Source organism: Cheilinus undulatus, linkage group 4 (assembly GCF_018320785.1).
Source record: "Cheilinus undulatus linkage group 4, ASM1832078v1, whole genome shotgun sequence".
Taxonomy (NCBI): Eukaryota; Metazoa; Chordata; class Actinopteri; order Labriformes; family Labridae; genus Cheilinus; species Cheilinus undulatus.
The window spans coordinates 45534504-45659902 of NC_054868.1; the positions used below are offsets into that span (position 1 = coordinate 45534504).

The 125399-nt window shown below is 39.7% G+C and overlaps 2 protein-coding genes across 2 annotated transcripts; both read left to right on the top strand.

Moving 5' to 3' along the window:
- Window positions 1-6449: 6449 nt before the first annotated feature.
- On the top strand, window positions 6450-109559 carry myo15ab (myosin XVAb). Its single transcript, XM_041784119.1, has 74 exons — window positions 6450-8327; window positions 8991-11225; window positions 11314-11433; window positions 11551-11868; window positions 12021-12218; window positions 12298-12530; window positions 14328-14721; window positions 14962-15044; window positions 15558-15621; window positions 15731-15840; window positions 17148-17222; window positions 20373-20463; window positions 20594-20599; window positions 20680-20783; window positions 24122-24185; window positions 26320-26433; window positions 30396-30557; window positions 30700-30813; window positions 30919-30977; window positions 31306-31429; window positions 31519-31614; window positions 33107-33238; window positions 33855-33980; window positions 37931-38008; window positions 38377-38528; window positions 39195-39240; window positions 39353-39477; window positions 44351-44468; window positions 44581-44756; window positions 45514-45598; window positions 45722-45754; window positions 45874-45955; window positions 48153-48283; window positions 48483-48578; window positions 49242-49370; window positions 49485-49591; window positions 49759-49937; window positions 54460-54532; window positions 54681-54872; window positions 57244-57317; window positions 57503-57576; window positions 65447-65555; window positions 68281-68349; window positions 68451-68515; window positions 68592-68996; window positions 71663-71744; window positions 71903-71998; window positions 72138-72198; window positions 72530-72623; window positions 75570-75687; window positions 84723-84838; window positions 84936-84995; window positions 85140-85215; window positions 85330-85445; window positions 85543-85661; window positions 89000-89141; window positions 90723-90834; window positions 90921-90995; window positions 93762-93967; window positions 94068-94186; window positions 96714-96783; window positions 96886-96958; window positions 98130-98203; window positions 98304-98386; window positions 98504-98634; window positions 98723-98817; window positions 100264-100341; window positions 100434-100530; window positions 103636-103796; window positions 103882-104015; window positions 105103-105236; window positions 108503-108636; window positions 108786-108926; window positions 109023-109559. Exons 1-74 carry the CDS (start codon window positions 6450-6452, stop codon window positions 109122-109124), a joined length of 12597 nt encoding a protein of 4198 aa, XP_041640053.1. The 3' UTR covers window positions 109125-109559.
- Window positions 109560-112503: 2944 nt separating this feature from the next.
- On the top strand, window positions 112504-121412 carry alkbh5 (alkB homolog 5, RNA demethylase). The gene is made up of 4 exons (XM_041786293.1): window positions 112504-113869; window positions 113959-114039; window positions 114131-114250; window positions 120636-121412. Exons 1-4 carry the CDS (start codon window positions 113157-113159, stop codon window positions 120787-120789), a joined length of 1068 nt encoding a protein of 355 aa, XP_041642227.1. The 5' UTR covers window positions 112504-113156; the 3' UTR covers window positions 120790-121412.
- The last annotated feature ends 3987 nt before the right edge of the window (window positions 121413-125399 follow it).

Below are 125399 nucleotides of genomic sequence, written 5' to 3' on the forward strand. Positions count from 1 at the left end.
TCAGTCCGCATTCACACACTGATGACAAAGGTTGCTATGGAGAGTTGGCCATCAGTATTAGCATCCGTACACATTTAGATGAAACCAACTTAGCAGTGGGAGAAAACTGGGGTTAAGTGTCTTGTCAAAGGACACATCGACATGTGACTGTAAGAGTTGGGGACTGAACTTGTGATACAGAATTCCAAATGCATGACAGACTCTTCTTACTGAGCCACAGTTGCCCGACTGGGTGGATACCTTACTGGACACCTTCTAAGATTACCTGCATGCATAAATCTTAACTTACTCTTTTTTGTCATAATAATGAGGAAATTCAGTTGTCTTCTCAAGATTCTGACTCAAGATAACAGCAGGTTTTTCTGTGGTAAAGACTTAATTCTGATCATTTTTTTTGTTGTTAGCAGATATCACCGTTTAAGAAAATGTTATGTTGTTAAGATAACAATGTAAATGTATCATGACCTTAAAAAAATAACCAGAAATTAAATTTAATTACAGGAAAACTGAGAAAAATGAATTGCATGGATGTGTCTGTTTAGTATGAGTCTATCAAATTTTAAATAATTAATACCCTCTACATTGCACCTTGGGTTAAAAAGGAGATCAACCTTGATTTTTTTTATTGCATAAGAATAGTTTAATTTCATAAAGCAGTGTTTAAACCACCTATAATTAGTTACTTCGGTTAAATGTCACAGACTTGAATAAGTGTCCTGGTTTAGGTTGGAAAACAAGCTGTCAGGCTGGAGACTGACCCCGACATTGGCTGCCAGCTGCAGGATGTCAACACTAAATGAAGCCTGTTGACCTGAAACACAGCAGATTTGCCTATTGGTGGAGGTCTATGTATACCACTGTTTTAGGAACAGTGCTAAAAATAGCCCATTTATGGCCAAGGGCTCATTTCTCCTTAAGAACAGTCAGGTCTTGCATCGTGGCTCTCCGTGGTAGTCTCAATATCAAAGTCAAAACCTGTTTGGAAACGTGCGGCCAGCAGCCGGTCATGTGGGGGAGACGGCAAGGTCGTCTGGGTTATGGAGTGAATCCAGTGGAGATGCAGCAGTTTGTGACTCTGTGCTGTTTGTTTGCTGTCAGCCGGGTCCATCTGGCGGGCAACACAAGGATTGCTCAAGTGGAGACGCTCACTGTAAGTATTCTTGTTGTAGCGCTCACCTTCATCTGTTATGCTCCATTTACCCCTTGAGCCATGACACACTTTCTCACTGTGTTCAGTCCGGATGAGAGGAAATGTTTTATATCCTTAACCCTATAGACAAATACGACAGACAAGACTTAGGTGTTTGCTTGGCAGCTTTGACCCAAGGGAATTGTGATTGGGGCTGTGTTTTTAAAGCGAGTGTTAATATTTGTTGAAGTCATGACAGCGAATAAAACCTTACAACCAAATCTCCAACGGAATATGACTAAAGTGGAAGTTGCAGCAAAAGTAATTCTTCTTCTATTGACTGTTAATGTTAACAGACATTTAAAAGGACATTGCAAATGTCTTATAAATATTAAAAAAATCAACTAAATTATCCAGGAGATTTCTGAGAAATAGGCCTGCTTTAATGCCGTAAACTGCGTTAAAGTAAAATAAACATATACAACAATCATCAATAGTGTACTATCGAAATCAAAGTCACCACATAGAGCACTCATGAATTTTCAAAATCTGTCAACTGTAAGCCGAAAGTGCGCTTCTGTGGTTAAATATTTGTAAGCAGGAGAACCTAACCTTACTATAGAAAAAGCTAGTCTTGCTAGCTAGCAGCTAGCTGTGTCTCTGAGGTTAATGATACATGACAGAAGCTAATTTTGTGTTACAACGATAAAGTCAAAACAACTTACGGTATTGACGTAGCCATCTTGTTTAACGTACTTCTTGTTGTAGCCTTAGGCAAAACAGCAACACTAGCATCTTATTGTGAAAATTGTCATTTTAGAATCTGACCACGTCAAAAGTTGAACCTTGTTTATCACATTTCAGGGACTGACAAAATACAATAAGTAACTAAAAGATTATACGTGGTAACGTCTTTTATTTTGGTCCTACACGTCAGTTGGACTTTGTCAGACAAGCTACCAATCAAATCGCAGGTAGCTAATTGTTGGAGAATACGTCACCAAACGTCATCACGTAAAATTAAATATGGAGATTTATATTTTTTAACTTTTTAGTATAGTCCAGAGTTCTGTTAACTGTTTAAACTGCGCGTATATCACACATTTAATTAATAAATATTCTCATTACATTTCTGGGTGGAATGGACTCGAGGGAACACAGCTAGCTAGCCTGCTTTCGCCGCCATTGCTACCGAAAAGCAACTTCTTCCATGCAACGGTCATTGAATTATGGCCAGACAGCGCCGTAAGGAATACAGCCAGGATAAACAAAAAAGGCTAAACATTAACGCTACTATGGAAATTACTCTAATATCCCATTTGTTTTCAAAGCATGTTTATTTACCACAACTTTAGTCCATTGTGTATCCCCGTGTACTGTGTATCCAACACTGCCCACCCGCGGTGCTTATCACTTCTCACCGTAGTGTGTGGAACTCAAGCCCACGGCGAGTCACCAAAGAATAGCGGTCGTTAAATATTCATCCTCCGTTCCCGGTGGCACACTTTTCCCTCTCCCCTGACCAGCCCCTGCTGTCCTGAGCCCCGCTGGAGAAGACGAAGGAGCAACCGACGTAAACCGTGCGCGCTGTTAAAGATTAAGAAAATGTAAAGTGAGTTAAGTTTACTATAAGCTGTTTAATATTCTTTATTTTTCAATGTGACTGATAAGAGGATGGAGAAACGTGACTACGGAACCCCAGTGACGTGAGCAACTCCCATGTTTTGGTGTGCAGGAGGAGAGGTAAGTTTTTAGTGATGTATTCACCCCTCCTCTTCCATCTCTTGCAGTCCTCACTTAAACGGTTCAGTGGTCTGTTTGCCTGCACACTTTAGCTGATCTATCTCTCTCTTGCAAGATGAATGTATGTCCTAGAGCCAGACTACCAGATATATTTCACCCTACTTGTTGTAAAGCTATGTAAAACCCTGAAAACCCTCGCAGCAGATAAGGCAATGGCTTTGTGCTGTGCAATCTTCACACTTGCTACAGGCATGTACAGTCACCTGATAGAACTAACTCCTAACTTTGAGGACTGCTGCAGGTGTAATACTGGTCCACTAGATAGCAGCAAATTGCTGTGTGTGTGTATGTGTGTGTAAAGTGACAAAGATGGTCTACTGCTCCCCCTCAGGGCTTGAATGATTCTGATGAGCCTCATCAAGTCCACCTCTGTCATAAGTCTACTTGTCTCTCCTGGGCGTGAATCCCAGTCCCTCTGTGTTCTACAAATTCTATCAAAAGATGGAGGACCACCTGCCAGCAGCGATTGCTTTGGGAAGAGGGAGAGAGTGGCTGCAACTCGAGAGCTTTTCACGTTTGATAGGGTCTTTTCATTCTGCATCAAAGGCAGATGTACAAGTAGAGACAAAACCACGGGAAATCCTGGAAAATACACTCTTTCATCACTCTTTCCTTCTTTTTAAAGCCCCCACTCAAAATCACACTGTAACTCTGCCCAAGCACACATGCACACACATACACTACATGTGCTCTCAGCTGCATGGTAATGATCAGATAGACTTACGCACCAAGACCAAAAGATCAGGATCTGGCAACCCAACACCTACACCCTGTAACGGGACAGATCTGGCAATCCGACCCCTTCCTTCTGGAAGAGGAATAATTTGGTTGATGGCACTAATAATCACTGCCCTGTTACCGATCCTTCACTGGCAACGTGTTAGTGTATTTTAGGGAGTCAGTGCTCTGTTATTGATACTCAGAGCACTGACGTCACATAACTAACAGGTGGGTGTTCCTCTTCCCTCTGCTTCTTTTTCTGCTGTTACGTATGTGGATGTGGGTTGCTGGCTGCCTGCATTGCTCATGCTGATGCTGTTTAAAAATAATCTTTGAATGATGCATCACCTTTTTTGCTCATACATACATGACAGTACATGTTACTCCGGAAAAAAATAGGATGAGACACTGTAAAGGTGAGTTTGTAACTTCTTGAATGTTTAAGTGTTTTTTAACAATGATCCATGCAGAAATTAAGGGTGGATAACTCATGGACATACTAGAATTGATGACATCTTTCTGCCAGTCAGGCTTATCCTTTGCATCTTATGTCCCTCTCGCCCTCTTTCTTCCTCTCCCTCTCCCTCTCTCTCTCTCTCTCTTTCTACCTTTTGTATTATTTATGCCCCGCCCCCTCAGCCGCCCAGAGCTCTCGAGTTTCACCTGTAGAGCCAGATGACAAATTAAGACTCCTTCTACGACTTGCCACAAGGGACTCCTCAAATGCACGCAAACACATACACATATATGCTAAACACATGCAAACACACACACTTCCACACAAACAGGCAACTCATCTGCCCTTCTCTCTTTCCCCCTCACACACACAAACACTTACTCCCACATACACTGGCTGTCACACACTCTGAGGAGGGCAGTGAGGACAGAGTGCTGTGTTGAGTGAGGGAATGTGTTGTAGTGAGCAACAGAGGAAGGAGTAGGTCAAAGGAAGAAGCTGAGTAGACTTTATCCTGGAGTTTTTTACCTTTTTTTCCTAACCTGCAGAAGAAGAGGCCTCCTACAAGGACACTACACATTGGAAGACTGCAGAGATTCTGGCACTTGCCACACTTGCTCTTCTGTCCTTTTTGATATTGGATGAGGAGGTGACTATACTGGAAACCTTTCTTGAAGAATGGGTGTGACGACAATGCTACAAGAGTTTGTGTTTTTACTACAACTGTACAAGATGAAACATTGAGAGGATAGAGCTTGTGCTGGATTAACTGCATGTTTTGTTTGTGTGTTTTTTAAGTATTGTGTGCACTTTTAAAGAATGCCTTAAGGATCATACTTTGTTGAATTTAGTAAAACCAACACAGTGAAAATATCTTTTGTAAGAGTTAGCAGTAAAGCTAAGCTTTTTACAAGTCAGTGCTGCATACACAAGCTTATAGATAATGTCTAGAGCTCTGACACATTTAAACCTTTTACTTTAGGCCTTCGGTAAAGCTTGACATGATAAGCAGAGTTGCCAGTCTCTTTATAGAGCTTATAAAACTCTAACAATAAATAGTGAGATGGGACTTAAGGGGGATGCAGCTTAGGAACTTTTGGTAGAGGTTAGAGTTTCTGACAAAGGGTTGGAAGGAGTCTGAGATCTAAATCCATGCTTAAGCTTTGGATATCCAGTTAAACAAGATTTCAGTTTAGGTTATAACAGAGTTACAGCTTCCATTGCCAAGTTATTTCAAGCAAGTATATAGGGCAGATTCAGTGCATCATTTGTAAGAGTTGTTACCTGCTTATTAGAAACTTTACTTACTTCCAAGCTGTTTAAATTTATATAAGTATTTGTACATATGCATATATGTGTATTTTTGTGTCTTTGTGTTTGGAATAAATGTTCTCTGGTAATTGTATTTGCTTGTCTGGACAGGTGCCTTCATGGGGACCAGACTCGGGCACTTTAGAACTGCTTTGGCAAGGTGGACCTGTCCCCACACAGATACTGATCCTGCAACTAGTGCCAGCATAAAGTTGACCAGGCATATATAAACCAAGGAAACTTTAAGAGGTCAGACTCCTTGTCTTACTTTATAATCTTATAAAACATGCCCTATTTCTATGAGATCAACTTAGATTACTCCTAAAAAAATCTTTTTTCCAAAAGTATAATACATTTGTGTGTTTGAACGTTTACAGCTTCGTGTAAGGAAGGGAGGGCATGGTGTACTCCTAGCCATACCTCAAAATGCCTGGCAAGAAAGACACCAAGAAGGACACAAAGAAGGGGGGAAAACCTGAACCTGAGAAAAAGAAAGAGGACGAAAAGAAAGGGAAGGATGACAAAAAAGGAGGAAAAGAAGACAAGAAAGGTGGAAAAGATGACAAGAAAGGTGGAAAAGATGACAAGAAAGGGGGGAAGGATGATAAGAAAGGAGGGAAGAAGGGGAAAGAGGAGCCACCCAAGGGGAAAGGAAAAGACAAAGGAAAAGGTAAGAAAGTGGAGTCTGAGGAGGAAGAGGAGGAACTTCTCAGTGATGAAGAGGAGGAAGAAGAGTTCAGTGAAGAGGAAGAGGATGAGGAAGACTCAGAGGATGCGGGTAGAAGGAAGGGTCGAGGGGGCAAAGGGGATAAGGGAAAGAAAGGGGGGAAGTCAAGACGTGGAGAATACTCAGATGAGGAGGAAGACGAAGAAGAGTATGATGAGGAGTATGATGATTATGACAAAGCTAAAAAGAAAGGCCACCATAAAGGAGGAAAATCTGATGCTGATGCAAAGAAGAAAGGTAGAAAGAAGGAGGAAGTACCTCAGCTTCCAGTTAAAGAAATTCCAAGGAAAGGTCTGAAGAACATGTCCAGGATGTTCATGAAATTTTCTGGCTTCAAGAGGCGAAGAAACAGCAGGAAGAAGCTGAAAAGTACATCTCGTTTGTTTCTTGGCTTGGGGAAGAGGAAGTTCCGGCTTGCAAAGAAGAAACGCCGCAAGTCCATGTTGAAGAACACCTCTCGATTTATGATGAGGTTCAAGGCCAGCAAAAAGAGAAAAAAGGAGAAAGAGGCTAAAGAGAGGGCAGCAAATAGTGGGAAAAAGCCAACCTACATGCTACTACGGATTGGGGGTATAGGAGATGAGAAGAAGGGGGGCTTCTTTAAAGGCTTATTCAAAAAAAAGGATGGTGATGAGCCTGCTGATGGCTTCAAGAACAGAAGTGCATTGTTGGGTAAGGTCGCAGCAGCAACTAACTGGCTGACCAAACGTTTTCTGTCCACAAAAATGCATGGAAATGGAGGACGCCATGGGTGGGGTGGACGTAGGGCTCATACCAGGCGTGCAAGCTCTAGAGGTCATCACCACGGCTACTATAACAATGGCTATGAGGATGAAGAGGATGCTTATGGGTATGATCAGGGTCATTCATCCCGTCAGAAAGGTTATGGAGGCTACATTGATGCCTATGGCGGCTATGTAGACGAGGCAAGTGCTGCTTATGGAGGCCAGGCTCAGTATGGTTATGACAATGGAGCAGGGGGTGCGGACTATCAAGACTTGGGTTACTATGAAGAAGAGGGCCTTTATGATCCAAATTCTGAATATTATGAAGGTGGTCTTTACAATGAGGGCATGGGAGACTACTATGACCCATACTCACAGGCCCAAGGATACTATAACAACCAGGAAGCAGATTACTATGGTTATCAGCATCAACAAGCCATGTATGGTGATGAGAGTCTGGACTACTATGCACTGATGGGTGAGGGGCATATGTACGCAGGAGAAGTAGATGGTTTCCTTGACCCTCAAGCTCAGGGTTACTATGATACAACAGGTCAAGGGCTATACTATGACGGACAAGGAGGCTACTTTGACAGTGGACAGGCAGGATATTATGACAACCCTTATGCAGCAACTATGGGAATGCAAGATGGATTTCCACAAGATTTTCAGCTTAGGTATAGTGATACTGGCATGCCTTACCAAGACTTCAGTTCTCAACAGGCCATTGGTATGCCACAAGCAGGCCAGCAGGTTGCTGGATTTGTAGGGCAAGGGATGGATCAGGTACAGGGCATGTATGGGGACCAGTTTGCAGACCAGTTGGATCAATTTGGAGACGATACTGGTGGAGTTCAGGGAGGGGAGATGACATTTAGAGTTCCAAGACCTCAAGTGCGCCTATTTGGGAAAGAGCGTTTAGATGTGCCCTTACCCCCTCCACCTACTTTGCCACCTGATCCAGAATTTGAGAACATGTCTGAAATCCAGTATGAAGACCAGATTCCTCTTGCACCTGGGGATATGATGTCAATGCAGCAACAGATGGGAATGCCACCACAACAACAAATAATGATGTCTCCTCAAGAACAAATGATGATGGCCTCTCAACAACAAATGGTGTTGCCCCCACATGAACAAATGATGATGCCCCCACAGATGTCCCCACAGCAGCAGATGATGCCCCCACAACAGCAAATGATGCCCCCACAGCAGCAGATGATGTCACCACAGCAGCAAATGATTTTACAACAAGAACAGAGTATGTCCCCCCAAATGATGCCACAGCAGACTCTGTTCCCACAGCAACAAATGATGCTACCACAGCAGCAAATAATGCCTCAACCTATAATGTCACCACAACAACAGGCTATATCACCACCAATGATGTCACCACAAGAGCAGATGATGATGGCACAGCAGCAGGCGGTGTCTCCGCAAATGATTTCACCACAGGTAATTCTAGCTCTGCTGTGTCATTGAATTTGCATGACCTTACACTTGAGTACTAGAGGGTCAGAGAAGGGCAACTTTTAACCACAGTAATGTTGTAATGTTAGATTAGCATCCTAAAATGCTGAAAATAATGAATCCCCCTTTACTCTAGAGATCACAAATCTCCCTCCCCTCCAAGCAATCAGCTCAAGTTACACAGCATATAGTTCCTGTAATTGTTGATTCATTAAGGATTTATTATAACAATGGTGGCTTCCATTTTAGTCTCATTTGTTTATTTTTGGCATGAAAATTAGTAACAGCATTACAGATTTAATATTTGGTTCATTTTATTGACATTTTCCAGTACAGGGTTCCCAATTTCTTTTCAAATTACCATACAAATGAAATTGATTTAATTCATGTAATATGGGGGTATACATTGATGTGGCTTAAACAGTGACAGATATTGATCAGTGTTAAATGTATCAGTGTCAGCGTAATATATTGGACTGGACATGAAATTCTCCAGCAGGGTTGCCAATTAACAGAATTTATCTACATTAAGCTTGAAAGAGTACACTAGTTTGAAAAACAGTTGTTTTTATCCAGCATTAATAGCATCCAAATATGTAGCACCTTTCCTTTACAGTTAGTTACTTGTATTTGTGTTCTTTCTAGCAGCAAATGATGACGGACCCAATGATGATGTCACAACAACAGGGCTATAGTCCAGTACAGATTCCTACTCCAACTGCAATGATTATAAAGCAAGCAGGTATGTCCCCCCTTGCAGGACGACGTATGCAACCTTCTCCAGCTCCGTCTCGCCGCTCTGTTATGCTGGCCTCCCCACAGATGCAGCGGCATCCTTCTGCCGTTGCTTCCCCTTTGCCCTCTCCAATGCTTGCACAGAGACGTATCCCCTCCCCACAACCATCCATGAGAAGTGGGTTCATTAGTCCCCAAAGACCCCCTTCTGTCATGTCAAGACGAATCTCACCTCATCCTTCCCCAGTGGCCTCACCCCTTGCTCATCCTAGAATGCAACCTCAAAGATCGCCTTCTCCACTTGCCAGAAGACCCTCACCTCCTCACTCACCCCGTGCCTCCATGATCCGGCGGAGTCCTCCCCCCTCACCAAGGGCATCAATGAGACAGCGTTCTCCACCACCCCTCTCACCCCGTGCATCAATGAGGAGACAAAGTCCACCACCCTCTCCCACTCCAGCCCGTAGCCCATTTGGAGTTAGAAGGATGCCAGGGGCAACATCCCCTCCCCTCTCCCCTGGTCATGCATCTCCCCCTCTTTCTCCACGGCTCAGTCGGAGACCTTCTCCCTCTCCTTCCCAAACTCGTCGCAGTGTATCACCTGCAGGGCCCCCAGGTTCACCTACTCTCTCTCGACGCTCTACTCGATTGCTTAGGGACCCTACACCATTGGCCCGGCCTAGGATGGGGGGAAATGTACCCTTAGGTACTGTCAGACCCTCACCTATGGGTCTACGTGGACGACCTGTTCCCCCACCAACCCAGAATGTGCGTCCATTTCGTACCTCCTCAGTTCGGAGCAATAGATCTTCTGTTCTCACCATAGACTCCTCCCTCCTCTCCTCTCCTTTTCACTCCCCACATATGGTCCACCGTGCTCCTCTGGGTAGAAGAGAATCTGGCCGGTTTCCTCCTCGTCCTGTGGCTCGAGGTCGCCCCTTAATGGCACGGCAGTCTATAAGAAGTATGCCCCCTGCCTCTCCACAGCCCTCCCTGAAACACATGGCACATCCTGCATCCCCACGCTTCTCTCCTCGACTTTCTCGTCGATCCTCCCCCCTCCTGTCACCTCGAGCTGCTCATTCACCTGTTTATGCCCCAGAAGCATATGCGCCTGACCAATTCGCAGATCCTTACATGGACCAGGCACAGCAGTTCATTGCTCCCTCTTCTCCAGTGTTATCTGGTGCTTTGCAAAACCAGGCTATTCGACAGGCCTCTTATGTTTCTCCTCTTGGCCCACAGCCAGCCCAAGTTGCAGGCATGGGTGGCGAATACATAGACCCCTATGTTTCTGCATCACCAACGCTTTCTGGTGCAATGCAAAACCAAGCTATTCGAGATGCTTCATATGTTTCTCCACTGCAGAGGCCAGTGTCGCCTTATGGACAACCAATGGCCCCTTCATCTCCCATGTTGTCTGAAGCTCTTCAGAATCAAGCTTTACAAGATGCATCTTATGTTTCTCCTTTTCAAAGACCAATGTCCCCTTATGAACAGCCAATGGCCCCTTCTTCCCCAATGTTGTCTGGAGCTTTACAAAACCAGGCTGTGAGAGATGCCTCCTATGTGTCTCCCTTTTCAAGGCCTCAGTCACCATATGCAGCGTCTGTGCCTTCATCCCCAATGCCCTCTGGAGCCATGAGACATAGTGAGACCCTAAGAGGGGTATCTTCATATCAGACTCCAATGCTTCGTTCCCCATATGGACCAACCATTGTTGGCCCATATGATTATATCTCTGAACCTGCCCCGGCCCCACTGCTTCATGATGCACTACAGAATCGGTCTGGATTGCAAAATGTCTCATATTTAAGATCACCATTGATGGGACGTCGTAACCCATACGCACCTGCTGGACCTGAGCTTCATCATGCTCTTCAGCAGAACCCAAACCTTCGCCATGCATCTTACCAGACACCTATGCAACTCAGAAGGTCCCCATATGGACCCCAGCCACCCTCCTCACCGATGTTAGGAAGGGCTCTGCAAAACCCACAGTTGATGCAGGCATCTTACCGGCTGCCAGATGGAACTCTGATGTCACCATATCCACAGACACCTTCCTCCCCATTGCTTGGTCAAGCATTGCAAAACCAACAAGTTCGTGGAGCCTCTTACACCTTGCCTGATGGATCAGTTATTCGGGTAAATACTCAATGACCATTCAAAAATATATGGAACAGTGTTTTTTTGTAACAGTTGTATTATCCCCTTAACACCCCAACCTACTCAGGACCCCCGTGTGCCCCAGAAGCCTATGTCTCCAAACCTTTCTAAAGCTCTACAAAACCAGGATCTCAGGAATGCCACATACACCCTCCCTGATGGCACTATTGTAGACCCCAGGCAGCAAGTAAACAAATAATCTTCCTTTACCTTCCTTTTTGTCCCATTTACTTTTTTGATTATTTTTTATGTTTTAGCCAGTGATTTATGTATTTATTTTGCTTGGCTGTCTCTTCTTATCAAGCAACCCATCTCTCCAAACCTGGCCAAGGCTTTGGACAACAAAGCGCTACGCGAAGCCTCCTATTCTCTGCCCGATGGCACCATTGTAATAGACCCTAAGAAACCAAAGTCTCCAAACCTTGCAGCAGCTCTTCAAAACCCTTACCTGAAGAGTGCATCTTACACACTCCCAGATGGCACTATCATCATCGATCCACGGAAACCTGTCTCTCCTAGCCTTACTAGCGCCCTTCAAAACTCTGCTCTCCGCAATGCATCTTTCATACTACCAGAGGGGGTTCAAGATCCAAATACACCAATCTCACCAAACCTTGCCAAGGTAAGATATGGATTCAGATTTCTGCTGATTTGGTTTTTGCAATATAGCATTGTCTTACTTTGCAAATTCTTGCCAGTTAAATGTACCACTTGAATTGACTTTTTAAACCTCTCAGGCTGACCTGAACACAGATGAGCAATTTTTTTCCTCAGGCTCTCAATAATCCAGCCTTGAAAGGAGCTTCATACACGCTCCCAGATGGAACTATTATAGTAGACCCAAGGAAGCCAAAATCCCCAACCTTGACTGCTGCCCTGCAGAATCCCTATCTGAAAGGTGTCTCTTATACGTTGCCTGATGGAACCATCATCATCGATCCACGAAAACCAACCATCCCTGACCTGTCTAAAGCAAGTACCTTTTAGATTTACCTCAGTTTTACTCAGCTCTTCATACGGTCGATTGATAACCTGTTGTCTTGGTCTTTAGGCTCTTGCAAATCAGAACCTTCGTAACGCAACATACCACCTACCTGATGGGACCCTAGTTATCCCTGGCCAGAAACCTAGTCTTGCCTCTGCCTTGAGGCAAAACAAAGGGATGCGGTCTGCAAATCTCTTTCATCTGTCAGATGATTCTGTACTTTCGGGTGTCCCCAAACCTTCCACTCCAAACATCACCCGTGCACTGAAGAATGAGGACCTCCAGGGTGCCCATTACAGGTAGGAGACTACTCTATAAATGGAAACTAGGGCAGGGAATGACCTTATAGGCTTGTCCAGGTGTAGCACAGAATTACCTCTCAAGAAATCAAGCTGCAAGCCAGGCATTAACATTTCACCAATGGAGAATGAAACAATAGCCTCTTCTGACCAGAAAGTTCCATCAACTAAGGAAACAAAGGAACTAAACCTTGAAAGCAGAATAGTAACTAAACTAAACTCTGCTTTTGAATATCAATTATTTTTTTACCTTCTTCAAGGATGCCGAGGATAAGCAAATTAGGCTGGTGATGGGTCCTAAAGCAGGTGTTTAAATCAGTGACTGATACATAAGGACAGCACAATCTTCCTTTTGATTGTAACAAGACTGATGTTGCATGTTTGTTTTGTTGTTATTCAAAGCCCTTTGTCAGGATTGTCACAGTGAGCTACCCTGCTGTTAAAGCTGTTGTTAACCTCCACCAAGGAGGTTATGTTATTGGCAGGGTTTGTTAGTTTGTTTGTTAGCAACATAACTCAAAACGTCATGGATGGATTTTCATGAAATTTTCAGGAAATGTCACAAATGGCATAAGGAAGAACTGATTAGGTTTTGAGACTGATCCGGATCACCATCTGGATCCAGGAATTTCTAAAGAATTCTTTACTATTGGGAGATAGGGCTGATGGCGGAGGTCTGTGCTCTCTGAATACTTTTGTAGTTTAATTATGAGACTAATTTTATTTGGAAGTGCAAGGTCCTCTGATTAATTTTAGAATCTTGTCTTTTATGTCTTTTTACTTACTTTGTCTGATTCGGACTGTCACAATAAGATTTAGAGGGGAATTTGAGTACATGATAGACTTGTTGATCTAAAAAAAATGTTTTTATATTAGGGATGCATGATATTATTTGCATGATATCGGTATCAGCAGATATTAGCTTAAAAAGTAAAATATCTGTAGCTGCAGATATGAAAATTTCTGTCGATATTTATAACTAATACTTTGGCTATAAAAGTCAGCCTATATCATCTGTAAATATGTCTGTACCAACAAATAAATCAGTGGTGTTTTAGGCTGGACCAGGCCCACCCAGAGAAATGGCTTGGACTCATTTGTAAATATCGACACATTGTTTATTGGCAAAAATCCAATTTGTAGATCCTCAGTATATATCTTAGCATCTACATCAACAAAAATACTTTTGGAAGTATCACTGTATCAGCCTCAAAAGTCCAATATTCTATTCCCATTTAATATTAATACAGTGTTTACTGACTCTGGGTCTGGATGAGAATCTATGTTGTGGGGTGTCAGAAATAGAGCTGGGGTACTGTCCATGATAACAGCAATTTGATTTAAACACTTTCATTTTCAAACTCAGTTTAACTGCAATTTCATTTTCTACAAGCATATATTAGTGCCCCGTCATCCCTCCTTTCTTGAAGGCAGTTCCGCCTGTCCCTCATCCACTAATGCTTATTTTAAAGTAGTTGGTACGGTGTTGTTAAATGACATCACTATTACACTTAATACCTGTAGTAGAGTTTTGAAAGTCCTTGTTTTATGAATGTAAAAGCATATTAAATGCTCCAGAGTATTTCCTCATATATTCAAAGATGTTTGATCTTTTTGGAAACTTCCTGTAATGGAAACATGAAAACATCTTTTTGTAGAAGATGACTATGAGCCCTACTTATCTCCCAGTGACAGAGTGAAATCAAAAGAGCGTTTTTACTGTTGTTTTTCTTGTCATTGATGCGCAACCTTTTGCTCTATGTCATTCATTAAAAAGGCCTGTTTGTTGTCCCACAGGCTGCCGGATGGCTCTGTTCTTACACGTCGTTTCCACAATCCAAGCCTGTCTAATGCCATCCAAAACCAGCAGCTTCGCTATGCCTCATACAGGGTGCCAACAGGCCTACAGGGTGAGGATAATCGCTATGCTGTGGTTCCACCCTACGGGCCATGCTCAGGACACTGGGCCAGGAATGCCCAGGGGGGAGGAGAAGGAGGGGAAGATGTTTGGGCAGCTGAGAGGGTTTTACCACACGGAACTGTTCAGAATCTGTCGAAATGGTCCATGTACAGAGAAGACGGGGTGTTGGAGGGATATTCACCCACACCAAGAGGTGTGGACGGGCAGCCTCAGGACGTAGACTGGACTCCTGAGAGAGAGAGGGTGCCGGGTCAAAGCTGGTATGACAAGGTACCGAATATAATGACTTCATCTATGTTCTCTTTGTCTCTAAAAAGGTTGCATTAACCGAAAACAAACAGACAGTACTTAGGCTGGACTGACAAAAACATTTTCCAGTACAGTTCACAAACAAGAATATTTTCGCATATTTTAATCAGCTCTGAATCAAATGATGACAAGCGTTGACATTGTTGCGTGACACTGCCGGACTAATTACAAGCTATTATTTGTGTTTGTGTGTGTGTTCAGATCTACTCTATCCTTAGCATGCCCACAACAGGCCACAGGGTGAAAAACTGGGCAGAGGGAATGGAGGACATGACACAGCTGCCGTAAGCACGATCCAGTACTAACAAACAGCCTCACAGCTCATTCACTCATGGCACACTCGTACAAGCATTTTGTTGCACCAGTGTAGAGCAGCACAGCTCATTTCAATGCACTCTAAGTCAATGAAAGCTAATTATCACACTCTTTATGTGAGTATTTGTGGCAAAGTACACCTTAAAGGATGCAAAATCCTGAAATATTTCTGAAACAAATCTCTATCCTCTATAGAAATAGAGCTATGGACTTATGTTGCACAATTAGCAGTCCGATCCTGATGAATCCCCTGCAGCACATAATTATTTCTTTTCAGTCTTCTCCTGAGTTTATGCTCATGCAGTGCCCCCCCGTCTGATTTTGACACTAAATAACTTGACCAGTTTTTACAGAGAGATTGAAAATTAAATGTCACTGAAAAGCAATTAAATTGGATGTCATGTGAGTGTGTGAACTCTGCTTCAATGTGACAATATGTTCTCTGTTTATGTGGGTTTGATTTCCTCCATGTTTAATTTCAGAGAGCTGAATGAGACCACGGTTCTGATGAATCTGAAGAAGCGCTATGACCAGGAACTTGTATATGTATGGTTCATTTCAAATGTGCAAATTGATTAACTAATATCGTCAAATGTCATGGACGCTGCCTCCTCTGATTTTTTAATTTTGCGTCCCTTTTTTTCCTTCCACACAGACTTACATTGGCAGCATCCTGGTATCTGTGAATCCCTACAAATTACTGAACATTTATGGCACAGACATGGTGCTTCAGTACAACGGCCACGGCCTGAATGACAACCCTCCGTAAGACCCCTGAGTGTGTTTGTGGGGTTCTCTGTGCATGTTGTTGACCTTGGCATGAACTGGTCATCTCCTGCTAGCATTTCAGCGTGGTTGTTTATGCTTTAGAACATGAATTTCATGTTCTTTTTAAAATATTTGAGGCAGGGGTGTCCAAACTTTTCCCACTGAGGGCCACATTCATAAATATATGAGAATGGTGGGGCCACTTTCATATACTGCACCTTGAGAATATTAAAGTTTGTAAATCCAGTGTAAGTAGGTTAAGATATTTCTAGTGATTGAGTGTGCTCACACAGCTAGCTGGTGGTTGACAAAGTAAATAGCCAATCAGTTTAAGGATGGCTAACACTGGCTCCACCCCCAGAACGTTATTGGTACTGCTATTTATTGTGGTAATCAATTAGGGCAGTATAAATCAAGATTTAAATATTATTTTGGTTGCCAATATGTTTATCATTCAAGTGTCATCTTAGTTTAATCAAAAATTTAAAACACATCAATAAATTCTTCTTGTCAAAATGTTTGTTTACAGAATTAGAATGGTAGCACCACCTGCTGAAAGAAAGCAAAAGCTTCAGGTACTAATGTGGGCCATATTTCATTTTATGTTTTATAATTTAATGCGGGCAATCAAAAGTTGACCACTGGCCACATTTGGCCCTGGGGCGATATTTTGGACACCCCTGGTCTAAGGTTAAGCAGGGCAATAGGAAAAGGAAACGTTATTGGATATTGATTCAAAGAAAGAAGGGTTATTTGATTCAAATAACAAAAAAAACAAATGTTTCATACATATGTTTTCACAGCCAACTCAAATAAATTAAGGCTTTTTAATCAATTCCATGTTTCTTAAGTCTAATTTGTATCTTGAAAAATGCAGGTCCATTGTAGTGCTAAAATTTCAGTAGTTCATCTGATTAAAATAACAAATTTCCATGTTTATGCAGCTTTTGTGTGGGCACAAGTTAACTGAGTTCATTTTAGTTTTTGCACCCAGCACACCAAGAAACTCTTTCTACTTTGGCTGCAACCTTTGAGCCTCCATGTTTGTCTGTGGTGTTGTTCTGTGGTACTACATCTGTCAAAGCTGTGCTCTTAGATACACTTTGGCGGTAGAAAAAAAGGTGTAAATGTCAGCACTCTCAGGTGTTCTGAAGAGGCTCCTATTACACTGCTGTTGGTGTGTTGCCAAGGGAGAGTTTGGTTATGGATTTCACTACCACTTCTTACACACAAAAACACAACACACACTGCCAGTGAGATAAAAATGTGTTTTGTATGTTAATTATAGTTTCTTTTTGTTGCAGTCATCTTTTTGCCATTGCTAATCTCTCATATACTACCATGATGGATGCCAAAAAGGATCAGTGTATTGTAATCAGGTAGGAAAGACTGTGACTATTAAGGCTTTGTCATTGTGGCAGTATGATACATTATACTGGATGTTTATTGTAACTGTCAGAGCTTCTACGAAACTCAGAATCTTTAACAAGGGATGGGGGTTGCAGGCAAACTTACTATACCTTACTATACCATACTATACCATACTAAACCATACCATACCAAACCACACCATACCATACCATACCACACCATACCAAACCACACCATACCTTACCATACCATACCCACCCTCCCTGTTTATCTTTTTATACCCCTGTTTTCTCTTTTTTTCTGCACCTTTGTCTTCTCTCTTTTCTTCATCTACCTCTCCCCTTTCTCCATGTGCCTCCTCTTCTCTTTCCTGCATCCCTTTCCTCTTTTCCCTTCCTGCATCCCTCTCTTCACCCTATCCACATCTCCCTCTTCCCTTTCTCATGTCTCCCTCTATTTTTTTTGCATCTCCCTTTCTTGACCTGCTTCTTTTCCCTCCTCTCTTTTTTCTGGATATCTTTACCTCCGCCAAGGAGGTTATGTGATCAGGTGGGTTTGTTTGTTTGTTAGTTTGTTTGTTTGTTAGTTTGTTAGCAACATAACTCAAAGAGTCATGGGTGGATTTTCATGAGATTTTCAGGAAATGTCAGAAATGGCATAAGGGGGAACTGATTAGATTTTGGGACTGATCCGGATCACCGTCTGGATCCAGGAATTTTTTAAGGGATTCTTTACTATTGGGAGATAGGGCTAATGGCGGAGGTCTGCGCTGTTACCACTTCACACCAGGAGATGGCGGACATGAGTAACTTCAATCCCAGCGGCATGTTTTTGGTGTCTTTCTATTCAAAGTTTTGGAGTTTATAGAGTTTGAAAGATGCGTGCCCGATTGAGGAGACGAGTCGGAGCTTAACAGAGAGAAAGACAGTGAATTTTAGTGAGAATACTCACAATGCTAGGAGGAATAGAGGACTATTCACCCTCTGCCATGACTTACAGTGGTCCGGTGAGAACATGGATGAGACTGTCAGTGCATCTGTTGGCTAGGCAGGCAATGCTTCTGCCATAACAGTCTACACATAGCAAAGCCAATGCTTTGCTTCACCACAACTCCTCTCCACCAGGGAAGGAGTAATTGGCAAATTAGATTTTGGGAGTGATCCGGATCACTGTCTGGATTCAGGAATGTTTTTAAAGGATTCTTCACTGTTGGGAGATAGGGCTAATGGCGGAGGTTTGCGCTCTCTGAGTGCTTTTCTAGTTCTTCCTGTATCTCCCTTTTCTTTTTTTGGATCTCCCTCTTTTGTCTTTCTGGATCTTTTCCTTGCCAGTGTCAGTGTTCTAAATCTTTGCTAAAGGTTGCTTAATGATGAGCTCATGGTGGATTAGTTTTGAATCTTCAACAGTCTCAAAGGTTTAGACCTGACCTTTTTGTAAAGTGTCTTCAGACATTGATCATGAGTTTGGGCAAGACAAATGAAGATTAATCTCTATCATATTACCATGCAATATAATACACAATATGTGTTCAGTAATAACAGTGTTACAATACAATAATTTAATTCCAGAGAGATTTGGATAACCTATAATGCATTGACTGAAGACCATAAAATATCCCTTGAAAGGTTAATGTGCCAGATTAAAGCTATTTTTCACAGCAATGTGGTGTCAGTTTCACCTTTTATCCTATTTTATATTTAAACCTTTTTTTTAACTGATGTCTGACATCATTTCTCTATTTTCTTTTTTTTTATCCATTGTACTCTTCTATCTTGGCTAATTAATTTCCTTTCTTATCACATTGATTTAAGTTGTTAGAGCCACAGTGAGGAGTCATAAAGTAGTGACTCAGTGAGTCATATTACAAGGGAAATCTGTTAAAAGGAACCCTGCATATTTTGACATGTTGCTTTTATTAGATTAACGTTAGTGTTATAGATGAATGTTGTACTAAGAAACTGATTAGATGTCTAAATTCTGAGAACATTTTAAAGATAGTCTCACATACAGGCTGCTACTCTTGTGCACTTTGGATTGTGGTGTCAAATGGTTGCATTGTTCTTCTAACCACAACTTTTCCTATGAGGTGTCATCCTCAAAGGGAAGATATCATGAAAAACCCCTTTGAGCTTTTAAGCACACTTATTTGGGTATTTGGAGTAACCCAGTCCTTTGCTCGTGGTTCACCTGTGTCTGAAAACATAAAACTGACGGTCAGCTAAGATTGACCATCTGTTCAAATTCATTGTGATGTCCCAATGAGTCATAGTAACACCTACCCCTCACCTGGTATCTGCCATGCAAACACGAGCTGTACTCATGACAGCAGACCCTGGAAAGAGAGCGGCAGGGTGAGGAGGATCTAGTTTTCTTTTAAAGAGACACAACACTAAATGTTCTGAGAAAGTCTGTTTAGTGATAGTTTACATGAGGTCAGAAACTTCCCATGGTGCTTGACCTATACCAAAGAACAACACAAATGTTTCATTTGGACCACAGGGGGCTGAATTCAAAGATGGAAAAGGGAAATATCACCTTTGATACCTTTTTAATTTGAACCTGAGGGCAGTTTCGGTAAAGAGGAAGAATTTACCTAAATGAAGACTGAGGTGTGTACAGTTGGAAAGATGAGGGCAGAAGAACCACTCAACCTTTTGATATCACTACCCAGAGTACATTTGGCAACTCTGACATGTCAATGCATTTTTTTCTACATTTTCTCAAAATGTAGAAATTAAATATTTCTGTGCAACATGCATAAAAAGACACTAATATTAATCCAATATAGTCATTATGTCTGAATATGCAGACTTCCTTTCAGAGAGTTGTATTTTTAAATTAAATATTAACATTTGTAACCAGCATTAGGAGAAGAATAGTATTGTATTGCTCATGGGACCAGCTGAATTAAACACCAGCAAAAGGGACTCCCACATGACAACCCTGGAAAAGTGCTGGCTTTTACTGCCCATTTTTTGGGCAGTTCAGACCCACCCTGACTTAACGGTCATAAAAGGTGCTATTGTTGTGTTTTATACTAACTTCTGCTAATGATTAGGTTGAATATATTTAGCACCTAACTTTTTTCATCGTGAATGATAAGAGATAATATATTAATGTTCTTTTAAAGAGTCAAATTAACTTTTTTGTTAAAACAGTGGAGAAAGTGGGTCAGGAAAGACTGAAGCGACTAAACTGATCCTGCGTTACCTGACAGCCATACATCACAAGAGCAACATCCCACAGCAGGTAAATACTCAGTATATTATGTATTGATCACTACATATGTAAACAAGTACATCTCATACTGTACCCATGTAAGCTAACACTGTTACTGATTTCATTTCTATCTCTTTTTCTCTTCCATCTCTCCCACCAGATAGAGGTAAAGTGTTCCCCGTCTTTGTGTTTTTCTCTAATGAAAACCATGGTAGCTGTCATGGTAACATTTCTGTTCTTGGTCAGATCCTAGAGGCCATGCCCCTGTTGGAGTCTTTTGGAAATGCCAAAACAGTGCGCAATGACAACTCTTCCCGTTTTGGCAAATACACACAGATCTTCATGGAGGAGTGAGTAAAAACTACTCAATAAACATCATCAGGACTCATTAGTCCAATGATTGAATAACTCATACCTTAAGGTCATACATGTCAATTTAAAAAAAAGTAGCCTAGCCCTAACTTGCAAAGTAAATCTAACCAACAATTTCCTAATATTGTCATATTGAACATAAAGCTGACAGTATACAGTGCTTGACAAATTTATTAGACTATCTGTCATATTTGTCTCAGAGACCATCCAGCATCATGAAGTGCTTTATTGCGGACTCTTTCATATTTAGTGAGCTCATTTACCATTTACCCTCTTTACCATTTTGAACAGGAATGAGGAATTTCAAACTGAATTCACCTTTTTATACCCAAATTTAAGCTGGCTCACTGGGCTTCTCTGAGAAGTCAGAAATTAATCAAGCATAACATTCAACCACTAAAACTCATTTTTCTGTACAGAAATGCAAGTAAATAACTATAATTTGACATATTAATCAAGAAATAATAATGTGCTTTACTATTTTTTCAAATTTTTTTGTAAATCAGTAAATTTGAAAATTCATGGATAACAACAATAATTATATTTTAGCATTAAAAATATCATTTGGGTTAAAGAGCTTCTATATATTGGTGTATTAACCATTGCAGAAACATAAAAAATGATTTTGGTGATTTCCCATGCTGTTAATTTAGGGCAGCTGTGGCATAAACCTTACTTTGGGTAATGGTCTAATAAATTTGTTAAGCACTGTATGTTGGAAAAGGAGAAAAAATGTAGTTTCTTCTCTTGTTACCTATTCCTTTTCTGTCTTTAAAACAACAACACAAAAATCCACCCGACACATGAAATAAGCCTCTCTTTCGTTTGTAAAAATCTGCCCAAACAAATTTAACTGTATGCTCTTCTAGATATCATTGTTCAAACTGTTTCACAAATCCACCCCACAGAATGACATTTCTTTAACTTCTCAATGTCATTTGTGTTTCTTGGTTTGGGTTTTCTCCTGAGTTATCACCACTTTTTCTGCTGAAAAACAATTATTGGGGATAAGTTGCATCAAAAGGGATTAAACTAAATTTCTGCACACAAAGAATAAAGAACCTGTGTGATTCTGATGTCCAGTAATTTGGCTACAGCTCTGTAAAGATTAAAGCTAAGCTATAACAGGCCTGGTTTTGATCTTTGATTGGTTAAATGTTAATCTTACTTTGTGATAAGATCAAGGGGTTGCAAAATTAAATCTTTTAACTTCTGGGCGTTCAGTAGAAACACTAACTTTTTAAAGAAATGTGCTTCCTTTTCTTTGGTAAACATTAACTGCTTCAAAAGTCCTCCAACATCCTAATTTCATATGATTTTTAAATTAACTCTTTAAATTTTTCCGTTTGCATTTCAGCATTTGTCGTATTATTCATTGCACCAGTAGGGCAGAGGGTGTTGTGTTTCACTTAGCCTCTTTCATTTACGTTTGTACATGGGCCAGCTTTTTCTTAGCACATGCTTTGTGGGCTGGACTTGAAAATAAATCAAATTGGAATAGGTATTTTGTCTGAATAACATATCATTGTATAAGAAAATGTATTTTATATCAAAATGTAAGTAATTTTTAGGCTATAACAGTGAGATCAGTCCTTATCGTCTATACTGGAGACAGCTACAAGGGGGTGTAACAAATATTTTAGCTACCTGTTTCTGGGGCAGCCATGTTGTCCATCACTGGGTTTGAGGCTAATATGCAACCCCAAAAACACATGATGAAAGCATGGTTGGTGAAAATCGGCAGGAAACAGGTCATTTGTTTTGATGGAGGCAGGAAAATTTTGCTCTCCAAAAGCCTGAAGTGGAAAGCTAACACAGAAAAGTGCAGATTTAATCAGGACTGGGCTGATAGTAAGTTTGTTTTTATTATGCATCATATTTACTAATAATGGTTGACAATTGGATTTCTGTAAAAAAAAAAAAAAAAAAAAACTGACCAAACATTCAGCCTTTTCTGATAAAATTGTTTTAGTATTGATTGTTTTGGGGTTGATTTAATAGCTGTATGGGTTCAAAGACAAAAGATACCCTAAAACCACAACATCTTTTTTCCTCCTTACATTTCCTGAATTCAGTAATCTTTTTGGGACTGGATAGGCCAGTTGATGATCACTGCTCTATATTTCACCCCATATGTAACTCATTACTGCCATTGCAAAGCAAACAGACTGTCCAGATTCCATGTCTGTCATCAGGCTGATCCATCTTGCAAAGCTCCAATCAGAAAGATTGTGCCAGGTCTGGGAGTGGACCTGACCAATCAGCATCATATAAGGAGAGCGAGGTGGTAGTTATGGGTGGGGTGTAGCAATTAGCTACACCACCAGCAGCCTGGTCTAGCAGGAACAAACATATTAGTTGCTGAAGTTGTGATTTAATCCATATTTCACTTATAGTCACTTGTAATCCGGCACAAATGGTTCGGTTGAATGCAGCCTGAAGCAGACAGAACTGGCTAATTTTTCATGATTTTTAAGCTTAACACTAAGAGATGTGTTTCATGACTGAAATTTGCTCTGGTGCTTCATAACATAGCTGCCTGTCATACAACAAGCCTAAAATACATTTTTTAGCACTTTATAGGGACTTTAAAGCTCCTGTGAGCAACAATTCTATTGCACTGTTTTTGGTGCCCCCTGTGAACACCACGGGATGACATGTCTTTTATCTGATTTCATCTTGTACATGTTTAAGTGTTGTTTTCAGACCAAAAATATTACCCTTATGTTTGTGAAGTCAATCTTTGGCTTGTAAATATTCAAAAGACCCTTTCCGCAGCTTGTGGTTTTTTGCACAGTGCAACATTTACCCCAACTCAGGGGGGATAAGCTTAAGAAAAATAACCAATTCTAATCAATCTTTCCTTTGACAGGTAGCTCATATGAAGACATCAGTATTAACTTAAGTCTTTTTCATTACATACTACAATCTCCCCCCATTTGCTTTGCCTTGATATTAATCCAAATGCAAACTATAGTTGATTGATGTGTAGGCCCATCACCAGCATTACTGTGCAGCATGGTGGCAGATATGTTGTAGATTTTCCTGGGTAAACATGAGCTAAGATAGAATGAGCTTGTATGTTAGCTTAACCCTTACAGGCTTTAACCCATGTTCATAAGACACTCACTGACACACAAAGATGGTGGGCTTAGTAGAAAGTATGCTGCCGTATCCCATTAACACAGATGGATGAGTAGCTGATCTTCTGTCAGAGAAGATTGGAGGACATTACACATGTATGACCTGTTACTTAACTCAGACTTACTTACTTTGTGTGTATTTATGTGTGCATCTGTCTGTGTGTCATTTACAGGGGTGTTATCAGTGGTGCCATAACGTCTCAGTACCTTCTGGAGAAGTCTCGCATTGTCTTTCAGGTGAATAACGCACACAGACTCACACACACACACACACACACACACACACACACACACGGATCAGGTCAGGTGGAGTCTTTTTACCTCTGAGTCATGACGAGAAACAGGAGATTGCAGCAGCAGAGCATATGAGAGGTGTCAAACATGATTCACTCTATCTTTACACAATCCCGTCTCTTCATCAGTCATTCATGCAGTCATCCGCTTGTTTATCCACATGTCCGTCCTAGGGTTGTCACAGTACCGGAACTTTAAACTTCAATACTATACTGTTGAAACCAAACAGTGTCTATAATGTGACAAAAAATGCTGCAAATTAAAAAGGAACAACACAACTCCACCTTCTCTAAATGTACAAAAGTGCTATGAAAATACCCCCACAAGAGCAAGGACTTATTGCAAATTGGACATCAGTTAGAGTCAAGACATGAACGAAAGAAAGCAGGCTGGTGGAAACTGTAGAATTGACACCATGGCCCCTCTGCTAACTAGAGCACACATGAAACCTACCAATAAAATGTCAAAGATCCCTCCCTCTTAGAGTTAGATCACTTTCTGTTCTGTTTGTTACCTTTTCTCTTTCCTTTCCTCCTCTACCCTGCTTATCTAGTTGAGAACTGCAAAGAGCATTTATCATCAGAGCTATCATTCATGACGCTACATCCCCTTTTTTTATATCAAATTAATAATTAAACCAAAACTCCTCAGAGAAATGAGCACTGTGACATGTACTGTTAGGTCTGTAAGTATTTTTAAAGCAAACATCTTTGTATCGTTTTGCTTTTATTAACCACAACAATTTTCTTCGCTTTTTTATTCAGTGTTAGAGATTTTACATTTGGACTAGATCCTTTTATATGGTCATTCAGTTAATTAAAATTATAAAATAATTAAAGGTAATTTTGATATTTAGTCTTTGTGCAAAATAAAAAAATGCAACTTACTGTTTATGTAGCAATCTGGGTGCGGTAGTTTGATTTGTGACACATGGGTGATTTGAAAAAAAAGGGAGAAAAATTATTACTCTGTGTAGTATTTTGATTTAATAGGAGGAGCGTACTCTCTTCATGTTCACCACTACTGCCTTCTAACTTTAGACTGAAAATATAACTGTAGTACGTTTTTCTCTACAAGATTCGAAAAAGAGGTACTCAAGAAAATCAGATAAAGCGCAGATTGAGTTATCATGGAAGACAACTGGTGATGTGTTTTAGTGTAAAGACTGAGTGAATTTTTCCACCACAGCACTTCTGCACAGGATTTCCATGGTATCGTAGAGCTGTGCTCAACACAGAGAAAGCACACTGTGAGCCTAAATCCTCAAGAAGACAGTCTTGGATGGATTGTTAAAGAGAATCCATTTTAATTAGGCGAAGCCATCAAGTGAATCTTTGCCTGTGGGGAAGGTGACGCTGTGTAGTCAGTGACTTTAAAGCACTGCAAGGTCCATACTACAGACACCTAATTAAGGGTTATTTCAATGTATTTTGTGTTTAAAGTCTCTTTTTTTGCTTTATGTCATTCTTTTATTTCATTTTTATTTTATATTTTTATATATTTCATTGTAATGAATTTTTACTGTCTTTTATTTCTCTTAACATTATAAATTATTCTGTTCATAACTCAGTAAGGCTTTATGAGTTTGACTGTGAAGGAATGCTGTTAAATTAACCTGCCTTACAAGATAAGCTGTGGTACTTTTGGGTACTAGCTCATGCAATATAATGGATATTATATCCTGTTGAATCTTAAGTGGTTTTTAAAAATGCTGTTTTTATTTTTAAATTGAATTTGTTAATGAGGACATTGCACATCAATCAATGGCCAGTAAATATATCAATATAAATATACCAGGACTGGCATGGTAGTGAAATTGGTAAGAACTCAACAATTAGTGGACACATCCCTGGATTGTTTACAAGGAAGCATACAGAAAAGCTCACAAGGAGGTTTTCATACAACATGGACACATTTGGCACATTACAAATCAACAGGCCCATATGCGATAAAAACAAGTATAGTTAGTATCTTAGTACCAAATATGTTGACAGTCCTTTCACTGTCGTCTCTCTCTGTGTTTCAGTTAAATGCACTTGTGCCTGCTCTCATTGTGTTTCTGTGTTTTAATCCACAGGCCAAATCGGAGAGGAACTACCACATCTTCTATGAGCTGTTGGCGGGTCTTCCTCCTCACGAGAAGACCTCTCTGTATCTGCAGGAGGCTGAGACTTACTACTATCTGAATCAGGTGCTCAAAGAAATACACAATCCACTTCTCCATCCACGCCCTGCATACCCATAACACAGATAGGGAGTGGTCACTGTAATCAATTCCACAGTCACATTACAAATTAGACGTCAATTTTTTGAAAATGTGACATTTATTCTACAAAGTGATTAATGACACAAACTTAAAAGTCATTGTGGTACCTGAGTGCAGAGTGTAGGATTTTTGCTGTCTGAGTCTTTGTGCCTTAGAGATATCGAGTGATAAATGTAATTCCTGAGTATATTACTTTTTTATATGTACAAGAGAGGCTTCAATGATTGATGATATTATTTTGGTATAGCTCTTCAGCAGAGGCTGTAAACAACTTTATGTATGACCCTTTAAAGTGGAGCATTGTCAATTTATCTTCACTCCTTGTAATTCATGCAGATTATGTCTGTAAGGCTGGTTAAGGAAGACAAGGTTTCACTATGTCATGTTGTTCCCATTAGGAAAGTTTCATGTTTAGCTTATCTACCATATATTTAAAAGGTGTTTTGGTGTGTATGCAAGCATTTCAGGGTTCCCACACATCCTGGAAAACCTTGGAAATAACTGACTAGTCATGAAAAAATGTGGAAAATTAAACAAAAAAGAAAAATGTCCAGGAAAATGATCAAAACACCTTCTTTATTCCATATCAGCATTTCAAAAAACAAGTGACATTATCATCTTAAAAGGCTGGAAAATGTTTAGGATCATATCAAATATAGCCAGTTTATAGCCAGTAGTATTAAGAATAGACAGCAGTCGTACCAACAGCACCTGCAGGGTGGCACTGAGGTAGCCTGGCAACTTTAGTGGCTAAAACTTGAATAGTATAAGAAATATTGTGTTTTAAATGAAAACCACTGAGTAACTACCAGCTGCTTTTTGTAGATTTTATGTGGGGTTTTTTCAGTATGTTTGGTTCAGTTGCTAAACTTCTCTAGGGTTTGCATGTCAAGGTTTTACAGCTTGTGATTCAGCTGTGACTCAGAGTTTATTAATGAACGGTATATCATGGTTAAAACTATGAATGGCAGCCAAACCATGAGTGAGTCAAACACCAGCTAAAATGGAGAAAATAAGAGAAAAATAGGTTATTAAGGTCCTACCTGTTATTGAAATATGCTATGACTGGAATTAAGTACTATACTTTTTATGGTGTATTTGAATTAGGGCTGTCAGCATGCACACATACAGTGCCATGAGAAAGTATTTGCCCCCTTTCTGATACCTGATTTTTTGCATATTTATCACACTTAAGTGTTTTGGATCATCAAACCAATTTCAATATCTCACAAAGACAGCCCAGGTAAATACTAAATGCAGGTTCAAGGGTGGCACAACCAGTTATTAGATTCAGGGGGCAATTATTTTTTCACACAGGGCCAGATAGGTTTGGATTTATTTTTTGCCCCCTTAATAAATAAAATAATCATTTAGAAACTGCATTTTGTGTTTACTTGGTTGTAGAGATAAATCACATTTAAGTTTAGAAATTTATGGATTACTCACAATTAAAAGTTGTAATTGTTTGACAGCCCTAATTTAGATAATATTTTTAACAGTTCTTCATCATTTCTAAGATTGTAAAAAATCCTAATTATAGTAAAAGGCTGGACATCTTTTAAATCAGACTTTCACAGAAAGGAACATGAGTGTATGGGCACCAAGTGTTCCTGTCGTACTGGTGAAATTCTGAGTGATAACATTCTGAAAACGATCTCTATAAAGACTGGAAACCCTGAATATCTCAACAACTACATTGACTACACTTGATTGCCATAACAGTCTGTGCAGGCATTCATCATCTAAAGAGGAGAAGATCTGTGAAGAAGATAGCTTCATGTTTGAAGTTTTGAGTTTGGTCATTACTCCTTGCTCTTCATCTAAGAGCACCTCAAAACTGACTTTGGCGTAAGGGCCTATGTTCTTTGTTTTTAACACAATCCCTGCAAAACAAATGCCTTTCACTCAGCTTGTTTTGATGTTGGGTTTATTGATGATTACCAAATAAGCTAACAACTTCAGATAATGATCAGATTGTTCCCCAAAATCCAGTACTTTTGAAATTTAATGAAATGTTTTGTGTTATTGTAACTGTGCAGGTAAATTTAAACCAATCTTGCACCAGTGCCATCAGGTTGCACCACAGAATGCTGAACACCTGTTTAACCATTAAAACAGACTTTTTCACACTGCCTCATGGGATATGATGAAACACAGAGCAAACTTTGCTCATTGCACATGCCAAAGCTGGTTAAAGACCCTTAAATTCACTGTTTACTGTGAGTTTGTGGTTACTACTACACTCATCTGGTATAACTTTGGAAAAGTGATGAAATACTGAGCTAAAACATAGTTTTTCACTACGCTGTCTGGTTGAAAATGTGGCCAGAAGTGTGCTTTGTTGCAACAGCAATGTTAAAGTTTAATCTCATGTACTTACACCTAAGAAATAACTCATTGGAGGAAGTGAGGTTCTGTTGATCCTGACCGTGCTTCCATGAAACAGTTTTATGACCCACATATGAAGAGAAAAAGCACCATAACAATTATGAAGTTTAAAAAAAGGTTTGTTTGTTTTTTTCAGCTAGACCAAATTCCTACAGCAGCCACGTTCCTGTTACATCACACTGAGGGTGGGAAGTTTATGTTATTTTATGCTGTCATATTCCAGGTTATTTAAATGCTGATAACATCAGAGCTGAAGATCACTGTGTATTTACATTGCAGCTACCTTCACCTTTCTTTTGACATCATGTTTCACAAAACTTTACTGAAGTAATTATGGCACAAGTCAGGTCATGGCAGGAACAATAATGAAGAAGCTTACCTGTGGCCTCAGTAGACTGATGAGCCTGTTGTAGTTTCTTTCTTTTAGCATGTGTTTGAGTACAAACGCCGTCTTCTCTTTGGCATGGTTGTTAAGTGTAATAGGAGTAAAAGCAAGCAAATAAGTGAGCAACTACGAGGCAGCAATACCACAAAACCTTGATGATGTAACATTAAGGATGGTAAAAGGGAAAGGAAGGTGCCATGAAAGCTGCCTGTCAACTGAAAGAAGAACAGGGAGAAAAGAAAAATGGATGCATTTATAGGGGGACTCCCTCAATGTTGACTCGGAACATTTTAGGATTTTATTAAAAATCTATGCATAATAGATTTTCTTTATGGCACCAGTTTCGACCCAGTACACCCAAGAAGTCTTCTGAGAGGTGTAAAGGACAGTCGGAGCAACGGTGTGGCATACAAATTGAGACAGACAGAAAGACAGACAGTTCATTTTGATTGGGTAATGTTAAACTAGAATACAAGTTAAATTAGTTTAACTTTGGGTGAAAATAGCTGTCAAATTTTGATGATGATCACCCAATTTGATGTTAAAAAAGAAGTAGAAGAAGAATAAAAAGGTGGAGAAATCATTGTCACTTTCTGTAAGTGCAAAACGGCCGTGCATGATTTGGGACAAGACTATCCTACTGTAATTAAGTGCTGAAGGATACTGCATTAAAGTATACTAACAGAGGTATGAGATTTGGAGCACACTATTAGTATTGATAATAGAATTATAAGTTAGATTGTACAGCTGTCTCCATGGCATCAAACCTTTTGTTTGTGCCTTTGTTAGCCAAAGGACAGCTACTTTGTATAAGCTACATTTATCTGTTTGTATTATGCAATGAGTTAAATAAGAGTCTGTTTAGTGATTCAGAGGAAACAGCATAACTAACACTGTCTGCTGTAATGTGCACTCTCAGTATTCTGAACTCTTGGCTTTGTGGAGAGGTGCACATTGTGAAAAGTTGCTGTTCTCTATATATATTGTATAATTTTAAACCCTTAGTGGTTATCAAAACAAGACTGTTAGGCTTCAAGTCCAGAATTAGAGACTCGATAAAGATTTCTGTTGGTACATTTGATGGGAATATGTGTGTCTGTGTGGCTGAATACAGGGAGGGGATTGTACCATAGAGGGAAAGGATGATGGGGAAGACTTCAGGCGTCTGCTGAGTGCCATGGACATCCTGTGTTTTACCCCAGAGGAGCTAAACGGCATCTACAGGCTGCTGTCATCTGTCCTCCATCTGGGGAATGTCTACTTCCAGCCACACCAGGTCTCTATCACACTCACACAAGCAAAAAGTAATAGACTACAAACTCCTTTTGTTTCACAGCTGAATGATAATGATGATGCTGATAGATGATGGTATTAATGAATGTGCGTGCCCTCTTATGTGTGGGCGTGTGTCCCTGCAGGCTGAGGGTCAGGAGGTGGCGTCCGTGGTGAGCGCTCAGGAGCTCCGCACGGTCGCCGAGCTGCTTCAGGTCTCACCTGACGGCCTGCAGAAGTCTGTCACCTTCAAAATGACTGTGAGGGAAACACACTCCTCATTAGCAGGCAGACATAAGAGAAGTCATTATGCTGGAACAATTAAGAGACATTGTGAGATGACAGATGTGTCTAAACCCCTACAGGATACTATGAGAGAGAAGATCCTCACTCCGCTCACAGTGGAGAGTGCTGTGGATGCCAGGTGAGTCAGTGAATCAAAGTCTGAATATAGTATCTGCTAAATTAAATACTACGTGCCTACTTCTGCCCAGAATAATCTCAAATAAAATGCGTTTGAGGCTTTTTTTAATGTCCTGATTTTTTTCCCGCCCTCTTAAAATCATACCAAGAGACTAGTGAGAGGGAGTGAGGCGTCTTTGATTTTCTCTTCCAATCTTTAGTGAAGGCATGTGAGGACAAAAGATGTCAGGGCTTGGGGAGAGATTTTTCAGATGTCCTCTGTTTCCATAGGAACCAGTTTTTCTGTTTCCATAGAAACCTTATTGTGTGTGTGGTTTTTTTTTTCATAGAGATGCCGTTGCCAAGATCCTGTATTCGCTGCTGTTTAGTTGGCTGACAGAGCGCATCAACGGACGGGTCTACCCTCGCAACGAAGCCCTCTCCATCTCCATATTGGACATTTATGGTTTTGAGGTCAGGTGAAAGAGTGATCTCTCTGTTAAGTTTCAGTGTGACCTGTACTCACTAACTCCCACAATCCCCTCCTCCTTATTACCTTCCAGGAGCTACAGGTGAACAGTTTTGAGCAGCTGTGCATCAACTACGCCAATGAAACTTTGCAGTTCTACTTTAACAGGGTCATCTTCCAGGAGGAGCAGGTCAGGGAAAGTTCATATTGTTTCTACTCACACTAATTTATTTTTCCCAATGACAATGAGCTTGTTAAAATACAAAATGTGGTCTGCAGCTAAGGTAAAACTGGCCTAAATTTGAGAGATATGGCCAAGCAATTCATGAAAACACAGCCATTCACTTAAATGCAGTAAAATTATCAGGTTTCAGCCCGTTTGTAGCAGTAATCTGATTTCTCAGAAGATATCTGTACACAACAATATAATGAATTATGGAGGGAATTGCAGAACCTTTTTTCTTGGGGCCTTTTTTCCAGGTAATGATGATTTGTTTTCCCAAGTAAACCTCATAAACAATTTCTAGAGACAAGCCGAAGGAGTAAATTATTAAAAACATAGAAATTTTCTCACACTCAGAACAAAATAACAGCTAATTCTTTCAACTGAAAGTTTTCTTTTCCACAGATTGTAAGTGCTTTTTTTTGTCACTTTGACTTTGTTGAATTTTTCACACAGAGCACATTGAGATGAATAACACAGACACAACTTTCAGTGTGGCTCTCTGCCCTTATTTTGATAAAGAAGTGTTGTCTAGTTCTTTGAAACTGCTGCTGTGGTTACGTCTGAGCTAATCACACCGCTAGCAGCCACTGTATACAACCACTCACACAACAACTAACCCTTCCCCCATAACTCTCACAAACTCATGCCAAAACAGGCTGGCTGAAAGCTAAAACATCTTTTTCTACCATGACAAGTTTTATTCTTTATTTCATGCGGAAACATGGTCAAATGTTGGTAAAATTTACGCTTTACTCGAGCTATATCTGAGCTAATCTCCGCACTGAAGGTAGCCATAGCAAACTGCTTTAAGTACAACTAAACCCCACCCATAGTTACTGCCTTGTTCTCCTCAATAAATGATGATTGGACCAAACTGTGTTCACCATGCTCCATAAACTGCCATTAGATGTCGCTAATCCTCCGCCGATGGAACTCTGTATGGCTCTGAAAGTATAGTCACTCAGTCAAGCAGGCAGCCAGTCATGCTCACATCAAGCTAAGAAAGGAAAAGTAGTGTGTTAACATACCATCTTACATTATTGAGTGATTTTGCAATTGCCATGCAGACTTGTAGTTCTCCCATGGCTGTGTGATCTGCCATTTCATAAGCACTGAGATCGCAATAGTATCAAAACTACACTTAATGTAACCTTTGAAAATCCTTGAGAATTTTAATCAAAATGTCTAGATCTTTGAATTTGCAAAATAACAACTTAATCTCTTTTCATGATCTCGTTTGTTTTTAAAAGAACCAAGACATGAATGTATAAAAAGAGCAAAAAACTGAGCAACTTATGTGTAACTTTATTCTGTTTCCTTTCAGTAAACTTTGATTTACCCCCAGGGTTTTGTGTAAATTAAAAACTATAGAGGAGACAGTATTCTGTGTAAAAACTAACAGTAAAGTAAGTAGAGTTTACCACAGAGAAACTTGCTGAACTTGTGCTGTGTGTAGGAGGAGTACATGCGGGAGCAAATCCAGTGGCAGCAGCAGCCCTTCAGCCACAACCAGGCCTGCCTCGACCTCATCGCTGCTAAGCCTCATGGGATACTGCGCATCCTGGATGACCAGTGCGGTTTCCCTCAGGTTCGTCTTTACAGCTGTTGAAGCAAAACTCCTGTCCTATCATGAACAATAACTCAGATAATTAGATAATCTGTTATCGAAGGGAGAGAATGGAGAACAAGATTGATGATTTAATTAAAGCTAAGGGTGTTAAAAATTCATATGTTATTGAAAACTAGTTACAGATCCAATTGGCTGAGACGGACTGTTTGTATAATTAAAGCAAAGTAAGATTAAATATCAGGACACCTTTGAAAGATTGAATTATTTACATGTGTGGAGAAAAAAAAGCAGCAGCTGGCAATAACTCTAATATGTCATACATCAGTTAAAAATGAAAAACCTCATCTCATGTATTGTATTTCTCATAACACCAGGGAGTGGAGTGTATTATAGCCAGCTCTGATCAATACAACACTTTCCCACATGTTCACTTAATTGCCTGCCTGCTGTTATTATTCCCTCAGCTCCTAACGTGACTCGTATTGATATAAACGTATTACAAAGTGAAATATGAATACGGTGGTACACACAAGGATCAGGCTCAGGCAGTCGCACTCACACAACATGTGTTTGTGCTGTAGAGATTTAGTTTTCACGGTTCAACAACCCTTAACCGTCTTCTGATCATCGCTAGGCAACGGACCACACTTTCCTTCAGAAGTGCCACTATCACCATGGAAACAACCCGCTGTATGCCAGGCCAAAGATGCCACTGCCAGAGTTCACGCTGAAACATTACGCCGGGAAGGTCACATATCAGGTACACGTGTTTATCTGTTAACTTTTCTGAAAGAACATCACTGAGACTTTTCATTCCAGTTTCACACACTGGCTGGGTCTAAATATGGATGATATGGTGGAGCCTCATTTTTAACGTCCCGCTGCTTCGGCTCACCACAACACTCACTCAACATTTCACTTGGTACAGTCCACAGCAGAACAGATTGTTGTGTCAGTTTGAGGCAGACATTAACAGTTATGGAATGTTAAATGATTCCAGTGTGGGTATTTGGCTATAAAATTGAGCTTTGTGCAGCCTCACACCATCCCAAAATTAAAAAGAAACCAATGTACTTCTGGCCAGAAGAGAGTTATGCATTAATTCACTGCAATTCACTTTACTTTAGTGTCACTCACTCATGTCTATACTGTCTTCAGCATGTACAAAATGCAGCAGCAAGAGTTTTGATGGTCAAAAAGAAGATAATACAGCATTTCCTTACAGTAAAAGAGCATTTAATATCACTTCACATTGTGCAGCATTGCATGCTCATTGTCCACACGGCTTCCCTTAGTTATTTAAATGAGACAGAGGTCCCCAAAACATGCCTGTGAAGTCTGTTGCTGAAAAAACACTCCATAATTGGATTTTTGCATGTCTTAAAACCCCCTCTGTTTCCAGCCCTGCTCAGAACAAGCAGTTTCTATGTCTGTGGCTTTAAATGTTAATGAGCTGTCAGACTCCACCCCTCTCAGGAAATGGATGTGTCTAAATGGATTTGGTTCTCCTGATCCTCCTCTCAGGTGGAAGCTGAGAGGATGATCAGGAGAGGAGGGCGGAACTTTGTTCCAAGTGGGAAGGGCCAACCAAACCTGGGGGCAGGGCTAACTCCCCACATGACATCATGAGGGGAAATCTGAGAACGGCTTGTTTCAGTACACATTTTGAAAGGAGGTGAAAGAGAGGGGGGAGGGCATGGATTTTTCTGATTCTTGGGGAATCCTAATGCACTTTGTATTAGGGATGCAGGATATTGTTTTTTTGTTAATATTCAATATGCCTAAATCACTAGTTAATTGAAGCTGATACCAATATTACACAATTTAAAGTCTGAGGATGATCAAATCAATGAATTTCAGTCGTCCTCTATGAGGAAGAGATTCCCCACTCCTGCCCTTGGACTGTGGCCTTGATAGGGAAGCAGAGAGTCAAAGATGCCCTGTCAGGTATAACAGCATACCTATGTTTAACCTTTGATTTTTGGTTGTTCTATTTCTTTCTTGTGATAACTTCAGAGCATCTTCCCTCAGTGTAGACCTCCTGCATTTACAAGACTCACTGCCCAGTGAGTGGTCACATTCTTGAATTACAAAGTCTTTCAAAAAACTACTTGTCAAGCAGTATACCCATGTGGACAAAACTGTTGGTACCCTTCCATTCAAGAAACAAAAATTCCACAATGAATTTTTGTTTCTAATGAAAATCAGACATGCTTTTGAATTGTTGTTCAACGGAATCATTTAAAAAAATGAATTTATCAAACTGGCCTGGACAAAAATGATGGTACACCTAGAAAAGATGTAGAATAATTTCACCATAAGGACATGTTAAACTAAGGTGTGTCCTGTAATTAGAATCACAGGTCTCTTCAGACTTGTAATCAGTCAGTCTGCCTCTTTAAAGACTGGAAAGTAGTCACTGTGCTGTTTGGTATCATGGTGTGTACCACACTGAACATGGACCACAGAAAACTAAGGAAACAGTTGTCCCAGGAGATTAGAAAGAGAAAGAGAGACAGGCATGTTTAAGGTAGAGGCTACAAGGCCATCTCCAAGCAGCTTGATGTTCCTGTGTTGACAGTTCAACGTATTATTAGGAAGTTTAAGGTCCATGGGACTGTAGCCAACCTCCCTGGACTTGGCCACAAGAGGAACATTGATGACAAATTGAAGAGACGAATTTTAGATTGTTTTTTCAACAGCATTTTTTATACTGTCTATGGTTCCTCACCACAATGTCAAATGTTTTCCATCTTGAGTTGTGCACCGATATAATCCCAGATGTGCCCAACAATTTTATAACTGAGAGAAATCAATTATTTAAGCTGAGATAATATTTCTTAATTTTATCCTCGGTCTACTGGGGAAAAATGGGAACATCAAATGATACATCAGAGAGTAAGGGAGGAAGTCAGAGAGCTGTTTACATTTGCCAATATTACTTGCGGCTATTTGATTACACTGAACAACCACAGACTTCCCTGCAGATTCTGAAACCACTTGTACTTCCTGATTTGAAAATCTGCAGGGAAGTCAATTTGTTGTTTTAGTTGTGCCAGGATTTTAGATATGAGCAGCAAAATATGTAAATGTATCTCAATAAACTGATGATCACAAACATAGAAATCATCAGTTTTTAGATTCAAATGGGTCTGAAGCCTCCTGTGAGTTTTATCTTGGATACAGATAAGCATCCTTTTTGGTTGTGGTTCTGCTAAAGTATTTAAAAAAGTAGACACAACTTAATTGAACTCAGAGGTGCTGATTGGTTGTTGAAACAAGTGACAGTTGTGTGACCTGAGCCGTTGCAGCTTAAATCAGGCCGACTTATGGTTTTGCCCGTGTTTTAGTTTGACAAAATGCCAATAGCTGTTTCTTGGACGTTGCAAAGTGGGAAATGAAAATCTAGTTTTGATAGGTAATAGACACCAGCAAATACTTGTTCAAAGCAGGATATTCAGACACTGAAGTCCAAAAACCATCCAGTCCCCTACATCAGCTGTGCAAGTTAACGAAATGTGTAGCACTGAACGAGCTAATCCAGGACAATTTAAAGGCTGCTGTGGCTTAACTTGTCCTTGGAAAAATATTATTCTCAGCAGATATCTTAGTTATAGGAAGACTGAGCTAGGAAAGTCTTATGTTTATTTGTGGCATTTATGGCTGTCAACTGTACCAACATATATGCATGCAGCATCTTCATTAAAGGGAGTTAGTGATGAATCCCCCTCATTCAGGATTCATACAGCTCAATTCCACGCATAGGTGTTAAACAACACATTGTTTCTTCCGGTGGCAATGGTGTGAACTGACAGGCTTTCAGCATGTTGCAGAGTGGCCCTTCACAAGCCAATGCAAGTTTCACCTTGTCTCGCCACAGATCTTCGGTCTGAACGAGACCTTATGATCTAAAACCCAGCTGCCTGCAACTTGCAGGTAACACCATCAGCTGACCTGATTCAGGTTGCAACGACTCATTTCACACAGCTGCAACTGTCCCCTGCAACGCTTTAAAACCGACTGGCTGTGCTGCAAATCTTCGGTCTAAACAAGGCTTTAAGTTGGCTGGACGTGATAAATACGTGTAGCCAACGCTTTGTTTATCCTTTATGGAGTGAGCAGCTGCCAAACAAGGTGCTAAAATTGCCACCAGCTCTGTATTCAAAGTTTAGATAATTTCAACTCTTGACCTCACTTCCTGCTGACATTTTAAAGCTCACAATGATATGACAAATGTATGCCCATAGCAAGAAGAAGCACTTGCAAGCAGAAATTAGTTTCTCTAAAATAAAGTAAAAATGTACTAGAATATGGGAGAAAATGCTATTCTAGCAGATGGGAATTTTAAAACATCATAAAAACAGTGTGAGAATGCAAATAATGTTTTTACAGTCTAAAGCCTTGAAGCATACAGGAGTTCCCTTGGGCTTTTCTAATGACAGAAAATGCTTGAGGGAAGAGGAGGGGAGCAGGGAGGGGCACTTTTCTCATCATTTGGATGCATGAGCAAAGCTAGAAGCATTCATGTTTTCAATTTCTACCTTTCAAAACTGGTGTCATTTAGGAAAAATGAAGGGTATAGGTTGCTTCTTTCACATTCTGTAGTACAGGATATTTATACATCAAATTTTCCCACTGTTGAAACTGAGGCTGGAAAATCTCTGCTTTTTTGCCATTAAAAGCCGTTTCTTGTTATTTATTGTGTTGCAGGTGCACAAATTCTTGGATAAAAACTTTGACATGGTCCGCCAAGATGTTTTAGACCTCTTCATCCAGAGCAAGAACAGAGTGAGACATGCATAAACACTCAATGTTACTGCTGTTACATTTGTTTGCCTTATTTCATTCCCTTGTGAGCAGAATTTACATTTAAATATTGTGATTATTTCTCATCATCTTACACTGCTATGGCTTTGCACATTATATCTGAATGTTTTGACTCATCCATGTAACTGTGCTACAAGTAGGGCTTGTTAGTTGTAATCATTGTTTTCTTTAAAGCACATTAAAGTTGACAGTAAGTATAGCTTGTGCTAAATATACACAAAAACATCTCTTGTTGATTAAGAATTATGCATTCAGTACAAGCACCTACAACTGTGACTGTTAGGGCTGAGTGTTCATGCCTCAGTCTAATTGTTTCTTCCTCTGTGCAGATGGTTTCCAGCCTCTTCTTGAAGCACTCAGAGTCAGTGTCTCAGCAGCGATCCAACGTGCGGCGCAGCAGTGCTGCTCGCCGTTATCAGGCCAACACGGTCAGCGCTAAGTTTCAGAGCAGCCTGCAGGAGCTGCTGGAAAAGATGGAAAGGTTTGAATCAACAACACTGCTTTAACATCTTAGATGACATGGAAGCATTTAACTAATATGAGTATGGAAAAGTGCAATGCTAAAGTTGTGTTAATGTAGTTCTTCCAGCTGATTTGGCTCTGTAGTGAAAGTGTAAAATTTATGCTGTGTTTTGAGAGGGCAGACACATTATTTATACTTACATAACAGTCCACCAGGATGAATGTAAAATATATTGTGAGATATAGAGGAACAGAGTCAGGATTGTCAGGAGTGTGAGGGAGGGAGCAACAGCAGTCTTTGTACCTAAACAGACAATACTTGAACAATTCTCTATGCTTTAGTGTATCTTTAGACTACAGATCAGTTGTGACAACCACATAAACCTTCAATTTCAATGTTTGTAGACGCCATTTATCCTGGGGAGATGAACTGTATTTGTTTTGTTTTGAAATCAATCATGTCTCCTTTAGATGGAAGCAGGACTGTAGGGCTGTTCTACTCAGAAACATTTTCATATGCAGCTTTGACTATAAAGGAGTACCATGCTCTGCAGACTTTTACTCATAAATTGCTCCTCTACCTCTGCATGGAAAGTTTACTCCTTTGCAGAGATATGATTTGCTAAGCCTTTATCGAATCATACATCCATTTATCCATCCATTCGTTCTCATCCATCTGTGGCAGGTGTAACCCTTATTTTGTGCGATGCATCAAGCCAAACCATCATAAGGTATATTGCAGAGTTTGATGCTGATGTGTGCAGGTTTGCAGTGTTTTATAGTTTTGATTTTTTTATTGTTGTTTTTATGTGACTCATGCGCGTCACGTTTATGTGTGTGCAGGAGCCAGGAGTGTTCGACTTGGAGCTGGTCAATATTCAGCTACATTACTCTGGCATCATGGAGACTATTCATATCAGGAAGGAGGGTTATCCATTCAGATTTCACTTTCAGACTTTCCTATTAAGGTGGGTTGCCTTCCACTTTGAAAAGTTTTCACAACACTACAAAGTGTTTCATATATGACATATTAAGTCAGGTATGCTTTATTTCAGAAGTTAAGGTTTTGTAAGGTTTTATTTTGCTAGAGATACTTGAAATACAAAACTATTCTACTGCATCAGTTCCCTTTACCTGTTCAGAAAAAGTGCTGAGGAAAAAAAGTAATTGCTTTATTAAGGGTATCTTTTCTTTCTTTCATTTTATGATATCTACGGATATTTTTACGTAACTCCAAAAATAAGTTAGATTGAAACATTTTTGAAAGACTGGCTTAATGTTTGATCAGTTTATCAAAGAAAAACAACTATTTTTAACCATGACAAACTTACTCACAAGTCCATTCTTGATTAAAGCAGCAGATTTCTGTGTAAATTTAACAGTTCAGGGGGGTTAAGATTTTCTTTTTCTTATTTAATAACAATAATAATACATTTTATTTATAAAGTGCTTTTCATAAAACTCAACGACACTGTACAATGCAGAAAACAATACAGACACTTATAAATGAACAATAAAAGTAGATAGTGACAACATAAACAGACAGACAAACACAAAAGCTTTTCTCTTTGTTTTATGAATTAGACAGTGCTTTTTGGCATATTTACACAGTTTAAGTGGGCCCAGTCATTTTGAGAACGAGGTCCTTAGGTTTTTCGCTTTTGTTTTAGTTGTTTTTTTTTTTCAGCCTTAGCTTTTTAAAAAGCATTTCATTGTTTGACTGCAGCTGAGCAAAAAGACAAACATTCAGGTACAACTCGAAAATTTGAATATTGTGTTAAAGTTCTTTTTTTTTTTTTATTCTCAATCAGGGGTGTCAAACTTACATTGAGTCCAGGACTAGATTTGCTTCAATAAGACATCCTGAGGGCTGGACTATTTAGGCCAGGAGTGTCAAAGTCAACCACCTAACCTAAGAGCCTAACAAGGTCAACATTTAACTATAAACTGTCAACCTCGTTTACAGCATTAGTAAAATATTTAGAATTGCTGATAATTAATCGTTCTGGATGAAAAAAGTCAAAATGTTAAGTTTAAAGGCTCAAAGTCTGAGATAAAATGTCAAACTTATTAGTTCAAAAGGTCAAAACACAAAATTTAAAGGCAAGATACTGTTTACTCTGGCAACTTTAGCTAACAAATGGAAGCAACATTTAATCTCTTACGTCTCAGTGAATGTCTCTAAGAGCAAAGTGTGAAACATTGTTCTGTGTTGTCCTGTTTAATATGAGCAGAGATAAGTAATTTGTCTTTGAAGGAGAGCTAACTTTGATCAGGAAATAAAGAGCAGGTGTATCCTCTAATCCAGAGATCTCAAATGCATATCTGTTGTTCTGTTTATCAGAAATTTTCGCCTTCAGCTACATCTAGTTATTTTCAAACATTCATACAGACAGTCCACTTTAATGTCATTTTTTCTAGTTTATTAGAAGTGAATACTAGCTTTCCATGAGAATTTGGAAGTTCACAGGAATTTTTGTCCATTCCTACCTGCGGCAACATTAACACCGCCTGCTATCATTAGATGTGCCTTGGGTCCTGCAGGATCTGCTGGATCCTGCTCAAAAAGCAGATCTTTAGTGCAAGGTTGTATTGTCAGAGTTTAGAAAATTAAACAGTTACTATTTAAATAAAATATCAAATAAATACTTAAATCAGATTGGCAAAGATTAATTTTACAGGGTTCAATCATGCCTTGAGTGGTACTCAAAGCCTATTAGGAAAAACTGTAAGCTCAAAATGAACCATAGAGAAACTAAAATATACTATCGCAGTTCTGTTCTTTTACTAAAAAGGATTGCTTTCTGCTTCTCACACCACTCACCACTTCCAGCTTGTCGAAATTGCTTGAATTATTGTCTTTTTCCAGTGAGAGAACAATTCACGCACCAATTTCTTCCTGCTGAAATGGCCATCTGGCTCTTGCCAGCTCCTGCAGCAGGAAAGCATCTGAAACCAATTGATCTCACAGCACCTCTGACCACTGGCTGCCACCACAGACTGACTTACACTGTTACTGAAAAACAGGTTTAGACTCATTTACAGTCACTTAGGTTAGAGTCATTCACAATCAATTAGGTTTCACGAGGATCGGGGCTCAAATCAATTCTTTTCACCTTGTGTATGCTGCCTCAAGGTGATATCATGAGGAAGTACTCCATAAATTTTCATTTCTATGTGGATGACACTCAATTATACTGATCAAAGCAGCCACATAAAACCAATCAGGCTGCATAATTAGAAGCACGGTCTTAAGAGTATTAAGACCTGGATGACCTGAATTTTTTTTTTTTTTATTTTGCAGCTCAGACTAAACAGAAGCTATTGACTGATCAATGCACTTAAAACCACTGAAGACAAGGAAATGTTGAGCAGCCATAACTACAGTTACCACAGAGACCCTTACACCTCCTAGATTTGAAGCAGTTGTGGATCAGGGAGAGACTTGGTCATTTCTCAGCAGCTCTTGATACTGTGGATATTTGCCTGGTGTTAATACTTGGAATTGTTTCAGAGACTCTTTGTCTGCTAAAACAGTCTGTTAGGGTAGGGAACTATTTTTCTTCATCTTGACTGCAACTAAAGGTGTTGGGTTTGGTTTTGGGGCCAGTTTTCTTTACTATAATGCAGTTTATTCTCTGCTTTGTAGCAGAGTGGGTTATTTCTCAAGGTTTTAGGTACTGTTTTATGTGAGTCAAGATTTTGTGCAAAAAGGGATCTTTTTTTATATAGATTTTGACTGTATTCAACCTCCAATTTCCACATACAGCAACAGCGCCGTGATCTTCCAGCGAATCGTACTGTGGAGCACATCGTTCCCTCTCTAGTCTATCAGAGCATTTCCACAGCTGGCACTCCAGTCCGGCAGCAGCACGTGCGTGGAGCGCCACTCTGCTCCGTTTCAGTTAAGATACGCTGCAGGTCTATTTTCAGAGTTTGCTGCTGCCAAACCACGTCAATTCCTGTTCATAAGAAGCTCCAAACAGGAAGTCACGTAGAATATCTGGTATTTTCAAAACACAACACAGTGCACGAACCCCCGGTCGCAAATCACCACTACATCAACATTACGTCTCATCCTGCAGCAAGAGCAAAAGTCATCGAGAGGTCAGTGGGTCACAGAGCTACAACGGCGTCACTGACAAGGAGAAGTTAACTTTTGAGGACATTTGGCCAAAGAATTTTACATGAAACCACAGATCATTTAAGCAAACATTAACCTTTTAACTTCGTGACGTACTCACCCAATGGCTGAAGCAATAATAACATGGACTTATATCGGAATGGATGATAAATTAACCCCAAAAGGTTAAATTGTCCACTGTTGCCATACTATTCCTGTGTGAACTTGTAGTTCTCTTGTGATCTCTGCCTGCAAATCAGTGCTGTGCGCTGCGGCGCAATGCTCTGGAATCCCTTCCAGTGGGCAAGGTCCTGCCTTTGGCCGGAGCGAACCCGCAGCGCTTTGGTGCGTGGCATAGTCTTCCTATGTGGAAATTGCAGGTAAAGGTGTCCCACAACGTTCAGTTTGGTCCAGTTTTTTTACTATGATGTAGTCCATTGGTTCCCAACCTGGGATCCATGACTCCCTGGGGGGGTGCTAGAGATCTCAGGGTGGGCACGAGGCTTTCTCTGTTCTGAGGTTGTCAAGAATAGATTGGCATATATTTACTAAGATCATGGCAAAACTTCACTTAAACAGTTTATACAAATGTCTTTTGGTATTATAAACATATGTAAACCTATTTTCTTTGGGTTTTGTCTATGAAACAATTTAAATTGATGTTGTTTTTTGATAGTAATCGATCACGTCTTAATTCGTGTGGATCCTGGGGGGCTCAGCTTTTCTTAGATGTTTGGGGGGGGGGGGGGGGGCCGTTGGAAATCACTGATATAATAGGATAAAAGTCTACACACACATCTAAACCAAGGTGGGCAGGTGCTGAGCCATAAAGGAGACTAATGAAGAACAGAATCACTGATATAATCAATTCTCTGTTGGGGTTGAGGTTTTGTAGCAGAGTGGGTTATTTCTAAACAGCTCTTGATACTGTGAACCATTGCCTGCTATTGATGCTTGGGAACTATTTTTCTTAATTTTGATTATGAAGGTATACCACAAGGTTCAGTTTTGGGTCCAGTTTTATTTAATATTTATATAAATAATGATTTCAATTTTCTGTCTGAGGTTGCAGTTTTGTAGTAGAGTGGGTTGTTTCTCAACTGCTCTTGATACTGTGGATCATTGCCTTTTTCAAGAGTTTTTAACACGAGAGACAAGAATCTGTTAAAATTGGGAGCTATTTTTGTAGATTTTGACCGTAACTAAAGGTGTTCAACAGGGTTAAGTTTTATGTCCAGTTTTATTTACTATCCATATTGATGATGTTGTCAAATCTCTGTCTGAAGCTGTGCTTCTATGGTAGAATAGGTCATTTCTCAGCCAGAGGATCAGGAGTTTGATCCCCAGCTCTCAGTCATATGTTGATGGGCAAGACACTTCACCTCAATTTGCTCCCACTGCTGCAACAGTGTAATGTGTGTTACTGTGTATGAATGGGACACTGTTGGACACTTCACATAGCAGTCTCCACCATCAGAGTCACCATAGTGTGAATGGCTAAGTGTGACGCTTGGAGTAGTCAGCTGACCTGGAAAACACTTCACATGCTCAAGTCTATTTACCATTTTTACCATTTGCAGCTTAATACAGTCTGCTGGCTTCTGATCATACATCATGAAGACACACAATGCAGCTTTGGAGTTCTCTGATCCTCTTGATGATTAGTATCTGAATTAAAAATTAATTTTCATTTAAATATGCTGTTTGGCCATCCACAGGTATAAAGCTTTGCTCTGCCTAAAGGATCCTCCACCTGCAGACGGAGAAAACTGTGTCATCATGCTCCACAGGCTCGGTCCAGTTAAAAGTGGCTCCTACCAGCTGGGAGTCAGTAAGGTGAGAACTCTCAGTAACTTATACACGTACAAGAGGAGGTCAGGTAGAGCTTACATAAGAACTAATTACTGTTTGATGCCAATTTGAATGTCTTTGTTTGTGTTTGTGTTAGATTTTCCTGAAAGAGGAGCTGTACCAGCTGTTGGAGGGGAAGCGAGACCGTTTGCTAAACATCGCCGCCATGACGCTTCAGAGATACACCCGTATGTTTTTTGTCCAGAAAAACTTTAAAAGGTTCCGGCGACGTATCATCATGTTCGGGGCTCGAGCCAAAGGCTACATGGCCAGGTAAAGTTTACTTGAGGTCAATTGTTTATCTGGCTTTGCCTCTTGAATTAACAGCTCATTAATAGCCATTAGGCTAAAGAGTTTCTAACCATGTCAAATTCAGAAAAAGGAGAGGAATAAATGAGGAAAGCAGCTGTTAACTTTCTTTTAAGGCAGCACACTGACCCACTTGAGTCTGGAGTTTTACTCTCGAGCTTGGCAGTTTAGGCTTTAGAGTTTGGTTTCACTGAGCCAAATAGGTCAAATCTTTTCTCAGTCTTTTGTTCTTGATGTGAAGAGACATAGCCAGAGGATTCAGGCCACGCTCATCCATCAAATGCCAGCCTGACATAACCATGAGAAGTTATGCTAATTAGCATTTTATGTGAGTGTATAAAAAGTCACTTACCGGCTAAGTAAGGACAATAAAAACGACGATAAACTCAAGGTCAAACATTTTGAATCTGTAATTACATTTGAGAGATGGTTGTAAAGCTTCAATGATTTAAGGAAATGACAATCACGCCCTGAACCTAAGATGAATTTTATAAATGTGATTAACATAAATCATGCCACAGCACTCAGGCTGTCACTCATAATTACAATGAATGTTGTTTTGGTGAAATGTCAGGCTTAAAACTCAGATTTTATGCTTATTTCATAGGAGATGTTTCTGTTTTTTCTTGCCAAAAATGTGGAAATTTACAAGCTGTCAATGAACTCTTTCAACTTTCTTCTTTCTTTCTGAAAAAAACATTCTTCCACTGTTTCTAAACAGAAAAAAGTTTGCTCTGAGGAGGAAATACCTCATCGGGTTTCGCTCCACTGTGCTGCTCGTTGTCAATCGCCAGCGCTACATGAGGGTATGCACGCTGTGTTTGTGCCTGTGTGAACAGAGAAGCTATGAGGACATTTTTATGTGCCTGTGTTGAATGAATAAAAGATGAACAAACGTGTGAAGTGTGATACTGTTGTCTTTCTGTCAGACAGTGGTGGAGCCTGCAAGGAAGGCAGAGGAGGTGAGTACAGGATGAAATGAAGTTAACAAGAGCATGTGGAGGGCAAGGTTTTGACACAGAGATAAAGATGTGGCATCAGTGTGAGGTTTATGTGTATGTTTGTGTTTCTGTGTGTGTAGGATCGCATCAACAGAGAAGTGGTCAATGTCACAACACTTCCTATTCCTGCTGAGCTGGCTGCTTTGCTACAGGCTGCATCAGGTGTGCACACACAATACATTTACATACAGTTGGAAAAAGTGGAATAATTATTATTTGGACTTAAACTAATCCTTTTAAATGGATGCAAACATGTTAGCCTGACCGAAATCATACTAAATCAAATTTCTTGAAGTCGGGATAACACACCTAGACAGTGCAGCTAGTGATCAATTTACTCTTGCCTGTATAGACCTCAATCAGACCCAAATAGGACTAGGTGCTTGAGCATGCTTCACAGCTTCCACACTGGGCTTTGACCTTGGAGTCAAACAGAGTAAACCAGTGATCATCAACTGGCATTGTGGGGGGCCACATCAGGACCCCCACAATTTCCCATCCAGCTCTCGGAAGATTACATTTTTTTATGCCTTTATTTATAGAGGAGGACTGTAATTGGCATGGTACAGGTATACTTAACAGTCTTATCTTGATTAAAGCTGTGGTTTTTCTCATCAATTTTAAATGCAAGTCTCTTTGAGGGTGCAGTTTCCTTTCCTGAGAATCTACACTGAAGATCTGTTTCTTCTATGTGTTTTTGGCCAAACATGACATATCATATTAGTATCAAACTCAGTAATGGACCTCATGAAGGGTCCAGAAATATGTAGTTAAATATTTCAGTTGCCACCTTGTGGCTGGCTGCAGTATAGATGACAGGGGCTGATCTCAAAAGGCTAAAAGTTCTGTTAAAGGACTTGATATTTTTGAAAAAATATGTTAATCAGACCAAAATATTAATTTTATGGTAGTTTATTTTAATGTCCAGCCCCGAGCGTCTGTTAAGAAAAGTCTGGCCCTCATGCAAATGGAGTTGATCCTGGCATAAACGCAAAGCGAAACGGAGGCCACATTGTTGTTTAACTAGAGATAACACTATAAGCTTGTGGGATAAAACGTGCCGTATTTATACAATAATTAAAATGTGTGGCATGTGAGAAATTTACAGAGCTGTAAAATTGTTCATCTCTTCATCGTTTGATTTAGAACCAGTTAGCTGCTTGCTAGTTTGATAGGATAATGGACTGGAACTCGGCTCAGTAGTAACTGGCACGCCACCACCTGCCAAGTCACCCTGGTAATCTTCAAGAAGGGAATTTTCATTTCAGCTTTGTTCTGCAAATTCCACAATGTGCCATTTCTGTAACCTTGCAAAGCGACGAGGGACAGTACTTTCAGATGCGGCGAGGTTGTGACGTAATCAAGCAGCAACAAGAGGCCGGTGCGGTTATGGCGGAAGACGTTTGCGTGGATGCTGCTAAAGTGCCAGTTTTATCAGAACTTGACAACATTTCTTCGTTAAAAGACGAACAAAGAACAGCAGTGGGTTGTTTTCTTTTCAAAAACGACAAAAGTCGTGTACTGACATTTCTACAGTTGCCATGGTTTGCGTTATGCAGCTATGAAGTTTGCTCCTCGGTAGCTGCGCACATGCACTTCGGTAGTGGCGATGATGTCACATGTTTCGTTGCTCTGATTGGCCTGTAAAGATGTGACAGAACGTTCATCCAATCACCCTCTGAGGTTTTTTTTCAAAGGCTCTGCCTTTTCCCAAACGCTGTATGTCTGCTTTAAAATAAGTCATTTTAACTTGGGTGTTAATGGGGGATTCCTTGGCTTTTGCAGCCTACCTCTAATGGACAATTGAAGAACTGCAGTTTTTTGCACTCTGTTTTCTACACAGGAGGTAACAACCACAAACTGTAAAGAATACTGGACAAAGCTTGAATGACGTCACCATTTCTTTTTCTCTTAATGAAGGGGGCTTCCCAGTCCAATTCACAGGGACTTGCTATACTGAAAACGCTGTCCAAACTAAAGATCAACCTAGGAACAGACAGAAGCAGGTCTTAAGCCTCCTGACAAATGGCTACACTGGCCAAGCTTTCAGTTATGTTAGCCTCGCCTCGAAGAAACATAATAATAAATAACTCTGTTTCTTTATTTAAGCTGAAACAGACGAGTTATTTAAAAAAATTCAACCCCATCATCCACCTGTTTTTAACCATGGAGGCTGCTGTTTGGTTACAACTTGAGTTATCAGAAACATTCTGACTTTTTTGCAGACAAGTTTAGTAAAATCTCACTGTTGTATTATTTGATGACACATGCCCTGCTGTATGTGTGTTAGTGTGTTTATTAATGTGTAGGTTTGTGCTTCTGTGTGCTTAGTAATGTGTGTGTTTGTGTGCATGTGCAGGCGGCGAGGAGCTACATTCTGACTGCTTGGCCGTAGTCCAGGCTCCAAAGGTTCAGGTTGACCCTCAGCTGACTCTGCCCCTGGACATCAACAACTACCTCATGACACACTACATCCGAGCCATATTTCGGGTAAAAACACACACACATAAACAGAAAAAGAGCGTCTGTGCGACAAACCATGGGAGCCCATGAATTAAAGATAACTCGACCTCTGTGAACTTCGATGGGCCCTGCTCAGTGTTGCCCGTGTTTATCCATGTCGTACTCAGTCACTTTGTCATTTCTTAGGAGCTTTTGTGTGTGACCTGGTGTGTTTTTTATATTGTAGGAGCCGTTGTTCGGGATGCTGACAGCCCCACTGGATAATTCTCTTATTAGAGCAGATGAGGAACTTAAACAAGGAGCCTTGAACGTTTTCAACCTGGTATGTTTTCCATTCATATGTTGCTGGGACAGTCCAGCACCCAGGTCTTCCCATTTAGAACAAGACTAGGTTAAAGCCTAGTATATGGTCTGGTTTGGTACAAACTGGCAAGTTTACATGCATGTTGAAGTTCAGTTTAGTAAAGGGTAAATGGGCTTGAGCTTGTGTAGCACCTTACCTGTCATGAGACTGTTCAAAACACTTCATACACTGCAGATCACACTTCAGCCATTCACCTTTTCACTCCACATTCAAACATTTTGGAGAGGGCTGCCACATAGAGTGGGCATCAGTCTTAGCTAATCCCATTCATACACACTGACAGGCCAATAATGCAGCACAGGGAGCAATTTGGAGCGTCTTGCCCAAGGACTATGAGAGCTGGGGACCGAGCCCATGGCTTTCCAGCTTAGAGATGGCCAACTCTACCTACTGAACCACAGCTGCCAGCTAACAATGACGTGGTGAAGTGGCCTTTTGTAATTGCACTAAAAAGTACTGGCTGAACCAGAATTATCACACAGTAATGTCCTGATGTTCAAGCAAGCTAAAGCATTCTGTTAAATAAATCCCTGAGCACATGCAGCAAAGCTTTTCAACTGTTATCTGTTATTTCACTTTTAAAGTGTCATAATTCGCTGTAAATGCCTTTATTTCTGATAGATACTCAGGTTTATGGGAGACCCAAACTTGAATGGGGCTCAGGAGAATCTGTTTGGAAACTACATCATCCAGAGAGGACTTGCCAATCCCAACCTACGGGATGAAATCCTGGTTCAGGTGGCCAATCAGGTGAGTTTGTGTTTCCCCCTTTTGAGATTAAAATCAAAGTTTAAATAACACAGAATAGTTCACCAGTATTGAACATAATTTCCTTTGCTGAGTTTTTCTCCTCTCCTCCGTCAGGTGTGGAGGAATCCGAACATTTTGAATTCAGAGCGCGGTTGGCTCCTGCTCTCCTCATGTCTTTCTGCCTTTCTGCCCTCTCAAAGACTGGCCAAGTATCTGCTGAAGTAAGAAACAGTTAGACAAGGAAACCTTTGCGAAAAAGCCACAGTCAACCAAGTAATGATCCTGTTTCTGTTCTGATTAAACTGGATATTTATTACCAGCTTCTCTTGGATCTTGATGTAATATTTAAGCATGCAGGTATTTACCCTGTATCTCTGGTCGGTTGTAGATTTGTATCTGACTACGGGCCGGAGGGCTACGACTGCGTGTGTCAGCACCGCCTGCTTCAGGCTCTGCAGCGGCTGAATGTTGGACCCGAGTATGTCCGGACATATCCGCCCTGTCTCCTGGAGTGGACTGCCAATCGCAAGAAAGCTCACACTGTCCTGCACATACACTGCTTTGATGGTGAGAATGCACACAGAGAAAAAAATGTTAATGTAAATGTTAAGAAAATGTGAGTCTTCTTTATTTCAGCTTTACTAAATTATGCAATCATATTCACATTTTTCCTTTTCCTTACAGCTGCATATGTATGGTATATATATATAATTAACTAAATGGTTTTATAATAAAACAAAAACAAGACTTTCCTTGAGGTTAAAGTATAGTGTTTTGATTAAAGCAAAGATATACAATAAATGGTTTAAGCCAAGAGTTATCTTTACCACAAGATCTGAAGTTAGATGCCCTGAAGCAAGGAACTGTATTTCCATTCCATTTATTTCATTTCCATTTATGCTCCGTTTTTCACATCTCCCTAAATAAAAGATTTTAAAAAGTAGATTTAGTGTTATTAGAAACATCCTAGTGAAACGGTGTAAAAAGAACTCAAAATAAAGTTGAACATTGGCTTAATGAATTGAAAACTGTAAAAATAAAAGAGACTGTTTCATTTTCTGCCCTAATGCAACAGAAAAAATGTTTTTTTATATAGTTTTGATTGTTAATCTAAGACTATGCACAAACTGCTGGCCTAAATCAGATATTTTTGTGCTACATGGCTCAGACTTGATATTTTTTGAAAGTTTAAACAGAAGAAGTCAGGTGGGATCTGATCAGATCAGATTTTTGCAAGTTTCCTGTGTGGTCCAGAGTTAGACAGAGGTTGACTCTCTTTGACGTTGCTCTGAGTGACACTTGTCACAGTTCTGCTCCAGCAGGGTGAGCGGGGGTGGGAGCCACTCACACTTAGTGAAAACAAACATGGAGGACAGCAGAGGGACAGTGAGGTGTTAGACTTCAGAAGTATTTGAGGTGACACTTTTGTACAACAAAACATCCACTCCAGTCCGATCCACTCTGTGTATACAGCACATTTTACAGGGCAGTGAAGCCTACTGAAGAGCTGCACAGCGAATAAAACACAGAAACAAAAACACAGCTGAAAATAAAACGATTCAGTTGCAGAGTGATGCAGGTTTGGTTCAAATTCCTGCTGGTTAGGCCGAGTTTGCATGTTCTCCCAATGCATGCGTGGGCTCTCTCTAGGTCCTCTGGCTTCCTCCTTAAGTGCAAAAACATGCTCATTAGGTTAAGTGATGACTCTGAATTACACGTAGGTGTTAGCATGAGTGTGACTGCTTGTTTTTGCGCTGCATATCAGCCCTGTGATTGACTGGCAGCCAGTTCCCCCGCTGTGACAGCTGGGATCGGCTCCAGCCCCCTTCACCGTTGAATAGGCTGAGTGGTAAAGATCAGGGATGTACACAAAAAAAAATTCATGTATTATTTTTTTCCTTTAATTTTTTAATTGAGAATCATAGTTATAAAATTAAAAAGAATTTGCTTTTGTGTTCATTTAATGTACCATTAAACACATTAAAGTCCAAGTCATTTCACTGGAGTTTTTCCCAGTTTAGAATTTTTACACATTTAAAAATCATCCTAAAACTTACTTCTACCATGTCTATAAGACTACGAAGACACAAAGCATTAAGAAACACTACACTGGAGATCATTTCTCACCACAGATGAACCCTCTCAGAAAGAATTCTACCATTTTAAAGCCACAGTAGGTTGCATTTTTTCACTGAAATGTCTATTTTAATTTTAAAAATTAGTCCTGTGTTACATATTTATTAGTTGAGTACTTAAAGTACATCAGCTCAAATAATTCTAACAGTTTTCAAAGCCATAAAAACTCTTAATTCTTATAAATGTAATGGGGCTGTCAGGACAGAGCCACTGTGACAGACACAACTTGCACATAAATGTGATTAAAGTGGTTAATGTTATGTGAAACACTGCTGCATTACTCAGTGGTAGCTGCTATTGGAAGCTGCCCTTCTTTTTTTGTGCTGCTATTTTTGAGGGACCACAGGTATAATCTACCATCAGTTGTGAGTTTAACTGCACAAGCTCACCCCCATAGTGCAGAACCCCACCTATCCCTAATGTTGTGGCCCCATTAGGCATTTCCAGGCTGAGTACACGGCAAAAACTGGAGTGTTGAATTCTCAGTTAACATTTCAGAGTTGATTTTAACTCATAAAGTGTATTTTTAAGTCCATTTTGAGGGAAATTGTCTTCAGTGTGGGCAGAGTGTTAAGCTATGTTTCTTATGCATTTTAGATGTTGTAGATGTGTTTAGATGCTGTCTTTTGTACAGTAATCCCTGTTGGGATTCCTTTGCCCTTGTTTCTGGTGAATTGTTGTTGTTTTTGATGTTAAATACTTCTGCCCCATGAGTGAAAGGAATGTTTATTCATTCAACCTTTGTTTAATCTCAAGATGCCATTGAGAGCGTGCTCTCATTTGCAATGACGTCGAGAGTACATTAAAACAATAAATGCAAGACAGTAAGTAAGCAAGGAGAAAGGAAAAAAAAATGCAAAAAGACGTAAATACTTAAGAATAGGCACAGGGAGTGGAGCACAGTTTAAAAACAGTTACTGTCATGTACATAGTAGTTTCTTATCATGTTTTGAAACTGTCCTATGTTAATAACTAAACTTAGTTTTAGTGTTTGCTGTACAATATTCCAGGTGTGGCCTGCACAAAAGCTGAAAGATGTTCCTCCAATTTTAGTTTTTACTCTTGGAACTTCAAGCATTATTATTCTTATTATTAAGCAAGCAGCTGCAAGGGATGGTCCACAGTGAAGGAAGGTGTGCTGATTTTTATCAAAGGGTGTTTCTCGGCTTTTATTTAACTTTTAGTTCCATCCATTTGGGAAGTCACCTGACTTTGCCACAGGTGTTCACGACAAAGTGGCAATCTTTATTAAGTTTGAAAAGTGCATTGCAATATGTCAGTACAATTGAATCTTTAAAAAATGTAATCGACACTCAAGAGAAAGGAAATAACACATAATTGAGTTAAAAATATACTTATGAGTATAACAAAACAAGACTGAGTGTTTAAAATGAACACTACAGCAGAGTTGAAATACTAACTCTTTCAGAAGTATAAATTTAACCAGAAGCTGTTTGTGTTATATAAACCCAGAAAAGTGCTAAATTTCACACTATGGGAGGTTTGGTTAACTATTGATTTAGCTGTGTAGACGTCAGACACACTGCTCTGTGCACAAACTCCCCACTTTTATTTCATATCTTGCAGACTCTGTTCAATAAAAAATGGCCCTCTCTGTAGTGTATTTACTACACAGTAAACCATAGACCTTAACAAGAATTGGACAAACCCTGTGTGACATCAGCCGTTTGATTACAATAGGCAGACTCAAACAGCCTTTGAATATATTAAATATTGAAATCACTGTCTCAACTGAACTTTGGATTGGCCTAAAAGCAGACAAAAACCCGCCCACTGAGCTTGACTTCCTGTCAGCTAAGCTATCACCAAACATAGCCTTCTAGCTCTCCTGAATATAATTGAAATGATTTTGGTAAAAGAAAAAATAAATAAATAAATAAATCACCAACTGTACAGTGTGAGGACATGAAGACATTAACTAATAAGACACGTTTCCGCTTGCAGTAAAGCGATATTGATTTTAGGGTTGAATTTCTCACAATGAAGGAAAAAAGCTGTTAAAAATGCCCATCCTGATTTGTGCTGCAAACGATATCGCAATGCTTTATGAGTATGTTGCAGTACAAACTAGGAAGGCCACTTTTTCTTGTGATGTGAAATTCATCCTTGAAACCACAAACTCAATTCACTGTTTAGTAAATACGCTGCAAGGAGTACTGTTTTTGATCCCTATGGCAGCAGAATTAACGTTCTCTACATTTAAGCAGTGCTACATCACAAAAAGTTTTGTGCACTTTAGCAGGTTTATATTACTAGACTGTAATATAGAAAATAAGCATGGAAAGAAAAGACATCACAACTCTCAGTTTAGGACCATAAAAGTTCACTCAGGAGTTTGGTGCAGGCCACATTTAAAAAGTAACATGAGCATCCAAACTAAAAAGATTACATTAAAGATAATTTCATTTGTGCTCACTATTTTTTCTAGAGTGTTATAATTTTGAAGATGGTTTCCTCCCTTAGACTCTCCTTGGCTTACCTGAGCTCACCTCTCTGTTTTTGTTTGTTTGTTTGTTTGTTTTTTTACCCAAGCCCAGCCAATGAGTGCACTATTCAGCGGCACGGCATAGTTATCTGTCTGTCTCTGTCTCATTTCCTCCTCTCATCCAGCTAATCTGTCCTCTGGCCTTTTTGGCAAACCTACTGAGGATTAAACAACACCTGATACTCGCTCTGCTTCAGCGGCAGTGTTTGTGTCTGTTTGTTGCTGCTGGTGTCTGTGTAAATCTTCACAGACAGGCAGGAGAGGCTGCTAGTAACTCTGTTTAGGTGACACAGTTTGGGATTTATTTTCTAATGTGATTTAAATGCTGTTTAATGCATTACAAGATAAAAGGACACCCAAAATCATTTCACAGTTGTAGTTTTTGTTGATGAGATACTGTGTGTCTTTAGTTATTCAACGAGTGAAAGCGTGTCTTTTCTTCTGCAGCTGTGTCCTTCTTGTGTCCTCTTCACTCCTGGACGACAGGAGAGGAAATGGCCAAAGACATTTTACAGCATAGGTATCATCTCGTGCTACAAAATAAGCTCCATGCATGAAAAATGAAACTAAATGTTATACTTATAATATGGAATATTTTGAAAATATGATTGAACAAAAACTAATAATGCCCACAAGTATCACAGCATATTTTTGGTATGTGTGTGTAGGGGTGTGGTGGAGGGCCGTCGAGGCTGGTCGGTGCTGCTGAAGGAGCCGGCTCAGTGGGTGGAGCTGGAGGGATCAGACTACGTCTTGGATCTGATGTCAGATCTTGAGCTTCCTGCTGACTTCCCCAAACACACCAGCTACTTTATCATTTCAGCACAGGAACCGACCAGAGTTCGACCCAACGCCAGCATGTGAGACACTCCCACACAAATCCACACACAAAGTGATATGCTAGAAGTTCAATGATGATCTAAAGAGAAACATTTTTTGTTTTTAAATATCGGGATCTCAAATTTCAATTAAAACACAATGATTTGCAACTTCTTCAACCTGTATTCCATACAGCACAAAGACAATATATCAATCGTCAAACTGATAAACTTTATCATTTATTTGTGAATTATAAACACTTTCTGATCTCATGCTTGCAACATGTTCCAAAAAAAGTTGGGACAGGAGCATGTTTCCACTGTGTTACATCACTCATTCTTCTAAAACACATTCTGTAAGCATCTGGGGACTGAAGGCAGTAACTGCTGAAACATTAAAGGTGGAATTATTTACAATTCATGCTTCATGAACATCTGAATTTGCTCACAGTGTGTGGTTTATTTGTTGTATTTGATGAAATAGTACACCACACATTGTCCTTGGGAGACAGGTCTGGACTACATGTAGGCAAGTCTTGCACCTACACTTTTTTACTGTGAAGCCATGCTGTTGTAACTCATGCAGAATGTGGCTTAGCAAAAAAGCAGGGACATCCCTAAAGAAGATAACCTGGCACGCCAGATGGATTTGTTTCACACATCCATCTGGAAAACCCCTCATAGACAGTGATTGGAAAAGGGCAGAGCCTTTGAAAAAAAGGGTGATTGGATCAATGTTATATCTGTCACATCTTTACGGGCCAATCAGAGCAACAAAACATGTGACATAGCCACTACCTAGCTGCGCCCCTACCGAAGGAGTGAACTTCAAAGACTCCATAACTGCATAATGTGAATCATGGCGACTGTAGACATGTCAGTACACGAATTTTGTCGTTTATGAAAAGAAAACAACTCACTGCTGCTCTTTGTTCTTCTATTAACAAAGAAATGTCGTCAATTTCTGATATAACTTACACTTTAGCAGCATCCACGCTAATCTTTTTCGCCATAATTGCATCGTTCCTGCTCGCTTATGTCATGACTCCGCCACGCCCGAAAGTACTGCCCATCGACACTGATTGGTCCTGTCACTTTCTAACCCAAACAGTTCAGACGGGAGCTTTGCAAGATCGATTCAGCAGTGAGAGACACGGACATGGGTGTATCCGTCTGCTTTGCAAGGTTATAAAGAATTTATGTTGCCCTCAAACCTCTCAGTATGAATGGTGCCTTTACAGATATGCTAATGACCCATCCATTGGCACTGATACACCCCTGCACAATTATAGACGCTGGCTTTTGAACAATCTGGACGGTGATTTGCTCAGATGACTGTAGGACTTGGCAGCCATTATTTACAAAAACAATATGACATGTGGATTCGTCAGACCACTACACACTTTTTCACTTTCGGCAAGTCCATCTCAGATGAGCCTGGGCTAAGAGAAGTTGGCTGCATGTCTGTTGTAGATAAATGGCTTTCACTTTACATGGTAGAATCTTAGCTGACATTTGTAGATGCAGCTACATACTCTATTCACCGAGAATGGCTTTTCACAGTGTTCCCAAGTCCATTTTGTAGTATCCACCACAGAATGATGCCTTTTTTTAATGCAACCCCGCCTGGAGCACCAAGGTTGCATGCATTCAGTAGTTTCTGACCTTGCCCCTTATGGGCAGAGGTTTCTCCAGATTCACTGAATGTTTTGATGATATTATGGACTTCAGATAGTGAAATCTCTAAACTCCCTGCATGTTGCAACTTTGTTTAGAAACTGTTGGACTATTTCTAGTCTTTTAAAAAATGGAGAACCTCACACCATCATTGATTGTGAAAGATTAAGCCTTTCAGGGCTGCTCCTTTTTTAAAAGATTTTATTTTGGGCTGTTTGTGCCTTTATTGATAGAGGAGGACAGTGTATAGCATCGGAAACAGGGATGAGAGAATGGAGGAGAGACATGTGGGAAAGGGCCAAAGGCTGGTCTGAACCTGGGCAGCCCGTGTAGATGAGGCCACTGGCCGTCTGCGCCACAGGAGTGCTCCTGTTTTTTACCCAGTCATGATTCCATCGCCCATTACAAATGAACCTACTTACCTGTGGGATGTTCCAGGTGTTTTTGAACATTAAACAGATTCTCCAGTCTTTCCTTGGTCCTGTCCCAACTTTATTGGAAGGCATAAAATCCAGAATAAGTTGTATCTCCCAAAAGAAAACATTTTATCTATTCAAACATTAAATATCCTGTCTCTTCGCTGTGTACGGTTGAATAAAGGTAGGAATTGGTGTTTGTAGAGACTTGAGAACATTCTTTTAAATGTGTTTTTTCTGAAGTAGTTTTTATTCTACCTTTGAGACATTTCAGTACTGATGTGGATGCTATGAAAATCCAAATCTTATTCATTTTTCAGAAGCTTATTGGGTGGTGGGTTCGACATGAATGGTGATGTCATGTCTTCAGCCTTCCCCGGCTCTGATGGACAAGGTACACATCAATAATGAAAACACCATAATAACTACACACTTCTAAGCATTAGTTAAAGCTGTATCAACGCTGAACTAATGCTAAAAGTGTGTAGTTATTATATTGTGTTACTACTTAAACAAATAAAAACCAGTAACCATTGATTTTGATTACAGCTGACCTTAAACTGCTCTCTTCCGTCACAGACTTTGAGCCTCAGAGAGGGATGGATCGTTATCTGGACAGCCTGTTTGACCCAGTACTGTCTGACGGAGCTGCAGTAAGTTACATAATTCACTCTCACACTTGACCACCTGAGAGGGTAACTAGGTTACTGTGCAGATCAGGTAAAGCCCTGTCAAGCTCTGTAGTGAAGTGACCCTCAAGCATAATGAGTGCTCTTGTTTGCAGTGCTCATGGCCTGACCAATTATCCATTCTTTTCTCTCTGCGTAACCGCATTTATTCCAGAGTGGTAATTTGAAGTTATTTTTGCCTTTCTATCAAACCAGTCTGGCCTTTCTCCTCTGCCATCAACAAGACATTTTGGCCTGAACAACTGCTACTAACTGGATATTTTCTCTTTTTTGGACCATTCCCTGTAAGACCTAGAGATAATTGTGGATGAAAATCCAAGTAGATCAACGGTTTATGAAATAAACAGCCCAGCAACCACAGCAGACTCAGAGTAACCTTTCTTACACTTTTCTTTCCCATACCGATGCTCAGTTTGAAGTTCAGCAGAGCGTCTTGACCATGTCTACATTATGTATTTCAGTCAAGAACACTCTCATCATACATTTAATCATTTTATTCCATCTGGATATACAGTTTTACTTGGCAGAGAAGGCTCTGCTCAAAAGATGCTCCGTGGATTAGTCAAGCCACAGGCTTTAACTTTCCATGGAGTGCATAGCTAGAAATCCCCATATATAGATACATTAATGACAATGCGTATTGAAGGTGCAACCAGATTTATGCTATAAAGGAAGAGGCTGGGTGGAGGAGGTTAAGCTTTGCCAGCAGCAGCAGTGTGGTGCATCAACATTAATGCAAGCAGGGATTAGTGAGAAGTATGTCATATCTAAATACACCGCTGTGTTGAGAGAAAGAGCTGTGATTGGCTGTGGGAGCCAGGAGATGATATTTAGGATCAGCTGGCTGTCAGCTGATCATGGCTGAGCGTCTGTCTATTGTGTCCTGCATGAACGAGCTTCATCTGTTGCTACTATGTGAGAGATTTCAGCAGTTTAAGAGGTATACCTTATGATGTGGTCAGTGAGTTTGTTGATTTACATCTGTGGGCATTTGGCAGGAAGATCTAATATTATACATGAATAAACAACAGAATAACAACATCAGAATATTACAAAACCACATTACTTTCTCTTCAAGGCTTCTTCATTCAAAATTTTAATCAATGACTGCATGGTTGTATGGTTTGTTTTAAAGACACTGAAGCTAGTACAGTCTATGATATGAATGGAATTTGAGTCCCTCATTTCTGTGGCTCTGAATGCTGATTGTCTGAAGGCATTTTCCTTAAATTTACCTCAGTTGTCATCTTTTGCAGATGCCTTGCTCACCATGGCATTGTTCCTGCAGAATTACAATTGAGTACCATATCAGACACATTCATGCACAACAAAGAATACTCACAAAAACCAATTAATGATGCTTTTAAATGATGCGTCAGAGATGATAGCATCACAACTGACAGAAATTTAAAATAAAACTGGACTCAAATGCAGATCAAGCCAAACTCATTTAATAAAAGCTAAAAAAAAATAAAAATAAATAAATTAAAAAACGCTCAAAAACTTGCTTCAAAACAGAGACTAGTGGAAAAGTCCAAAATCAGGAAACAAAAGGCAAAAGTCTCCGATAATCACAAAGAGAATAAGCAGTCACAAAGGTAGACACATACTGACAAGGACAGTGAACTGACACAGGGAGAATGCAGCACAGAAACTGAATAGACAAGGTGTGATTAGAGACAGGGAGACAGGTGTGACCAAAAAGAGACAGGTGAAACAATGGGCAGTCAAGAGGAGGGAAACCAAGGCAGGAGTCACACACAAGGGTAGGCAACTACAAAATAAAACAGGAAATATGGAAACTTTATAAGAACAGTTACCAAGAAACACACAAGAATACAGGGATTGAAAAAAGGACAAAAGAACACATTAAAAACAAGAAACTAAATCTAAGGGAATACTATAAGGGAAAAAAAAACAGAAATGCAAAGGAAACACAAGGAGGGGAATCATGAAAGATCATAAAAATACACAGAATGCATCAAGCACCAAAACACCTAAATCAACTCAGGATCATGTCGGTTAGTCCCATGTTTTTGTGTTTAGAATAATCTGGGATTTTTTGTGGAGTTTATGTTGGTTTAAGTTTGATCACCCCTGCCTTGGGCACACTTGTGACAAAATACTGAAACAGACTGAGGAACAGCTTCTTCCCATCAGCTGCAGCCTCCATCACTCCCCCTCCTCAACCCCCATGAAAACATACATGCACACAAACACACTTCAAAACAGCTGCTAAGGACTACTTTCAATAATATATAACCATGCACTTTAAAGCTACTGCAACATGGTTGCTTTGTGAAGCAATTGTGATCTATTTTCTTTAAAATGTGCATTTTGCCCTTATTTTTAATTTTTTTTATCTTAGACATGTACAGTTTTATCTTTACAAGCTTGTCTGTTGCTGCTGGGTGGATGGCCACAAAGGAAATTTCATTGTACTGCATGTAATAACAATAACATGTCTTATCATATGTGATCCTAACTTAACTAAATTCATCTTAACTTAACTTATCATAACTTATCATATCTCACTTACTTCATCTTATCTTAACTAAACCTAACTTATCTTAACCTATTGTAACTTAAAGTTAACTACACTAAACCTAACTTATCTCAACTTATTTTAATTCAACGTATTTTTACTCATCTTAACTAAACTTATTTATCTTAACTAAACTTATATTATCTTAACTAATTATAACTTAGCATAACTAAACTTATCTTTACTTAATTTATCATAACATCACTCCTCTTAACCAAACTTATCTTAACATATCATAATATAACTTTTTTTTAACTTAACCTAACTTAAATTATCTTAACATATCAGAATTTGACTTAACTTATCATTACTAAACTCTTTTTTTTTTAAAACTTATTGTAACTTAGTAACCTTGCAAAGCAGATGGATACACCCGCTTCCATGTTTCACACAGGCAAATCCATCTTGCAAAGCTCCCGTCTAAACCATTAGGGCCCAGTTTAAAAGTGACAGGACCAATCAGCGACGAGGGGCAGTACTTTCAGGCACAGCGGGGTCGTAACATAAGCAAGCAGCAACAAGAGACCAGTGCAATTATGGCGGAAGCCATAAGCGTGGATGCTGCAAAAGTGCAAGTTTTATCGGAACTTGACGACATTTCTTTGTTAAAAGAACAAAGAACAGCAGTGAGTTGCTTTCTTTTCAAAAACGAAAAAGGTCGTTTACTTACATGTCTACAGTCGCCATGGTTCGCGTTATGCAGTTCTTCATGGAGTCTTCAGTAGGGGCGCAGCTCGGTAGCAGCTACATCACGTGTTTTGTTGCTCTGATTGGCCCGTAAAGATGTGACAGACATAACGTCCATCCAATCATCCTCCGGGGTTTTTTTTTGTCTTCTAAGGCTGTGCTCTTTTCCAAACGCTGTCTATGAGTTTTTTTCCAGATGGATGTTTGAAACAAATCCATCCGGCATGTCAGGTTAGTAACTTAACATAACTCAACATATCTTAACTAAACTTAACTTATCTTTTCTTATCCTGTCTTTAACTTATCATTACTTAACTTACCTAATCTTAACTAAACTTATCTTCTCTTAACTTATCGTACCTTAACATGACTTTGCTGAACTTATCTGAATTGACTTAATTTAACTAAACTAACCTAACTTATTTTAACTATTCATAACAACTCCTCTTATCTTATCTGAACTTAACTCATATATCTTAACATATCTTTACTTAACTTGTCCTAACTCAATTTTACTTAACTTCTCTTAACTTTTTTTAATTTAATTTATCTTATCTTAGTCATCTCTGAACTCATGTTATCTTATCTTGTCCTAACTTATCTTAAATTAGCTTATCATAACTTAACTTGTTTTAATTAAACGTAACTTAGCTTATCTTAACTTATTGTTACTTAACTTATTCTAACTTATCTTAACTGAACTTATTGTATCTTTATTTATCCTAACCTAACTTAACTTCTCTTAACTTATCTTTACTGCTCTTTACATAACTTCTCTTATCTTATCTTGTGAGATTTATGTTTAAAAATCAAAGAACGCATGAAGAGCTTAGCAGGGAAAAAAGGTAATAGATGCCTGATATCTAAAATTCATCAGGTTAGCCCAAGCATCAACCTCCATGGTTGAAAAACGGAGCTGGTGTGAAGTGCAGAACTCTGAGTGTCCACATTGAGGCTTGCTACAGGGATGTCATATAGACACCTTGTGTTACAGTGGAGATTTTTACAGTAAAAATGAACATGCATAAAGACTTGTTCAAAAATGATTTGGGTCAAAATGGTTCATGTCTTTATGGGCACACACTGTACAGGTTTATATGTTTTAAAATTCAGTTTCTTCAGCTTTGACGATGCCGATCTTAAGTTCGTTTGAGACAGCGCTATGAAGACTGGCCTCAAAAGCTGCCTTTCTTAACAAAATTTCTGACATCACTTAGACTTTTCCCCAATATTTTCTAGTCTACTGTCTAGCTATAATATCTGGGAGCCCTGAGAAACACTTCTGTAAGTTGCAAACCTCCAAAAACAACAACATTCATATCTGAATGTTTCCAGCCTGTGTGGGCTGTGCCAAAGTTATAATTGCTCTCTGTTGAGGTAGAGCTGCTCCACAATGTAATGAGTCTTCTTTATCCTAATCCTCATCTTCCCTTCAAGTTTTACAAAACCAGACCTGTAGTTTTTTCCACAATCCTACTGACAAACAGAGAAATAGAAACTGAAAGCATAACCCTAACTGTTGAGGAGATAATTACCTGACAGAGTTGTCACTAAGCTAATGAACAGTTCAGTGGTCTTGACAGATTTGAGTCCTTTTTCAGGTCACTGCCTCAGTCTTTGGGCCTTCTCGGAGCCCATTAAGAACATTTATGTGTCAAAGCTAAAGCGAGAGCCTGAAATAAAATTATACTCGGTGCTTTATCAGAAAATCAGACACTTGTGTCTCATCTCTTGGTTGTTAAGAGGCCTATCAAGGGTAAAATTTGTTCTCATAGCCAGGGAAAACACAAATTCTATTTGAAAAGGAACTTTTTCATTTTATATTGCAAGAAGATCACCAGAGGCTTTACCCATCAAGGTTCCTGTACAGATCATTTTAACCGGTGAAGTTGGCCAGATCCTGCAACTCTTTGCTGCCTTTAGACTCTCAGATACCTCAGATGTGAGATATTTAGAGGGTAATATTCTCCCTAGGAAGAGAGTCAATGAAAGCAGATGTTAATCACTGTCTACACTACTTTAAAAAAGGATTTATTTCTTTTATAATCTGTGATTTTGGTTAACACTTGTGTAGTAATTTGTGTGGCTCAGATTCCTCCCAAGTGGCGGTTTCCTCCGGAGATTTTTAACCTGTTAGAATTTCCTGTATTGCAGGTTTTGTTGAATAATTTGCCATACAGAGAAAGCCTTTCTTCTTTCCGCTTAAGGTGTGGCAGTTATGAGATTCTGCCTAAGAGTAATTTCCCAATATGTGAGCAGAGCCTTGGCATTTACTGTTAAGGATTGGAGGTCCATTCTTCCTTGTGAGCCAAGAGAGAAGAGGAAGGAAGAAGATGCTGACAAAGTCCTCTCTCTGTCTTCTAAGCTGGTGATATTTATACTCTGAATACTCTGAGCTTTTTCAGATATGGGACCTGCTAGACTCCAGTAGTACCAGGTTCTTTGTTTTCTTTGTTTTAAATGAGAATAGTCAAAGTAATGAGGATATTAAAGTCATAGAGGAGAAAAAAAAGCTTGTTGTGCATTATAGTATAGGCAGCGTGATTCAGATTACTTCCATGTTTGAAGTATTTAACTAGCAGAAATAAAACTGCTCTTTTCTGGAGCTGTACCTCCAAAACAAACAATAAACTTCTCCACTCTTACTGTGGTGGTGTAGGTGTCTGCTGGTTGTTGACTGAGTTAAATCCGTCAGTATTTAGTCAGGGTGATGGTGCAGTGAACAGCAGCCGTGTTGGATCTATCAGTCCTCAGCTGAGACGTAGATGTTGTGAACGTTAGCCATCGGATGTGGCTGACAGGAATTAGCATGTATCAGATGTGTTCTACAGACCTCTCCCGCCCAGCGACCTATTACGTTACCCAGTTACCGTAACTGTCACAGCCACCAGATCGCCACGGTGATTTCCCACCCCAGGCAACGTGGGGATCTGCTTACGAGGAACTGACACTCTGGCAAATGAAGGGCTTACTATTTAATGAGACATGGCCTACACACACACTCTCCTGTAGATTTATGGGTCAGTGGATGATTTCTGATGGAACGACTGCATGCATAAAAGGGAGCTTCCTCTGATCTGACAGTCCAAATGTGCTCTGATTACACAAGTGCATAAATATTTTTAGCACCTCTGTGTCTCTCTATCTGCCTGGAAGAGATACACCGCTAAAATCTGTTTTAAATATGAATTACTGAACTGGTTGGTTTTAAACGCAGCTCTTCAAAGGCTGCAGTCCGCCTCAATGAAAAATAACATGACTTACAAATGTAACAAATTGTCTCTTATTAGTACTGTTGATCTTAAGGTTCAACATTTTAATACTTCTTTTTAAGAGCACAGTTGCAAACATTTATACTATTAAGGCAGTGTGCAGGAGTTCTCTTGCAACTTTTGGCAACTTAAAACAAGAAATTACACAGTATTGAGTACCTCTGACTTTATTTTAATTTGCCATAGTATTGAAACAGATATTGTTATGGTTTTATTTTTGTTAGTGTGGCATTTGCAAGTATAAAATTCTGCCATAGTGACAGGTGTAACCATCTTCCATGGTTATTGCCTCCTTTAAACCCTTCACCATGTGTACAGTATTGTGCAGAACTCTAATGCATGTTTGGGATAAAAATTAGGATTGGAAGTAAGGGTGGCAAGTAAGCCACGTGAGGGCACCATTGAGCTGGAAGGAAGATTGACACAACCCTGGTCATGCTCTGGAGGCCCTTGCATATTACCAGGGGCATGGGAAAATAATATGTTGAAAAAATGACAAATTTCACACCTTTAGGGCACTGTAAGGGGTGGATGTGATGAGTAAGCATGGTCTTTGGTACCCTCAAGGATCTCAAGGGCCCAAAAAACCACTGGCGTACTTTGGGGTTGTTACCAGGTATGAAACTGTCCGGACAAAGAGATGCCGTTGAGTTTGACCTTGGCTGCTGAGAGACACACATGTATCAGCATGTGTCGAGCTTGACTCTGGCTGCCCTTCCCCCATCTCAGCGGTCAATCCTTGATGCCCTACATGCCTAAAACTTAGGAACAGGACTGTACGTCATAATATTTGCAAATTATCCCTACTTTTATTAGGGTGGACATAATGAAAGCATGGTAATGGTATTGTTAATCTGGTAAGACATGAAGTCTACTGCTGGTAAGGATTGGTTTTGATGTATTGGGTCGTAGATATAATGTGTATGGAGGTGTCAGGTGTCACATGAAAAAGCATCAGATCTCAAAAGGTGCCTTTTTTCCTGAGACCTGATGTTTTTTTCATGTGACACCTGACACCTCACTCTGAGACCTGAGGATGTCCTAAAATGAACACTGTAAATGTGTCATAATATCAGTTTGCTGGATAAAGCTTTTGCCTTCTTTTGAGGATCAACATGTTCAGTACACTAAGAAAACATTTTAAAAAATTGCAGATCTCCTTTGTGATTAAATAAGGGCCATAACCTCGCCAAAACAATTTAACCTAGCTACTTTGTGTATACTGTAGACCTGAGTTGAGTATTTTTTTTTACATGCTTGGTGTTTCCTTCTTTTATTTTTGTTTTGTAGTACTAACCTGTAAAGCCTTTCTGTTTGTCTGTTTTTATAGGAGATAGAATCAGCCGCAGGACTTTCCAGTAGGATGAAGGGGGCTGGGGGAGTCGGAGGAGCATGGCAACAGCAAGGGCAGTCAGGCGGACACCCTCCTCCACCTGGAGGTCAGACAGTCATTAATCTCTATTTAGAGATTCCACATGCAGATGTAGAACCTGTGCAAATGGGTTGCAATTTTCACTGTGTTATTTAGTCCAAGCTGTGTTGACCAATCAGCTGGTGTATACAGGTAAAGTGTTCTGTATAAACAACAAGAAACAGGAAGAACTTTGTACCTGATCACAAACAATCAGCATAAACATAAACATGACATTTAAACATTCTCAGAAGGAGAGAGTCAGGAAGCTTGACTTTTTATTCTTCTACAGATTTGCCTCATGATGTTTTTTATCTCAGCAAACTTTTTTACCCTAATTGTTAGAAAAACCTGCTTAAAATTTCTCTTTTTTGGGCCCATACAGCTAACGTGAGAGCAAATAATGTTGCAGCATTTTAAATTCAGTCTGCTGTGGACTCATCAGATGAAATGCACTTCTCTGGGGATGAGAGATACTGCATTTACAGATAACGTTTGCAGATGTAGCTGCAGCTAAAGTGTGGTAAAGGAAATCTTTCCTGAAAGTTTTTTTTAACACTTAATGCTGGTTTTAGAACTAAGGAAAAAGTCTTCTCTGCTCCCAGAGGTATAGATTTATCAGACAGTAATAGAGGGTGATTGCTCATGGGTTCCAAGATTGGTCCGGGAAGTCTTCTAAACATCCTCATCATCAGGTGTGATCAATTCTCCAGCTATGATCATCAGATCTGGAGAGGTGTCTGCCTTTATCTGCATCTGTATCTGCCCTGTGAAACACTCATGTCAGTAACAGCGATGACAGTCATGGACTGAAACATTTGATGCTGCAGTTTAATCATCATTTTTTTGCACCTGGGAGCCCCCATTGCTAGGCCACCCATGCATTTATAAAAGAGGCTATTTTTGCCCTTATCTCAGCCTGGAAACTTCTTTATAGCTTTTCAGCCTAGTTGAATTGGTGTACAGCAGTGAAACTCAACATGTGGCTCTTTCCCCCAGAAAGTCTTAACAAAGGGAAGCTTTGACCTCAGAAATTATCCATTGCAAGTCAAATTAATGAGTTTCTTTCCGACACCTATACTGTTTGCTTTATATTTCAACTTTAATTTATTGTCTGTATATTTCCCTTGCCCTTATTTGCCATTTTTTGCACCTTTTGCACCTTTTTTCAAAATTTTTGCCACTTTTAATCAGTTTTTACAGCTACAAACACATTTTTGCCCCATGTTTTTGCCACTTTTTGCCTATTTTTGCCACCTGTATCCTGTTTTTGCCCCTTTTCACCAGTTTTTGCCTCTTTTATCCTGCTGTCTGCTATTTGCAATTTTTTTACCCCTTTTTTGTCTTTTTTCTGCCAATTTCCCCCATTAAGGCTGCCTTTTGCCATTGAATGCCACTTTTTTATTCACATTTTACCTGTCTTTTTTTTCTGCCCATTTTAATCCCTTTGACTCATTTTTGATGCTTTTTGACCATTTCTCCCACTGGTTACTCATTTTTTGGCACTTCTCACCCATTTTTACCACTTTCTGCCCTATTTTGCCACTCTTTCTTCCCATTTTTGTCACTTTTCACCCATTTTTGCCATTTTATGCCTACTTTGCCCCTTTTCACCTATTTTTTCCACCTTTAAGTTATCTTTTTTTTTTTACCTCTTTAACCCGGTTTTGACACTTTTCACCACTTAGATTATGGCTCTTGCGAAGGTGTTTTTCAATAATTTGGCTCTTTGGTTTAGCAGGGTTGAGTAACACTGGTGTGCAGTTATCTCCTATGCCAGGTTTTAGATTTTCCACCAATTTTGACCCACCTAAGAATAACTTTTTCAATGTCCTAGGTAGGTGCAGTTTCACAGACTCTTGAAAATGTCCCATCAATAAAATATGTCCCACTAATGAGAGGGTGTAAGCAGAAAGTAGTGTACAAGCTCTGTAGGTTTCAAGGTTCACGGTTGTCTTTATTATACCTATAAATGGGCATTTACTCTGCAGACAGTAGAGCACATCCATCTACCAGGACAACAAAGGCATGCAAAGGTCAACAATAGATCACAAGAAAACATTCAAAAGAATAAAAAGGAACCATAAAATAAGATTACAATTTATTTATTTATTCACTAAGCCAATGGCTTAATGAATAAATAAATAAATTAGTGCTTTTTGTCATACAAGCTGGTTTTTGTTTGTCATTTTAAGGAATTTTGTTAGTATTCTGCTGCACTCAAGAAAAGTATGGGGGAGAAAACCTCACAAGTTGATTTTTTTCACTAAATTGCCTACATGGAATTTAACACTGTATTGTTATATTTGTATTTTATAAGGCAGAAAATGTCCAGCAAGGAAAATCTAGGCATAAAACACCATAGAAAAACTGCAATAAAATATGCAAATTTAAAATTTCTAGTAGCTTAGGGCTAAAATTGTAAAATTATGTTTCTTAAGTAACGCTCTGAGTTGCACGAAATTTAAAGTAAATACAAGATTCTTGTGCCATAGAATTTAGCACAACTCGGAACATTATGTAAGGAACATGTTTTTACAATTTTACACTTTACCAAGGGTGTAATTGAAGAAATATGTTCCTTCAATATCGCTCCAGGTTGTTGAAATAGCTAAAATTAATCATTAGGATGAGACACACGATTTAAATGCCTTAATATCTTCATCAATCATTAGCAAGTGTAATAAAACAAGCACACTTAAAATCTGACAGTGATGTGATGTGTGTGTTTTTTGTTGTTTGTGTGTCCACAGCTGTGAGAGTCCTTCCCGTGGGAGGCGTGATGTCGCCTCCTGTTGCTGCGGTGGCACCTGTAACACCTGGTTTGTGTTGAGTGTGAAGAAAAATATGAGGAAAAAACAAATCAAACATAATTTTCCTCCCTCCATCCTGTTGATGATGTGTCTCCTTCTCTCCCCTCCAGATGCCCAGCAGGCTGTTTTAACGGAGCAGCAGCAGGCAATCGTGAACCAGCAGGCCGTCATGATGGTAAAAGCCCTCTGTCTGTATCTGTCATCGGACACCGTGTGCTCTTTGAATAAATGTCTTATTTTTGTTTTCCCAGGCCCAGCAGATGACCATGCAGGCTATGGCTATGGTCAGCAGCCCAGTCACAAGCCCACCCACTTCCCCCATCACCAGCCCACCCATGAGCCCCCTGCTCCAACACCCTCCCAGTCCGTACGCCCCTGCCAGCCCCTACGCCGTCATCCCTCCAAGCCCATACGCTAACATCCCACCCAGCCCGTATGCTAACTTCACTCCAACCCCCTACGCTGCAGCAAACATCCCGCCCAGCCCCTATCCTCCAGCAGCACGACTGGTGCAAGCCACTGAGGTCCAGACTCACCCCGTAGCTCAGCCTCAGCCTCAGGCCTCCCGCCCTAACCCTAACCCCAACCCTCAGCCCAACTCCACCAAAACCAACAAAACTGAGGCAGCAAAGCCTCAAGCCAGTGCCGCTGCACAGGTCAGTAACTCTGAGACATGTGAGGTAACAGTCCAGAATGACACGTTACATAATGATGCAGTACTTTTTAATTCATGAAAAATAACGCCGACAACAACAGACAGGGCCTCCCAAGGAAACATTAGACACACAATAGCAGATGGAGTTTCTTCTTTAATTGACAGAGTGAGTGGTTTGTTGTTAATAAAATAAAGACTGTGTAGTGAGAAGGATGAGCAAAAGCTTGTTCAGCAAAACAAGCTATAAAAGTGCACCAAGAGAAGAAACACATTATTAGACCATTTCTATGACTCAGGGGAAAACAAGTGAAATAAAAAATGTGGAAATGCTTCATTTGATCTCACTGGGATACATTTTGGAAGAGGAACCATACTTATTAAGTAGAGACCAAACAAAAGGACACATAAATGAAAAACACAAGAAAAACAAAAGCCCCTTGCAAACAAAATCAGCATTATTTACAATGGAGACATTGATTTAAACTATTTTTAAAAAGGCAGAAATGGCCTGTAGGAATTCCTCCCAGAAAGTCTCCAAATAGAAATAAAGGAGGACTAAGGAATGGTGCAAATGAAACTCTTACAACTGCTGTTTAGTTTCCTCCTGTTCTGATGTCTCAGTTTAATATGAGTAAGATAGCCTGCATCTATGATTTAATATACACTTGTGCCTACAATATTGAATTACTAGCCAGTAATTTGTTATTATGATAATATGTGATGCTGAAATGTTTGAACCCCTAAACAGTTAGAGGGTAACTAAGCCCTCAGACCTCCCTTTAGCTGAAAATGTATGTATAGGTGCATCTCAAATAATTAGAATATCATTTGTTTTTCTTGTGATTTGATTATAGAAATGAAACTTCCATATATTCTAGATTCATCACTACAAAATGATATTTTTTTCATTACTTTTTTTTTTGTTTACAGCATGATGAATACAGCTTACAGCTCACACAAAATCAAAACCCAACAAAACATCAGTTCAGAAAAGGATTTATAATACAGAAATGTTGGCCTTTTGGAAAATGATGCTCATTAATGACTTCAGTGCTTGGTTGGAGCTCCTTTTGCACAACTTATCGCATCTCTGCTGGGGTGTTATGAAGCCCAGGTTGCTCTGATAGCAACCTTCAGCTCGTCTTTATAGTTGAGTCTGGTGTCTCTTATCTTCCTTTTGACATTTCCCCAGACTTTCTCTATGGGGTTCAGATCGGACCAGTTGGCTGGTCAATCAAACACAGTAATACCATGGTCAGGACACCAGTTTCTGGTAGTTTTGGCTTCACTGTGGGCAGGTGCCAAGTCCTGCTGGAAAAGGAAATCGGTATCTCCATAAAGTTTCTCAGCAGATGGAAGCATGAAGGGCTCTAAAACCTCCTGGTAGACGGCTGGCAGCATTGACTCTAGACTCGATAAAGCACAGTGGGCCAAAAGGAGCAGATGACATGGAACCCCGAACCGTCACTGACTGTGGAAACTGAAAACTCTGGACTTAAAGCACTGAAGGATTCTGTGCCTCTCAGATCTTCCTCCAGACTCTGGGACCTTGATTTCCAAATGAAAATCAAAAATTACTTTCAACTAAAAACAGGACATTGGATAACCAAACAACAGTCCAGATCTTTTTGTCTTTAGCCCAGGTGAGACACTTATGATGTTGTTTATGGTCCAGGACTGGCTCGACATCAGGAATATGACAGGTCCATTTCCTGGACCTGTCTGCGTGGTGGATCTCGATCTACTGACTCCAGCCTCAGTCAGCTCTTGGTGAAGCTCCCCTAAGTTCTTGAATCTGCTTCGTTTGACAGTCCTCTGAAGGCTGACCTCATCCCTGTTGTTTTTGCACCTTTCTTACCAAACTTTTCCTGTCCACTCAACTTTCCATGGATATGCTTTGATACAGTCTCTGAGAACAGCCTGCCTTTTCAGCAGTGACCTACTGTGGCTCGCCCTGTTTTTGAAAGGCGATTGTCTTCTGGATGTTTGTCAAGTCAGCAGTCTTCCCCATGATTGAGGTTGTGTTTACTGAACCAGTGAGATAAAAAGGCTAAGAAAACTTTTGCAAAGTGGACTTTTCAACAATATTCTAATATTCTGACATAGTGGATTTTCTTTGTGAGCTATAAGTTGTAATCATCAAAACTAAAATAAAAGTAGTTCACTTTGTATGAGATGAATCTAGAATATATGGATAAAAACTGAACTTTTGCATGATGTTCTAATTTTTTGAGATGCTCCTGTATATATAAGCTTTCCTGATTGACTGATAACTGTTCCCAGGCCTTTGAAAGCTGGGTCAGCCCCCCCGCAACCCTGAGCATAGATTAAAGATGAGAGGATGAATGGATGAATATTGTGAACATCTGAGTGTCATTCAGTTCAACATTACATAAATGTAACGATTAAAACACCGCAGTATGAAGTGCACAAAGTTACTTGACAAAAGGAAATAATTACACCAAATATTAGGCCGACTCTTCCATTTTTGTTCTATATGTAAGAGCATCGTACTGCGGTTAAATGTTCTTGCTTAGCATCTTTTTCCGGCCCTTTCTTTGCTCTGGCATTGCCCTGATTCTAACCAAATCACAAGAGGCAAATGTCTGCAAAGCTCTGACTGAAAACTCTCTGTCCTCTCTCCTTTTTCTTTTTTTTTTCTTTCAGGTTCAGTCAGATAAGGACAGCATCCCTCGAAGGAAGGCTCCTGGCGTTCCCATAAACAAGGACAAACCAGCCAGAAAGTTTGGTAAGAGAAAAAGAGACAGAAAACATGAGAGAGAGGGAGCGAGAGATAAAGGGAGAGACCATCCATTTAGTGAAAAAGTCTTATTCAAGTGATCCTTACACATGAGAGGAGATCTCCTTTTTTCTCTTTATGTGTGTCTCTGTATGTGTGCTTTATAGACCCAGTGGTGACATCTCCGCCGCCCCCTGCTGGAGAGGTGGTGAAGTACTCAACTCGGCTTTCAGACCATATCGTCCCCAGCCAAGACATCCAAGGTATCAAAAAACTCTAAAGAGGCATTATACAACAACATTTAGTCAATAAAGATGCTCATTCTTGGATTTTTATGCATCACACTGGCAAAAATAACACCTTAATTGACTGAAATTTTACACCTTTCTTGTGTACTTAAAGATATCATCAAACGGTACAACTCTCCTCCTCCACCTCCTGACGTGCTGCCACCTGGAAAGAGGTGAGCTCTCCCAAACACGCAGAGAAACACTCATACAAGCACACAGAGAGACTGGTAGACGCCGATGAGTGAGCACAGTATTCCTAGTTTTAAATAGCTGGATCTTTGTTTGTAAATACTTCACAGCAGTTGATGCTATCTTCAGTCGCAGAATTAACTGTGCATACTGTAAAACCCCGGCTGCAACCAACCACCAACGGACACCGACTGAGCACACAGCACCAGAATGATTTTATTGACACGCATTAAACACACAGATTAAAAAGAACACCCCATTTGTTTTTCCTGCAACTTGCACTGTGAGGTGTTGACATTGTGTGTGTTTATTTAGGAGACCGGAGGGGAAGTTTAAGAAGAAGCAAACGGCTCGTGATGAAGCGCTACAGATCCTCAAACCCCAGATGGACAACCCTCCTGCTCCACAGGTACAAACACAAATAAACACACATGATCCTGCAGAATAGAGGAGGTATGTGTTCTTTGTAGATGACGCCAGGCAGCAGCAGAGAACTCTCCTTGGGGGGCAAGTAGTGATTTCTGTATAGAGAAACGCTATCAAAACGGCCATGTTTTGAGCTGTTCATGACTATGCCAAGCTTCATAAGTCAGAAATAAAACCATTCTTAATTCTTGTGCTACTTTTGTGTCCCAAAAGCTGGTTGTTTGGCTCCCAAACAGCTCTTTATTTGGTACCTGTGTATTATATAACAACAAAGGATGGAGGAAAGGAAACTGGTACTCAAACTACAGCTAACTTTTAAAAGAGCCATTTTGTAGCACTGGCTAGTTCATGAATGACTCATCATAACTCAGTCGCTCACCCTCCATCCATCTGTCCCTTTTCTGTACCACTTATTCTGTTGTGGGTCACGGGTAGTCGCTCACCCCACAAAGTTTATTCAGTTCACAACACATCACTGTTTCAATTAAAAGCATGTTTGTTAAATAAAAGGAAGTTCGCCGGACTGAGTACTTGTAATATTGATCGCCTCCAAGCCAAGTATGTCTGTCAAGCTTCGCTTAAAATCACTTTTTGTAAGGTGTAGGGATCATATTCAATGGCTGTAGATATTTTCTGATGATAAGTGCAGCATAGAGATCAATTTAGAGCTGTTAAGTACTAACTTTCCTCCATTCCCATTCACTCCTAATAGCTATCCTCCTTGACCCCCAACAGACATTTGGGATCACATGATTACAAACAACTTACACTTGCTGTTTAACTTTGCATATATATGCGCCCTGCTGGGTCATGCGCATTACTGTAAATTTATTTGACTCTGTGTGACGCTTGTTACTGGAGCTTAAGCCGTAAACAACTACCTGATGTGTTGGATGTAAACTATAAACATGGCAACACTCAAGGAGGTTCCTATAATGTTAATTCTGGTCACAGAATTATCATTATAACCATCAGAAACAATAGTAACATCAAATCTGCTCAGGTACTGATGACTAATGAACAAAAACCCACCGTATGCACACATTTTCATCAGTGTTTTCCTCCCTGCATGGATGGATGTAACGACCCTGTTCTAAAGCCTTGTGTCAGGCTGAGCACCTGGCGGCAACATCTTGGCAGTCATGACTTGATACTCATTTCAGGTTGCATCTTGACAAGTCAGGGCTTTCAGACTGCCTGCATGAGTGCTGCTCCTCCTGCACCTGATAGATGCATCTTGTACACAGAGCATCTAGAGCAGTAGTTCTCAACTGGTCTAGAGCCAGGACCCTCCACCACCTCCTTGTCAACCAATGATGAAAAATGTTACTATTTGGACCCTTAATGGAAGAAAACATGAATGAACAAAGAGAAAAAGCAAAAGAAAAATATTTGAAGAAGCATCATTACAGAGGGACTTGCATGCATACATTTTATTTTACTCAATTTACCTCAGAAAGCATGGCAGTTTGGTAATTTCTCAAGGAATTTCCTCATTATCTCAGGGAAACAAATTATCAAAGGGGTTTAGAATATAGATAAGTTGAAACCTTGAGAAAAGACCTTAATGTTGATAAAATGTATGCATGTACTGTATTTCCACACACTTTGAGGGGGCTTTGTCATTTGGTCCAGACTTTCTGACTTTTCTGTTGATAGGTTGAAATGATAGGTGTGAAACCTCCCCTGGACCGTGGTGCGGACCAAACAGCCAGACCTTGGTCCGACCAAAAGAGGTGGTCTCGGTCCAGACCAAACGGAACCACGGTCCAGTTCATGCCCAGTATGAAAGCATTATTTTGAAAGGTTCGGACCTTCGTATCAATGACAGGAAGTTATGACATGACTACCGGCAAAGGAAATCCATCACCATAACAAAATGAGCCGTGGAAGAGCCCACAACAATCTCACAGGCTTAAATTAATCAGCAGCCTGGACAGGGTGGGCTAACGGTAGCTGCTTTACGTTACGCGAGGAGTAGAAGTGTCCGTTATTATGTTGAATGGGGATTGTCCAAGCACGGATATTTCATAAAATTGTAGATAAAGTTATACCTCACTACTGACAGCTCATCTTTTCAAGAGTTTTACAACACATACCTTCTCTCCCGAGTCTGTGTTGCAGTGGCTCCAAGATTGCATACTTTCCTTTCCTTTCCTGTCGACGACGATGAAGTTGTCGTCTAATGAGAAAACTCATAAGATGAACTCGGACCAGCCTTATTTACAGCTCTTTAAGTTGTCGCTTTTGGTTTTAGAAAATCCACAATAATCTGATGGTAGGAGTGACTATTTCATTCATTGTTTACAACATTCAGGACTTTCAGGTGTGAAAACGACTTTAAAGGCTTTATGCCGCATTTTTTTCCTTGCACCCTTTCATGACTTACTGGAAACAGCTTCGTGACCCACTTTTGGGTCCCAACCCACCAGTTGAGAACCACTGATCTAGAGAATAGAAGGGTCACCTTTTTTCTGCCAGTGCATGCATCTGTCAGCCTAAATCAACAGGAAGTTAGACATATTTATCTTGTTTTACCAGATTTGTGTCCACATTCCTGCAATATATCACAAGAGAGATAAACAATACGAGCACACTTTTGGTGCCACTACATGTGCAAGTATCTCAATCTGTAAGGAAAGTTTAAAGTCAGCCTTACCTCATTATGCACACAGCATTTTATTTTGTAACACCCCTTTAATATTCACTATAAAAAACCTGGTACCCTCCTTTGATGTAGCCCTATTGTGTCTGTTTTATTCTGTTTTTATATGCAGCATTTTAAATGTGCTGAATGGATTTAAATTTGCCACCTGTGTAGAGATTTTACTTTAGATTTGCTTGCAGAAGTAGACAAAGTATTTCCTTTTCCTTTTCTATTCAATGTTGGTAATCAGTCAGGTAAAGGAATGTTTTTGTGTCTATTCAGCCCAAACGTCCTGTTGCTCCCTCACCCTCTGCGTCTGCAATAAAAGAAGCAGGATTCAGACCCACCAAGAGCACCAAGACAAGAGCGCCTGATCGCCCACTTCCCAAACCGCCTCCAGGTACTCATAGTTACTCCTTTCATACACTCATTTACATCTCCCATAAAGACCAGGCTGTATCGCTTTACAGAGTAAAGGAGCTTTCAGGTAGGATGTGGTGCGCACTGCATGCCGCTGTCAAACCCATTCATTGCCTAATTGTTGCACAGCTGGAGCTGCACCAAGCTAAGAGCAGAGCAAGGTCATGCATGCTTCCCATTAAAAAAAAAAAAATCAACTCAGGTGCAGCGCTCCTTGACAACACCTTGGTGTTTGAAACAGGAGGAAAGATCCGGCTGATCAGATTATTCCATGCTCAGCCTGAAGTAGACCTGGAAGAGGTCGTTGTAAAGTCGCAGCTCCTGAATTGAGCCAAAACTCCCAAATCTTGTTAGCCCTGAGGATTTCATGAACCCACATCCTCTTCTTCTTAACTGCTCTCCTCCTTGGCAGAAGAAATACCTAGGCTTTCCTCTGAAAAGTGGGCTGACACATTGTGTGTCCAAAGAATATATAACAAAAAGTACCAGTTTTTACTACTTCTTTTATTTTCCACTTCCTGGTTATCGCTTTAGTTGCCAAGCCTGTAAGAAATAAGTAAAATGAGTATCCTGTTTGCATTTCATTCTGTCATTTCTCATTAATGCTCTACACACACATGAAAATAGATCTGTGCATTTTAAACATAACAACCGTCATTGCAGTCATACTTGCATCCGTTTGTTATGCTGGAGTGGGCAATGCAAAACTAATCCAATAGGTGTCGCCATCTCTCACTTTGAAGCTGCTCTGTTAGTCCCATTGACTGAACAAAAAACTGCCAGCTGTGCTCTATACTTGTCTGTCTCTGTGCCAACGTGAGCTAACATCATTGATATGTCTGTATTTGCTAACAACTCACTGAATATTTGGTGATATTTCCTCCGAAAACTCGATTAAATTCAGTTGTTTTTTTTTATTCTTCTTCGTTGTGTATTGCTACCCTGGGTTGAACTGTAGGCTGCATTACTCAACACTGCCCTGCAGTTAGCGTGTTGAGTGTTGCTACGTTTAGTCCGTAAGCTTCGAGAGACAGAAAACTGACAAAATAACGGACAGAAAGGTCCGTCTGTATCCGTATACATTTGAAACATAGAGTATAAATGAGCCTTAAAGGGGACATATTTTACCCTTTTAAGACAAGTTTATGTTGGAGTCAGAGGTCCCCAAAACATGCCTGTGAAGTCTGTTATGAAAAACACTCCAGTTCAGGATTTTTATAAGTCTAAATCAGTGTTAATTTCATCGGCTAAAACTATAACTTAAAATGTCCATCGACAACCTTTTTTTCCATGACAAAAACTAGACTAAGACTAACCAAAATAGATCTGTGGTGACTAAAACTGACTAAAAGTAAGTTTAGTTTTCATCAGGATGACTTAAACTAGACTAAAATGTAAATTAGTTTTTGTCGCACATTCAAAATCTATGATATTTCTTCACTGTGGGTAAATCTGTCTAAAAACAATGCATCTATAAAATTCTGCCTCTTAGCAGTAGAAAGCAGGGACCCCAGGTTTTGCAGGGTACATAGAACACACTACCATGACTGGGTACCAGATTTAGGCAACAGAATAAACGCTTGGACTGAAAGTAAAGACTTAAACATAAGGACTTTTTATTGACTAAAACTAGACTAAAGTGTTTTGAGTTTTTGTCGATTAAAACTACACTAAAACTAAAAAGGGTAGAAATGAATAAAATGTGACTAAAACTAAAAGACGTGATCAAAAGACTAGGACTAGCACTAAAATTTTAAAAAGCTGTCAAAATTAACACTGGTCTAAATACCCCTCTGTTTCAGCCCTGCTCAGAATGAGTGGTTTCTGTGTCTGTGGCTTTAAATGTTAATGAGCTGTCTGACTCCGCCCCTGACCACACCCCTCTCAGGAAATGGATGTTCCACTCCTGGTGTTACAACGTTATTTAGCAGACTTTTAACCAAAGTTAAGGACCTTGCCCAAGGGCCCAAACTGTAATTGGATTATGTACTGACTGGGATTTGAACCATCATGCTCCCAGACCAAAGTCAGCAGGGTAACCCATTGAGCTATCCAGCATCTCAGCTGGCAGCTGAGAGGAAAGTCACAAGATGAGGGCGGAACTTTCTTCCAAGAGAGGAGGGCCAACTGAACATGGGGCTGGTGCTAACTCTCCACATGACATCATGAGGGGAAAATCTGAGAACAGCTTTTTTTCAGCACACATTTTCTGGGGGCGGGTTTCTGATTCTTGGGGGGATTGTGGACAGGCCAGGGGCACATATTTTTGTTAGAAAAAACTGAAAAAGTGAGTTTTGCATAATATGTCCCCTTTAAGAATCTTTATATGAATTATTTGAAGTCTCACTTATAGACAGTACTGTGCAGAGCATTTAGGCACGTTTGGGCTACAAATTTAGGCTGAATGCATTGATGTGGCGAGTAAGCCTGCCTTAGAGCACCATCAGGTGGGAAGGAAGATTGACACAACCCCTGTCATACTTTGGATGTCCTTACATATTTCCAGGGGCATGGGACAAAATATGTTGAAATAATAACAAAGTCCACACCTTTAGGGTGCCATAAGGGGTGGATGTGGCTGGTAAGCATAGCCTAGGGGACTGTCCGGGCTGGTAAAAGGTGCTGTGGATGTCTGAATGGCCCTAAAACCGCTGCCAGTCTCCAGGTGTATTATCAGGGGTGAAAAGGCCTGGACAGAAGAGATGCCTTTAATCCTGACCTTGGCTGCAAAGTGACACGCGTGTCGACATGTTTCACGCTTGACTTCAGCTGCACCCCACCCAGGGGTGCAACATTGGGCCCTGTGATGAATCCTTAGCATCCTACATGTCTTAACCTATGCACATGCCTGTACTTACATTTTTTATGCAGGTATTTTTGGTGTTTGCCTGCATCTCTACGTCTCTAAATGGCCTCTCTCTCCTGTTTGCAAAGTTTTTACATTATTTATATTAAAAGTGCAGTAAAAATCTCCCAGTAGGTGTACAGTATGTCTGATTTCTGTCAAAAATAACTCATTACACTCATGATAAGCCACAGTCCCCAAAAAGTCCACAGAAGAATCTTGCTGTATGATATTAAAAGCAAAAAGAGGGCTTTTAAAGCTAAAATCTTTTTTGGTGGCTATTTTTACCTTTTACAAACAATTTAGTAATACCTTGGAATAGGATGTTTTTCTGGCCTTTTGTAATGAATGTGGCTTATATAGGGCTTATGGAGTCAGTTTTTCATCAGAAGGTTGAAAAATACACTAATGAGATAATTTTTTTTGCATTATGATATACAAGGGAAGATCGTATGGTAGCTATCTTTACAACAAAAGATAAATACTCTGTTTACTGGACTGCAGTGCCCCTAGTGGTCAGAAAATATAACAGCTACCTTAACAAAAGCTGTTGATAATCTTTGTCATAAGCCCCTCACTTGACTTTTTATGAACCATGTTAATATTAACATGGTTGCAGTGAACTTAATATTCCTCTTATTATGACTGAGTCCTCAGATCCTGGCAAGCGCAGGCTTATCACCTTTATAAATCAGGAGTTGTTAAACATTTTGAGGAGCCCAGGCTCACATTTTTATTCAAAACTTTTCTCTCTGAGTCGCTGACAGGGTAAGAACTGATCTGTGGAAACACCTGAGGAATGAAATCCTGCAAGGATCAGCTCTCAAGGGCACATGAAAGGTCATCTCTGCCATTAACATAGAGGAGAACCAAACCCTAAAGAGGGTGGTCGCGTTGCTCGGCATTGACCTCCTCTGAAACGTGCCAAACGTCCTCACATACGCCCACCAGACATCATTTTGTCAGAGGACATCTCACATTATTCTGCATAAATTCTGCTTTGATTTTAACTAGAGTGACAGTTCTCCTCATTTACGTAGCCGCACGAAATCACAGCTGGCAAAAATATCAGGCCTATTTGCTGATAATTTGCATGTGGCAGACAAGGTCGGCAGTACGGTGGGGCAGTTTAACAGGGACGCCTCACACTCACAGCAGGCAGGTGGCACTGCGCCATGACACCCGACAGATATGCAGATCGTGAAAACACATCTGTGCTGTCGTCTTGTGGGCACTTGACCTTAATGTGTTTAGATTTCTGTAAACAAAATGACAGCGATTTTGAGGAAAGAAACAGCAAATCCAAGAAATCAGCATGTTTGAAGAAGCTAATCAGACCAACATGAAGCTTTAAAGCACTGCTGACAGAGCTGTAGCAAAATAAATACAGCCAAATAATCAGCACCACAACATGTGTGAGCTTTATTTTGAATATTTTCTCTCATTCACCCTGCTGTGACAGCCTTTCATTAGACATTATGTTCTTTATGCACACTGTCTACTACACCAGATCAGCTGATGGAAGGAAACAAAATTCTCTTCAGCATTGCTCATGTTTTTCTGTACTGTTCAAGTGAAGATTGTCCCCAAATATGAAGGTTCTTTTACGCTTTAGACCCTAGGTTTTTCAGCCCACGACCCCCAAAACAACAGAGCTACATACTAAGGACCCCCACTTCCCCTGGAGATGGGTAATGCATACAATGTTGCCCAGAGCGTAAATGCTCACAAAGAGGCCTTTTCCAACACGTGTATAGGAACAACACAAAGAACACAACAGCCTAAGCAGTGTAAGATCACTTTATATAGCAATATATTGTTCGAAAGGCTAGAAGCAGAATAATCCCCATGTAAAGTAGGGCTGGGTTTTTCCAACAGCCTTGTTATGTATTACAATCCACACATGGATTCTGTATTATAAACATCCTACATAGAAATCACCAGAGTAAGCCGTTCTTTACTGTAGAGAGTAACAACAAAGGCTTTGTTTTAAGGATCCTACAACTTAAATAATATATTTTGGATTCTTGGAGATCCATGAGGTAAATGAAATTATTCTATTTGTAAAACAAGAGCTTTTAATCAATGCAAATATATTGTCATTAATTATTTAAACCTGACATTTCCCTATTGGTTAACTGTCTTGCTGTTGTTTTTGATAAATCAGTAATATTTTGGTTTTATTTTACAATAAATCCATTTTTATTAACATCTGCATTCAACAAAGGTACTGCAGTTTCTGGAATGAACCAACCAAAGGGAATTAAACAGACATACAGTTCTTCAGCAGCTTTACGTTTATTGACTCACGCCTTTTCAAATTAAACGTTAAAGGGCTGCATGAGATCTTCTGAAATTTTGACTTTACATCGTTATTTAGTGCGGGTTGTAATGACACAAATTGGCCCAGAGTAGTGAGCCTAACTGTTGTTGCTAACAAGTTAGCTAATAAGTAGGGATGCATAATATTTTCAGTGTCAGAAGATATTAGCTTCAAAAGTGAGTTGTCAGTATTGGCAGACTTTAAAACTTCTGTTGATATTAGGGATGCGCCTGGTTAAATGGTTAAATGATTAAATTCGTTTTCCAATTTGCCAACATTTGATATACTCTGTAAAGCATGGCTGACAGTGATCCTGTGATGAATTTGACTTTTTCGAAGTATTTTCTTCTCTTTAGACTAGTCGGTTACACGCTATTTAAATAAGTGTTTAGCTGAATGGGGAAATAGACACATAGGAACATCCCTAGTTGATATTTACAAATAATACTTTGCCTCAAAATCCGGATAAATCAGCTGTAAATATTGTTTGTATGAACAACAAAGTTGGTAGAGTTTTAGGCTGAGCCAACAGTCCTATGTCAGCTGAAGAGTGTTTATTTATCATCATTCCTTACACTTTGAAGTGTGTTTCACAGACTAAAAGATTGACTAATGTAAAGATTGTTGCACTGAGTGATAATACCAATGTAAAAACACACATCTAATATCTGTGGCAGAGTAGCTGCCCCCTACAGCACTGCTGTCATGTGCAAACTCACATTTGGAGGAATTTTTACACGACTCTCATTTCAGGATAAATCTCACCATTGACTAAGGTAGCGTTTTAAACTGAACTAATTATTCATTTATTCATTTATGTATTCATTTTTACTAAAATGTGTAAAATATACAATTTTGAATGGAAAAAAATTTTTGGAAGGCATCTTATGACCACAATGGGGGTCCAAACCCAGACTTTGCAAATGTCTGCTTTTAGATAACTGTGGTCAACAAAACTGATTATAAGCAGCGCTGCTCCATGCACAAATAGAGCGACACCTGCAAGCTACTTCAGGCAGAAAACTTGAGCTGTGCTGATTTCACACCTCACATGCATCATTATCTAATCACCTGACAAACATCCTCCTAATTTAGCGCTCTATTTAAGCTGCGAGATTTCCAGTCTCGCTCTGTGCTCTGCTATTGCCAGCTCTGCCTTGACTCAGTTCTGTGCTCCTGCTTTCAACCTTCCACCACACAAGCATCCACCTCTAGGCTTCTTTGGGGATTTAAAACACTATGTCACTACTCAGTTTCTGTATGTAAAATAGAAATGCGAGGAGTCAGTTTTAATTGTGATAACTTTCCGATGAAAAATATTTCAAAATAGAAGACAGACAGTTGCTAAAGAGTGCTGTCTTATCCCTCCATCAGGAAAGATAGAGCTCCATACAGAATGAAAGAGAACAGCTCAGACAGCTGTTTCTGTGTCCCTCGTGTTTACGTTTGTTCAGTGAACCCTCTTGTCACCACCCTTGATGGCTTTCAGTTGCCTGCCTCTAAACCACCCCTTTTTACTTTCTTGTATTTGTGGAGTTTTGAAACAAACATCTGTGTCACATGACAGAGCGTGCAGCAGCATAGTGAGGTTACAAGGTTGAAAACAAGGAGCCGTCTGAAAATATTCCAAATAAAGTAAAGTGGCTATCTTTGTTAAGGTTGGCTTTTTTTGTTACTTTGAAGAAATTTCATTTGTGTTGTTATACTTTTTAGCTCTTTATTGACCTTGTCCTGTGAAGTATAAGGGTTTTTTTCTGATAAAAAATCTCCCACTGCTTTCTTTGAACAGTCAAGCATTTCACTCACTCTGAATCTTTGGTGCAGAAAGTGTAAACAAGTCTGTTTCTCCAGCATGCTTTCAACATCTTTGTCTTCCTTTGACCTGGGGACACATTAAAAATAACTACACAGAAATGGTCTGTTTTGGTCCTGTTTGTTTTGTTTGCTTTTGTAGGTCATTAAGAGGAATCATAGAAAAGCAACAAGATGTATGACTATGATATGGTGGACTTCTGAGTGCATCTGCACTGTCAGCATTTGTCAACAAACAGAGGGTGCAAAGAAAGCCAGAGAACCATGTGGACTGACACAGTATCATAATATTATTGGATTTTGCACAAACATAACTCTGCTAGCCTGTTTTGAAAGCCCACTTGGCTTTCACTTGGAGTGTTTCAAACCCCAAGTGGGCCTTCATGTGTTTTGCACTGAAGAGTTTTCTGTTTTGCCACTCTGCCATAAAGCCCAGATCGGTGGAGGGCTCCAATGGTTGTCCTTCTGGGACTTTGTCCCATCTCAACACAGGATCTCTGGAGCTCAGTTAGAGTCATCATCAGATTCTTGGTCACCTCTCTCTACTAAGCCTTTCTCCCCTGATTGCTCAGTTTGGCCAGACGACCAGCTCTCTGAAGAGTCCTGGTTGTGCCAAACTTCTTCCATATGAGAATTATGGAGACCACTGTGCTCTAGTCTAGGGACCCTCTAGTGCAGCAGATTTTTTAGCCTTCCCAGGATCTGGATCTTGCATCAATCCTGTCGCTGAACTCTACTGCAGTCCCTTTGACCTCATGGCTTTGTTTTTGCTCTGATATGCATAGTCAGCTGTGAGGCTTTCTATAGAGAGGTGTGTGCCTTTCTGAAATCATGTCCAATCAATTAAGTTTAGCAAAGTTGGATTCTAATCAAGGTGTAGAAACATCTCAGCAATGACCAAGAGAAATGGGAGGCAACTAAGTAAAATTTCATGTTTTTTTAATTTTTCATATGTTTACAGAAAAAAATTAAAATTCTGTATTCACTTTGCCATGAATGGGTACTGATGAGGGAAAATTATTTTTTCGACTGTAGCGTCAGGTTTCAGCATAAGAAAAACGCTAAAAGTGACGGGGGTCTGAATACTTTCTAAATGCTTGCTATCTGCTTGCATTGTCCAAAAAACAGCTTTTGGTAACTGGACAAACTAAATCACAGGAAACACAATAAGACGACTGATTCAAGCTGTAACGGGTCAATTCACACAGCTGCTTCTGTCCCTGAAAACAGTGTTGTTGTCTTGCAAATCTTTGATTCCAGATCGTCCTTAAAACTACCATTTTAAGGTGGAAAAGGTGCAGACTGTTGCTACAACTTTATGCTGTTTCATAACCAGCAAAAATGTCCTTAATAAGCAGTTAAAATTTTTTTTGTTTGTTTTTTGTTTTGTTTTTGTTTTTTGTTTTTTTTTTGCAAGCCCTGGTGGTGTGTAGTTTAGCTTCTTTGTCAGTTTTATCATTGGCTTCGTAGCATTAGTTCATGCAGGACATGGTGGTCATACATCCAGCTATGAGCCAATTATCACCTCCAAGCTCCCACAGCCAATCTCAGCTCTTTCTCTCAAGACCGGGGTGTATTTTTAAATATGATATACTTCTCACTGATCCCTGCTTGCATTAATGCTGATGCACCACGCAGCTGGTGCTCCTCCACCCCAGCCACCTCCTTTATAGCATAAAGCCTGTTGCACCCTCATATTGAAATTTATGCTACAATGGATAAATTGGCTTTGAGCTAATTCTATTGCATTGATATGCATTGTCATAAATGTATCCATCCTTAGGGGGTTTCTAGCCATGCTCTCTGGAAAGTCAAAGCATGCTGCTTGACAAACCCAGGGAGCATCTTTAGAGCAGAGCCTTCTCCACCAAGTAAAACTGTACATCCGTTTTGCAATAAAATGATAAAATGTCAGAGGAGAGCATTTCTGACTGAACTGTATCAAAGTATCTTCATCCTAACTAAAAAAGTTTGCTTAGAATAAGAGGAGTTAGATAAAAGATAAAACAAACTTATAACGATGTTTGTGTTGCAGTTTCTCGAGAGCTTCCCGTAGAAACAGAGACCATCCTGACACAGCTTCATCAGAGCGTCAACGAGGAGCACTACACCTACACTAATGTTCCCTGGAGACTCTACCTCAGGAAGGAGGTGGGAACAAACACAAAAACACATAAAGAAAGCACATGATTCACTATCAGAGTGTTTGTAGTCTTATCTCTAGTGAGTATTTTTCTGTGTTTTGCAGGTTTTTTATCCCAAAGACAGTTTCAACAACCCTCTGGTGCTAGATCTAATTTTCAAACAGGTAACTTCACGTTTATGATGAACGTCTGCAGTCGATTCATTCCCCTTTCTTTTTTCTGCTCCGTAGTTTTTACCTGACAACGGTGAAATCTTAGAACAAACTAAATAATTTCTAACATTGCCTGTCCTCTGTTCTCTCGTGCAGATAGTGAACGACACTCTGTCGGAGGCGTGTGTTCGCATCACCCGGGATGAAAGGCAGAAAATGAAAGCTCTGTTCGGTAGTCTGTCTGTTCTCACCGCCTTGTTTTTTTTTTCTTTAAGACAGAATTCTCTAATCCAAACAAGTCTCTTTGACATTCATGAGCTCATGTGTATGTTTGTGTGGTTGACAGCGAAACACGGGGTTCAGCAGAATATGGATCCAGTGGAGGAGCACGTGAAGAAAACAATCGTCACAGCAGCAAGGGAAACGTGGGAAATATACTTCTCTCGTTTGTTCCCGGCATCGGTGAGAGTGCTAAAGCCCCAAAGGATAATAATTACTGACAGTGTCATGTCTTCCTTTTATTAAAGGGCTTTGTGTGTGTGTTTGTGTGTGTGTGCAGGGCAGTGTAGGAACAGGTGTGCAGGTGTTGTCGGTGTCTCACAGCGGTGTCAAGCTTCTGAAGACAGTAAAAAGCAGCGCTGCAGCCCCAGACTACTTCAGAGTGCTCCGACCCTACACGTATGTTCTGTTTGTCCTATTTGCATTTCTTTGATAAAGTTTCATTTCCATATCTGTGTTTACACAGCTATGCAAGTTTGTCTTTGATTATTTTGGGCTTCCTCTGCTTATTTTCCATATAAAATATCCTTTTTACCTAAGGAAAAAATGTTGACTATAACTCAGACAAGGGTTGGAATTCTACCTGCCAATGTGGCTGGTGGATTCAGAAATCTATTAACCACAAACTTTTTCATCAGCCACTCTATTCTAACAATCAACATTATTTAATCAGGTATAATATTGAAATTAGTGCTTATAATAATAAAATTATAGGCTTTTTATTAAGAGGGAGTTGTTGCACAAATTAGCAGAACTCTCACTCATTTAAACTGCAGTTTTGATCAATTTGCAATCATGCAAACTTGCTGTGATTTCCTTGCAACAAGCAAAACATTGATTCAAACAAACCTTTTGCAATAAACTAGTCACAGTGGAAAACTCCTCTCATATGATACTGAGTAAAACCATCCCAGGACACAGCTGCTCCTAAATATTTGACAACAGCTCTGACACGGGGAGGAGGCAAGATGTTTTGGTCAGTGAGTGAGTAGGTCTACTCAGCTTTAGTCATAACAGGAACAAGCAAGAAAAAATGTTTCCATTTATGCTGTTCACTGTCATAAAATCTCTCTGTTAGTTTACGCAGCTTTTATTAACCAGCCCCAGTGGCCAGAGAGTTGAGCACATTCACTTGACGCTGTCAATGATACCCTCATTTGGCTGGCGCTAGGTGCTTACTTCCCACCCTGAGTCAGATCATGAAAAATCAGTGTGTACAACTTACAGTATAAAAACATGGACATCACAACAACTTCCTGAAAGTGAAGTCAAAATATGTTAAGCTTCCCATACTGACTGGATGTAGTACAGACAAATACCACAGCAGATTTGTGGGCACTGCTATCTTGTGGTAGCCATCAGAACTGTGGTGGCACCTCAGCATCTGCTGCAGAAGTGAAAAGTAACTAATTACATTTACTCAAATTACTGTAACTGAGTAGCTTTGTACTCCTTTGAGTACAGTTTAATATCAGTAAATATCTGGTTTTAACTAGAGGAGCCGTTTTTTTACAATAGTAAGGGACTTTTTCCACCCCTGGTCTGCTGACCGTGACAGTAGCATGGATAGTTGGATTAAATACATTAGAGAGCTGCTGATAAAGGAGACTCTATCAAAAATTCCTAACTGTAGTTATATTTCACGTCTTAGCCGTCCTTTACAACAACCTGATTTACAGAAACAGACACATGGAGAAGAGAAATAGAGAAAAAACCTCAACTGCCTGCCACATACTTTTAAGAAGTGCTGTTAAACCCTCTGATTCTGACGTTGTAGCATATGACAAAAAAATGACACTTCCTGAAAAGTCAAGTAACTTTTTTTAAGATATAATTTTTAGCTTTTATGCATTTATTTAGAGAGGAGGCCATCTGCATCCCAAAATTCAAGTAACTTTTGACCCAAAATTGTTGACTTATAGTCTTTTTACCTCTTGAAGCTAGCCGTTGTGCCCTTCCAGTGCCCTCAAATTCCTTACAGAAGCTGTTGATGAAAGGAGAAGCCACCAGGGCTATCTTCAGGCACACTTTAAAAAAGGCTTTTAACTTAATCCTTGACTTGAGCGAGTGTGCCTGAAGATAGCCCTGGTGGCTCCCCCTTTTTTTGACAATTTACGCTTTACTCTTCATGAGCACCTGGCTTTTACCTGGAGTTTACCACAAATGACAGCACACGGTACTTTCTCCTTTCCCTACAGAAGCTTTTTTAGCGAGCCTGGAACTTGGGCGAATTTCCAGGATCTTTAAAGATTAAATACCCACAAGTAAATAAAATATTGTATTCCCTGGTGGAAACAGCCTGAATAGCTCATAACAGAGAGAAAAAGAGATGGACAGCCTGTGATGTGGCACTCTGTGTTAATGCAGACAGGAAGTGCATTGAATAATGGCACAATAGAGCCAATGCAAAGAGGCACAAAGACTTTTTTTTAAACATATGAATATTTTGGAGACTTTTTGTCACAAAATGATCATTTATTTCACTTTTTGGTCACCAAGAGATGGGAGAACAAGTTTGTGCAAAAAAGTCTCAGTCATTATTGTTTACTGTGTTCACTCATTAAAGTCTTTAAGTTTTAATTTGTTTTTTTCTTTTGTCTTTTTGTCCTATAACTTTTTCAAATTAAAGGAAAATCACTGCAGCCCACATATTCTTAAAGCTCAGGTTGTCCTGAAAAAGAAAAAAAAAAAAAAAAGATGTTCAGAGCTTGACTGTTCCCCACAGGGTTGATGTTTTCAAGCTTTTTAAGACAAAAAGTCCAGGCCAGAAAAAGTAGTTTAATTACCTTAGGGCTTGAAGGGTTTGCATAACATTATTCTTCTCACTAGCTAGCTTAATAATCTAAAAACAGACTAGCACTGGCATATGCACTTTCTACAGACATATTTTCTCTTTCTTGTTAAGGTTACTTGTCTGTAATGATTAACTGCAGCAGTGAGCTAGACTTTGCTCACTAGTCTGTAAAAGAACATTACATGTGAGATTATTTTAAGAATTGCCTGGAGCTGAATGATAAAAGTCATCTATAAATATTCAGAGGTCAAAATAAACACTATTCTTGATCCTCTTCTGAAGAATATCTCAGGCTCTGTGAGGTCACTGAATCTCTGTTTATGCTCTCATACAAGAGAAATTTTCCCAAAATCTAAGCGTGTGTTTTGTGCACTTCTCAAGTTTTTTTCCAAAGTGAGAGTTATCTTACTGTAAGAGCAGTTGAGAACGCTACAGGTTAGGTTCAGATACAGAGAGTTAAGTTAAAAGAAGAAAAATGTTCACTACTTCAGTGAGATTTTCTTCAAACTTTTGGATGCTTTAGTGAGATGACTCCACAGCAGTGTTAACTTTAAAACCCTTTACCCTTCTGTGTTAATACATATGCATATTTAAGTTTGCACTTATCATGTACACAAGGCTGTATCCACAGCACGCAAAAGTGTTGATCACAGAGTAATTTTGTTTGGGCTTATGAATGAAAAATGTAAAAAAAAACAACAAAAAAAAAAGAAAGAAAGAAAAAGAAAAAAGGTCATTCTTACCAAACAAAAAATACCATAACTATTTGTACAGATAACAACAAAAACTCTGTTTCTATGTAGGAGCATGTAGCTTTGCATTTTTATTACTTTATCCCAGTAGGTTTTTAATAGACTGTATTGTTTATATCTGATAGAGTTAAGCCTAAACTGCACCGTATGTCTTTTGTCAAATTAGGTTTTCAATTGCTTTTACTTTTCAGCTATGCAGACATCCTGTTTGTAACCATCCCCTCTGAGAACATGCTGGAGTTTAATCTGACCAATGAGAAGCTGATCCTGTTCTCAGCCAAGGCCCCGCAGGTCAAACATCTCATAGACACCTTCATCAACGAGATCAAAAAGGTACAACATACACAAAAATCACACTGATTATGTCACGTAGTGGGCCATGATAAGGCTGTTTAGAAATGGCACTATGCCTTTGTTTAATTTTAGATCATAAAAATACTTCTGTCACTGAAATTCAAAACCCATTAAATGCAAGTCTGTATTAGTCAAAAATGCCTACCAGTATGTTTTATATGTATTTTAGTTGAATTCTTACATTATCTCAGATATTCCTAACAGCTTTAAAAACTGGTTCTGTTACTTGAGGGGATTGTGGACAGGCCAGGGGCACTTATTTTTTAAGAAAAGCCTGAAAAACAGTATTTTGCATAATATGCCGCCTTTAACAACTTTTCTCCCTCATTATGTGATCAATAATCAGTGAAATGAAAACTGTGATTTATTGTTTTGTGAATACACATTATGGAGTTTTTTTTTTTCCTTTATTGAACAGAGTCCTAAATTCAAAACAAAGGTGGCTGGAGTTGAGTCTGTAATTGTCATTTTTTTCTATTATTTTGATTAAGAGCCCCTTGAAATTCCAGGTAAAATGAGTCAAAAATGTCTATCCAGAGGGTCGGTGCTACCGGTGCTGAGTAATACAACAACAAACAAAACATTGTTTTTTCCATCTGAGTTTGTATTGTGAAACAAAGGCTTGTAGATGACTGTGGCTGGGAGGTGTTAGCTGAAAAACTTAACTGGACTAAACCATGAAGCCTTAGCTAGTTCAGGTTCAAAGCCGATAACAATAGAGTAGAAAAAGAGTATTTTATACCTGTTTTTATGTGGAAAAGTCCAGGTGTTTCAAATTGAATACTCCAAAAAGGATGAAGGTTGGCAGACATGTTGCTATACAGAATGGCTAATAACTGCCTGGGAAAGAGATATTATTATAGCAAACACAGTGGACTATTGAGAACAACAACAGCATTTGTGAAATTTAAAATTGAACACCAGTTCATGGATCTTTGTGGATATTATCATATTTTTGGACTATAAATTTGCCTGGATTTCGATTGTTGGGACTCTTTCTGATGCAGCAGGACTGTTTTTGATGGAATGTTATGATAACAGTGAGCTGTGTTACTTTTATTATTGTTTATTTCTTTGTAGCTAATTGTGGCTGCTGTGTGGGTTTTATCGTGGTGGGTAAACATGGTCAGAATCCTGAGAATCAGAGCTTTCTGTTGGTGTAAAACATGGTATACTTATGAACCGTCATTTTGTAAATGACTGAATAACTGAAAAGTTTTTAATCTGGTGGGCCCTTGGATTTTTAAGGGGTTCAATTTAATTGATTCTTGTGTTTGCAGCTGAGCCAAAATAACAAAACCATAACAAAATGATCAGCAAACAGAAGTGCTGCTGACAGTGATGAAGAGGAATGGGTGCCTGTCTTTACTCCCCTAATCTGATAAAACTGAATGTAACAAACTCAGCTTTTCCGTCAGTTTAATTAAAGATGTGGTAAATTTAAGCTGTATTAAAGGTTCGAAGTTAAGGATTGATCTTTATTGTAAATACAAATAAACTGAAAGTAACATGTAAGGCTGTGAGATGATGCATTTGCGTCTTTTCTCTCTGTCCCTGCAGGACTCAGACTATGTGATTGCAGAGCGAAACTTTGTGACAGACGACAGATCAATGCTCAATTTTCACAAAGGTGACATCATCAGGCTGCAGGTTATGGACGGGCTGGAGAAAGGTGAGAAACAGTGATAAACAAACAAGACATCCTGTTTCCTCTGAAGTCAATGAATGATCAATGGGCGTGCGTGTTACCTCCTCCAGGTTACAGCTACGGATGCGTGGTGAGAAAGAAGGTGGTGTTTTTGGAGGAGCTGAAAAGAGACACTCAGGACTTTGGTGAGTGATTATCTAATGCTACACATTTATTCTGAACATAACAGGATGAGGAAGCCTCACCTTTCCGATTGTGTTAACTTGATGTCTGTGTTATGGCTAAGGCTCAAAATAAACAAGATGACATTTCACGTTGACAGTTTTGAGAGATTTACTCACCTGGACCCTGGAGGTGTGATGATGGTATTTTAAGCCATGGAGAAAAAGGTGCAGGGGTGTTGACAGGGCCTACAGCACTTTTTAAATAAAAAATGATATCAGAAAATTATTTTTCAGATGGGAGATGGCAAGGCAATTTGAAAACTATTGATTTATGTCATTTCTTTTGGACAGAAAAGATTAAATATGATCACAGGCTAAAAGAAGTCACGTAGTTTCATTGATCGATCAACAGATACTGAACAGCACAAAATCAGTGTGTGCTTACACACATATGTCTGCAATCTGTTGTGATGTTTTCATCTGGCGTGGCTGTAGATCAGTGGTACACTCAGCCGTCTCCAAGCAGCAACCTCCAGTGTTTAAAATGATGCCAGCACAGAAGTGTCCATTTTGGTTTAAATAAGGATATTGATCATTGCATTATTAGGGACATGGCTGCTTTCACTGCTAGCCAGAACAATGAAGCTGTTTAGGTTTAAGGCCTGCCTCAGCTCCGACTCTTTATCTGTGTCTAAGCTGATTGAGTTTGCATCATCGTTTTCAATATGGCAGTCATCACGGCTTGGCCTCAGAAGCCCTCTTCAGCAGTGGTGTAGTGAAGGGTATATGCATGTATATGGATTATACTTACTGACCCCCAATTACACGTACACTGGCTTCACCCCACTCCTCTCACATTGCACACTGTGCACAGCAAATCACTCCCTTTCTAGTCAATCAGAGCAGTTACACTGCCTGCACTCCAGTCCGTCTCCGACACGTCCCACTCCACTCTGTTTCACTGGAGATACGCGTGAGGTCTATTTTTAGTGCCGGCTGCTGGCAAACAGCATCAATCTGATTAGAGGAGATCGATCCAAACAGATGGAAAAAAATGCGAAGTGTCCTGAACACAATGCATGGACTACCTACAGTAAATTATCACTATTTCAACATTATGTCTCATCCAGTGGCACATGCAAAAGGTCATCGGGTGGTCAGTCAGTCACAGAGCTAATACGGCACCAATGATGAAGAAAAGATATCTTTTGAGGTGGAAAACCACTGAATTTTACATGAAACCACAATCCTTTGCAGCAAAGATACAGTCATGGATGAAAGTATTGCATCCCTGGCATTTTTGCAGAAAATTCACCATTTCTCCCAGAAATTGTTGTAATTACAAATATTTTTGGTATACACATGTTTATTTCCTTTATGTGCATTGAAATAACACAAATAAAGCAGAAGAAAAAAGCCAAAATTGACATACAAAGCACAAAAATGGGCTGGACAAAATTTTTGGCACCCCTTTAAAACTGAGGGTAAATCATTTTGTTTCAAGCATGTGATGCTCATGTAAACTCACTTGTGGCAAGTAACAGGTACTGGCAATCTAGAAATCACACCTGAAGCCAGTTAGAATGTATAGAAGTTGATTCAACCTTTGTGTTGTGAGCCTGTGTGTGTCACACCGAGCATGGAGAAGAGAAAGAAGAGACAAGAAATGTCTGAGGACTTAAGAAGCAAAATTGTGGAAAAATATGAACAATCTCAAGGTTACAAGACCATCTCCAGAGATCTTGAAATTCCTTTGTCCACTGTGCGTAATATAATCAATAACTTTATAACCCATGGAGCTGTGGCTAATCTCCCAGGACGTGGGCAGAGGAGAAAAATTGACAAAAGAATGCAATGCAGGATAGTTTGAATGGTGGATAAACATCCTCAGTCAACTTCCACACAAATTCTTGCACCCAGCGGACTCAGGGTGCAAAAGTGTCAGCTTAGACCATACGTTGCCATCTGAATGAGATGAAGCAAAAACCTTTGTACCCTGAACAATATTAGTGAGGATATAAACATAAAACAACTACCAGATAACCAGTCTACTTCCCTCTCCTCTCTCAGCTCTGCTTGACTCAGCCTCTTAGTTGCTCTTCTTTACAAAAAGCTGGACATGGATATCAGTATTGGCTAAAATGAGTTTGAAAGTATCAGCATTTTAATCAGCAAAAATTACCATGCATCCTTATTTTTGCATGAGTTCGCTGTGCCATGCTCAAGCACAGTACAATCCTCTTTTCCCAGGCAGGGTCGGAAAGTTTGTGCTTCAGCACAATGAGGTTTGCAGGAGCATAATAATAGGTGCACAGCGCCGACATGGCATTAGATTGTTGCAGTTGTTCGTCTTGACAGCCATTTTTAACAACAGCAGGGTTTAGAGGGCCATATCTGACCAAAATGAGTAAAAAATAAACCACAATATACTTATAAGCTTATACTTACAGCTCAGTTTAGGATTGCCCTGTAGGGAAGTGATGGAGGTCAATACCAAGTGCTCATAAGTGAGGAAATAGCCTCTTGTGAAGTGTCTATAATTAGACTTAAGCCTGTATTAAATAAAAGGTTATCGTTGAAGGCCTTGGGGAGAGTAAGGCCTTGTAAATGAGAGAGGAAAGAGTGCTGATAAGAATCTGACTTGTTTAAATGAATTCTGACCTGCTGTCTAAAGGAGAGGCAGATAAGGGCTTAGACGTGTGTGTGTGTGTTTCTGACAAGGTTTCATTTTCTCCCTGCTCCGTGTGTCTCTGTCTGTCTTTGTCCATGTGTCGGTGTTTGTGTCAGGTTGGAAGTTCGGCGCTGTGTTCAGCCGCTCTGGTGCTTTCCCGGCTGAATGCGTCCATCCCATTGCTGCTCCCGACTTCCTGTCGCTGCCGCTGGACCGCAAGGCCGAGCCCCGAGGAGGAGCTGGACAGTTTGCTGTGTCATCAGCTGTTGCTGTTGCCGTGGCGTCCACCATGGCTGCGCATGAGATAGATCAAACGATAGAGGTGCACATGCACACGCACACAAATGTTTTTTCCTTTTTTGTCTGCCCATCAAACTGATTGGAGTGTCAGGTTGTTTTAGCTGTCAGTTCTGTCATTTCAGAGGGTTTCCCTTGACGGCTTTGCTGACGGAGAGCTGGATGAGAGGGCGCTGCAGGACAGTAAATATGACATGTTAGAGTTTGCCAAGAAGTACTTCAGACAGACAGCCAACAAGAAGGGGTGAGAAAAGATGTTTTCACACATTGAAATCCTCTAAAACACAGAAAAACATACACTTAGTGACACAACCTATCTCAAATCAAGTCTAAAATATGCTCACTCTGTAATAGGCCACTTCAACTGAGTATTTCTAGGGTTTTCTCCTGCTCTTGCTTTCTCCTGCTCCCATATGTTTTTGCATTCTACTCTTTAGTCCAGTTTTACTCAACCCTGCTCAACCAAAGAGTCAAATTGTTGAAAAATACCTTATAAGAGCCAAAATCTAAGTGGTGAAAAGTGGCAAAAAAGGATTTAAGTGGTAATAAAAAATTTAAAAAAGGCAGAATAAGAGGCAAAAACTGGTGAAAAAAGGGCTTAAAGAGGGTAAAAGTGGCAAAATGGGCTTGTACCTGTAAAAACTGATACAAAGTGGCAACAAATGGACAAAATGGTGCAAAAATGCAAATAAGGGCGACAGATAATACACAGACAAAAAATTAAAGTTGGCATATAAAGCCAACTTTAATTGTGTAAGGAACAAACTCTTTAATGTGACTTGAAATGGATAATTTCTGACATCAAAGTTTTCCTTTTTTAAGGTCTTTTGGGGGAATAATATTTCAAATTGAGACATATAAGAGCCACAAATCATCACAAAAGAGCCACATGTGGTTTAAGAGCCACATGTTGAGTATCACTGCTTTAGTTCCTGCAACAGCACCATGCATAAGCTCCACCATCATCACACCTTTGTGCATTAGTATTATTCCACCACAGTGTAATATTGCACTAAGACATGCACAGTCAGCACTGTTCCCAAGAGGATAGTGGCCTTCATAATTCTCAGATAGAAAAAGTTTGGCACAGCCAGGACTCTTCCAAGAGATTAGGGCTGGGAAATTAATTGAAATTTAGATTAAGTGCATAGGTCAGGAAACCGTGACAAGAGAGTGAGGAAGAGCATGTGGTAAAGGGCTGGAACTGAACCTGGGTCACCCATGCCAAGGACTGCATACATGGGGCAATAACATAACTCCTTGGGCACCACCATTATTATTAATACTACAGAGTTTTATGAAACATTATCCTGAATAACTGAACCAAGAAAAGATGAAATTCTTTCTCTAAGGTAGAGGTTCCCAACCTTTTTTCTTAGGGCCCCCCCACTCATATCTAATCGAAGCTAAGCACCCCCATGACCCACTTGGAAAACTTAAACATAGATTTTAAGTGTTCATTGACAAAACCCCAACATAATTTGCCCACAAACACTTGCTCTTGACAAGCGATCTATGTATAAACTATCTATTGTCACAATGTTGTATAAGGGCCACTTTAGAAAAAAAACAAATAAAATTGATCTGTTAATTTTCAAGGAGAAAATCAGGTTCCCAAGTTAAAAAATAAATCACAAATTTACAAGACAAAAAGTCATTTTTTTTTATTCTAAAACACGTAAATTATGTGAAGTAAAATGTTAATTTTGAGACTATACAGTTGAAGATCCAACCACTATTTCAGTTTGGTTTCTTATCAGTTTTTTACTGTACACTGTTGTTAATGTATGATTTAAAATCCTTGACAGTTTAAACTTGAATATTTTTTGATTTTTCTTGTAAAGTCACTACTTTCTAAACTCTTAAATTTTGAGTTTTTTTCTTGTAAGTATTCAACTTTGTAATTTTAAAAATCTAGATTTCTGACTTTTTGCACAAAAATTATCAGATTCTCTTCATTTTTTTCTTCTCTCAGGTTGGCCATAATGCATTATGTTTCAAATCATAGTTTTAGAATAATAAATACATACATCTGATATTGAAAAAGGCAGAGCAGACAGGACCCCAGGTTGGGTACCACTGCTCTAAGGGATATCTCCAAGAAAAACATCTGATTTACTATGATGAGACTGCTGAGAAAGTGAGTGAAGTTAGCTCATGTCCCTTTATGTCTGATCCACTCTTAGTACACAAATACTATTTACCTTGTGAAACATACACATGTGAAACATGTGAAACATAATGCCACATGGTTGCTTAAAATAAACACAAAAACTGCCATTTTCCCAGGCTTAACCATGACACATGACATCCTCAGACTAAATCTGTGGTAATTGTTTGGATTGAGAGACCCCTAGTGGAAGAATCTACATGCTTTTTCAACAGCTGTAGTTAACATATTGATTTTGCATCCAAAGAAGCCCAGTTTGTTCGATGAATATGATGTTGTGTTAAAGATAAAACCTCCAAACATTGTGCAATACCTCAAGTGATTTAAATCAGATCAAGCTTTAACATAAAAGGGTTGATTATAATTACTTAATTAGAAGTTTTTAAAGATATAGATGGTTTTTGACTGAATTTAATGCACGAATATCTACTGAAATAAAAGTTTATAGTGTTTATAATTATTTTGTACTGAAACAGTATTCAATTTTGAAGACATGAACTTGGCATGTAATGCAGGTTTCCTAGAATAGAATAAATTACCTGAACACATGATACAACAGGAAATCTGAAGGCTGCTCTTTGTGTCTTATTCTGTTTTTCAGAGATTCCCTAAAAAGCAAAAGCAAAAACAGAGACTCCAGAGAGCCCACTGAGATGATCAAGTTCTCCAAGGTGCTTTTTGTCTTACTACAGCACATTTTATGCCTCCACTTGTTTCATGATCCTCTTAGATAATTCATATGTGACACTTTTCTTATGTTTCTTCTTTTTCAGACTCCTCTGACAGAGTCTCTGATAGAGTTTACAGACGCATCCATGAACAGAGTAGCAGCTGATCTCTTTCTGTGTAAGTGCTCTCCTTCGCCTTATTTAACCCCTCTTAGTTGGAGCTTTTGACTTTAGGGGTTGAACACTTATTGACCTGGCTGATAAACGGAACATTCAGAATTTGGCAGATTATCTGTATTGGTGTTTTATTTTACAAATACCTGATAAAATTATTTTATGTAACAGTGTACCACTTTTGCTTTGGCAGGGTATACCCCGGACTGGTTGCCAGTCAATCACAGGGAATATTTGACTATTAGTTAATACTTTTATTTTGCTAGAGGTGGTATTTTTGGCAATAGGTGATATGTGTAGGCCCATCCATGGATTTGGCTGGGCCCCTGACAAACCCAGAGAATGGGCCTTCCCCAATTGATAATATCAGTGTATGTGTGTTGGATCAGTAGCATTGATGCTAGCCATCCTGGCTAACAGTTTGGAGCAGAAAAGTGTGTCAGCTTGGATCTGATGTTGAAGTCGTTAATTTGTGCCACTTTTTAACCTTTGAAACCACTTTTTCAGCTCATTTTTGCAACTTTTGTTTGCCACTTCCCATTTCTTTGGTGTTTTTACAAAACTTGTCTCTTCTTATCCATTTTTACCACATTTTAGCCCATTTCATCACTTTTTCCCCCACCCATGTCACTGTAAATCAATTTTTTACACTTTTTAACTACTTTAAACCCCTTTTTCTGCTGTTTTTTCCACTTTTGGCGCATTACTTTGTCTCTCTTAAGCCTTTTTCCTGTTTACCCTATATGGATGGAGAGGTAAGGTAGGAAGGCAGGGAACTGGGGGAAGGTGAATGTTTTTGTACCTGAAAGGCAGAATACAGACCCAAGAGAAACACTTGAGAAATTGTAGAATTAAGACAAAAGAAATTTTGACTTTGACATTTTGTGATCCTGCGTATGATCCATTCTCCCCGTGGTTTGAGTTTGAATGTTTTGTTTGATAATTGACGAGAGCAAATCCCAGCTTCACTCTTATTTCATCCAGGTTCTGATTCATCCATCCAAGGTCTTCATATCAAGAATAAATACTAAGTGCTGGATTTCTCTGCAAAATCTGATATTGAGTACTCAAATGCTCTGACCTTTATTTGTGTGTGTGTGTGTGTGTGTGTGGGTGTGTGTGTGTGTGTGTGTGTGTGGTTGTGGTTGTGTGGCCTGGTTGTGTAATTCATGCAGCCGTGATGCGTTTCATGGGTGATGCTCCGTTAAGGGGATCAGCAGAGCAGGAGGTGGTCAGTGCTTTCCTGAAGGTAAGTAAACACATTTCCTGTCATGTAACTCCTTCATCTTTGACAGCTGGCTAACACGTGTGCTATCTTTGATTTTTATATGTGTGTGTCCTCCCCTCAGCTCATCGGAGAGTTCACCTTGATGAGGGATGAGGCTTACTGCCAACTCCTCAAACAGCTTACTGCTAACACCAGCTCCAAACCGTACGTCTCTTCTACATACACACCGCACACACAATAACACACTCCCACACACAGCGCTCCTCTTTCTTCTCTGAGCCTGTAATCCTGAGTCTGTCCGTGCACTCTTGTGTTGTTCAGCGATAGCTGCCAACGAGGATGGAGGCTGCTCTACATCCTGACCGCCTTCCATCGCTGCTCCGAAGTCCTCAAGCCCTTCTTGCTGAAATACCTGCAGCAGGCTTCTCGCAGTGCTGGGGCTCAGTATCAAGGTGAAAAACACACGCACAGTCATTGGGTTCAAATCATAAACATATCAGAAACCACTAGAATGTAATATGCTTTCTTTAAATGTGTTAGGCATCGCTAAAGCATGTGAGCAGAACCTGAAGAAGACGTTCCAGTATGGTGGCCGTATCATTCCCCCAAACAGCATGGAGCTGAAGGCAATGATGGTCAGTGCTACAGAGGTAGAAGAAGTTTCCCATGTCTACAACCAAATATATGTAAAAAAAGGAAATGAAGGTTTAGAAGTGGCCTCGTCAAGTTTCAGACCTGAATTCAATCGAGACGGTGTGGCATGATCATAATCAGGCCGTTCATGTTTGGAAAAACCCTCCAATGTGGCTGAATAAAAGGGGACATATTTTACCCCTTTAAGGCAAATTAAATTGTTCTCAGAGATCCCCAAAACATGCCAGTGAAGTTTGTTGCTGAAAAACACTCCAGTATTGGATTTTTGTATGTCTTAAAAAACCTTCTGCTTCAGCCCTGCTCAGAATGAGCTGTTTCTGTGTCTGTGGCTTTAAATGTTAATGAGCTGTCTGACTCCGCCTATCTCAGGAAATGGATGTGGCTTAATGGATGTGGCTCTCATGATCCTCTTCTCAGCTGGAAGCTGAGAGGAGGATCAGGAGAGGAGTGCAGAACTTACCTGGGGTCGGTGCTAACTCCCCACATGACATCATGAGGGGAAAATGTCAGAACAACTTGTTCAGCACACATTTTCTGAAAGGTGGGGGGAGGTGGGGGGGTCTAGTATTTGAGGGGATTGTGGACAGGCCAGGGGCAAGTATTTTTGCAAGAAAAGCCTGAAAAAGTGATTTTTGCATAATATGCCCCCTTATAAACAATTCTGCAAAGATGAGTGGACCAAATTTTCCCCCAAGGGTAGCACAACCAGTTATTGGTTTTGGGGGAAAGTTAAGTTTTCACATAAGGTCAGGAAGGTTGGAGGGCTTAATAATAAATGAAATGAATAAATTACAAATTTATAAATGAAATCATCATTAAAGTCTGTATTTTGTATTCACTATCATTATCTTTGTCTAATATTAAAATCTGTTTCATGACCTTAAACAGTCAAGTGTAACATTGGTGCAAAAGAAAAATCATGAAGGGGGAAAATGCTTTTTCACAGCACTGTATGAAGGAGCCGAGATGCATTAGGTCACATTTTCCTGAATGAATATTAGTACCGCTATCTGAATGTCACCCAAAACAAATACCTCAGCTTTAAACATTTACCAAAACAAAGCACCCTGCTGTGGCACAGCTGGAGCAAGGTAAACAAGTCAAATGCATTTTTGTTTTCTTTCTTTTCATGCCAAGTAACATTGCCACCACTTTGTATTTACTTTGTGGGTTTTATTTCACTTAATCTACATCACACCAAGTTTTATAATGCAAGAATACTGTATTTTTTTAAGTAAATCTTTTAGCTAAGTACAAGTATCTTAGGTTTACACCTCATACAAGAGCTGGACTCTAATCTTGGCATCTCACAGCTCTAGATGTGTAGATTTATGTATATTCATGTCCTTAAAATATCAAACAAACTGTGCCATGTTCTGTGTATGTACAGTACATACTCATATGAGGATGTGTTTGGGCTTTTTCAGGCAGGACGAAGTTCAAAACGACAGCTGTTTCTCTTTCCAGGAGGTATTGAACGTCACGCCAAAATCAAAACGTGCTCTGTGAGTTTTCAGACACTGTTGGCACTCCACCACCGCTGCTGTCTGCGAGTAGACGGCTGCGATATAAATGAGTGTGTTGTTGTGTTTTTCAGGTCGCCCTGGAGGTGATTGAGGAGCTGTGTTATGAGATGGGTTTACACAGACTGGAGGCCATAGAAGAATACGCCATATTTTTAGTCACAAACAGAGGTACGTTCACAGAAGTGTAATCCTCTTTGTCTCACACAGAAAGCTCAGACACACACTTTAAGTGCAGTTTTATTACATGAAGCCAATCTCCTGGTTGTTGTCAGTGAAGCAGATCGGCTCACAGATCACATATCAGCCCGCTCTCTGGTTTCAAGCCGCAGGAGAAAGTTGCTCCTGTTCATGAGTCCTGATGGGGCCGTTGTGGCAAAACAACAAGACAGCCTGCCAAGAACGATCCAAACACACATCCTTCCTAGCTATTATCTTTGAGATGTTAACATGCACTTCATTTTGATGCCCTGTCCACAGAGATGCATCTAAAAATATTACACATGATCAATAAGCACATCGAGTACCTCACAATGATAATGTGTTAGCACTGAAGCCCCATCGCTGATTCTGTCCCTCAAAGTGCTCACAAAGGACTCTTTGTATTCTTTCCTTCCCAGTCCTTGTTTGGCATTAAACATCTCCACATGATAACAGCTGGCAGCTGCTCTTGTTAGTGTACTATTCAAAAACTCAGCAGGTCACTCAACATGTGGCTACACATCCACTGCCGTGATGTCAGAGGATGTGTAATTCAGGAGTTTGGTTGCACTGTTACTCATTTTTTGGCAGTTAAAGGTCAGATACTGATAAAGAGCACTGAGCTGATGATCCACTGTGAAGTTAAGTTACTCTTACACAAAATAAGCTCATCTCTGTCTGTGAGGACTTTTGTTGGAAACCAGAGGGTTGCTAGTTCAGGTCTCAGTTAGACCAAGTCTTGTAGCTGGAAAGATGCCAGTTCATTTCCTGAGTACTGCCAAGGTGCAAACCACTGAACCCCCAACTTCTCAGGCAGTGCTCCCTCTTGAACTGTAGCCCTCTCTCTGACCATAAAGCCCTTCTGATCGTGTCTAAGCCACGCAGTGATGGACCGCTCAGCACCGCCGAGGAGTCTTTCAATAAAAAAATGTACTCTATAATGTTGTTCACCAATCATTAAACCACGTTTTATGGATGAATTTTGAATCTTGATAGTTTTTAAAATTGTTGCTTCCTTCCAGATTAATGGCACAAGCGTGAAGCAGTGCCAGGCTGAGGGTGTTGCCACTTTAAGGCCCTGTCCACACGGAGACAAATTTAGGGGTATATGCAAAACTTTCTTGTAGTATCAGCATTTCATCCACATGGAAACTACGTTTTGGGAGGCCGTAAACGGTACTTTTTGAAACTAGGTCCCAAAGTAAACAAATCTGTAAATGCTTACCTTTCGGCTCAGTGTGGATAGCCAACCATATCTGTCTTGGGACAATTACGTCATACATGGCATAGCCCACTTAAGCAGCATTAGCATGTCAAACCAAAACAACAATGGCATATTACAGGGTTGTGTTTGTGCTGCAGAAGGAACTGAGCTTGTTATGGCTTTTACAGCAAAATCTGATGCTCTTTTACCACCACAGAGAACAGCATACAGCAGATGTTCTTAGATCCACCGTGGAGAACAACCAGAAGGGCAACCAGGAGAAAGTTTGTGGTTTTCTGTAATCTTCTTCTCTCTTTCGGTGCATTTCCGTGGCAGCATTACAGCGCCATACATATATTAAAGCATTTTCAGTGGTTTTCAGTGGTTCCGTGCTTACTCGGACATTTCCTGAACAATCCTGTGTTTACGGGAAACTTTTTAAAAATGAAACAAAATATATAATTTTCGTCTCTTTGTGGACAAAGCCTAAAACGTCTTTTCTTCCCCAAAGTGTGAAATTCATCCATGAAACGGTAGGATTGGTTAATTTTTGTGTGTGTGTGCATTCAGAAAGTATTCAAACCTACTTCAACTTTTTCAATTTTGTTATGTTGCATCCTGATGGTACAGTTGAAAAAAATATTCTCATTAATCTGCTCTCAGTACTCCATAATGACAGAGTGTATTAAGTATTAAAGTTAAAAAACTGAAATGTCACATTGGCATAGGTATTCAGACCCTTTGCAACAACACCTGAAATTTAGCTGTTGTTCCTCCTATTTCTCTGTACCTTTGCTGAGATGTTTGTACACCTTGATTGGAGTCTTTTGGGCACACGTCTCTTTAGAAGGTCTTACAGCTGACGATGCGAGTCAGGGCAAAAACCAAGCCGTGAGGTCAAAGTATCTACCTGACTCTTCTAAGAGCTGGTTGCCCAGCCAAACTAGGCAATAGGGGGCAAGAGCCTTTTAAAAGAGGTGACCAAGAACCCCATTGTCACTCTGACTAAGCTCCAGCTCTGTATGGTGATGGGACAAAGTTCAAGAAGGACCACCATCACTACAGCCCTCTGGGCTTTATGACAGGATTGAAGGACTGATGCTTTAGGTCTGAACTACATTTATACATCTATATCATCATCGACTAAAACATATTCTTCAATATCAGCGTATCAGATATTGGCAAAGATCCAATATCATGCATCCTTATAGGGAACAGAGGTGAGGCTCTGATATGTTTAGATTGCTAGCTTCATGCAGTCTTCCTCAGAAGAGTCACATGATGTTGTGGCATGTCTTATCAGCTGATCTGATGCAGGTTTGGATATCCTGCCTGGTTTGACTGGACGGCCACTCCTCTGCAGGTGTTGAATGGTATATTAGCCACTTGTCCTGGCTCTGAACAGCAGTGGTCGTGGTTGTCCTGTGAAACCGGACCAGTTGGCCAAACCAGTATAAGATCAGTTGATAAGACACACCATAGCAACATCATGTGACTTTTCTGAGGTGTGAATTTCCCCTTTAGGCATTAATAATGTTTGTTATTTCTTCTTCTTCTCCAGAAAACTTTATTGCGTGTTAGATGTGGCTAAACATACACAGCTAAATAATGCATTCCTGAAACAGAGAAAATGGGTCTGACAGCAGATTACAAGGAAAAATAACTATAACAGGCTTAAAAAGACAACTTTCCTCAAATTGACCTTGTATGTCCAGCATGTAGTGGTAGGGGGCGCTTACTGTTTATTAAGATGTTGATAGCAGTGGGAATAAAGTGGTTCCAGTAACTATAACCAGTGATGGAGCTTTCATCACAAACTTCTTCTGCTTTTTCCTCTTAAAGATAATATTATCTATGTATGCTGCTTCTAGGTCAGAATGTGCGTCCCCTGAACAAGCACGAGTACATCCTGGATGTTGCGACAGAGGCCGAGTCTGTCGATACGAACTACAGCTTCTGGTTCAGACGAGTCATCTGGACTCAGACGCTCAAGTTTGATAATGAGCTGTGTGTGGCCATGCATTATAACCAGGTATGACAGGTGATGCTTCACATGCAAACACTGGAGTGTTAAACATTCATGGTCATGACACCGATGTGTTTGTGTGTATATTAAGATCCTGCCGGACTACCGTAAAGGTCTGCTGAATGTTCTTCCTCATGGAAAAGTGAGCGATCAGCTGTTCCATCAGATCTCCAAACTGGCAGCTCTGCAGCACCGAGCCAAAGACATCATCTTCATCCCCAGCATGTGAGCAAACAGTGGTGAAACAACCTAATCCTGGCTTTCAGTCCATTGTGTTTTTACATTGTTTGATTGAAAAATGTATTATAGAAAGAAAATGATTGCAATAAAAAGAAAAAAAACTGATAGCACAGGAGAAAATTTTACACACACAGAGAAAACTTTTTGGGTTGCAAATTTATAAAGCAGAACAAAGATGATCTACTTGGTTTAAAATCTTCACATTGCAAGGAATAAATATCTGATATTAAATACTATAAAGTGGAATAGATAGAACAAACATTTTTGCATACATTGTTGCTGTCAATTACCTTCACTAAAATGTAAAATATAACATTTATATTTAGATCATCCTGATTTAAGAGAGTTAGCCTACCATGGAATAATTTGAGCTTTTAATTTCCTCTAGTAGACTTTGTGTTTGTCCTCTTTTATGACCTTTGTTTCCCTAAATCCTACTGTGCCTTATACTTTTTTATTCATCACATACTCTGTAATTATTTTGTAATTTTTCATCTTAATCTCTGGGGGCGTTTGGCTTCTAAAGTTTCCTCATTAACAGCACTTCAACAGGAGTTAAACATTTAACAGGATGATCAAAGGCAAAGGGTGAAATTAGCATAAATGTACTAAAAAGCAACCTTAATGTTCATTTATGGGGGAAATTTCCTTTAAAAAGTTCCTCACGAGGTAAACAGCACGCTGTGGGCTTTGTTGAGCTGTTATCGTTATATTTTGCGTTTCCAAATGTAGACAACATGTCAGCATTGAAATGTTAAAGCACAGCCACTCTGAACCTGCAGCAGATGATTTTATAGATTTTCCATTTTCACTCCAAAACAAACTCTTATGTCGAACAGATAAAAACAGAGCAATGCAGTCAATACTCTCAGTGTTTAAAGTGTGTGACACATTGTTTTTCTTAACCGTATAAAACTCACCTCCTCTCTTTGGGTGACTGTGGTTATCGCGGCGTCTCTCCACCCACACGCACAGCAGACAGCCGAGGATAACGGCTCAGCGAGTAAAAACCATTCTGAGAAATCACAGAGACACAGAGCAGACTTTTTCTTTATCTCCCCTTCTCCTCCAGACACGAATTATCCGAGTACATCGCCGCTCCTCTCTTCAAAAAGCAGCCACCCCAGCAGTGGGTTACCATGGTGACGCAGCACATGCAGCAAGTGCAGACCCTGAACCCGCATCAGGCCAGAGCGCAGTTTCTGGGTAAGATTCACGTTTACAGTAGGAGAACAGATGACTGCCGAAAACTCTCCATAGAGGCGGAACACATCCATTTGTAAAGTATTTCACTTCATATATGCTTCATTCATACATTTTATTACAGGGGGATGTGGATGAATCCTTCAAGTTTCTGGTGTATAACAGATTAAAATTAATGCTCATGCCTCTATATAACCTCGAAAGTAGACCAGAGTATCAGGAATACAAATGATAGTGTGTAATTATTTTTATGATCTGTTTCTTGGTAGGTGGTTAACAGCAGATCCTGAGGTTCCTTTTTTCAGGTTTTCCTTTTAAACATTAGGTATACTTTTTCCGGTAAAATGAAAGCAGGTTGACATTTTGTCAGAAAATCTACTTAAATATGTTCAGGACAGGACTGGCAAAGATGTACTACTTTGTCCACAGGTTGCATCAAACCAACACAAAAATCCTCCCTTTCACTTTAATATTATTAGCATAAAAACATCCATATTCTGCCTTTACATTGTGACTTGATAAAGTTTCAGGAACATTTTTTTCAGAAACTACGAGCAGATAAATGTAGCAGGACATAAAGTCTGTTTTTGGCTTTTTTATGATGCAGCCAGCAGTTAATGATAGGACTGGGAATTATTGACCAAAAATCTAAATATTATCTAAATATTACTAAATATTATTTAGCTAAATGGAAATGCTGAATATGTATCTTGATATTTTTTCTAGAAAGAAAAACAAAACAAAGTCAGTTCAAAAATCTCCTTAAATGACATAAAATAATAATTCCCTAATTGGACTAAACATCTCAAATACATTATCTTGCTGTTATTACTGTAAACTAACATTTCACCATATATGAGGCCTGTCATCTGGCAAATTAATTCAGTTCGTTTCACCTATGTCAGGATGAAATCAGAATAAAAAGTAAAAATTATTTTAACCTGACATAATTTACGAAACTGTCTCCATATCGATGTTGTTGACCCTATATCTTATTGAAAACAGATCAAAATATCTCAAAAATTCACAAAATACAGTGGAACACAACAAGTTCTTTGGCTTGGAGAGAATATGTCGTTTCCTCAAAAGAATCAACATATATCTACAAATTCAAACTGCTGGAGGCAATGCCAGCGTAAACCTTTATCATATATCTTTTTGCCATGCCCCGTCCTTGACAGCTACCAGAAAAAACTCATCCGAAAAAAGTTCTCATCACTGTCCCATTTATATTTGATGTTTTATGTCTCTGTAACATCGCTCAGGAAATAAATAAGATAGGGCTTTTATGACAGTACTGCCACCTAGGAGTAAAAAGGCCAGACCAGACCAGAGGTCTGTTAAGAAATAATGGGGCTGAAACCAGTACCTCCTCAGACAACCAAGTGACTATAACTAAAACTGCAGCCAGATAGGATGAGCCTGCTCATGCGTCTGTACAGCCAGAAAAAGAGTCTAGTGAAAACTCTGGTTGGGATGTTGCTCTAAATTTTAGCACTGCTGGGATTTGACTGTAGACACAAGGTCGCAGGGATTCAAACCCACAGTGTAAGCTGTGAAGCAACAGTTCAACTGTCACTGTGAAGCTGTATTATATTCCTTGAATCATTACATGTAAATCCTTTTTGTGTACTTCTCTATTTTTCTCTGTGTAAAACGGTGTTGATTTTGTCGACTAAAACTATGACTAGAAATGTTCGTCGACAGCTTTTTTCCATGAGAAAGACTAGACTAAGACTAACCAAACATACATCTAAGATGACTAAAACTGACTTAAAGTTATAGTAAGTAATATTAAAGCATAGAATTCACCACCATGATTTGATATCAGATTTAGGCAAGAGAATAAAGGCCTGGACTGAGAGTAAAGACTAAAATGTGAGGACTTTTTATGGACTAAAACTAGGCTAAAGTGTTTTTTTAGTTTTTGTCGACTAAAACTATTAAGGGTAGAAATGACTAAAATGTGACTAAAACTTAAAAGCATTTAATCTGGTGTAAATGCAAAAGAAAACCCCAAGACCCCTTGATTGATGAGTGGATAGACAAAGTTTTCCAGACATATACAATGAAACAACTCACATAATCACTCAAAATGCAACAAGATTTATTAACCAGCATATGGTCAAGATGGATGAACTCTATCAAACCCCAAAGACATGAATTTAAATGAAACATGCACAAACAACTTAAAAGCCACCATTCCTCCCTCCAGCCTGTATAGTTATTCTCTCTGATACCAGAGACTGAGGCCTATGTAAACTAATGCCTGCACTTATAAGGAAGGAAATAGATGCATATTTACCTTTGGGGGTAAAAGAATCTCAGAAACTTGATATATTGCCCACCCATGGTCAGTGATACATAACTTCCTGCTAAGGCTTCCTTCCGTACTCTCCACTGTTTACAGCCCAACTGAGCAACCATGTGATCAAAAGTTAAACAAAACTTGCCCCTGAAATCTGTCTGAATGTCTGCAACTTAATGTTGTCATTTACTTAGTAGAGATACTCATCATAAGAGCAGAAGCTCCTCTGTTTCTGGTGATTTAAATTTTACTGTAAATAGTAGGTTACACTGAGGTTTCATTCTAGTTTACGGCAGCAGTATGAATTCTAAAATGAAGCCAATTCATTATGACTTACCTAGAATAAACTGGTGATATGTTTTCTGAAGTAACAATATCATAGTGGAGATTTTTTATTACAAGGGAAAATGTCCGGTCTGTCTGCTGGGAAGGAAAAACAACTTAAAATGTTTGTTTTTGAGTCAGATCAGTGATTTATGATGCATTCAAGGACGTCTAAAAATACTGATTGGCTTTTGTAATGCATTGTTGAGTGGATTTGTGCCTGGCATTGACATTTCATTAGATTTAAACTAAATAATTTGTCATAGATTACTGGAGCTGAGATATCATTACAGTAGTTCGTGTCCTGCTTGCTTTTGTTTTGTACTTGCACTACAAACAGAACACTTCTTGTTCTTAAATCCAGACAGCCACCCACAGATTCTGCGTTTTAAGTGAGCATAAGCTGAAACTGACCCACTCAATCATTTTGTTTGAGACATAACAAAGCTCCTCCTGAGACACTGAAAGTATATCACAGTTTTAATTTTCCCATCGGTCCATGGATGAATGAACCCACTGAGAATCTGCTAATTCTGTGCAGCTTCAACAAATCTGTTTTTATGTTCTATTCAGGGTGCCATGGGGTTTAAAGATGTTTCAATCTGCTCTCTGTCTGCTAATGTGTCTGTGTGTGCAGGATTGGTCAGTGCGTTCCCCATGTTCGGCTCCGCGTTCTTCTACATCCACAGCAGCAGCTCCACCACCTTCTACGCCCCCTGTATTGTTGCTGTCAATCAACACGGTCTCCACTTCCTGCACAAAAATACACACGTAAGGACCCAACAGACTTAAGCACACAGTCACGATGGCGAAGCACTTATATGACTCATCCCATCGTGACTGAAACACGAGCCCAGAAGCAGAGTCACATAGTGTCATTACACAGTTGAGCGTTATGATGTTTGGTCTCTGTGGTGCAGGAGCCCATGGCAGTGGTCCCCCTGGCGGAGGTGCAGTCCAGCCGTACCCAGAGGCCCTCAGCTGGAACCAGTTACCCATACGTGGACCTCACACTGGGAGACATGAACACACAGCGGGTCATTCAGCTGCAGTTAGAGCAGGTAATACACAAACAGACGAGGACGCTCTGCAGAAGTCACACTTTGTTATTTTCAGTGATATTTCTGTCTCTTCATGTCTGCTGTGTTTGTCTTCAGGGCCTGGAGTTGTGTCGAGTCATCGCCATGCAGGTGGAAAACATGATGTCTGTGCGTGAGAAGAGGCTCACCCTGCCACCCAGCGAAATCACCATGTTATAACACCTGTTTTCTTCTACGCACACGTATACATCCTCATATATCCTCATAAGATACAGCCTACCTCCTCCTGTCTTCAGGTTTCTGTGTCTCACACACACACACACTAATGTGAATGTAAAAGTGTACTTGATTCTAATACTACTGCAGCTACACATGAGGAATCATTATCAGTTCATGTTTATTTCAGGTTGACTTCTAATTGCACTTACTACTTTAAATAAATACAATTATGTTTTATTTCTGCACAGACGGTGTTAAAATGAACTGTAAGGAAGCGTCATAGGCTTGTGCCTTCTCATTTGGAAGTTTTATAACTTAAATACATGTTTTTTATTTTTATACTGTTCTCTGTAAACTAAATATGTTAACAACTGTTAACTTCCACATGTATTATTACTTTATTATTTTGTAAAGACTATTTTATCAAAATAAAACAAGCAAATAAAAGTGAAGTTTCATCATTTAAATGATAAAATGATATAACTAGAAAAGCACTCGGAGAGCGCAGACCTCCGCCATTAGCCCTATCTCCCAATAGTACAGAATCCTTTAAAAAAATTCCTGGATCCAGCCGGTGATCTGGATCACTCCCAAAATCTAATCAGTTCTTCCTTATGCCATTTGTGACATTTCCTGAAAATTTCATCAAAATCCATCCATAACTTTTTGAGTTATGTTGCTAACAAACTAACTAACTAACTAACTAACAATCCCTGCCGATCACATAACCTCCTTGGTGGAGGTAATAATAGCACAGTGATATTAAACAGGAAACATTTCTGAGAAAGGCCCTTGAGGAACAATGAAGTTTGATTATTTTTTAGTTTTACAGCTTATTGTTTAATCAAAAAACATAAGTGCAAACTTTGTTGCTGATGTTTCGAAGTTATTAAACATAGAAGGGTAGGAATTATAACAAAAATTTACCTTATTTTCACTGAGAGCATTTTTGTACTGCAATAAGTGTTTAAGCTCTTAGAAGTTAAATTAAATAGTATTTTTTCAATTTTGGCCTAAGGAATTAAATTTGTGTGTTGTTTTCAACAGGCATTATTTGTTTAGCATAATTTATTTAAAACAAGGAGGACTTAAATACAAGTAAACACTTATTTATTTTGCATGTCAATAGGAAAATAGAAATGTGAAATGCCTTTGGGAATAGACTTCATAGCCTTCATGAACTTCATCAGGATGGCCAATAGCAGGATGGGGTACCCCGATGGAGTCCAGACATTGGTGGTGGAGATGATCAAAGGATGCAGGATGAGATGAGGAGTGGACTTCTGATGAGCTCTACCCATGCACTGATGAGGAGCTGATGAAGGATGATATGCAGAGGAGACTTGTACTGGACCTGGACACAGATGAGAAGAAACTGAGGTGGCTGGGGTGGAGGAGGGTCGCAGTATCACACTGAACTGGCATATTGACAAAGGAGGAAAAGGAGAAAGGCATAAATATAACAGCAGCAGGGTAATTGGTCAAAAGAGGTTGTGGCAGAATAAGACTGGTTTAAAATGTGAGTACACAGCCACCTGATTACCCCAGCAGGAAGGCAGAGGGAGTGGGAGAAAGGATGAATTGAAATGACAGTCTTCCTGCCTCAACTTATGCTAAGCTGTGTTTCTTTTTATATTTATCATAAGACTCAACAAAAACATGTTTTTTTCCCAACTTGAAAGATTAAGGGTTTTTAAGATAACATTCAGGGCTTAAGAACTGCAAGCCACCCCCTTACTCAGCCTCAGCTTTAGACCCTCCATATTTTGTTAATATAATTTTCCTTTCATAAACAAGATGCAGGAAATGCTTCTCAAGCCTGATGATATTTTATGGAATGTTTATAGTTCAACTTATTTTTTATTTATTTATTTTTATTTATTTATTGCGGTGTATTGTTTGGACCAAACTACTCACTTTGAATACGTCAGTTTGGTTTGAAAAATGTGAAGTCCAGCTTTAGCATTTATTCATTTCTAGAATCTACTTCATGAAATAATTGAAATCTTGAAGGTTAAGGTATTACATTTGAGGAAACAGTTGTAGGCTACGTGTGAACTATTAAATTATTTGAAAGGTTGCTTATTAACTTCCTGGAATGTTTTCGTAGTTTCTCCCACTTATTTGAGATAAGTATGACCTGATAAGTTTAAACCTCAGTCTTGTCTTTGGCAGGAATTTGTTTTTACCACAATTATGTCAAAAATTCCAGTTAAATAAATTATTATGATGTTATATTAAAGCCAAAATATTATGTCTTCATATGTACATGCAGGGACTTAGGATGTTGACCTCCTGAGACCTGAGCTGGGAAATCTGACCGTAAAACATTCCAAAAAGAAATTCCTCCAAAATTCTGTCAATTCCTTGAATGATTAAAGCAATTCCTGCTCTATTTTTTTATCAAATTCCCCAAATATGTATGAAAAACATTCCCCAATTTTCCATGAACATTGGATAAAAATCCCCCAAATATCCCAAACTGAACATAAACAAATCCTTTTAATTTCTATTAAAATTCTTAGTCCAAAGCCTAACCCCCACCATAGAACCAATTCTTGCCCACCTTTTGCCTATTTATGATGTTGTTTGGCCACTTTTGCCCAAATTTGACACTTCTTTTTGACTTTTCAACCCTTTCTTGCCACTTTTCAACCTTTTTTTCTCTTTTCACAATTATTTAGTTCCCTTCAATTAAAGTTGTCTCAGTATCTTTTACTTTATTTTCAGGCATCCTGATATTTGAGCACATTATGGCCTAGCTATGAAGTTGTTTTTATTTTCCTAATCATTTAATTCAGTGGGCCCATCCATTCATTGTTAACATAACCAATAAAAAGGCAATTCTGTTTGAAGGGGTTTACATTTTAAAATACTGCATACTGTACCATCACATAAACAAATAAAACAGTTTTTTTCTTTGATAAGTTATTATTTGGGTTAAAATGAAATATGGTTATCAGAGCTTAACTTATCAGTGGACCATGATTTTTCTGACCTCCATGGGCCCCTGGCTGGCATGGCTCCAGAAAGCTCTCCTCTCCTTATGGGCAACCTTGTCCTCATATGTACATGCAGGGTCTAAGGATTTTATCTCATTGCAGAAGCTTTAATTTTCATTAAATCATTCAATTTAGAAATTATTTGCATCAAATCACAGTAAAATTGAATGTAGGTTACATTATAAATAATTATTACATGATTTTTCAATGTACACAATGTACATCTAACGTGTGGTAAATAAGAGGTAAGATAAATTTAGAAGTAAGCGTGCCCTCCAGGCTCCAAAAATGGATTTATGCGTCTTCCGCTCAGGACATGTGACGATTCCTTCTCAACAGGCAGGTCATAACTGAGCATGCGCATATCTCTAGCAGGTTACACGAGTTTATTTTCAGCCTTTCTCTTGAAGACGCGTTGCGATGGTGTAAACTGGCTGTGGTTGAGACTTGTGTGGATATAAAAATGCTTTCCCTGGATTGTTGGAGTTAAAACTTGAGTGGAAACGTCTCAGGAACACCCAGGATTGGAATTCAGCGGTGACATGTGAAATGTTGCTGCGTGGTTTGTCGGTATTTGCAGGCGGCAACGGACAGACCAAGCCAGGCTAACGTGAGCTAAGCTAGCTGTAACGTTAGCCAAGAAGCTCGGCTTGATATCATTAGCCGCTGGGTGAGCTGTTGTGGCGTCAACGCAGCAAATATCACAGCGCTATTTGCTGGTATATACCCTGCTATATTATGTTTGTATATTTTCCTGGTCCACAGTAGACTGCTGCTTCACTGTGTCAACATAGCAACAGTGGAGCTTCTTAGCTAATGTTAGCTACTTTTGTATCCCGGACAACGCAGTAAGTGAGAGTCAGTGTTAGCTTACGCTAGCGGCGTTTTTCATCTCACTCTCCCTTTGACATTTACTCCGTTCACCCTAACCCTGCCCTGTTAAAACAGGGCTAAAATGCAGCGCTGATACATGCTAGCTGTTAGCTTGGAGCTCACGTCGCACTAAACCAGTCACACTGTTTTGGCTGACATGGCAGCCAGCGGATACTCTGACCTGAGGGAGAAGCTGAAATCCATGACTCCACACAGAGACGAGGAGAAAAACAAGTACTCGGACGGGGCTAGTAACGGGAAAGGTCGAAAACGCAAGTATCGAGAGTCTGATGACGACGATTACGAGCACAGCGATGACAGCGCGGAGCTCCGGGAGCAGGAGGCCCGCCGGGTGAGGAGCAGCATCCAGCAGAGGAGCATCTTCACCTCGGAGGAGTGCGCCCTCATCGAGGAGAAGATCGACGACGTGGTGGCCAAAGGAGAGGCTGGACTTTACCGTGAGCACACCGTGGACAGAGCCCCCCTCCGGAACAAGTACTTCTTCGGAGAGGGGTACACATATGGAGCCCAGCTGGAGAAGCGTGGACCTGGACAGGAGAGGCTGTACCGCAAAGGAGAGGTGGATGAGATCCCAAACTGGGTGCATGAGCTGGTGATCAAGCGTCTGGTGTCTAGTGGAGTGATCCCAGAAGGTTTTGTCAACAGCGCAGTCATTAATGATTATCAACCAGGGGGCTGCATTGTGTCACATGTGGATCCTCTGCACATCTTTGCACGTCCCATCGTCTCAGTGTCCTTCTTCAGTGACAGCGCGCTCTGCTTCGGCTGCCGCTTCCAGTTCAAACCCATCCGGGTGTCAGAGCCGGTGTTTGTCCTGCCTGTGAGGAGAGGAAGTGTCACAGTGCTCAGGTGATTGTGGCTGTTGTTTTCTGTCATGCTCTGATTGAATCACCGTCTCTGTGTGGCTGCCAAGAGCTTAACTTGTCTTTCTTCTGCAGTGGCTATGCTGCTGATGACATCACCCATTGTATCCGGCCACAAGACATCAAGGAACGGCGTGCCGTAATCATCCTTAGAAAGTGGGTCAACATACTGTTCTACAAAGCGGTCATCTTGTTTTTAACCCTACTCTGATTCATGTGTTTCTATGTGTCCTCTTCTGTTTCTCAGGACCAGACCTGATGCTCCTCGACTGGACTCAGACAGCCCTTTAAGCTCTCCTGTAGAGAGACCCCTTCCTCTGAAAGCCAAGCGCTCTCATCGCAGAGCAGACCCTGATGCTGCTCATAGGTAAACATCCACACATGTGCCCACAGTAAAAATCTTTATATTGCTGGATCAAAGCAGACTCATGCAAAAACCAAGTAGTGCAACTAGGATAACTTAATAGTTAAAGAAAAATAGTCTGGACTGCTGCTTCAACTCCATCAGTAGAGCATGCACCTCAAGTATGCAGGCTACAGTGCTCATCACACCAGTTGCAGCTTTGAATTCTGATGGTACTTGGTGCATGTCATCCCCCTCTCTTTCTCACCACATTTCCTGTTTATCTTCAGCTTTCCTGTCCAAATAAAGACAAAAAGCCCCAAAAATAATCATTAAAAGGGGAAAAAATGTATGATCTTGCAGGGGCTTAGGGATGTATGACCTTATCTGAAAAGACATTTTATATGGGATATGACAGAATCCTTGTTAAAGAGCAACTAAACCTCAACGTTTCAGCTACCCTGGAATTTATATAAATGCCTTTGAAAAGTCACGGACAGGGCTGGGAAGGCAGGGGATAAGATAAGACGAGCCCACAGCATCATTCAGTCTGCTTTTCAGATTTGATAGCCATAATGTCATATCCCTTCAAGGTAGGCATATCACTGTTTAACACTCTGGTAGCATATAGTAGGTTGGCATGTAAAAGATCCAGTTTTGTATGTTATTGACCTCGTTTTTAGAAAGAAATGGTTTATTTGCAATCTGGGTCAATGGCACTACATTACCCACAATCCCTGCATACCACAGCAATGTCTTTGTTGGGCTGATCCTACCTTTACCCATCAAACGCCCACATTCTGTCCAGTTCCACTGCTACCGTTGAATTTAATGGTCATTTTTCAACAGAAGACAGTTTAAATAGGAAAATTTAGCGAAACAGTCATGTAGGAGACAAGCTCGTATATTATCAACCTTATTTTAGGACAGACGGTTTATTTGCAATGTCAGGCAACAGCACTATATGAGACAAAATCCTAGAGTGGAGCTGCAGATTCCAGCTGTCATCTGTTTCTAATGAAGTTAACAATTGTAAGAAAGTGGGTGGTAAGCATTGAGCTCTGTGGTGACGGCACCAAATACGTCACTTGGCACCAGATCAGCTAGTATAAATTTTGCTTTCAATCTGTGGAGGGTAGTTGCTATTAATATTGGTAACACTAAACATATGATTTGAATACTTTGTGCTAAAATATGAAGATGTAGACCCTAAATGATCAACATTATTGCTAAATATATGAATACAAAGGTATTTGTCTGAGAAGAATGTGCTGAGGCAGTGGTTATTTCTTGGCTAAAACTATGGATAAAATGCCAGCTACCTTTTTTCCATGAGAAAGACTAAGACTAGTTAAAATTAGATCTTTGGTGATAAAACTCTTACACAAGCTAAGTTTAGTTTTTGACAAGGAGACTAAGATGTAATTAAGTTTCGTAGGACTCTCAAAATCCACGAAATTTTCCATTCTGGGTAAATCTGTTAATCCACAGCATATCTGTAGCTCTTCTTCCTCTCAACTTTATAAGCATCCCAGGTTTTTATCCTACTTTTCCTGTTCAGGTATATGATTTTCTTAATCAAAATGAGAATAACATAAAAAATGATCATCCCTTTCAGTATAGCAGTTGATATCAAATTTGCTATATGAGCCAAAATTATCAAAAAAAAAAACAAAAAAAACCCCCAGACCTTTCATCCCAATTTAATTTATCTAATAATGTGCTGGTTATAATATAGACTAATTTATTTCTTGTATTTCTTGAACAATACCTAATATAAGAAACCTAAAAACAATTGCATATTAAATCGCATCGCAATATTGGGGGGAAAAAACACAATTCTATTATTTTTGCAAATCGTTCAACCCTAACATATGATTTTGCCCCAGATTCAGGCAAAGAGAATAAGCTTTCACTCAAAGTTTTGACTAAAATCTAATCACATTCTATGGACTAAAACTGGACTAAAATGTTTTTTAGATTTTGTTGATTAAAACTATAAAGGGTGGAAATGACTAAATTGGGACTAAGACTTGAATTATTAAAGGAGTTGTCAAAAATTAACTCTAACTTAAAAGAAGTGCAGCGCTTTATTCAGCAGTTGTATGACATATGAGAGATGCAACTCAGAGGGATCCAGAGTCAAATTCAACTAAAAAGCAACCTCCCCCATCAACCAGAAAGTTGGCCACTGATATGATCAGGAGCTTAAATATGGTATCTGACTTTGAAGCATGAATCCTCCTGAATATTGTGACAAAAGATGATTGTTTGCCACCATGAAACTTTCAGCATTAAAAAATCTCTCCTCATGACCCATTAATCACAGCTCATCATCTGATAATCGTTCAAACTCATCAATCTTCCCCCCTTCATGGATCAGATTTCATCCTTTTCCCAGGGCTCATGCAATACATCCTCTCCCTTACAGACCCTTAGTTTTCATTCACCACATGATTGTTTCAGCTTAAGCATTAACTTGGTTATAATAACATACTGACCCCCAAAAGTCTTGTCGTCAGGCTCAGTATAACTGTACACAGCCTTCGTTGGAACACTGGTTAAGTGTTGGTTATTGACTGGACCTGTAGTTAACTTTAAAAGCCTGTTATAAGACTTTGAACTCTTTTGTTTTAATCTGACAGCAATGGCAGTCTCGTGTGCAATAAGAGGCACACTGGTCGCTTTTTTAAGTAAGGATCTTTGGTCTTGGCTGAACATATGTCTAAAGTCTCATTGAATTCTGTCAAATCAGGATAAAATTAACAAGCGCTGCTCAATCCTGGCAAAATCATAATTAAAATGATTTTGATTGGTATTAAGATCATAATTACTATATATATATATACACCATTTTAGGGCTGAGGTTTTACCCATCGGCTGCCTTTTCGTCATTTTCCTCAGCTCTCTTGATTTTCAAACTAGCGGGAGTATGTGCAATGGCTCTCTCTGCTCCTCACTTAATTAAAGTGAGAGCTGTTTTTGTGGGAGGAACAGAGCAGACACTGTGCTGTAAAGGAAGAGACTGAATGAGCAGGATGAGGCTCATTAAGCATTTAATCTTGACAATCTTATATTTATGACAAATCAAAACAGTCGGCGGAAAAAAACTTTCTTAATTACCCAGAACTATAAGTAACATAAAAGCTGAGGCACAAAGCATCCTTGAGATAAGATAACATTTAAAATCATGCTTTCTGACTGCTCCTAAGCTAATTTTACTAAAAGTATCTAAGGCATCTTTTTATCCAGAAAATCCATGTAACTAAACACAGTAAAAGACGCTGCTTTAAGTTGTTGAGATCAATCTTCTCGGATCAAATCATTTGATTAAAGATGATTTCTGTTGAATAGCGACTGAAGCAGACAGAGTTAAGGGGGCTAATAACCCGCTCTGAAAGCCTCCCGTCTATTTTTAATGTTAATTTATGTGCGAATGAATGCTAAGCTGAGATAAGAGTCCCTCATATCAGCTCTGTCAGTCAGTGCCTCAACATGTCAGACTTTGTAAAGCAGACATCAGAATTTCCTCTCATAATAACTATTAATGATGAATGGGATGTGAAAATGTATCGTGGGATTTAGTGAGAGGAGCGGGGGCGAGCGTCCTGTGTGCTCGCTGTGGTCATTAATTAAGACTTCAAAGATAAAACCTTTTAAAATCCATCATTGAAGTGGCCTCAGAGAGGACACAAGGCTGTCTTTATTGAATCACAGCTTTCTCTCTCTGCTGCGGGGCTGTAACTAACAATTAAACTCCTGATTGATTCACTATTTGATCCACCAAATGTCAGAAAATGGTGAAAATGTCTATCAGTGTTTCCCAGGACTCACAATGACTTCCTGATAATGTCTTGCTTTTGACTGCAACACACACTCATTCAGTTTACTCCTTAGCTTTACTGTCTTTAAAAAAGCAAAGAACCTTAAAAGTGTTCATGCAAAGAAAAACGGAAAGGTTAGAGCTTAAATAGTTCCACAGGAAAATCTCAGATTTACTCCAAAACTGCAAAAATTTGACCGACAAAGAGCATTAAAAACAAATGAAGTATAAGAACATGAAGTGTTGGGTGAACATTAAATGTAAAGGTGATGAAGGTTAATTGCAACATACTAGTTCCTAGAATGAAAGTATGAAAATTTAAGAAACAGACTAAAGCTTTATAGAAAAGTAATGTCACTACAATGTCAGTTATTTACTTCTACTTTACTACTACAGCTTCATTTCTTGATTCTGAAATTATGTAGAAGAGTGACTACAGTCTCTACATTTTTCCTTTGGGGATATGTTATTTGTAATTCAGATTTTACAAAACTTTTATGTGCACCAAATGAGAAATATTACAAAGAATGCATTACTAAACATTACTTTAAATAATAACAACAACAAATTTATTCTGTTTATGATGTGTAAAAGTGTGATAAATTAGTAAAATTGCACATATATGTTGATACTGAAAGGAAATTTTCTTTATGATCATGAATATGAAAAGGTTGGTACTAAAATATCGCTGGATATTGAAGAGAACCTGAAATCAAAGATTTTAGGCTTTCTGTCTTTCTGTCTGTGATTGATATGTATAATAAAGTACATTAGGATATGATAGATGTTATTGTCCCCTTGGGGAAATTTGTCTTGGAATCAAAGTGCTGCACACCTAAAGCTGCAATCACAGTGACAAATATGAGCAAAAAAATAATAGAGCAATTGTTAATTGCTGTAAAAATTTGGTGCATACGGTTTACATTTGAAAAACTGTTTTTCATCATCTATAAAGTAGGCAGGAACCCTTACCAGCAGAAGTGCTGAAATGTTTGCTGTCATCACATAAAAGTGAAAATGCCATCATTACACACCACATGCATTTTGAATTAAAAATTTACGCCCACATTCATGTGTTTCCGTTCAGTGGTTTATGCAGAATTTTTGCACAGAAATGTCTAGGATTGTTAGCAGCACAAGCCAAGATTTTTGAGAGCATTTCTCCATCGTTATATTAAATTTGTCCTGGAAACCAAAATGGCTGTTTACTTTTTTGTAAAAAAATCTCATGTCATGTAGTTTTACTGAACAGAGTCCTCAACTCAAAACAAGAACTAAGCTGAGGCAGGCAGAGCTCGGCGGTTTGTTTCTACTCACCGTGTTTTGTTATTGTATTTGACTGAGAGACCCTTCACACCAGATTTTACATACTGTCGGTTTGAGTGTAAAGACTCAGCACTGACAACAAAAGACCAGCAAACATGGGCAGAGTGGCTGAAGGCATGTTGGCTGTGGGCTGTTAGACTGTTAACTATCGGTGTTACCGTAGGCTGAGAGCTCAACGACCGTACAGTAGCTGGAACATTTTCTACCTGATGATTACCCAAAAAAGAACTACACACTGCATGTTGTGGACTTTCCTGAACACAGGAAGACAGTCAAAACCTTTAATTCCTTCTCAAGGGACCCCTCTGAAACCTACATCGTCTAACTTAGCATGGGGAATTAGATTCCAGACTTTACGGTAAACATGGAGGCTGTTTCTCTATGAAGCCATGAAGGACATTTACAGAGAAATTACTCAACAAGCACTCACTTAAACATCTAAAGGAAGAAGCCAGTAATGTTATTAATGCACATTTATTTATGTATATAAAGGCAGAGGCTAAGGCCGGACACACAATAAACCATTTTAAGCCTGGTTTGAGGCCAGATTTGCCTCCCCCAATGGTTGTGGGGGCGTGTCCTAAGTGGAGGCTCATCACAGATGATTTAGTCTGAATAATCTTTTAGTGTGTTGTGTCAACACGATTATTTTACTGCTCCATATTGCCTCCCAGATTCCAAATTATAAAAACCAAACGTTTCATATTTACAGTTCGAGGTCATAATACCTCTGACAGAATACCCACAGCAACCAATGAGATCGAGCAGACCAGGCAGCGTCACCAGCTGCATCTTACATACTTTCACTGCTTACAAACATAAACACAACTCTACCTTCATTCCAGCCAGGATTTCATCCTGATTCTTTTCATTGTTTTATGATTTTTGCTGCACTTGTAACACATGCCAGGACAGTGTATCATGGAGGGACAGCAAGCCAAGGGTATCGAAAGACATTCTTGTTTGTTTTTATTCTGAAGTCACGTGATCACAAAAGGTCAGCAGGTGTGTGGCCTCACAGTCTGACTGAGTTCTCTAGTGTGCGCTCTGAGAGGATTATAAGATGAAAAATCATTTGAATTTGTCCTTATGTCTGTGGTCTCCTGCGATTTTAAAATAGTTTAAGATTTGAAAATTGTCTGGTGTGTGGCCAGCAGAACCCTAACATTGTAGTCATCTGCATGTTATGTGGCAGTCCAGGATGTCTTAAATTATGATTCAAATCTGACTTCTGACGTCTCAATCTTCTTCCTCCACCAGGCCGAGAGTACTTGAGATGGACAAAGAAGAGAATCGCCACCCATCTCTCTCCCGTCACCGCCGCCACAGCTCAGAGAACTACTGGAGGCGTGGCCAAGACTCCGACAAACACCGAGAGAGTTCAGGACGTAAAGTCAAAATGAGACGCCACTGAGCACTTCTCAGTCCACACATGTACACACATATAAATATACCCGCTCATTTATGTATTTCTATATCGTAACATTCTTTGATCAGTCATAATTTCTCTTGCTCACAGAGCTGAGTCATCTCGTCTACATTTTTGATTTGAGTCTCCATCTGTGAGTGTATATTTGTTCCAGACAGATGAAGCTGGTATCTCTGCTACATTGCAGACCCTCAACTTCCTTAATGCAGTTAGGCTCTGTTCAGTTACCTTAAATTAAGCATTTCTTCTTTCTGTCCATAGAGACTTCGAAATGGCATGTATTTTTTGTAACCAAGATGTATAGACTGCTCGAGATGAGAGGAAGATGTATGTATGGACTTGTACAAAAGAAACCCCGAGCTGTAATCTAACTTGTTATAATGTACAATAAGTTTGTATATTCTTTGATTGGGGAAACTTTTATGCAGAATGAAACCTTTGTTTTTTCGCACCTACAATTCTGACTTGTAAGTTTACTTTTGTCACCCGAGATCTTTGCTCTTTGTCCACTTCCTGGTTTCCACTTTGAGTTGAAACAATGGACAGGTGTGCTGCAAAGCTTCCTGATTTCTGGTCTGATTAAAGACAAACTCGGGCTTTGAGTCATACTCCTGTTTCACTCTGACTTTACTTTATATGATGATCGACACCATGCTTCTGCTGTTCGGTATTAAATCAAAGTTTTCCTAATGTAATTTGCGAGATATCTGGGTCAGTCTGAACTTCAAATCAGCAAATTGAATCCTATCATGCCTTTTTCAACATTTGGGGGAAAGGCAGAGAGGAAAGTCGTTCTCCAGATGTTTTTGTCCCTGTGGTTCGCTGTGTAAACACAGATAAATTTGTTTCTTGCTCCCTGTCAGTCACATTTGGCAAAGGTACTCATTAGCTGACTGCCAGGTTTGTCTTTAGTTACACATGAACCAAAATAACCTTGGTTCACTTGAGAAATTACTTTCTAAAAACAGGACGTGTTCTGTTCATGGTTTTCTGAAGCTCTGCTGCAGCTATGGTCTAAAAGTTCAAAGTTATAGTTTGCAAGCAGCAGATACTGGAGATTCAGGCTCTTTGTAGAAAGAATAGTTACACAAAGAGGTTTCACGGACTTCAGTCGTCACATTTTTTCAGCTACAAAGGTTCTGACTGAATGAAATAAAGCTGAAATTGTTTCCACAGGCTGGGTCTGCCGTTCATTCAAGCAGGGCTGTTCCTAAATCAGTCTGGTCGATGACGTACCAAGCCTAGAAATAATCCGGAGCATCTTCTGCCAGTTGCAATTACTCAACTTTATGTTCAGTATAATGTATTTAAACAATCAAAAAAGCTTGCCATTGAATGAAAGACATTCAGGTATGTTGGCTTCAGAATGTGTCACATAAGATGATGTTTTGGTCAAGTTTATTAAGGGTATTAAGGGTAATATCTTTCATTCTGCTCCCTGTTCATTTCTAAAGATTATAGGGTCCTCTGGTCTGAGTTTGATAAAATTAGGCTCATTCAAACTATCTAAAATCGTGATAAAATACATGAATGCTTCATACAAAAGTCTTTTGGTATTAACACTTGTATTTTGATTACTTCGTTTTGCTCTTATTGATGAAAACGATTCAAATTGATGTGAATTTTTGACAGCAGTTTTCTTCGTGTGGGTGGTGGGGGGCACATCTCATCTTAGATTTGTGAAGGGGGATCAATGGAAAAAAGTTTGGGAACCACTGGACTAGATTTATCTCATATAAAGTGAAACATTCCAAGACTTGTTCTGTTTTAATCTTGATGATAACAGGTTAAAGCTCACATAAATAAAGAATCCACTCTCTTAAAATATAATATTGTGCAGTACACAATGCAATCATGGGGAAGACTCTGGTTTGGCTGTTGTCAATCATTTAAGCCTTTCAGACCGGCAGGGCTCCATGCTGGTTCCGGTTCCTGTACCTGATTTTGACCTGGCCGGCGTGTTCAAACCAGGAAAAAATGGGTTATTTTTTGGGAACTGTGACATCATCAGTGGGCGTATCACATTCTAGGTTGTGTAGATGAGCAGAAAATGGAGAAAAAGTGGTCTGCTAGGGACAAAATGTTTGGTTGTGACCTGAACATCAGAATTCCAGGTGAAGCTGGAGAGTGGTACAAGGAAGAGCAAGTTACTAGTGCATCTCAAAAAATTTGAATTTCATGAAAAAGTTCAATGTTTTTTGTCACTTGTTTCTGAGAGTGAAACCCATATATTATATAGACTCATTACACACAGAGTCAAGTATTTCAAGCCTTTATTTCTTGAAATGTTGATGATTATGGCTTACAGATAAGAAAACCCAAAATTCAGTGTCTCAAAAAATTAGTATATTCCATAAGTTCCATTTTAAAAAAAGGATATTTTCAACAGAAATGTCAGGCTTCTGAAAAGTATGTTCATTTCTATGCCTTCAATACTTGGTTGGGCCTCCTTTTGCATGAATTACTGCATCAATATGGCGTGACATGGAGGCGATCAGCCTGTGGCACTGCTCAGGTGTAATGAAAGCCCAGGTTGCTTTGATAGCGGCCCTCAGGTCATCTGCATTGTTGGGTCTGGTGTTTCTCATCTTCCTCTTGACAATACCCCATAGATTCTCTATGGGGTTCAGGTCAGGCCAGTTTGCTGGCCAATCAAACACAGTAACCATGGTCATTGAAGCAGCTTTTGGTATTTTTGGCAGTGTGGGTAGGGGCCAAGTCCTGCTGGAAAATGAAATCAGCATCTCCATAAAGCTTGTCAGCAGAAGGAAGCATGAAGTGCTCTAAAATGTCCCGGTAGATGGCTGCATTGACTGTGGACTTCAGAAAATACAGTGGGCCAACATCAGCAGATGCCATGGCAGCCCAAATCATCACTGACTGTGGACTGTGGTTACTGTGCTTGATTGGCCAGCAAACTGGCCTGACCTGAACCCCATAGAGAATGTATAAGGTATTGTCAAAAGAAAGATGAGAGACACCAGACCCAACAATGCAGATGACCTGAGGGCATCTATCAAAGCAACCTGGGCTTCAGTTACACCTGAGCAGTGCCACAGGCTGATCGCCTCCATGCCACGCCATATTGATGCAGTAATTCATTCAAAAGGAGGCCAAACCAAGTATTGAAGGCATAGAAATGAACATACTTTTCAGACACCTGACATTTCTGTTTAAAATATCCTTTTTTAATTGATCTTATGGAATATTCTATTTTTTGAGACACTAAATTTTGGGTTTTCTTATCTGTAAGCCATAATCATCAACATTTCAAGAAATAAAGGTTGAAATTCTGAACTCTTTGTGTAATGAGTCTATATATGTGGGTTTCACTTTCAGAAACAAGTGACAAAAATTATTGAACTTTTTCATGATATTCGAATTTTTTGAGATGCACTAGTATATGCTGAACTTGTGGAAGAGATAGTGAAGGCTGGATTCACCTGAACACCAGACAGAATGATTAACTCAAGAAACTGAAGAAGGAATACCGGGACAGCAGGAAAGACCTGGGCAATAGTGGAGCTGGACATGGTTATATATCTTCATCATGTCCTCCTGCTTTGGTTCTGATTGAACTGGTGTGAACTTGGGCTTGTTCACCAGAAAGCACCAAGGTTCTGAGACTACAGAACGGAACCAGAACCAGACCCGTGTCTGTCTAAAAACACCTATTGACACCCTTCACAAGCAGGGTAGGCCACAGAAGGTCACTGCTGAAAGGGCAGGCTGTTCTCAGGGGCTGTGTCAAAGTATATTTGTTGAAAATTGGAAGAGAAAAGGAGCACAAGTAACAGGGATGAGCTCAGCCATCAGAGGATCATCAAACAAAGCAGATTTAAGAACTTAGGGGAACTTTGCAAGGAGTGGACTAAGGCTGGAGTCATTGGATCAGGAGCCACCACACACAGAGATGGGTGTAGGAAACGGGCTACAAGTGTTGTTACATGAGTGTTCCTAGTGTTTAGCCAATCCTGAACCACAGGCAATGTCAGAAGTATCTTATGTGGGCTAAGGAGGAAAAAGAACTGGACAGTTGCTCAGTGGTCCAAAGTCCTAACTTTGCATAGCCGATGGATACCCCCGTTTCTGGGTTTCTCACTGGGGAATCCATCTTGCAAAGCTCTCATCTGAACCGTTTGGGCCCGGTTAGAAAGTGACAGGACCAGTCAGCGACAAGGGGCAGTACTTTCTGGCGCAGCGGAGTCGTGATGTATGCAAGCAGCAACAAGAGATCGGTCCAATTATGGCAAAAGACAGTCTGCTTTGGCAACAAAGGTGTCAACCATTTGCGCCATATTTTGAACTTTGAACATCAGCGTGGATGCTGCTAAAGCTCCAGTTCTATCAGAACTTGAGATTTGTTCATTAGAAGAACAAGAACAGCAGTGAGTCATTTATTTTTCAAAAACGGCAAAAGTCGTGTAATGACATGTCTACAGTTGCCATGGTTTGCATTATGCAGTTCCCTATGGAGTTTAGTCCTCGGTAGGGGTGCAGCTCGATACCAGCTAAGTCGTGTTTTGTTGCTCTGATTGGCCTGTAAAGATGTGACAGACAGAACATTCATCTCATGGCCCTTTGAGTTTTTTTTT

Excerpts from the sequence above, each read along its gene's own strand:
- myo15ab (XM_041784119.1), top strand. The coding sequence starts at position 6,450 with ATGTCCAGGATGTTCATGAAATTTTCTGGCTTCAAGAGGCGAAGAAAC. Across the intron at positions 49,371-49,484 it reads TGGTTCAGGTGGCCAATCAG|GTGTGGAGGAATCCGAACAT; the intron begins GTGAGTTTGTGT and ends CTCCTCCGTCAG. Across the intron at positions 98,635-98,722 it reads TGCTGGGGCTCAGTATCAAG|GCATCGCTAAAGCATGTGAG; the intron begins GTGAAAAACACA and ends TAAATGTGTTAG.
- alkbh5 (XM_041786293.1), top strand. The coding sequence starts at position 113,157 with ATGGCAGCCAGCGGATACTCTGACCTGAGGGAGAAGCTGAAATCCATG. Across the intron at positions 113,870-113,958 it reads GGAAGTGTCACAGTGCTCAG|TGGCTATGCTGCTGATGACA; the intron begins GTGATTGTGGCT and ends TTTCTTCTGCAG. Across the intron at positions 114,040-114,130 it reads GCCGTAATCATCCTTAGAAA|GACCAGACCTGATGCTCCTC; the intron begins GTGGGTCAACAT and ends TCTGTTTCTCAG.